The sequence below is a fragment of the Hippopotamus amphibius genome, chromosome 17 (genome assembly GCF_030028045.1).
Source record: "Hippopotamus amphibius kiboko isolate mHipAmp2 chromosome 17, mHipAmp2.hap2, whole genome shotgun sequence".
Classification (NCBI taxonomy): domain Eukaryota; kingdom Metazoa; phylum Chordata; class Mammalia; order Artiodactyla; family Hippopotamidae; genus Hippopotamus; species Hippopotamus amphibius.
In genome coordinates this window covers 62,074,004-62,218,182 of record NC_080202.1, presented here as the reverse complement: position 1 = coordinate 62,218,182, position 144,179 = coordinate 62,074,004, and the positions used below count along the sequence as shown (strand labels likewise).

Sequence of the window (144,179 nt, the reverse complement as noted above, 5' to 3'; positions counted from 1 at the left end):
TTGATACTAGGTTAAGTGAGATTTCATGTGTGCAGGAATACCACTGCAGAAATTATAAACGGTGTTTCTTTAATACGGAATTCACAGTATTCCTTTGTTCTTTGGGGAACTTGTGAGCGCAGTTTCTTCAATTTTGGTTCTTCTGTGTCCAGATGGCTTCCCTTAATAAAGCTTTAGGTTGCTCTTACTTGAGGCAAACAGGGAAGACGCTTTGCTTTGAGATGCTCCACATCTTCATGATCTTCTTCAAGAGATTCCTAGTGTTCCTTGAGTGAACTGTTAGTTTTTCATACTGAATTTCCAATTCCAGTTTATTTAGAAGTTCATTGGCTACAATGATCTCATCTCCATATTATCTCATTAGTCTTTAAGGTAGGTTCTTGGCCACAGCTTCTTAATGACAGTTTTTTAAAAACAATATTGCCAACCTTTTCATTAATATGGGAGCATAATTGTTTCAGATCTGAGGTCATCCTTTAGGCCTCTCATAAAATCTAAGAGCAAAGGCCAATGTTATTTTTTTTTAATGTTTTTCCTTTTCGTTTTTGTCTCCTTTTTTGGGAGGCGGGTAAGCTAACCCTTTTCTTTGCCTTCCCCTCCCTTTCCCTCTGCAAGATGAGTAAATGCAAGATTCCTCAAAACAGAGGTAAACTGCACTTCACTTAAATGGCAACCACAGCCTGGGGAGGGCTTTAGCTGAGTACCCAAAGCGCCTCCTAGTATGTGTTTTTCACCCCATGTGATCCTGAAGCTGGCTCTGAGGAGGGAGAAAGACAGCAGTGGGGGGGGCTCTGGCAGAATGAACGTCTTCTTCCCGGGACTAACCTCTGCCACCTCTTTAGTGACAGGACGGACTTGCCCTTAGCGCAATGATGCTTCCAGGACTCCCGCCGACCGAGGCGGGAGAACAGAACAGGGGCTTTCAAATTCCGCTCCATGTCCTACCCATCACCGTGCTCACCCATCGCAGATCTGTATGTGTGCGGGCTCCTGGCATCTTCCTTCAGCTCTGTAAAGGATGTTTGGGGTGCTCACAAAATTATTTGGGGGTTATAATGAGAGTCTGGGACCCTTTGTCACCCCATTATAGATGTAGATTTCTGCCATCTTTTTGGTTTTTCGGTTTTTTTCACTTTAGTAAATAGAGGAAGGGTGCTCTGGCAATGGGCACTTGACTTGTCCCGATGGCCAGCAGTCTCTAATTCCTTCCTTTCTTGGGAGATTCCTGCTTTAGAGGAGCTAACTTTCACGTAGAGTCAGGGACCTGGCTGCAGTGTACCCGCAAAACTCCTCGCAGATTCCTGTGTTGGAAGCCCAAGCATGTAGAGAACATCTGACCCAGGCATTCTAGGAATGTACTCCAAGTGATTAGGTAGATAACTGCCAAAGACCTACGTGCAACATTCTTGGTTGCAGGATTGTTTACAAAAGGTATGTTTAGCAAGAACCTACATATCTTTCAATCAATTTTCAACTAAACAATTTTGGGTACATCCAAACACTGAAACAATACACGGACGTCACAAACGATGACGTAGACACGAAATCAACTGGGCAGGTGTGATGTTGGTGGCATGCTGTTAAATAAGACAATTACAAAACAGTAGCTATGCTAGTGTCCTTCGTGTACAGGACAAAAAAATTATTAGCTAAGCAAGAGAATTTTCATATTTTAGACCGGTTTACACTGGATGATTTTTTTTACAGCAATCATGCATTATGTCAGAATTATTTTAAATTACATTTTTAAAAATCAAAAGGATTGAATTTGCCATTGTAACCATTTTCAAGTGTACAATTCAGTGACATTAATTGCATCTCCAATATTGTGCAACCAGCATCACTATCTGTTTCCAAATCTTTCTCATTATCCAACACAGGAAATCTGTTAACTACTAAGCAGTGACTCCCCATTCACCCCTCCTCTATTGTTCTTTCCACTTCCATGAATTTGCCTATTCTAGATATTTCATCTAAGCGTTCCCGTCCATGCGACACCTGTGTGTAGTTTACTTCAAGCAAATCACGTCATCTGTCTGTTTTACAACAACTTTTAAAAATCCAATAGATTGAGACAGTGGAGAATTTCTGGGCAATAAAAACCCATTCATTTTATTTGTAACCATTAGTATTTTTAACCCGCCCCAGAGCCGTCCTGCTGGGTCTTCCGAGGCACTTGCTCTGTATCCGTCCCGTCAGCTTCACGCGCTGCTCTGCTTCAAACGCTGCCAGTTGCAAGCATCTGGGCATCAGCCTGTGAGCTCTGCCTCCAACCTGTCGTCCCACCGCTGCTCCTCACCCCTTTCAGGGTGGCTTCTGCCCGGGTGGCTCTCCTACCACGGCGGGAACAAACCACATTTCCCATAGATGCTGTTGTTCCTTCCAGGTGTTCAACAGGTCAGCTGCAGGCTGACTTTTTCCCCAGCTTCACTGAGATGTAGCTGACATACAACGCTGTGTTAGTTTAAGGTATACACTTCCATGTGGCAAAATGATTACTGTGTGGTAGCTAACCCCTCCACCCGTTCACATAATTACCACTGCTTTCCTGTGATGAGAATACACAGGACTCACTCTCTTAGCAACTTTCAAGTGTATGATGCACTGTTGTTAGCTCTGGTCATCGTACTGTATGTCAGATCCCAGAACTTTTCGTCTTGAAACTTGAACGTTATACCCTTGACCTGTATCTCCACATTTCTCCTATCCCCCTCCCCCCACAACCCCTGGAAACCACCACTCTACTCTGTTTCTATGAGTTTGGCTTTTTCAGATTCCTCATATAAGTGAGATCATATAGTTTTTGTCTTTCTCTGTCTGACTTATTTCACTTAGAGTAATGCCCTCAAGGTCCATCTTTGCTGTCACAAATGGCAGGATTTCCTGCTTTCTTGTGGTTGAGTAATATTCCCGTGTGTGTGTGAGAGAGAGAGAGAGAGACAGAGACAGAGAGACGGAAAGAGAGAGAGACAGAGAGAGAGACCTTCTTTATCCATTCACCTGCCAAAGGACAGAAGAACGTGGTTTCCACATCTTGGCTACTGTGAGTAACGCTGCAGTGAACATGGAAGGGCAGATACCTCTTCAATCTCCTGTTTTCAGTTCCTTTGGATATATACCCACTAGCAGGGTTGCTGGAGCACATGATTGCTCTGCTCTTAAGTTTTTAAGGAGCCTCCATGCTGTTCTCCACCGTGGCTGCACCAATTTACATTCCCTCCAGCAGTGTACCAGGGTTCCCTTCTCTCCACTTCCTCGCCAACACTTGTTAGCTCCCGTCTTTCTCACGACATAGGCTGACTTCTTCAGTTGGGATTCCTGGACCTCATGGATAATGTAAGTTCTTGCGGAGCTCAGACTTTTCTTTTTTCCAGCCGGCGTCTGGGACAGCTTCTCCAGGTGGTGGGCACTGCCTCCCATGTCCCCGTCCCAGGCTGGGCAGCCTTGCGTGGCCACTGCCTTCCTGCAGCAATCACTGTTCCTGGTCCTCACTTCTCATCACCGCTAAACCGCGGCTCCTCACGTGGGCACACAAATCCCAGCCTCACGCTTGGGGCCTGGTATCCAGGCACAGTGTGATGCTGGGGCCACTGCAACACGAGCTGAAGCTTTTTGCTCTGATGGTATTAAAGTGCTTCTGTCTTATTTTACCCAGAATTTCACGCATTGGCAATGGGAGGGGGGTCTGTGTGAAAGGACACAAACTCAGTGTAGGCGCTAACCTCCACGTGGGTTTTATTGAGTGTGACAAGCACAGTGCTTCCAGCTGCATAGCTGCTTCGTGGGAAACGGCTCCCCAGAGGGACGAGGCCAGGGTTGCTCTTAATGGAAGCCTGACCATCATGTGTGTCCCGGGCCCAAGAACACAGCACGTGGAGCCTGTGTTGGCTGTAAAATCTCAGTTCAAATAGTGGAAAAGCCAATCAGAATCTTTGGCTTTCTGGAACCTGAACTGGGAAGTGCAGAGGAAGCCGAAAGGATGCCAGAGAGAGGACAAAGGAGGCCGTGGGGTAAGTTAATGCTGGAAGTAAACAAAACCTGTAAGTGAGCAGAAGGAGGAGGCTGAGAGAAGGTGTACTGAGCGATGGTGCTGCAGCCGACGAGCTGGAGGGAGAAGTGAGCTTCCCACAAAGCACACGTGCGGTTAGGGCGCCAGTGAGTTTCACCAGGTCCAGGTCTTGGACATTCCTGGGGCCTCTTGAATCCACAGGGACCTTCAAGCTGGCTTTTTCAGTCCTGTTCTCAGTCCTGGGTACACCTGGGATTGCAACAAGCCTCTCCTTACGTGAGTCAGCACGTGTGAGTCTACTTCTTGCCACTGGAGACACCCCGGGAACCCAGAAAATACTACCAGGAATAGAGGATTTGTGAAACATGAAATCACCAAGAACATGGAGATTTTGTAATTAGTTAAGACATAATGGCTGGAAACATTGAGAATGTTCTACCTGTTCCAAAACAGTGTTTTCTTGGTAGCCGTACCATGACGTCTTTGTGGCCATGGGCAAAAGCTGCAAAGCGACAGTTTTGAGGGTACAAGCGATGAAACGAAGCCAACTCGAGTTGCACGGTTTTCATTGATAGCAGTAGGAAATTTACAAAGTTAAAGTCCAGGGTGCCCTATTCAAGTCGGCTAAAGAAATCTGTTAGGGGAAGTGCTTTTATCTGACAGCCGACGGTGTCCATTGGCAAACGGTTGCAACAGAAGAAATCACAAAACCTGCTGCATCTTTTTTGGGCATTTCCTATTTGACAGGAATGAGAACATTTCTGGAAAGTGGAAGGCGTTGCTTTTCCCTGGTTCCTCCTTTTGCCCAATTATGAGGATGCATCACAGCTATGAAGCACCCCCCATGTCCTCCCGCCCACCTCTACCCCTACCTGTGTTAATTAGTTTGTATTAATGTGGAGTTCATTGTAAATGCTAGATATTTTATTTTCATTTCTGTTCATTGATGTTCCTATCATATAACTTTGTCCTGTATTTCAAAGGCTACTAAGGACAATCTCTTAGCTCTTTGTATCTTCAAGGACATACTCTACTCATGAGAAAACATATAAAGTACATGAAATAATATTTGGCTTGAAATATACATCAAATTTTTATACACATTTTAAGCATTCTTAAGTTAGGAGGACTTGCCTTTTTAAAGTGGAAGGTGTTGCTTCTCCCTGAGTCCCCTTTCTGACCATTGGTGAGAATTCATCACAACTATGAAACAAACCCTCCCCCTAACACCTGTGGAAAGAGTCGTTTGTAAGAGCCAAGCTAAGAGGCCAAGTCTTACCTTTAAATCAAGGCCAAGGTGAAGGTAAAGGAACTGACCACAGAACAGGTAACAGAGTTCAGCTGTTGAGAGCGAAGTCAGAGTCAAGAACGGGCCTGAGATGAAAAGTCCCTGGGGGGTTCAGAAGCTTAGGATGGACACTGAATTTTTCTACGGGTCAGAGAACAAAGTTAGCAAAATCTCATAGAGCAGGGAACCAATAGTTGATATCTGAGCTACCTATCCTACGACTATAACAAAGAAGACGTAAGAGAAGCTCATCACAGCTTTATTTATAAGAGATAAATGTGCATGTAACCAAATGTCACGTAACAGTAAACAGGTTAAGTAAAAACCATGGCAGTATGTCAGAGGAATGCCACGGAGCCGTTACCGAACGCAAAAGTGCTATAATGCTGCGGGAGACGTTCCTGAACTGTTACGCAAAAACTACAAAAAATTACCATGCTCACTGATCTCAACTTTGAAAAGTACTCATGAAAAGCACATTGAATATAGGTTGGCCAGAATATTTACTGTGGTGTTTTACTACAGATTAATGTTACCTTTGTCCACACAATTTCTATATATCCTGAAATTAAGCATATATTATTTTATAATCAGAATATATAATAGTATATAATAATCATATCTAAAGGTTATACTGTGTAATTTCATCTTTCAACTTAGATAGATCTTTGGATGGTCCATGTCATGTGAAGTTGGTACTTAAGTAAATAATGCTTTAAAAAGATGATATACTTAAAGTTTAGGTTTAAAAAAGCCTATAATGTTTTATTTGTAAAATGTGCTCAGGGGTCAGCTTTATTGATAATAACAAAAATCTTGTCTAACATTATGTGATTTTTGAATTAATGTTAAGCACAAAATAGGCCTATATTAGTGATCAATATAATGTATGGTTATGTTAATTTTCTCTGCTCTGTTTCCCTCCTTTGCCTCTTCCCTCCATTCTAAAACTTAAAAAACCATTTAAGACCTCTATCATTATTGAATGTTTAAACTACTGAATGTTTTGTTAACTGCAGTAATATGAAAGATTCTTCTAGACACTAAGAATGCAGTATGACCTAAAATCCAATATTAGGAGGTTCAGGGTCTTAAGGCTCTTCCTCAGGGAGGAGTTTCCATCTAACTCTTGTATCAACGTCATCATCAAAATTTCCCAGTCCTGCTCTTTGGAGAGTTCTAAGAGTGCCTAGGTAGCAGAAAATAAATATGGAAATGAAAATGTCAGGGTATTTTGAAAGATGGATGTACACAGAGATTCACACAAAGGTTACCTGGATTGATGCTTGCTGGTTTAAAAACTCACCTGTTCCAAGGTAGCCTGACAGAGGCTGTTTTCTTCCAGGCTGAAGGTCTGTTTCACTGTACTTAATGGGACCGACGTTAGTGGCTCACAAATTTTTCACCAGAATTATTTTCGAAGTAGGCAGAACAAACGGCAACTTTACATCCATGAGATACTCTAAGATACAGGCCAAGTAAGTAAATTTTCTTAGTCATATTTGCTCAGTCATATTTAATATTTAAGATATTTTCTATGAGTAATCTATTTTTGCCGAAAGATATTCCTGTTTTCAATTTTCACCTTATAGACAACAATACTGTATTGCCTCTTTAGGAAGCATCAAACTATCATTACAACTGAAACACACGATTACAGTTAAGGTCTGACAGAAACATCTAAGAGATTTTGCACTACCTGGTATGAACAAGGCAGCAACAGTAAAAGGAGGGAACTAACATTATTCACGTTGTAAGCATATAAATCCTCATATGCTTTCAGCACCGGGATACAATTAACATCTTGTTAAGTGGTATTGTAGTTACCGTAGTTATAGGAATAACAAAAGAAAAAAGAAGGAGGAAGTGAATAGAAGCTTCTGTTGAGCGCCCATCAGACGTATACTGTTTACCAAGCACTTTGATGGGCACTTCGCCAGCATGTGATAGTTGATGCTCTTTGAAAAACTCGATCCTAACCCTATCAGTTACTATGGTTACTACACATATTTTCTGAGGTTCAGATAGCTGAACCTCAAAAGCCTGAAGTAACTTGCCCAATATCTTACAGCTATCCCGTGCCAGATCTAGAATCCAAACCTTGGCTGTCTGAGCCCAGAGCCTAAACGCTTAACCTCTATACTTTTATAAGAAGATACCGTCAATGCGTCAACAAGTCACGTGTCGGGTACCAAGATCTTATACACACGAAACTGGTAATAGAATTTTAAGAGCATATAAACAGTGTTTCCTCCACAAGCACAAGAAATATTTTCTCATGGGAAAAGCAAGAGAAATTGAAATAATCTGAGGGTTCATCAGCTTATTTTATGACCTTGATCAGAATCTCCTGAGACATTTACCGGCCATACCATTCATGATTACTCAAGGTACTGCTTTAGCAAAATACGTGGTAATGTATCTTCAGTCTCATAGAAACCTGAAGTTAAACTTTCCAAACCTAACCATGCAGGCAAAGAACTGATCTTTGACCACCCTACTTCCTCCCTTCTACTTCCTTTCTTTTTATTATCTTACTGTACAAATTAGCCCATCTATCTTGTCTCACCATCAGAGAAATGAGAAGAATCCTTCCACTAAGTCTTCCTTCTGGCAAGCAACAGTAGCTGTAATAACACATTTTAAGGAGGAGTGAGACACTTCCCGTTTCTACTTCCCCTTTCTGTATTCACTCTTCCCTCTGCGAGAAACTAGATTCTACATTCATTGCCTTATAAAACTGCAGCGTTAAAAGTTAGTTGTGGGCTTCTGTACGTAGAAGTGTGGAGGAATAGATACCCCAAACGACTGAACCCACACCATACAATAACACTGAAGGAAGTTAACACAGGGCATTTAAATGCACTGCTAGTCTCGGGGGGAGAAAAAGCAAGGGAATTCTTCAAGGGCAAAAACAAAGGCTGGAACCTGAATTGGACCCTTAGAGAGACACCAAATCTGAGTGACCTGGAAACAAATGCCCATTCCAGCCCAGGGACCAGGAGGCTAAGACTGAAGCCCTTCTTAAGGTCATTTTCCTGCAAATACCTTCAGGAGAAGAAAACGAAACCCTCTTTATCGGTGTTCTTTGCAAATCCCGTCTGAAGGCATAAGACTCTACGATGCTTTATGCAATCCTAGGCTGGTTCTACGCTGCACTTCTCATGAAATTTATTGACAGTTCTTTGGGGATGAAAACATTCCCAATTTAGGATCGTAGGACTTCCATACTTAAAGGTCAACCAAATATGAGCTCTCACTAAAAAAAAAAATGATCAAACATACAAGGTCACCATCCGCAGTCTCAGATATTTTGTCTCTTTCCAAAGAGACAGAAGTCTAAAAGAGCAAACTCAAAGAACAGACGGAAAATAGGAAAAAGAAAATGAACAAAAACCTGACACCGTGAACATAATCCAGCCGTAGTGGACGCACAAAAGCAGCAGCCCATTCTCTTCTAAGTAAAGTATTCACACTTAACTCTGCATTTTTAGAAAGGAACTTTAAGAAAATTTAATAGAAATATGCACACGTGTACATATCCAGATACTTAGAATAAGACTAAGAGTTTGGGGTTGAGGCTTCTCTGGTGTTCTAGGTTTCCAAGCAAATCTGTTCATTCATTAATTTCAGAAAATATGCATTGGGTACCTAATAAGTATAAAGAACTATTCCAGACTGTGAACCAAACAAAGCCCAAGTTATGATTCTTTACGAATTCTCTACCATTTTAAACATTTCAGTGTCCTTTAGGATCTTGGCTCTTTCAGCTTCTACATCTTGGGGAGCTGGGTGTAATTTTTAATCAGATGAGATTTTAGACTAGAAGAGTGAAGCCAGTGATAAAACATCACTTGATAGTGTATTAAGTGGTAATAAATGTAATGGAAAGATAGATCCACATAAAGGATCAAAAACAATAGGTTACATTTGATTTGTGAAGGTAGGAATTCTGTTATACATTTAAACTTTTTCCATTAAATTTTTAAAAATATTAATGAAGCTAAACATTAAGGTACTTGAAAAATTTTTGATCTTTCAGAATAACAGCAAACATGTACTGAATGCTTATTCTCCCACTTACAAAAATACACCTCCCTAAGGTGGAATTTTTTTCTGTTCCTCTTCTGCTGTATCTCCAGCACCTAGAAGGACCAGGACATGGCAGATACTCAAGAAATATCTGTAAAATGAATGAGGAATGTAGATGCCAGGCTCTGTTGTAGGCGCCTAGTAAACTCATTTAATCCTCACAACAATCATATAAAGTAGGTACGATGACATCCCCGTTTTACAGTTGAGAAGGAAGCAGGAAGTAACTAAGAAACCTGCTCACGAGTGCCAGAAGCACGATTCAAACTCAGGAGACAGGCTCTTGACTCCCTGCCCTTTTCCTCTCGGCCGTATTGCCTCTTATATAAGTTAATATCATACTTACAAGAGGAAATGTGCTTCTCTCCATTTTAATGGGCTCTGTAAAGATAAAAATTCCAAGAAGGGCATTGCTAACAATTCCCATAGGAAGAGGGAAACAGTTCCTTTCCTTGGTATTAAATGCAACTGAAAATCTGTAATCCCTAAAAAAAAAAAAGCACACAAATATAAGCTCTAAATTCTTAGAGTAAATCCAGTTATTGCATAGTCTGTAAATGACTGGGGTGGAATTAGGGTGAGACGGTGACTATGAACTTTTCTTTGACATTTCTGCCTATTTGAGTTGGTGCAAGAATGCATTATTTTTGTAATTCAAGTGACTTATTCTGTAAATGAAATAAATGAACACTCACTAGCACGGGAAGATGTCAGAGATCTAGATCGCACGTGACAAGGAAAGTTGTAGGACCCGTGTAATACGATTCCAATTTAGAAAGTATATTTCCAAACATGAGATCATTCTAGATACAGTGAGTTGTGTTTTTCTAAAGGAAAAGAGTACAGAAGATATTTACCAAACTTATTCACATAAACATAATATGGAAAAAACAAAGGAACAAAATTATGGAGAGAATTTTACCTTCTATATTGTATACTCTAGTAATGGTTGAATTTATCTATTAAACAGCATTGCTTTTTTCCTGCTTTATTGAAGTATAATTGACAAATAAAACTGTAAGTTATTCAAAGCATTTAAAGTGTACATCAGGGTGGGACTTCCCTGGCGGTCCAGCGGTTGGGACTCGCCGCTTTCTCTGCTGGGGTCCGGGTTCAATTCCTGGTCAGGGACGTAAGATCCCACAAGCCGTGAGGCACGGCCAAACAAATAAATAAAGTGTACGACGTGGTGATTGATGTCCACACACTGTGAAAGGATACCCTCCACCCAGTTAATTACCACACCTGTCACCTCACGTGTATATATATACTTTATATACATAAAACATTTAAATCCTACACTCAGCTAATTTCAATTGCACAATACAGTGTTACCAGTTACAGCCACAATGTCACATTGTGTCTGATTAAAGCCACAGACCTTATTTATCTCACAGCTAAAAGTCTGTATCCTTTTACCAACTTCCCCGTTCCCCCCACCTGGCCACCACTTTCTACTCTCTGTTCTATGAGCCTGACTTTTTTTTTTTTAAGATTCCACTTATAAGTGGTACCAGGCAGTATTTGTCTTTCTCTGTTTGGTTTATTTCACTTACCATAATGCCCTCAAGGTCCATCCATGGTGTCACAAAAGATGCTTTGCTTTTATAACAAATAAAATCACTAATTAAAAATGATCCCTTTAAGAAATTAATGAAGATGGAAAACATGCCCTTTAAAGGATTAAAATGCCATACCTTAATGAAAAAGTGCCAAAGCAGTGTTCAAGTTACATTGATTATAGAATGATGAGCTGCTCTTCTGTGGTTCTAAAGTATTCGAATGTGGCAAAAAGCCACGCGTGATAAACGGCACACGGAAGCAAACATGCCTTGCAGTCACCCGGCACCATGATGGCTCCACTGTCGGAAGGGTCCTCCAAGCCATCTCTATCTCAGAAGTTGTCTGTTTCCAAAACCATATCCTGATGCTTCAGGGACAGCACTAGGTTTTCAACCTCTGATCCTAACGTAGCCAGTCAAGAGGGCAGCGTACGAGCGAGAACACCAATGTCAAAGCTTTCAAATAAGAATGGTTTCTCCTCCTGTCGAGGAATACTCAGCCTAACATGGTGGAGACCCTCGCTCTCCAAGAATGTGAGGAAACGTGTTCTAACGCTGAGACAGGAGACTGCAGCCCACCATCTCCAGTGTGACGGACCCTTCTCAGAAACTGTTCCGTTATCTTCTAATTCCTATGCAGTAAAAAGAGTTAATTCTTGAGGGATTTGCAATTCTCACAGAGATAAAACTTTTTATTCGTGAGTTTTATAAACTTGCCAGAACCCGGTAATGTTTGTCATTAGAAATAGTAACACACAAAGTCCATAGCTCACGACCCAGAGGAATTTGTTCTAGGGACACAAATCATTCCTACTCGGGATGTGACCTTGCAGTGATGCGTTCAGTACGAGTGACCACTTCAAAAGACCTAGAGGAGATTAAGTGAACTTGATATTTTCCGTTACGTCCATTACTGTTCTTGATTGGAAACCGAGCCCGTCTATTTCCTTCATTTGAAAACGCGGCAAGCAGGACACGCACCACGGTTAACCCTCAGGCTGTTTTCAGGACAGGCCTTCTGCCTCTCCTGTCCGCGCTCTCCAAAGGTCTTTGATGATTACAATTGAGACTAGGGGATTCCCTGACGGTCCAGTGGTTTGGACTGGGCGCTTTCACGGCTGAGGGTGCAGGATCGATCCCTGGTCAGGGAACTAAGATCCCGCAAACCGCGCAGCCTGGCCAAAAAACAAACAGAAAACAACAACAAAAATAACCTTGAGACTCAATGTAAGCCCTATTTCTCACCTGTGTTATCGATGACCAATGGATTGGTAAGAGGAGCTGGCGGGAGGTGTTCCACAGAAGAGAAGTAGATGGTGGATGAAAATCCCCAACGAAGAGCCTAACGAAATGCCGAATACACTCTCTCCCCGCACGTGGGGGCAGGAGAGCCACTCCACACAGCGCTAACCTGAGTAAAAGCCAATGGAAACGGTCGCCTGTAACGCTGTCCCCCTGATTAAGTCACAAAGATGTTCTCTAAAAGCCAACACACAGATGTGACAGTCAGTTACGGAAAATGAAGCCTCAGGCGAGGTGCATCTGGAAACGGGCTGCAATGATTCCTGTCGCGTTGCCAGGGGAACCGAGGGTCACGGAGGACCAGAGAGAAGGGGAGAGCCAGAGGCTTCCTCTGCGGGTGTGCTGGTTCCCACAGGACCACGCGGGGACGCTGCGGGGCCTCCAAGAGCCTGCCCAGGTAGCCTCGGGAGGCAAGAAGGCCCAGTTCACCCTGCGGCCGCAAGCTCGTAATGTGCACAGTTTCAGGCAGACCTTTACCGTTCATCGGCTGCTATTTTACATACACCTTAATTCTGCGGAAACCAGGTGCCATATTTAACACATCATTTTCAGATCCCAGAAGGCCCTCCGCCCACCACGAGTAGAACGTTTCCAAGCTGGTAAGCGTGTGCACCCACCCTTCCTATCGGACCTCACACTCTACCAGCCTCGCATTCCGTAGAGGAAAAAAAAAAATAGAAGTCCACCAGACAGAAATTCCCTCTGGTCTTATCATCGCCAAAAGAAGTGAAAACGTATCCACAGCAGACATACCCACGGTCTCTTCCTCTCCCTCCGTCGTCACAGACGACCCCTGTGCTCGTGTGGAAGGCCGGGCCTCGATGTCGTTGTGGACTCCGCCCCACCCACCGGGAGCCAGCCCTCCTCCATCCTCAGTGACTGTCCTTCTACTGGTTCTCTCCCAGCACCACTGAAGCACAGTCTCTCTCCCCTTCACAAAAAAATGAAATTTCCTCCTGACTTCACTCTCCCTTCAGCCACAGGTCATAGAAAGAACAGTAGAAATTCCCGCCTTGGTCAAGCACCTCCCAAGAACTGTCTACGTTCAGGCCTTCTCTTCATAAAACTTGAACGACTTCCCTTTTGCGAAACGCAACGCACGCTTTCTGTTCTGAGCTCTCATTCTCCCCCGTTGGTTAGCTCACCCCTTGGTTTTTCTAATCTTGGCTCAAAGGTGACCGTTTCAATGAGGCCCACACTGACCTGCCCATCTAGAATTATAACGAACCCCAACTCCCACCAGCCCTTAGTCCTCTCTACTTTGTATAATCTACTACATGATGTATATAGTTTTTATATTTATTATTTTTTATCTTCTTCTCCCCAGCCAGAAGGTATTTGCTCATGAGACCTGAAACAGGACGAGAGATACGTGTTTTGCCAACTCACCAAAGACAGGCCATCCACGATAGAAAGTGTGAGTATCTCCGTGCAGCCAGTAACGGCTACAACCTGACAAATGTTGGGACCAGAGCCATGAAAATGGACGTGATGAAGAAGCCAGCATCCCTCAATGCCCCGGAGAACAAAGGATTAATTCAGTGTCGCACACATGTCCGTGTTCGGAGAGGCGGTATACAGAACAGTTCAGAGCATGCATTCCGCAAACGAACAGACTAGAGTCACGTTTGCTACAAAATTGTGGCTACGTGCACTCTAGCCGTGCGATCGGGGGCAAGTTTCTATCTTTTCTCACCTCATCTGTAAAATGGGGTTAATCGTGACAGCTACCTCATACGATTGCTTTGAGGATTCAAGGAAATTATGCACATGAAGACCTTAGCCTAGAAATTATCATAATTACCTTTACAAATACAGAATGAATTTTTAAATTAATACAATTATGTATAATCTGACTCTTTTGGTCAAGTGACTATATAAATGTCAAGGAAAAAATAATAATCTCACCTTTAAACTCCCTTATACTAAACTTCTTTATATCATTGTTCTGAATATTTAACTGAAATCTCTCCGGTTTAAGTAATGCCCATTTTCCCTTTTTCATCCTCACGTGGCTTTGGACATCAGCCACTCAGCGTATGTTTTTAAGAATCAGAATACAATCTTCCAAGACTGAACCAGGAAGAAATAGAAACCATGAACAGACCAATCACAAGTACAGAAATTGAGGCAGTGATTAAAAATCTCCCAACACACAAAAGCCCAGGACCAGATGGATTCACAGGCGAATTCTATCAAACATTTCGAGAAGAGTTAACACCTATCCTTCTCAAACTCTTCCAAAATATTGCAGAAGGCGGAGCACTCCCAAACTCATTCTATGAGGCTACCATCACCCTGATACCAAAACCAGGCAAAGATGTCACAAAAAAAGAAAACTACAGACCAATATCACTGATGAATATAGATGCAAAAATCCTCAACAAAATACTAGCTAACAGACTGCAACAGCACATTAAAAAAATCATACACCACGATCAAGTGGGGTTTATCCCTGGGATGCAAGGATTCTTCAATATACGCAAATCAATCAACGTGATACATCATATCAACAAATTGAAGGATAAAAACCATATGATCATTTCAATAGATGCAGAAAAAGCTTTTGACAAAGTTCAACATCCATTTATGATAAAAGCTCTCCAGAAAATGGGCATAGAAGGAAATTACCTCAACATCATAAAAGCCATATATGACAAACCAAAAGCCAACATTGTTCTCAATGGAGAAAAACTGGAAGAATTCCCTCTAAGAACAGGAACAAGACAAGGGTGTCCACTCTCACCACTGTTATTCAACATAGTTTTGGAAGTGTTAGCCACAGCAATCAGAGAAGAAAAAGAAATTAAAGGAATCAAAATTGGAAAAGAAGAAGTAAAATTATCACTCTTTGCAGATGACATGATACTATATATAGAAAACCCTAAAGACTCTACCAGAAAACTGCTAGCACTCATTGATGAGTTTAGTAAAGTAGCAGGATACAAAATTAATGCACAGAAATCTCTTGCATTCCTATACACTAACAACGGAAGAGCAGAAAGAGAAATTAAGGAAACTCTCCCATTCACCATTGCAACCAAAAGAATAAAATACCTAGGAATAAACCTGCCTAAGGAGGCAAAAGATCTGTATGCAGAAAACTTTAAGACATTGATGAAAGAAATCAAAGATGACATAAACAGATGGAGGGACATACCATGTTCCTGGATTGGAAGAATCAACATCGTGAAAATGACTGTACTACCCAAAGCAATTTACAGATTTAATGCAATCCCGATCAGATTGCCAATGGCATTTTTCACAGAACTAGAGCAAGAAATCTTACGATTTGTATGGAAACGCAAAAGACCCCGAATAGCCAAAGCAATCTTGAGAAGGAAAAATGGAGTTGGTGGAATCAGGCTTCCTGACTTCAAACTATACTACAAGGCCATAGTGATCAAGACAGTATGGTACTGGCACAAAAATAGAAAGGAAGATCAATGGAACAGAATAGAGAACTCACAAGTAAGCCCAAACACATATGGGCACCTTATCTTTGACAAAGGAGGCACGAGTATACAATGGAAAAAAGACAGCCTCTTCAATAAGTGGTGCTGGGAAAATTGGACAGCAACATGTAAAAGAATGAAATTAGAACACTTCCTAACACCATACACAAAAATAAACTCCAAATGGATTAAAGACCTACATATAAGGCCAGACACTATCAAACTCCTAGAGGAAAACATAGGCAGAACACTCTTTGACATACATCAAAGCAACATCCTTTTTGACCCACCTCCTAGAATCATGGAAATAAAATCAAGAATAAACGAATGGGACCTCATGAAACTTAAAAGCTTTTGCACAGCAAAGGAAACCATAAACAAGACTAAAAGGCAACCTTCAGAATGGGAAAAAATAATTGCCTATGAAACAACGGACAAAGGATTAACCTCCAAAATATACAAGCAGCTCATGCAGCTTCATACCAAAAAAGCAAATAACCCAATCCACAAATGGGCAGAAGACCTAAATAGACATTTCTCCAAAGAAGACATACAGATGGCCAACAAACACACGAAAAGATGCTCAACATCACTCATCATCAGAGAAATACAAGTCAAAGCCACAATGAGGTATCACCTCACACCAATCAGAATGGCCATCATCACAAAGTCTGGAAACAACAAATGTTGGAGAGGGTGTGGAGAAAAGGGAACTCTCCTGCACTGTTGGTGGGACTGTAAGTTGGTACAGCCACTATGGAAAACAATTTGGAGGTTCCTTAAAAAACTACAAATAGAACTACCATATGATCCAGTAATCCCACTCCTGGGCATATACCCAAAGAAAACTATAATCCCAAAAGAAACTTGTACCATAATGTTTATTGCAGCACTCTTTACAATAGCCAGGACATGGAAGCAACCTAAATGCCCATCAACAAATGAATGGATACAGAAGATGTGGCATATATATACAATGGAATATTACTCAGCTATCAAAAGGGATGAGATGGAGCTATATGTAATGAGGTGGATAGAACTACAATCTGTCATACAGAGTGAAGTAAGTCAGAAAGAGAAAGACAAATATTGCATGCTAACTCACATATACGAAATCTAAAAATGGTACTGATGAACTCAGTGACAAGAACAGGGAAGCAGATACAGGGAATGGACTGGAGAACTCGAGGTATGGGAGGGGGCGGGGGGTGAAGGGGAAACTGAGAAGAAGCGGGAGAGTAGTACAGACATATATATACTACCAACTGTAAAATCGTCAGTGGGAAGTTGTTGTATAACAAAGGGAGTCCAACTCGAGGATGGAAGATGCCTTAGAGGACTGGGGCAGGGAGGGTGGGGGGGAATCGAGGTGGGGGCGTCAAGGAAGGGAGGGAATATGGGGATATGTGTATAAAAACAGTTGATTGAACCTGGTGTACCCCCCAAAAAAATAAAATAAAATAATAAAAAAAAATAATGTATTAAAACCTTAATAAATGGGTTTTGAAATGAAAAAAAAAAAAAAAAAAAAAAAAAAAAGAATCAGAATACAGCCATGCTGCCAAGAAGCACAAAACTAAAAACAAAGCAAAAGGTGTCACGGGGGTTAAATGTGCACAGCAGTGACCCTGTATCACAGTAGTCAAGGCTGGTTGTTTCTCAAAAGCTGTGGAAACAGAAAGAGATGTTTTAAACTCTCACTTTTAAAAACTGACCTTCCATCAAAACAATGATTAACTGCAAAGCACCCTCTGGATTTACATAGGGTTTTCAGCTTGAGTGTGAAACTTTATACAGATCATGCATTTGGACGCCTTTTATAAACTCTTGGGTAGTACATAAATGTCAGCTGTTATTACTGTCACAAGGACACAGCATTTTCCTGTGTACTAACAGGAAACTTAAAGGTCACAGTTTTCCTAAGTCTCCCAAGTTCTCATTACTTAATGTGAAATTTAAAAAATCTGTTACAAATCCAAATACCTAACAATCTTATTCAGTTGATTTCTGAAGATAGGGTAAATCTTTTGTCTATGAAAATATCTATTCCTATTAATCAAACATATTCTTTGAAAGAGCGGGCCACAGACTGAGGTAAGGAGAGAGTGGAATATGAAGATTAATTAAGAAAAGAAATAAGAAAAAACGGACATCTGTCACATTCAGTGAATCTATAAGAACAGATGTGTGTAAATTCCAGTGTGAGTAGAAAGGCATGAACCAAGTCAAACTATTTTCTATAACCCATGCTTCTGTCATCCACACATTGCTGGTGGGCATACAAAATGGTCTGTCCATTCTGGAAAACAGTTTGGCAGTTTCTTATGAGACTAAACTACCATACAGCCCACCAGTCACACGGGTGGGCATCTATCCCAGAGAAATGAAAACTTACTTTCATGTAGGTAGCTGGATGAGAACGTCCATACCAGCTTTCTCTGTGACACCCCCAACCTGGAAACAACCCACGTCTCCCTCAAAGGTCGAAGGATTAGACCAACTGAGAGATAGTCATCCCATGGAAGAGGACTCAGCAGCAAAAAGCAGCAAACCAGTGATAAATGCAGCAACTTGGAGGAATTGCCAAGGAACTGTGCTGAGTGAAAAAACAGCCCCCAAAGGTTACAAACCAGGTGATTCCATTTATAAAGCATTCTCAAAATACCGAAATTATAGAAACGGTGACAGATGAGCGGTTAGCAGGGGGGCGGGGAAGAGAGAGCTGAACGTGGCCGTGCTTGTGGAACTGTTCTGTATCTTAACTGTGTCGATGCCCACAGCGTGGCTGTGACTACAACACTTCTACAGGACAGTATCTTTGGGGCAAATCTGGTAAAGGCTACACAGAATCTCTCTATTTCCTACAAGTGAACATCAATCTACTCAAAATTAAAATGTTTAACTGGAAAATACTGTAGTTATATGTAGAACGAGGGCTAAATCATGTTTAAAAAGAAGAACGTATAATACGTACTTAGTGTAGATACAGCACAACTATAAAAAACTGAGGGGTTGGAGAGAGCAGAGGTAAAGAAAGTATTTTAACCAATTTCAGTTATTATATTGAAGTAATACCATTAGTGTTGTGAGATGGCTGTATGTATATTTCTGGATAAAAAATGAATAATTAGGGATACTCTAATTTTAATATTCTCTGTATCTCTCCTGGAGAACCAGAATTCTCAGTGCATCAGAAAAAAAGATACAGTTCTAATATGGAAGAGGTTAAGTAAAATCCCTATAGTACTAAGTCTGAACTGTAAGTATCAGTATGAACTCATAAGACATCTTTAATGTGTGTATGTTATTCTATATATAAAATGTAGAATACACATACAGTCTCTCTGCTGAATCCCATAGCACAGAATATTTCATTCACACAATGGTCTTGAAATACTTTCCAACTATGAGAAGCTAGGGTATCTTGTCACACAAAGTAGCAAAGAAGGTATCAAAACAAAACAAAACAAAACAAAACAAACAAACAAAAACAAACTCAGAAACCAACCTGAAGCAGCTCTCTTTGGCCAAAGATGGAACAACTTGAGTTTCCATAAGAATAATTACAGTGGATTGAAACCTAATTTTTAAAAATTGTTCATCTTTGGAGGATTTTACAGTTAATTATCTGAAGCACTAATAAAGGGACAAACGGAGCAAAAAATCTGATTTTTAACCCTTGTTTTATCGTGTTTTTCCTATTCCACCCTCTTTTTAAAAAAAAAAATTAGCCCTGATAGGAGCTAATCTTAATTCATGTATTTTCAAACCAAATTCCCTCAACTGTTATGGTTCACAGAACTGAAAGTACTAGAATTTCATAAAAGAGAAACGTACAGTTGGAAAGTGGTTACATAAACAATTTTCATTTTGCGTTGAGTCGAGCCTTAAGTGAAGGCAACCCTTTCGAGACGTGGAGATGTCACGGGGGAGAGTATTTGCTCGAGGATGAAACACGGATGAGGGAAGGTTTTGATGATAAGCAAAGAAGTTGATCATTTTAAATACCGAAGAGGAGTATCTCGTCGAAAGGGGGAGGTTGAAGAAAGAGGACACAGAGGGAAAATCCATTGTGCAACTTTCCCGAGAGTGTTGAAAGGGACAGTGCTTCCAGCCTTTGCGCTGGGGAGAAGGATGGGTGTAGAGGGGAGCAGGTCCGTGGTTTTGCAGGGTCTGTGTTGGGAATGTGGGGAGTGTTCCCAACCGACAGCTTCTGTTTTCTCTGAGAATGAGACACAAAGCATCATCTCCTCAGAGGGTAGGGGCAGGTGGAGGAGGAGGTAGAGCCTACAAGTGAGGGAAAAAATACAGAAGATGTAAAATAGGTCTTTGAAGTTAGGCACTTACTTCTATAATTGCAGCATTAATTGTGGTTTGAAAAGCCACAAACCCTCTTTGCCAGTATGCTGTCAAGGAACAAAAGCTTTTATCCTGCAGAGCCCAACGGTGTTCTTTAAAGAGGAAGAAAAACACGCCCATCCCTGGGCAATGGAATCAGTTAATGGAATTAAAGCATTAACTCTGGCCCGAAAGTGAAATATCTAAATGTCTGCTCAAAGTCCATGATTACACAATCTAGAGCATTTGTAAAGCATCTGCAAAACAGGAAGAAAGAAGAGTATTATTAATTGGTTGCCAAATTAGTGAGACTCATTCTGTAATAAAAACTTGCCATTAAGTTCAGGACTCAAAAGCGTATTACTTCTTTTCTTGATTTTATTAATGTTTCTATCAGTCATTCCCAGTACGGGATTTGATGAAGTAGCAAAAAAACTGGAATCAGTTCTCATGCAAGTTACCTGAGTATTCAAAGTGCTCTCGCATAACTGGGATTCTGTGTCCCCAGCTGAACTTCAGCCGATACGAGAAAGTATCACGAAACACAGTTCCCACCATTTCAGACTCGTCTGTGGGAGTACTGCGTCCACGCTTTCTTCATCTGGGGTCCCGACAATTGTTCTCCCTGCCATGTGTGAAAAATATAATTAATCACATAAACTTATTACTAGAGGACACAAAGTCAAGTTGCAATTATTTACGTTTCCCGTAAGATTACCAGTGTTACTGTCCCAAACAGATGCCTCTAAGTTAAGGGCTGAAAGTCTCTCCTGCTGTTTCAAGTTCAATGTGAACACATGAGAAGATGTGACTGATGTACTGCTGACTCTGGACAGCAGAGGTTGACCTGCACGGGTCCCCTTATTCATGCATTTTTTCAGAAGCGTCTGCACCACCACACTGTCCAGGAATTGGTTGAATCGAGGATGCAGAATGATGGGTGGAGGACCCTCGGTTGCTGAGGACGCACAGATGCAGGGGCCGAGCGCAAATCACTCGGATGAGCGACTTACGGGGCGGGGCGCCCCTGAATCCCCTGTTGTTTGAGGGTCAACTGTATTTATTGCTTGTAGAAAACCAACGTGCAGCATATTTTTAGCAATACATGTCTATATATGCGACCACGTGTATGTCCGTGTACATATTATCCGACAAAGATACACACAAACTTGTAGGGAAGGAAATGGTGGCCAGGATTGTAACCAAAAGTGGGGTCTGGCTGCTCACCGCTCACAAGCCAGTAAAGAGGCCAGGGTGGTGGCAGGAAAGTTGGCTTTATTTTGGATGCTAGGAGGGCAGACACCTGTCCAAAGGCCGACGACCCCCCGCCCCCGACCATCTGGGGCAAGAGCTTTGATAGACAGAGGGAGGGGGCCACATGCAGACACAGCACAGGCGGCTCTGGCAGGCATCTTGAAATGGGTCATCGGTGGTCTGACCAGCGTCCTCTTGAGTGTTTTAGGTACAGTTAGTCTTCAGCTCCAGGGTCGGGTGGTTTCCATTTCTCTGAGGCCAGTTCTCGGACTTGTGGCCGCTGATGTCATGGCTACAGCCTGGTCATCACGTGGTTAACGTCTTCCACCTGGTGGGGGTTTCAGTATCTACAAGACAGCTCGCAGGACAGGGCTCCGAGTATTCTCTACAGCCCTGGAGGAGGAACTAAAGATCTTTGATTATGCTTAACGACTAAACTACTGTTATTTGGTCTCCTTTGACCATTTTCCTGGGAGTGCAGAATCTTAACCACTGGACCGCCAGGGAAGTCACTTACCACAGTGTTTAAATCTCATGATGTCTACGTGAAGAAGAAGAAGATACTCACTTTGACAGAGTGAACATCTTTCAGAACCACTCATCCTTCCCAGCATAGAGTAAGGCTGTGAAACTTTCATGGGGACAATGCAAACTTCACTGATTTCCTCTAGAGGTTATACAGATACTGTCAAGGTCAGAAGAGTGAGAGGTAGATGGAGACAGTGAACGAGGACGGGCTGGCCCGGTAGCCGGCGCTGGGTGTTTCTATAAGGAAAGGAGAGACCCCGGTGAGCCCTGAGACTCAAAGGGCTGGAAGCAGCAGACAGCCTGCTCGATGCCGCAGGGACAGGTCCCTGAGGCTTGTGTAAATAATGCTTCCAGGGTGACACAGAGACGAGGTCAGGGACCGCAGGGAGGACGCAGGGAGCGACAGATCTGGGCAGAACCAGCACGGGCAGGCGAGGCCGTGCCCAGCATGGGGGAGCGAGGCGGGCAGGAGTCAGAGCTCAGAAGCTGCGATGAAGCATCACAAGACGGTGCCGTGGCCAGGGAGGAAGCGCGCAGGCATCGAGCACAGGCTCCGACCTACGTTCTGGAGCCCGCGCCGCACGCACAGCACTGATGACACTCGCCACTGTGTGTTTCAGAGTTGAGGGGTGCGGGGTGTGGGTGCTGTTTAAAACCCCCCAGTTACGCCCATTTCCCTCTGAGAGGGACCCTCACTTGTCGGTCCACACCAACCCCTCCACCACAACAAAACGAGGATGCTGCCCCAGTGGGAAACCACCGACGCACAGGCCAGGTACAGAAGCTTGATTTGCAAAACAAACTTCAAACTCAATGTGAACAGGTTGCACTGACGAACACACCTTCCACGAAGGAAGCCAGAGCCATCTTACCCGCCGTGTCACCTTGGTGACCGGGGTGTCGGCCGCCACCACCAGACCAGGGTCCCTAGGTCATCCACACGCCCCAGGACTTGAGGAGGCTTCATGAAGGTGAGTAGCTCTGAAGAGCGCCAGAAAGATGCGCAAAGAGAGCCCCAGAAGCAACACTGTGGTCCACTCCTCCGGCACACAGAGAAGAAAATGGGCCAGGTTGTCATGTGGTCCAGAACAGTGAGAAACAGTCCAACACGTTGGAAGACAGAAAGTATTATCACCGAGCATGGTGTCATCCCACACTCCCATTTTCTTCCTTTCCCGGTTACTATCTATCCTTTGAAGAAAACCGCCATTTCAAAAAGCACACAACTTTGAGGTGATATCAAAACATCCGCTGATCTCAACCTAGAAACACAGCACCCCAGCAGTAGAACCACTGCTGATTCTGTGTCCTCATGGTGGTGTGATATAGTTACATAGCATCCCATAGGAGATGTTCTTGTCCAAAGGGTTTAACCTGAAATTGAAATCCAATATTTTGAACTAAATTCTGTTTACAAGAAATGTGGATGATTATAAATCAACTATAGGCTTCAATACAAAAATTTTTAAATAAAAAATAAGTTAAAAAAATAAAAAACAAACGTAGATGGTAAAGGAATGAGTTAAATCACAGAATGAAGAAGCAATCAGGGGACTTCCCTGGTGGCGCAGTGGTTAAGAATCCACCTGCCAATGCAGGGCACATGGGTTCGATCCCTGGTCCAGGAAGATCCCACATGACGTGGAGCAACTAAGCCCGTGCACCACAACTACTGAGCCTGTGTGCCGCAACTACTGAAGCCTGCGCACCTACAGCCTGTGCTCCACAACAAGAGAAGCCACCACAGTGAGAAGCCCGTGCACCACAACGAAGAGTAGCCCCCGCTCTCCACAACTAGAGAAAGCCTGCGAGGAGCAGCGAAGACCCAACACAGCCAATAAATAAATAAAATACATTAATTTTAAAAAAGCAATCAGGTAAATATAGGACATGAATATTCAACAAGAGAACAGTTTTGGTCTCATTGGTGCCCGGTTTGAAGAAACCAACTTTAAGAGGCATCTTGGAAAAATTTTAGGGTATTGAATTTGGACATGGAATTCAATGATGACATGCTAACTTCATAAAGTGTACTCATGGCCATGAAGGAGGAGATGTCTTTAATTTCATGGATGCTAGCTGAAGCCTTCATCAGTCCTGTGTCATATAGTTTAAGAGAGGAGTTGAGGGGAGATGGGAGAGGAAGCCAACATGGCAGGATGTTAGCAGGCGGGTGAACAGGACGGGATGCGAGTTCACCGGACCGCATTTCTACATGTTGAGATTTTACACATTATTACTAAGTCTTTTAAAAATTGCATTGGGTGGTCACTGTAAACGTACCCTTTATCAACATAGCCACTAAAACATTAGCATTGAATTGCTTTAGAAGTAAGGATGACGTGAACTCTGCCAGCTCCCATCGAAATGTTATCGGCAACCTAAATGGGAAAAGAATCTGAAAAGGAGTAGATACATGTATACATATGACTGAGTCACGTTGCTGTACACCTGAACCTAACACAACATTGTAAATCAACTATACTTCAGCATACAACTGAAAAAAAACTTTTTAAAAAATAAAAAAATAAAAAATAGGAAAAAGAAGTGTTATTGGCTATTTTTCGATAGAACACAGCCTCCTTGTGGGCAAGGCAGCCCCAGGTCTACCTCACGGGAACATCTAGGAAACCTGTCCTGATGGCCATGTCCTTACGCTAGAAACTGAACACAGCGCTGAGAGTCAGTGATCTGTCTCCTGAAACCACTGTGTTTGCAAAAGCACAGTCTTCAAAAGAGATCCCCCAAAAGTTCCCTAATGTTTGCTCATAATTTTTTCCGCAGCCCTACCAATTAGCAGAATCTTATCAAACTGTCCCCAGGAGAGTGCTATGATTCAACCATTAAATTCTATTTCATTTTGCCTGGCTTTTTTTTTTTTTTTTCTTTCCTACTACTGAAGCTGGCCCAGGGTAAATCAGATTCAAGTGGATGACTTATCTGGAGAATGGCTAGTTCTTGCTTTGTTTCTCAGGAGCTGACATAACGGCCCTTTAGTTAATTTTACCGTTGCCGGAAATGTTATCTTACCCTGCAACATTTGCAAAATATTCTGTTTAGAGCCTCAAATCAGCGAGCCCACAGAATCTGTGTACGTGAAAAAGCAATAAAAATGGCATAACACGAAATGATGGGTTTTCATTCACTATATATGGAAAATATGTATTGCAAACCATACCAATAAGCTCTCTTTTCCCCTTCTCCATTTTTCGAGACAATTCCTGTACAGAAGGGCCTGAGTTTGTTCACACACGCTCCTCTCTTTTTTCACCATCTTGTCCTGTTCCTTGAGAGAGAAGACACAGGAAATATCACAGAGCAACAACGAGGCAAGAAAAAGAGGGGGGAAATATCCAGTTACAGAAAAGCTTCTGAACACTTTGAAAACATAGCCCCGGGTGCCCTCGTTGAATGCCTTGTTTGACATTACGCTAAGACACGTTCACTAGTTTTTTAAAGAGTACAAAGCATTAATGAACGTAAAATATCCTGCCAGCGGGCCTCTCTCCAGGCTCTGTGGCTGTGAGCCAGATGAGGGCTATGGTGTGTCTTGCCTCAGAAGTAAGGTTTTCTGCCAAGTCTTGACATTACCACAATCTAAAGTAAATAACTAACAACATCGTAAATCAACTGTACTCCAGTAAAAATTTTTAAATAAATAAATAAAAATAAAGTAAGTCAGAGAATAAGATGTTATTAATGTTTAGAATCGAAAACACATTTTGCCCTTAACTTAGTTTTTTAAAAAAAAAAAAAGGTATAACAGGAATAGAACCGTCTCCAGTGTTCTATCCATCAGAGATTTGCCCACAAGCAGCCTGCGCTTTGAAAGGCACACTCTGTGTGCTTGTCTGATGACATTCAGGAAACCACTGAGTAAAGGAAAGTTGAATCATGTTAGAGTCATTCTTGGAACCCCAAAGAGCTCATTTCTCCTCTTTAAACTTACGGGTCCTCCTTTAGGAAGTATGTTAGGTACATATGGGTGAAAACCAGAAACACTGTGAGCTAGTACGACTGGAGTACATGACGTGTGTAGGTCCTCACCATGCGTAAAGGGATCCTTCTGTGTTTTCAATTCAAAATTCCGGAGATGATCTTTTGGTATCACAGCTCTAGTGACTTAAATGCATTTAATAAATGTTACATACAAATAACAATGTTGAGAGAACTTGCTGGATTTCCTTTTTTGATAAAAGAAAAGGTAAAGCTATCAAATACCAAAATAATCTCTAAATTCTAACTTGCAAACGTGTCTAAGGGAAAACACCCATTTTCATGAAAAAAGAAACCACAGGGAGAAGCAACTTGTCCTCATGCATACACATTCCCAAGAAGTAAAGCTCTGCAAACTCTCAGATGGCCAACCAGAGAAGTGTAAATCTGATACTCAGCAATGTTAATGATATTTACACACACTTCCAGGTCTATCTTCCATTTTACTATCACACTAAAATACTATTTTACTGAGTTTAAAAATTAAATCAGGGTGTCCCTGGAGGCGCAGTGGTTAAGAATCCACCTGCCAATGCAGGGGACACAGGTTCAAGCCCTTGTCCGGGAAGATCCCACATGCTGCAGAGCAATGAAGCCCGTGTCCCACAACTACTGACACTATGCTCTAGAGCCCACAGAGCCACAACTAGTGAGCCCACACACCGCAACGACTGAAGCCTGCATGCCTAGAGCCTGTGCTCCACAACAAAAGAAGCCACTGCACTGAGAAGCCTTTGCACCACAACGAAGAGAAGCCGCTGCTCACTGCAAATACAGAAAGTCCGTGTGCAGCAACGAAGACCCAACGTGGCAAATAAATAAATAAATAAATAAATAAATTCATTTAACAACATTAAATCACTCATTGGGTCTACAATAGAAAACATAGAATAATTTAGAAATATTAGAACAATATAGTAATTTAACAATGTCAGTCAAGATGCTTGGCATTCTCCAGAAGGTGGGCATCGAGGGGACCTACCTCAACATAATAAAGGCCATCTACGACAAACCCACAGCACACATCATTCTCAATGGTGAAAAACTGAAAGCATTCCCTCTAAGATCAGGAACAAGACAAGGATGTCCACTCTCCCCACTACTATTCAACATAGTTTTGGAAGTCCTTGCCACAACAATCAGGGAAGAAAAAGAAATAAAAGGAATCCAAACTGGAAAAGAAGTAAGACTGTCACTGTTTGCAGATGACATGATACTATACATAGAAAATCCTAAAGATGTCACCAGAAAACCACTTGAGCTAATCAATGAATATGATTAAGTTGTCATAAAACTCTTAGAGGAAAACATAGGAAGAACACTCTTCGACGTAAATAACAGCAAGATCTTTTTTGACCCACCCCCTAGAGTAATGGAAATAAAAACAAAAATAAATGAGTGGGACCTAATGAAACTTCAAAGCTTCTGCACAGCAAAGAAGATGAAAACAAGATGAAAAGACAACCCTCAGAATGGGAGAAAATATTTGCAAATGAATCAACAGACAAAGGATTAATCTCCAAAATATATAAACAGTTCATCCAGCTCAATATCAAAAAAACGAACAACCCAATCAAAAAATGGGCAGAAGACCTTAATAGGCATTTCTCCAAAGAAGACACACGGATGGCCAAGAGGCACATGAAAAGCTGCTCCACATCACTAATTATTAGAGAAATGCAAATCAGAACTACAATGAGGTATCACCTCACACCAGTCAGAATGGACATCATCAGAAAATCTACAAACAGTAAATGCTGGCGAGGGTGTGGAGAAAAGGGAACACTCTTACACTGTTGGTGGGAATGGAAACTGATAGAGCCACTATGGAGAACAGTATGGAGGTTCCTTGCAAAACTAAAAACAGAGTTACCACATGACCCAGCAATCCCACTCCTGGGCATATACCCAGAGAACACCATAATTCAAAAAGACACATGCACCACAATGTTCATTGCAGCACTATTTACAATAGCCAGGACATGGAAGCCACCTAAATGCCCATCAACAGATGAATGGATAAAGAAGATGTGGTACATATATACAATAGAATATTACTCAGCTGTAAAAAGGAATGAAATTGGGACATTTGTAGAGACATGGATGGACCTAGAGACTGTCATACAGAGTGAAGTGAGTCAGAAAGAGAAAAACAAATATCGTATATTAACACATATATGTGGAATATAGAAAAATGGTACAAATCAACCGGTTTGCAAGGCAGAAATAGAGACACAGATGTAAAGAACAAACATATGGACACCAAGTGGGGAAAGTGGGGGTGGGAGGGTTGAGGGGGAATGAACTGGGAGGCTGGGATTGCCATATATACATTACTAATAAGAAAAAAAATATCAAATTGTACACTTTAAATATATGCAGTTTATTATGTCAATTATATCTCAATAAAAGTCCTAAAAAATAAAAGATGCTTGACATTGGCCTTTGTGCCTTAATTACCTTATGCAGAGTAAAAGGTAAAAACAAATTTGAGTTGCTGTCAGGAAAATAAGAGGAACTTAGAAGCACCTTTGATTCACTGGTTTCTTTTTGTCCAGAAGAACAGTTAAGAATCCTTCAAGGACTTTTTCACAAATGCTTGCCTCGTTTAAAGCTGTTTTCATTCAGCTTGGCTTCTGAAAACAGGCCATGGTCTGTGCGTAAAAAGCCTGCCAAACACATTCTTTACTTGATAAGTTGGTTTTTTCCCAGGTCTTTCTTTTCGTCCAGTTGTACCACAGGGAGGGTGCGGCTACGGGTTGGTGCCTGAGCGTGTCACGTGGTATTTGTTTATTACTCTTTCTGGCATATGCAAAAAAAAAGGATCAGATTCAAAAAGTAAGGAGAAAGAAATCCAGGCCTTAATAAGTCTATATTAACTCTGAAAGATTAAAACGTCAACAGCCAAGCCAATAAAGATCAGATTCAAAAGAAAGGAAACTGAACAGAGAGAGAAAATGAGAATCTCAGAAATCAGAGTAATTTATATGAGAAAACTTTACCGAAGCCTTCACTGCACTTCAGGTGGATGGTTTTTTGTACTGGCTGATTCCTACCTGCTAGACAGCACCTGAGGCTTTACAATGAGTTATTTCATTTACACTCAAAGCAAACCTATGAAGTTGCTACTACTTTTGTACACGTTTTACAGATTTGAAATGCGAGACTCAAGGGTGAAGTTACTTGCAGATGCTCAAAAAAAGGCAGAGCCAATATGTGCGTCCAGGACAGTGTCTAGACTCCAAACCCCCTCACTCTTTTTTTTTTTTTTTTTTTTAGGCGCACGGGCTTAGTTGCTCCATGGCATGTGGAATCTTCCCAGGGCAGGGCTCGAACCCGTGTCCCCTGCATTGGCAGGCGGATTCTTTACCACTGCGCCACCTAGGAAGTCCCAAACCCCCTCACTCTTAACTACCACTGTGAAAATTATGCTAATAAAATCAGTGATATCTAACACCCGTTTAAATAGTTCAATAGTTTAGGCTAGATGGGCAGAATACTTTCTTTTTTTTTGCTACAAATACTAGATGTTCTCAGAAATTAAATAACCCCTGTTTATCAACCCTGAAAATCTCCTTACACGATTTTAACTGCAATCAATACATGTCTTGGGATGTGCACGCAGGTTCATAACCACTCGTGAAAGTGAAGGACAGAGAGAGGATGAAGCACTCGGACACTATTCCAGCGATTACTGTTTTGATGAAGAACATGGAAACACATGTTTTCTTTGACTTTAACTGCGTTCCCTCCCTGCTGTGAGTCACAGTTCTCTTCCTGTTTTCCCACGGGTCCATGAACTGGAAAGCACCAAACATTTAACCTGATTCCAGTCCCAGACATGAATGACAATGTTTATTTTAATGGGTGGAAAAAACAACTAAGATTATATCATGATACACACACTTTCTTAGTCACGAAATTGAAAGGATAATTTGTCTGTTTCCATCATTTTAAGGGTTGTAATCTCCAATGTGGTGCCGTGAAGCGATTACAGGGTTAGGAACCTGAGACCTACGTTCCAAGCTGTCACTCGCTGGCTACGTGCCGTGGACAGGTGACAAAACACCCACAAGCCTCTGCTGCACATTTGTAACAGGACCTGTTCTGTTCCAGCCTCTGTGCCTGGGTGACAGGGCAGCACTGCTACGGGTCACAGCGCTGAAATCCTCCACACCTGCATCTTGGGTGACCATGCTATGCCATGCCAACCCAGCCCCCTCAGCACCCTTCTCACAGATCGAACTTTTTATGTTTCTTTTCTTAGTTGAGGTAGGGTTGATTTACAATATTGTGTTGGTTTCACTCTGTGCACAGCAAAGTTATTCCATTATACATATATATTTCTGATTATTTTCCATTATAGGTTATTACAAGATACTAAATGTAGTTCCCTGTGCTATATAGTAAATCCTTGTTGCTTGTCTATTTTACAAATAATAACATGTAGCTGTTAATCCCATACTGCTGAGAAATCCCTGGTGGTCCAGTGGTTAGGACTCACCCCACTTTCACTGCTGAGGGCCTGGGTTGGATCCCTGGTTGGGGAGCTAAGATCCCACAAGCCACGCAGCCAAAACAAAAGAGAGAGAGAGAGAGAAAGAGGAAGGAAGGCCTGAGAAAAAGATGGCGGCAAAGTAGAGGGACGTGGAATGCATCCCTCTCCACAGATGCACAGGGAATGCACCGAAGGACGCAGTCATTCCCACAGAGAACCAGCTGAACACCAGCAGACGGCCTCGGACACCAGAAAGGACCGCGGGGAGCCCGACATGACCGGTAGGGAGGCATCTACGAGGGCTCAAAGAGGGTGAAGCGGCGGAGCTGTGGCAGACGGGAGGGAGGGAGAAACATACGGAGGGTCCGCAGCGCAGCTCAGCGTTCCTGGACCGAGACATCGATCCGCGGCTGAACGGAGGGTCCGGGAGCGGGAGCGTGGGAACCGGAGAGCTGGTTCAGGGGGAGAAATATTGTTGCCAGTAGGGTGACGGACCGAGAGGACAGGAGGGAGGAGGTCCGCGGAGAGGAGTGCCGGTCCCTGAGAGCTGCCCGGCCATGACGGCGGCTGGAGGCTGCAGGCTCCCGGGCGGGGGGGAGGAGCCGCACGCATAGCCTCTCCCTCTCTTTCGGTGCCTCTGCAACAGGCGGTGGAGAGACGCCCCTGGGCCACCTAAGGTGCTCAGGGATAACAAGCACCCTCAGGCGCTCGGGCGGGGCTGGAGTAAAACCCCTTGGAACTCCAGCAACAGGGAGGCTGCCGAGAAAAACAACAACAACAACAACAACAACAAAAAACCCGAGAGAGGCCCAACTCTAAGACTTTCTGTTTACGCCTGAGCCACCGGCGTCCCTCTGCAACAGGCACCTCCAAGCCCGACTGAAACAACAGTGCGCCACTGCTCACTCACTCCCCGGAGAAGGAACCACTATTGTACCCTCTCCCTCCCCACACACCGACGCTTACAGACGAACAATAAAGGAACCTCTGCTGGTCACAGAATAATGCAAAAAAACCCAAGGCGAGGAGAAGGACACTTACAGCTGAGACGCTAAGGAAACAGAAATAGTAGTATCAATTCCTATTGAATTGCTCCATTCTGGGATCAGTTCTGGATTTCTTTTTTTTTTTATCTTTTCTTTTCTTTTTTTTTTTTTTTCTCTCTCTCTTTTTTTTTTCTTTATTGAATACGATCTTAGCCCTAAGGGATCTACAAGTTTTATAACATAATTTTTTAATGATATTTTTTATTCTTTTTTTTTTTTTTTTGCCTTTTTACATACGTCTATATCTAGCTAAGTTTTTGGTAGTACGGACAATATATCTCTCATACTTTCCTTTCATCCTTATCTTTTATACATTCCTATTCCTTTCTTTTTATTTGCATATTTCCAACCACACTACGCTCTTCTGTTCCCCTTTCTTCCAGCCATTTTAAGTTTATTTTATCTTAACATACTTATAAGCAACACTATCGATCTGCTCAGACTCCTTGCTCTATTCTCCAGATGACGTACCGCCTTGGTATTTAATATTAGGTTTTTGTCTTTATCTTAGTTCTTAGTACAGTGGTCTAATTACATTCTGAGAATCTCCATTCTCTCTGGTAGTACTCTGGCTCTTTTCTATATTTGATCCTAGCTTACAAAATCTCCCTGGATTAATGTTTGTATGTGTAAGGTGTTATTTGTTTGTTTGTTTGCTTTTGCTTTTGTCTCTGATTTGTTCTGTTTCAGTTGTCAGTTTCTGTTGGGTTTCTCTTTGAATATCTGATAGCACACTGGGGTTCTGTCAGGTCTTTCTAGAGCCTTATGTCCTAATGGATTCAGTAATTGTGTGTCTTATACATGTATGTGTTTCCTAGACTTAATATTTGTTTAATCCAATACTTGGACATTAGTCTGAGGCTTGGACAGTCTTCTATAAACACCTCTATCACCAGGACAAGCAACCCCAAAAGTTTGGACAACCATGAGGAAACAAAGAAACACCATGCAGGCAAAGGAGCAGGAAAAAAACCCACAAGACCAAATAAATGAGGAGGAAATAGGAAAAATGCCTGAAAAAGAATTTAGAGTAATGATAGTAAAAATTATACAAAATCTCGATAACAAAATAGAGAAAGTACAAGAAATAGTTCATAAGAACTCAGAAAAACAAACAGCAATGGATAACAAAATAACTGAAATTAAAAATACTCTAGATGCTATAACCAGCAGAATGACTGAGGCAGAAGAATGAATAAGTGAGTTGGAAGATAGAATGGGGGAAATAAACGCCACAGAGCAGGAAAAAGAAAAAAGAATAAAAAGAATAGAAGACAGTCTCAGAGACCTCAGTGATAACATTAAGCGTACCAACATTCGAATCATAGGCATCCCAGAAGAAGAAGAAAACAAGAAAGGGTCTGAGAAAATATTTGAAGAGGTTATAGTGGAAAACTTCCCCAACATGGGAAAGGAAATAATTAACCAAGTCCAAGAAGCACAGAGAGTCCCATACAGAATAAACCCAAGGAGAAATACACCAAGACACATATTAATCAAACTAACGACAATTAAACACAAAGAAAAAATATTAAAAGCAGCAAGAGAAAAGCAACAAACAACATATAAGGGAAAACCCATAAGGATAACAGCTGACCTTTCTACAGAAACTCTGCAGGCCAGAGGGAATGGCAGGATATCCTGAAAGTCCTGAAAGAGAGAAACCTACAGCCAAGAATACTCTACCCAGCAAGAATCTCATTCAGATTTGAGGGAGAAATCAAAAGCTTTCCAGACAAGCAAAAGTTAAGAGAATTCAGCACCACCAAACCAGCCTTACAACAAGTGCTAAAGGAACTTCTCTAAGTAGGAAACACAAGAAAAGGAAAACACCTACAAATACAAACCCAAAACAATTAAGAAAATAGTAATTGGAACACACATGTCAATAATCACCTTAAATGTAAATGGATTAAATGCTCCAACCAAAAGACACAGACTGGATGAATGGATACAAAAACAAGACCCTTCTATATACTGCCTACAAGAAACTCACTTCAGACCAATGGATACATATAGACTGAAAGTAAAGGGATGGAAAAAGATATTCCATGCAAATGGAAGTCAAAAGAAAGCTGGAGTAACAATGCTCATATCAGACAAATTAGACTTGAAAGTAAAGACTATTAAAAGAGACAAGAAAGGACACTACATAATGATCAAGGGATCCATTCAAGAAGAACATATCACAATGGTAAATATCTATGCCCCCAATATAGGAGCACCTCAATACATAAGGCAAATGCTAACAGCTATAAAAGGGGACATCAACAGCAACACAATAATAATGGGAGACTTGACACCCCACTTACATCAATGAACAGATCATCCAAACAGAAAATAAATAAAGACACACAAGCTTTAAAAGACACATTAGACCATCTCGACTTAATTGATATTTATTGGACATTCCATCCGAAAACGACAGAATACACTTTCTTCTCAAGTGCACACGGAACATTTTCCAGGATAGATCACATCTTGGGTCACAAATCAAACCTCAGCAAATTCAAGAAAATTGAAATCATATCAAGCATCTTCTCAGACCACAACGCCATGAGACTAGATATTAATTACAGGAAAAAAAACTGCAAAAAATACAAACACATGGAGGCTAAACAATTCACTCTTAAACAACCAAGGAATCACTAAAGAAATCAAAGAGGAAATCAAAAAATATCTAGAAACAAACGACAACGAAAACACAACAACCCAAAACCTATGGGATGCAGCAAAAGCAGTTCTAAGAGGGAAGTTTATAGCAATGCAGTCCTACCTCAAGAAAAAAGAAAATTATCAAATAAACAACCTAACTTTACACCTAAAACAACTAGAGAAAGAAGAACAAAGAAACCCCAAAGTGAGCAGAAGGAAAGAAATCATAAAGATCAGAGCAGAAATAAATGAAAAAGAAAGGAAGGAAACCATAGCAAAAATAAATAAAACTAAAAGCTGGTTCTTTGAGAAGATTAACAAAATTGATAAACCATTAGCCAGACTCATCAAGAAAAAAAGGGAGAAGATGCAAATCAACAGAATTAGAAATGAAAAAGGAGAAGTAACAACGGACACCTCAGAAATACAAAACATCATGAGAGACTACTACAAGCAACTATATGCCAATCAATTGGATAACCTGGAAGAAATGGATAAATTCTTAGAAAAATACAATCTTCCAAGACTGAACCAGGAAGAAATAGAAACCATGAACGGACCAATCACAAGTACGGAAATTAAGGCAGTGATTAAAAATCTCCCAACAAGCAAAAGCCCAGGACCAGATGGGTTCACGGGCGAATTCTATCAAACATTTAGAGAAGAGCTAACAGCTATCCTTCTCAAACTCTTCCAAAATATTGCACAAGGCGGAACACTCCCAAACTCATTCTACGAGGCTACCATCACCCTGATACCAAAACCAGGCAAAGATGTCACAAAAAAAGAAAACTACAGACCAATATCACTGATGAATATAGATGCAAAAATCCTCAACAAAATACTAGCTAACAGAATCCAACAGCATATTAAAAAGATCATACACCATGATCAAGTGGGGTTTATCCCTGGGATGCAAGGATTCTTCAATATATGCAAATCAATCAACGTGATACATCATATCAACAAATTGAAGGATAAAAACCATATGATCATCTCACTAGATGCAGAAAAAGCTTTTGACAAAGTTCAACATCCATTTATGATAAAAGCTCTCCAGAAAATGGGCACAGAAGGAAATTATCTCAACATAATAAAAGCCATATATGAAAAACCAAAAGCCAACATCGTTCTCAATGGGGAAAAACTGGAAGAATTCCCTCTAAGAACAGGAACAAGACAAGGGTGTCCACTCTCACCATTATTATTCAACATAGTTTTGGAAGTTTTAGCCACAGCAGTCAAGAGAAGAAAAAGCAATAAAAGGAATCCAAATTGGAAAAGAAGAAGTAAAATTGTCACTCTTTGCAGATGGCATGATATTATATATAGAAAACCCTAAAGACTCTACCAGAAAACGGCTAGCACTCATTGATGAGTTTAGTAAAGTAGCAGGATACAACATTAATGCACAGAAATCTGTTGCTTTCCTATACACTAACAACGGAAGAGCAGAAAGAGAAAGTAAGGAAACTCTCCCATTCACCATTGCAACAAAAAGAATAAAATACCTAGGAATAAACCTGCCTAAGGAGGCAAAAGATCTGTATGCAGAAAACTTTAAGACATTGATGAAAGAAATCAAAGACGACACAAACAGATGGAGGGACATACCATGTTCCTGGATTGGAAGAATCAACATCGTGAAAATGATTGTACTACCCAAAGCAATTTACAGATTCAATGCAATCCCGATCAAATTACCAATGGCATTTTTCACAGAACTAGAGCAAGAAATCTTACGATTTGTATGGAAACGCAAAAGACCCCGAATAGCCAAAGCAATCTTGAGAAGGAAAAATGGAGTTGGTGGAATCAGGCTTCCTGACTTCAAACTATACTACGAGGCCATAGTGATCAAGACAGTATGGTACTGGCACAAAAATAGAAAGGAAGATCAATGGAATAGAATAGAGAACTCAGAAGTAAGCCCAAACACATATGGGCACCTTATCTTTGACAAAGGAGGCATGAATATACAATGGAAAAAAGACAGCCTCTTCACTAAGTGGTGCTGGGAACATTGGACAGCAACATGTAAAAGAATGAAATTAGAACACTTCCTAACACCATACACAAAAATAAACTCCAAATGGATTAAAGACCTACATGTAAGGCCAGACACTATAAAACTCCTAGAGGAAAACATAGGCAGAACACTCTATGACATCCATGAAAGCAAGATCCTTTTTGACCCACCTCCTAGAATCATGGAAATAAAATCAAGAATAAACAAATGGGACCTAATGAAACTTAAAAGCTTTTGCACAGTGAAAGAAACCATAAATAAGACGAGAAGACAACCTTCAGAATGGGAAAAAATAATTGCCTATGAAACAACAGACAAAGGATTAACCTCCAAAATATACAAGCAGCTCATGAAGCTTAACACCAAAAAAGCAAATAACCCAATCCACCAATGGGCAGAAGACCTAAATATACATTTCTCCAAAGAAGACATACAGATGGCCAACAAACACATGAAAGGATGCTCAACATCACTAATCATCAGAGAAATGCAAGTCAAAGCCACAATGAGGTATCACCTCACACCAATCAGAATGGCCATCATCACAAAGTCTGGAAACCACAAATGTTGGAGAGGGTGTGGAGAAAAGGGAACTCTCCTGCACTGTTGGTGGGAATGTAAGTTGGTACAGCCACTATGGAAAACAATTTGGAGGTTCCTTAAAAAACTACAAATAGAACTTCCATATGATCCAGTCATCCCACTACTGGGCATATACCCAAAGAAAACCATAATCCCAAAAGAAACTTGTACCATCATGTTTATTGCAGCACTATTTACAATAGCCAGGACATGGAAGCAACCTAAATGCCCATCAACAAATGAATGGATAAAGAAGATGTGGCATATATATACAATGGAATATTACTCAGCTCTAAAAAGGGATGAGATGGAGCTATATGTAATGAGGTGGATAGACCTACAGTCTGTCATACAGTGTGAAGTAAGTCAGAAAGAGAAAGAGAAATATTGTATGCTAACTCACATATACGGAATCTAAAAATGGTACTGATGAACTCAGTGACAAGAACAAGGATGCAGATACAGAGAATGGACTGGAGAACTCGAGGTTTGGGAGGGGGCGGGGGGTGAAGGGGAAGCTGAGACGAAGCGAGAGAGTAGCACAGACATATATATAGTACCAACTGTAAAATAGATAGCCAGTGGGAAGTTGTTTTATAACAAAGGGAGTCCAACTCGAGGATGGAAGATGCCTTAGAGGACTGGGGCGGGGAGGGTGGGGGGGACTCCGGGGTGGGGGGGAGTCAAGGAAGGGAGGGAATACGGGGATATGTGTATAAAAACAGATGATTGAACTTGGTGTACCCCCCAAAAAATAATAAATAAATAAATAAATAAATAAATAAATAAATAAGAGGAAGGAAGGAAGATAGATAAACCTCATATTCCTAATTTATCCCCTCCCACATTTCCCCTTTGGTAACCATAAGTTTGTTTTCTACACCTGTGAGTCTGTTTCTGTTTTTTATATTGATTCATTTGTATTATTTTTTAGATTCCACATATGTGACATCATCTAATATTTGTCTGTCTCTGACTTACTTCACTAAGTGTAATATTACCTAGGTGCACCCGTGTTGCTGCAAATGGCACTATTTCATTCTTTTTTATGGCTGAGTAATATTCGTGTGTGCGTATGTGTGTGTGAGAGAGAGTGTGACTGTATGTGTATTTCACGTCCTCCTAAACCATTCCTCCCTCGGGGACACTTCGGTTGCTTCCACGTCTTGGCTACTGTAAACAGTGCTGCTATGAACACAGGGGCACATGTATGTTTTATTTTTTATTGCATGTCTTTTATTGGGGTTTAGTTGCTGTAAAATGCTGTGTGCGTTTCCGCGGTACAACGGATTGAATCGACTACAGGTATTCACGGGTCCCCTCCTCTGTGACCTGCATCCTTTTGAATCACGCTTTGGGGCGGGTTGACGCCCAGGGTGTTCTGCTGGGCCCCCCGGTGGCTCCACGTCCAGTCTTCCCAGGCCCCGCGGCTCCCCTGCCGGCGGCACCCCTCCGCATTGCCAGGACACTGCGGGAGGCTGCCCTGCCCAGGGCGCTCTTCCCCCTCCTCCCCAGCCTGCTTCCTGCCCCGGGGGCCTGGGCCGCAGCTCTGCACCTCCGCGCCCCGCAGGTGCATCCCCCGCTTCACGGCAGAACCCGACCCTCCGCGGGCGGGGGCCGCTCTGCGCCCTGCGTCGTGGCTTCAGGGAAACGTGCAGAGACAGCTGGGCTGTGCATCCTCCCCACACACAACCCCGGGGCCCAATCTCATCAGATTCACTTTACTGCTAAAAAAAAAAAAAGCCAACCCACAGCTGAGCCTTCAGGGAGGCGTAACCTTTTGCGGCGGGGGGGGGAGGGGGGGTGGGGGGGGTCTAGAACATTCGAGAATTACCAGAGTGCGAGGCGGGGATGCGCAGGGCTCCCATGCCTCTGGGAAGCGCAGTACAGCGGGCGCTGCGGCCGGGCTCCGAGGTCATCCCTGGTTGGCACACTCCCCGGGTGGAATCCGAACCCGGCCCGCACCCGGAGGGCAGGGCGGGACCGAGACAGCGCAGCCCCCGGGCAGCCGGGAGCACTGGTCCTGGGCCACCTGGGCGCCCCGGCCGGAAAATGCCAAGTCGGTGCGCAGTCGCATCCTCCGTCCGGACCCACACCGCGTCCTTGGGAGGGGCTCCCGGGGGAGGACCCGGGGGTGCGCGGGGGGGACCCGGGCAGAACCCACCTTCCGGGCCGGGGAGGGGCGAGCTCCCCCATCCAGCTCGCCTCGCGGGTCAACCAGAGGTCACGGCCTCTGCCTGACCTCCTCCCGCCATAGGTGGTGTGTGCATTTATAATGGGCTTGTAGGAGCATTCACTTCTTTATCACATTGAATCCCCCCCGCAACAGGATGAAACTTTATTTGCGTCACTTTTATGTCTTTCGATGAAATGCATATGTTTTACCCTAGAAGTCTTCTGTGTCTTTTGCAAGATGTGTTGCTACACAGCGTAGAGGATCCCTTACTGACATGCTAGGATCTATTTTTTAACATTTTCTGGTTAATTGTTGCTTGTCTAGAGGAGCAGGATTCATTTTGCACCTGAGCTTGGACTTTGCTGAGCTCTGCTATTTATTCTAATTGGAAAAATTTTGAATTTTCTAGACAGTACATTTATCTGCATAGATTGGTAGTTCTGTGATTTCTGTTGTCTAACAATTCTTACAGTTCTCTGAGGTTGAATTCCTGGGATAAACCCCACTTGTTCCTGATGTAGTCTCATCCTCTGACTCTTCTTTTTTATAATATCCTGTTTCTTTTCAGGGCATTGTATTAATTCTATCTTTTGTAGTTGGTATTTCTTCTACGGTCTCCCCTTCCCCCAAATTGCCTTTTTTTTCCTGTTTGGTCATTAATTTTACAAGTACACAGCTAAACTAAGCCCAGATTTCTGACCTAGAGAAACTGCGACTTGATTAATGTACATTGTTTTAAGATGCTACATCTTGGGACGGCTTATGCAGAAGTGGATCACGGATACACCCTTCTATTTCTGTGTAACTCCCAACATACTGGGTCCTGTGTCCAGGACTGTGTATCGTTTACCCTTGTTTCCCCAGCTTCTACCGTAGTGTTTGGCCCAGTGTAGGAATTTAAGAACAAAAGATTAATCACTGAGGCACAGACCCACGACTAAGCTTGTGACTGAACTTCAGTCCCTCCTGGAGGCTGTTCACTACACACCTGGCACTCACACGCCCACTCAGAGTGATGCAAAACTTCTTTTCCACAGTAAAATAGGCTTCTGATCATGGACTCTTCACAAATGTGTCTTGTACCATCTAAGTGTCCACACATCCGGTAAGTCCGGTAGAGTTAATTTTCAGGAGTCCCTCAGGGAAAGTTGCTGAAAGCTCCAAAGGACGGTGTCCTTCTTCAGCCCTTTCACAACCTTTGTCCGGACCCCTCCGGTTTCGCTGGAATCAGGCGATTCGGATACCTTCCAGGCTGAAGACCGCTGCTTTAGCGGACCACGATTCTCATTTCCCTGTGCATTTCACAACCGACCACTGCTGACTGATCGTCTGCAGTGGGTTTGACTGGAAGACAAGACACGTGGTGGGCCTTCGGCCACCACCGGTCGCCTCTGGTGGCACGCACCCCAGATGCGTGTGCACACCCCCGCGATCGGCCTATGATGCACGGGATTCCCACTAGCGAATGCAATATTTTGTGAGTATCCTAGGACAGAAGCCAGGTACCACAGCAGGGCTGGGTGTCACCTTATGGAAGGAAGAGACGGAAAACATAAGCCCTGACGTCACACTGCCTGGGTTCAAATCCCAGCGCAGCCACCTAGGAACTCAGGGTCACCGGGTAAATCACTTAACTTCCCTGGCCTCAGAGTTTCCGGCTATAAAGAGGCGGGTGAAAACAAACGTCCTTCTTTCTTGGGGTTGTTGTAAGGATTACATGTGATCGTCAACACCAGTGGTTCTCAACCTTGAGCTGCACCAGAATCACCCGGATGGTGCGTTAAAACGCAGATGCCTGGATCCCACTCCTGGAGTCTCTGGTCCCGTACATCTGGGGGATCTGAGAATGTACACGTCTAACACATCCCCAGCTGATTCTGACACGGCAGGCGGGGAACCACGAGTCTGGAACGTGCATAGAACCCTGGAACCATGCCCTGCCCAGAGGGAGCCCTCAGTCAACGTCAGCAATGGCTCTTCCTAAATCTCACTTCTTACACATCAAGTCTGCTTCTAAAATATTCCAGTCAAATGACACTTTTGACTCATCTTGATGCTTTCTCCCACCTGAAAATTATCACTGACATTCTTAAGTCCTCATCTATATGGGAAAAATGTAAACTGAGTCTTCTCAAGTATGTGGGTATCACTAGTTTTCCTATTTGAAGCAAAATAAGGGGGAAAAGTAAAACTCAGACTGTGATTATATCTTTATTACCGGTAACATCTTGATAACTTATTTCCTGGAGGTTTTGTTTTACCATCTCTGCCCATCCACCTCCCCAATTTCCTGGTTAACAATTACCTTCACTTTCAGGATAAGAGATGATAAGAGAGGATTCCTTGCCTGCCTTTTCAAGAGAACCTGAAAGGTCTGATTTTCTGGCTCCTTAAAGGGACCAAAGGAGGGATTTAACACATGATTTAGGACTTCCCTGGCGGTCCAGTGGATAGGACTCCGTGTTTCCATTGGCAGGGGGCTTGGGTTCCATCCCCGGTGGGGGGACTAAGATCCCACGTGGTGTGGCCAAAAAAAAAAAAAAAAAAAAAAAAAAAGCACTGATGGTTTAAAACGCAGCCTTGAGCCCTTGCTGCGCACAGTTCCAGCCCTTCCTAACCCCCGGCTGCTCTGCCTCCCTCCGTCTGATGAATGGCTGGGGCGTCTCCTGGCTGTTCCTCATTTCTTGTTCTTTGTTCTGACATTCTGAACCCTACTATCTCCTGACTGTTCCCCAAATGAACTAGCACAGGGAGGGCCCTCTTGCTCCGTGGAGCTTAGCCTCCAGCTTCCCAGCCCGGCTTGCAGGCTCTACCTTGGGCTCTTCCTGCGCTACCCGTCGCACGGCCTCAACCCACCCCTTTCTGGACCAGCCGGGTGGGGCCCGCAGCACAGCCCTCTGCAGCCTTCCGGTGGCCAAAGCGTTTTCCACGAGGCCCCTGCTGCTTTCACGGGGCAGGACTGGACACTACGTCTAACCATCTCTGAGGTGGGAAAAAATAAAAGACGGAACCTTGATTATGAAGTTGGAGATAAAACGTTTTTGAATAAGAAATCTCCCTGGCACTGCCACATTCCCAATGTGAGATTCAGTCTCCTGCAGTTTTGAAATTAAACTGCAAGCTGTTCATTCTAATTTCTTTTGACTTTCAATTACACAAAAATGACCGAGAAACCTCCAGTGGCTTTTTTATACAATTCAGCCCTCAGTTTTTTTCTCTGGTCTACTGGGTGAGCTTTGCATCTTCTACTGCATAACATCCAGGAAGCCTAAGACAAGATCCTGGGTTTGCATGTAACAATTAACAGTATATATGGTGATTTAAATGACTGTAAGTCAAATAGTGCCGGCGGGATTTTTTGAAGGTTCTTACCTTGAACTTCAAGATGTAAGCAAAGATACACAGGCGTGGCTCTGTATAGACAGTTACGTCCGTCTCAGGCACCCATTTCTAACATTCATAATGGAGGCTTGTAAATAGTGACGGCCCCCCAAAAATGAAGAGTCCAAATTGGGAACCTCATTAAGAAATGGCTAAAGACTAGCAGATAAATAACTGGACATGTAAGAAGACAGGTCACAAAATAACTGAAAGATAATACAAGATTAACTTAAAACAGCAAAAGAAACCTTCCAATATGCATACCAAGACCTTCAGAATAAGTTTGCAGATGAATCTATCAAACTCTGATAGAACATCTTTATTATTTTTTAAATTCGAATTTAAAAGATGTGTCTTCCAAGAACAAGGACGCAGATGCAGAGAATGGCCTGGAGAAGTTGAGGTTTGGCGGGGTGGGGGGTGAAAGGGAAACTGAGACAAAGTGAGAGAGTAGCATAGACATATATATACTACCAACTGTAAAATAGATAGCCAGTGGGAAGTTGCTGTATAACAAAGGGAGTTCAACTTGAGGATGGATGATGCCTTTAGAGGACCTGGGACGGGGAGGGTGGGGGGGAGTCGAGGGAGGGAGGGAATACGGGGATATGTGTATAAAAGCAGACTATTGAACTTGGTATATCCCCCCCAAAAGAATACATAAATAAATAAAATGAAAAAAAAAAAAAAAAGATGTGTCTTCTACCTTGACCAGAGTGAACCAGAACCAGGAACCCCCTCCCTCGAGCAGAGTATGAAACATTACCTGTGTGTGGAAAAACCACAGAAATGTGTTAAAGATAAATTTTCCACTGAAACCTTTGTGTAAATGAATTGAATCTATTTTCAACTCAAATCTGTGCATTAAATCAGTGTTCTCAAAGAGGGAGATTTTGCTCCTGAGGGCACATTTGACAAAGCGGGTTATGCCGGCTGCCAACTGTGTCTATTCTGATCGTAAGTTCAGAGACTGCAGACATGAGAACACTGGATCTCAAACGTGTTCTCAGAATTTTCCGTACTCTGGGCAGGATCCTTGACTTCCGGCATCGTACCTGAATGTTAATCCGTTTTACTACTGCTAAGACATCCTGCACTTTTTACTCTACCGTTCAATACACGCTGGATTCTTCGCTTCAGAGCAGGTTTTGAAACTAACACTGCTTCAGATGTTTCTTTCCTTTACCTACTGGACATCTCCACTCAGATGTGTAACAAGCATCTCAAACTTTAAAACTTATTCCTGATCTTCCCCCATATCTTTAAACCTCAACTTTCAAGCTCTTCCTCCTATCTGATACTAGTAGAAGATGAGGTCAAAGAGATAATAAATGGAGGACAAGTCCACTCTTTCAGTAGCTCAGGCAAAAAAACCTTAGCATCAGTGATTCTTTCCCACCCCCCCAACCTTTCTCTACCTTCAAAACGTTGAGAATCCAACCATTTCTTACCACTTCCTGATTCAACTCATCTTAACCTCTTGCCTTATCAGATGCAGTCGCCTCCTACCAGGTCTTTCTCCCCCTTCCCCTCCCCACCACTGCAGCCCTTTTATATTCAACACAGCAGCTAAATCGCTCCAGATATATCAGATGATGTCCCTTCTTTACTCAAAACCCTCCAGTGACTTCTGGCCGCACACAGAGTCCACATGATGTCCATAACGGCCCCTGTGGTCTCTCTCTGAGCCCATCTTTCACTGGTGCCCCCTCCCCCGCACCAGTCCACTCAAGCCTCACAAGTCCTGTTTCTCTCAACCACACAGCCTCTGTCTACACTGCTAGCTCACCAGCTCACCTTCTCAGCGTGGTGTTACCACCACTACCTGCAATACTCACTCCCACTCCAAATCTTTCTTTTTCAGCATCTAATGCATTATATATATATTTTAGTAGTTTGTGTCTCACTCTGCTATAATGAAAGCTCGGTGAGGGCAGAGATTTTTATTTCAGTTATGTATCCCCGGTGTTTGTGAGTGCTGATTTATAATAAACATTTGTGGATACATGAATGATATGGAAAAACAGTCTTTGTTTAAACCTTAAAGATTTTGGACACTGTCATAGATGGATCTCAAGAACTACCTAATGCCTTGGTTTGGTGAAGGTAAATTCTGAAGCAGGCATACTTAGTGGATACAACCACCCTTTTAAAGTTGTATGTCTTTAATTAGCCAAGTAAAAGCTATATTTGCATACATTTGAAGACCAGAACTTCCATTTTTAGTTTGTAGGAAGACTTATTCTTTCCTTAAAGAGCAGAAGAGCAAGGATGCCTTATGTTTTAGTCTTTGCTTTTTATTTTAAATTTTGAACCATGTTGTGTATATTGCTTATTCATTAAAAATGAAAGTAAAAATGCCTTTAAAAATTAAGAATATAACTGGCATTAGAAGAAAGGGTGTATCAGTTTGTAAGCTGGACCAAGAACACTTTTGATCTCATTCAGTCGCAGTCCTGATTTCACATACTGTTGATGTGTTTGGATGTAGTCAACGGAAAACAAGTACCAATTACATAATATTACATAACAGTATCAAAAGTACAATGTGGCCAAAGAAATTACCAGCTAACACATAAACAAGAAAATTAGCATTCGGCATCTTTTCCTACAACCATGTGACAGTAAGAATTAGATGATGTGATGCAAAATAACACTGATACCAGACTGTTAATAAAACGACCACAGGAGTGTGGTCAACGACACACATGAGAAGTACAAATAAAAAGGGAAATAAAATCGCACCAAGTGAGGGATTCATTTAGCCAGTCTTCAGTTAACAAGGTTACGCTACACTTACAACGCAGAACTTGGAAAATCCAACCTGACAATAAAACTTAAGCGATATCTTGTCTTAGGAAAAAATACCAGGTTGCAAAAACCTCAAACTGTTAAGTCACAGCTAAAAGCTCAAAAAGTCAAAGCTTGAACTTAAAAAAGGGGTCACCTGAACCGCTGCCAGCTTAGCCTCTGAGGGCGGATGCAGGTGGTACGCCTATGTTAGCATTTGCTGTAATCACATCTGCGGCAGTTCCCACATTACCTGAGCAACCGCAGGTATCACACACCTCTCAGTCCCTAGTCATCAAGAGGTGAACTTCAGTGACCTGAGATGGCCCTTTCCTTGGCAAATGTTGTGACCCTGGGAAGGCCTATGTGTAGATATGGGGGAAATAATTACTTTAAATTACTGTACCAATGTTTTTGGAATTCTGCATTTATACAAATGTGGTAGCAGGCTTTCCAGTCATGTAGTTTTGTGTATGCCGTCTATTTTTAAGGTGCTTAAAATTATGATGTTTATTTGCTTAACTGGATTAATTAGATTTGCAAGAACTGCTTAGGTGCTTGAGAAAAACTGGTTCATTAAATTTAAAATCTTATCTAGGTGTGGAGAGAATCAATGTATTCAAACATTCTAAGGAAAATGATAAAAATGTATTAACTATTTCAGAATACGTTAATCTGTTAAATGTAAAACAATGGAAGTAAAAATGATCGCTTTATATTTTCACAAAATAGATTTGGAGATAAAAAGATCTACAAGAATATCTGTTTAAGTTTAAAATATGAATGTGAATTAAAACACAAGAAACTGCTTATGTTCCTCCTTGAACCTTCCTGAAAACACCCAACAGATACTAGAAATAAATTACTAACAGTTTTAGTGCCAGGTTTTTCCTTCATTTTTAATATAGGACACTCATTATTTGTTCATCAACACTAAATAACAATCCATTTCATGCAAAATGAAGGGTTGTCTTAAGTTTTCAGTTCTTAAAGCTTATTACTAATAATATAATCATATTTATTTTTCTTAAATGGCGCAGAGAATTACTTACATGTAACACATTATGAATAAAAAAATAAGTAAACTTTTACCATATAAGAATAGCTGATATAAAAATTATTCACCTGAGAATAAATTCTTTCATTTTATGTAACACGTTCTTTCAGGAAAGAAAAAGAAGAATCAATGTTAGCAATATTAAAAATATATTAGGGGTTAGCATTTCTATTTTTTTAAAAATTAATGTGTATTTATGTTACATAAAAATACAGCATGATTTTTCATCAAATTCAGAGTACAATCAGAAGAAAATGCTGTGTGACCAACAGGACAACAATAAAAGCATGACAACACTAAGCCTAAGTAGAACCACGCCCCAATAAACTAGTGTTAGCACCACTCGCACAGCACCTGCCATGCTGCATCAGCGTTAGTTACAGAAGTATCTGACCTCCTCCTACGGGGCTGTGAGATCCCACAGCGCCTGCCCGGTGCACAGTGACCCTTCTATCCAAGGAACCCAATGCTTGCAACTTGCTAAGATGTCTGCTGAATTAAATTACTCTAAAAACACTTTAATGATAAAAAAAATATTGGTTTTAGATAGTTTGGGCCAATTTAAAAGAAAAAAAAAGGCTTTAAAGAAAACCTACAGCCTTTTACTGAGAACAAACTGGAAAAACGATTAAGCGCTCACAGAGGGAGATGCAAAAGACGTAGCTGACGCTGCAGACGGACGTGTGCCTTGCTGGTTACGAACCACGGTCGACCCGTGAAGTCAGCCTTTACTTTCAAACTTTGATCATGGGTGGAAAATACAAGCCAGGGGATGTGGGTTTTTCTAACTTTTTCCTGATTTATACATATTTATATTTATTTGTATTGGTACAGAAAAAGTTTTGAGGTTGTAAGTTAAGACATTTTGAACCGTACGCTGTCAACAGAGATAAACTTCATATTTGACCTGCTCTCTCCTTTTCTTCCCACCCCACTTACCCTTGTTTTCCTAAGCAGTTGTTAAATTACACTCCTGAAGAGGAAAAATTCTCTTACTGTGAAGAAACGGGAACAGAACATTCCTACAAATAATCTGACTTACGACCAAAATATATTCACGCTAATTATGTAAAAGCGGGGAAAAAAATGTCTTTTTAAAAAAAATGCTTGCAAAAGCACAACAACAGTCAAGTAACTGGATGAACTTAGTAGACAGGAACATGACTGTGACTGGTCAGCAGAGCTACAAAGACACGCCCCAAAGAGAAGCCCCGGGTACTCATATGAGTGTTAGACCCTGTAAGATGCCTCTTTAAATTTACGGCACCGCTTAGTAGCGATTTGCTTAGAAGATACGATGTGCTATTTATTAAATTATCTACAAAGGTGAAGATTTTGTTTCAAAGGTTTCCAGACTTGTCTTCATCATGCAAGCACTGCAGATTAGAAGTTACGACTTTTACGAAGGATGGAAAAGCGAGATTCTCAGGTGAAGAACCAAAAGTTAGGTATCGTAAGGCAAGGGCCTTCAAAATAAGAGATTAGACACTAGTCCAGCTGAATCCTACGAGGGGAAGTAACCTCGCCGCAGGCTGCGGGATGCATGCCGAGGCTGTAAGACAGCTCACTTAGGCTAGCGGGAAGGCAGACCTCTGAGACAGCAGGTGATGTACCTGCACCCTTAGGAATGTGGCCAAAGCAAGAGACGAAAACACCAGTCGTGTACCTTGTACTGCGGCTGAGGAAGGTACACTGTTGTAAGGCAGCTGCTGGAGCCTAAAAGCACAGCTGTCTTACCACACACGACAGCGAAAAGTTATGATTTACCTACAATAGTTAACAGCTTCATTAAAGGGTTAGAGGAACTAAGTACCAAATCCTTCTGTTGTGACTGTTGTTCTTTAAGACTCTTGGTAACGCGATAATCACACCCTTAATATATTTGTTTTCACAAAGTTAATAACTTACATTCATCTGGTTGAAATATAATGCCAACTAGTATGGTTTACATCATATTAAACCTATGGTCCACGCATGGGGTCCACAAGGAGGTACTTCTAAGATTACCTTAACCATAATCTTACTTCAGCTCTGTCAAGGAGTGAGATTCTGGTTTCGTTTTAAAGAGAACTATGTATAGTTTACTTATCCTTAATTTAACCCCCAAAGTTTATTTACATGCCACCACATTCCAAAGTGAATCTGAGATGAGTAACTAAATAAATCAACACAGTGATATACTTAGAACTCCATAAAGGAGAGAGATATTCAAATAATAAAGTTTATTTCTAGAATAAAAATGTGTCCTTTGGAAGGAAGATGACAAAAAACTTAATGTCTTCCACAAGGGGTGGAGGAGAAGGTACGGGTTAATTCTTGTCACTCTATAGATGTCTGTCATTCTAGCCTCAAACAGTCAAAAGAATCAGGCTATTTCTTAATAAGATTCTAGACACAGTCGTCCACAATAATTGAGACACCTCTGCATTGTACCGGAAGCAAAAGAACTGTAACAAGAGACCTGAACCTGAGTCACCTTGTGTCTAAAATCAGCTAACATAACAAGGTCTGGCTTCAGTTATCCCAGCTGATGAGCGCCACCTAGTGCACGTCACCTCCCGCAAACCTCTACCTGCACCGAGACTGGCCAGTGTCTAGCTTTTCAGGATGCCAACTTCCATTCGGTTTCTTCTAGAAATTAAAAAGGAGAAGCAAATTCTTGCTTTATGTCTCTGTTCTATGTATTATTCATGTGGTTGTTTCTTATTTAGACTGGGGCATTACATACTTATGTAACAAGATGGTATACACTTAAAAGGGAACTGTTCAAAATAAAATGATTCTATCACTATTTCTTCAAATCATAAAATCACAAGCACTGTTTCTGAAAAGCGAAAAAGCACATATTCAACTTCACATACAGAAGACAATGCAATATACTTCAGATAAGGACATACAGTTTCAATGCATTATACACAAGTTTTATTTGAAGAAAAGCAAAATACACAACCAACAGCACTTCAATTATCGAAGTCACGAAAATCCCACGCGCCTTCACAGTTCTCCAATTACCATTCAAGCAATAAACTTTTAAACCAGAGTTAAAATAAAGTGAGAAGGAAAGAAATACAAGAAATACAGTGAGCAGACTGAGCAACACAAATTCAAAACACTACTCTGTCTTCCTGGGTCCTTTCCCACCAAAGGGTGCTGTTCAGAGTGCCACAGCTGTTATCTTCTTCCTCTTGCTCTTTGGTGAGTTCTACAAAAACCTAAATGAAAATAAATAAATGAATACAATTCTGTGCTGCAATTATCGTGTAAAAATTTTAACTAAATAAGCAACGGCATAAGGCTATACCTAATCACATTAACCATTCAAGCATCAAGAGGTATACCGCCATTAATAGTGTTCAAACAGAATAATCTCTACTAATCCCATATAAAGATGAATGTTACTTCAGAGGATTAATAGGTTATTTTTGATTAATATATTAAAGTAGCACTGTCACAAAAAATCATTTATAAATATTTAAGCTATGTAATTTCAGATGTACTAATACGAAATACCACCCACCATGACTCATTATCTTTAAACTGAAGGGAAAATATTGAGCTATATGAAAAAAGCAGGTGGAGAAACTCGAGCCGTTTAAAATTTACGAAGTTTAGGAATGCTCTACAGCGAATGGTCTCTGGCTCACAACCTCCTTCCCTGTCCAATATACACCTGAACAATTAGATGCTGGACATTTCTTCTACAGAAGAACTTTTTAAAATTAACTTTATAGTACCTGTTCCAATGTCGCTTGAGAAAAGCTGTATTCTTCAATGGCAAAAGCATGTTTAGCTATTAAAATGTAAAAATAATATTTCACTTGTTAATATTTTTAAGTAACAAAATGGCAATAACTACTGAGTGGCTAACAATCTGGTTTTTTTCCATCTCTATAATCAACTCATTTTGATTTGAAGCTGCCAATACAGGCCGCTCTCCTCTGCCTCTTCCTCTCTCCCACCCGTACAACCGTCCACGGCCCTGAGCCTGACACCTTTCACGGCACCTGCCTTCCTCCCCTCTCCCCAAAGCTCCTCTCTCCCCTCCTTTTCCTCCCCGTTACTCCTTCTGCATGTTTCTTTGGCTCCTGCTCTCTCCTCCCGCCCCCCCAATTCCAATACAGTCCGCTCTGGGCTTCTTACACTAGAGTCCAGATAATGGTCATGTGTCCATATACTTTTTTACATGCATTTTAGGTCTTTCTGCAATCTATTCCAATATCAAATTTCTGGTTTTCTATTCATTCCTTTAATTCTCCCTAATGACTTAAAATGTTAATCTTTAACCTAAAGAAAACACTAGGAGGGAATTCCCTGGTGGTCCAGTGGTTAGGACTCTGTGCTTTCACTGTGGAGGGCGCAGGTTCAATCCCTGGTCGGGGAACTAAGATCCCACAAGCCGCGAGGTGCAGCCAAAAAAAAAAAAAAAGCCGAGGGCTTCCTAGGTGGCACAGGGGTTGAGAATTCGCCTGCCAATGCAGGGGACACGGGTTTGATCCCTGCTCCAGGATGATCCCACAAGCCCGTGCGCCACAGTTATTGAGCTTGCGCTTTAGAGCCCACGAGCTACAAGCATTGAGCCCATGTGCTACAACTACTGAAGCCCACGTGCCTAGAAGCCCATGCTCCGCAACAAGAGAAGCCACAGCGACGAGGAGCCTGCGCACCAAAACAGAGTATCCCCCACTCACTGCAACTAAAAAGAAAGCCGGCACATAGCAAAAAAGACCCAATACAGCCAATAAAATAAATAAACTTATTTTTTAAAAAAAGCCAAAAAAAGAGGAAATTTAATAAAGTAACAAACATTTATAAAGAAAGAAAGCAAGCAAGGAAGCACCAGGAAGTTTCATAGTTTACGAACTCCGTAAGATAACCTGTCCACGCATGTGTGCCCCACCAAGGAGACTGCCTCCCTCTGCTGGCGAGGACTCCTCATCCCACCTGACATTCATGTTTAAAATGCCAGGATCCAACAAGCTCCTTTAAAGTTTAGATTTGGAACGTGTATCCTCCTGCAGGATGAATTCTCCTCTCTTTTCTCCAGCTACCACTGGAGTCCTGCTACCGTTGCTACTTCTGTGGTCTAATACGAAGCAAGGATTCAAGAAACGCAATGCTCCCACTTCTGGGCTGAACTAGTAAGGGCTAACTAAGCTGAACCTTCTTAGAGATGCAAGACGAAAAGCCACAGTGACGTCCACTCAAGAGAGTGAAGGGTTTACACTACAATGCAGCTGATCTACAAAATCCCTAACGTGTGAGGACGGACGCGTAGCTTAGATTACGTTAATAAGAGGTCATCTTCTTACCGTAGTTTCTACAATAAACTGAGGCCCAGCTTCTAAACGTCTTAATAAAATTCCTTAATAGCTCGAAAGCTACTTCACAATGTTTTTTAAATATTACATACCTTCTTCCAGCTTAGAAAAAGATTGTGAAAGGGACTGAACATCTTCCTTAGGAATTTTATAAGCCAAAATAGAAGAAAAACTGAAAGCAAAGATAAAATAGGAAAATTCAAAATAAGTACTATGTGTTCTGAAGCTAAAGCTCAACATTTTAAAAGTTCAAAATAAAACTATTTAGATACTTATTTAGATAAAAATTATTTGAAATCTTAAAATATTTCCATGCACAATAAAAGAACTCTCTCATTACTACTGAATGAGAACTTTAAAAGCTTTAAATACTATTACATGTTGAAAGATCTAACATTAAAATTAAGTTAGATACAAAACTCACTCCTCAAACTACAAGTCCAATACTGAAGATAATACATGTTTTCCTTAAGCCTTTAATAGCATAACCAACTTTTAGGATTATTGCTGTACAAAGAAACGTAACTAAATTTTTAAAAATCTTTTACCTTTCCTGACGGCTTGCATTTGGGAAAATATACTGAATTTCTCTATGAAGACGGTCTACTTCCAGGTTTTCTATCCAGTCCTTTACTTTGATTTCCAAAAAGTATCCTTTTCCAAATTTACTCTTCAGATGTTGGACTGTCCCAATACATCTGCAGTGATTTTTAAAAGAAAGTTCAGCTATAACATAACCTGACAATTTCGAAGATGATTTCTCACTTAAGAATGGAATACTTGTCAATTTGTACAAAAGCTGCAAAGACAAGAGATAATACAGCCTTCATATACCTCTCCCCTAATTTCAGTCTCCCTGACACTGCCCTCTTGTATTGCCGTGACACATTTGCCAAAATTAAGAAACCAGCACTGACTTACGATTACTGACTATATCATTACTGAGTTTACTGACTTTGCTTGGACTTCGCTGGTTCCTCCACTCACGTCCTCCTCGGTGCGGGGCCCACCCAGGACTCCGCTGCACCGTGTGGTCTCGCCCCCTCAGCCTCCTTGGGGACAGCGTCTGACTCTTCCCTTCCTGCTCATGACTTTCACAGTTCTGAGGACTGGTCAGGTGTTTTCGTAGAATGCCCCTCAATTTGGGTTGGTCTGATGTTTTTCTCACGATTAGAGACTGCGGTGTGGGTTTTTGGAGCAAAGAATACAGAGCTGAAGTACCTTCTCACCATGTACTGGGGGGTATGTGACGACCACGTGGCCCTGCCTGGTTAGGGTGGTGTTTGTCCCGTTTCTCTGCTGTAAAGGGACGGTCCTCCCTTCCCGAACTTTACAGTAAAGACTGGCTAAGTCCAGGCTACACTTGAGAGACACACAATTTGTCATCTTTCTGTAAAAAGATGTGTCTCTTCTCCCATGTTTATTTATTTATTCAATCACTTATTTATATGCGTATGAACTCTCATGTATATTTACTTTATATGCTGGGTTACAATCCAATACAATACCTACCAATTTTTAAAAACAGTAAATATCCTACCAATTTTTAAAAATAGTAAATATCATGCCGAAAATAACACTCTCATTTGTTGTTGCAGAGTAGCAGCCAATTTGGGGGGAAAATTAACACATTTCCAAGTAATTCTACAGAAAGCTGATTAAAAACACAAGGGAGCGTTTTTTAACATTTAACTAATATGTGTAAGTTTCTGAAACACAGGTGCTCAACATGCACACCCATGGCCCACCCTGCACCACCACCTCCTCAGCACGAGCATCTACCTTAACCGCCCGGACACCATGATGGCCACGCGGTCGCAGACGGCCTCGGCCTCCTCCATGTAATGAGTGGTCAGGACAGCAGCCCGCTTTCTGGATTTGAACGCAGTTCTAATCGCTCTCCTACAGAAAACAAAACACAACGAAGGGAAGATGGCACCTGAACGTTAATGAAAAGACCTGAGTTTTAAAAAATCCAACTATTTGGTTAATTTAAATTTATCAAATATCATTGCTATAGTTAGTATATTCTGCCCAACTGTGGTTCTTCTATTTCAACTTGCTTTACCTTATTTTTCAAAGCTTGTCAAATGGAAAGAAAGTTCATGATTTCAAATGTTTCTACAGGTTAAAAGTATGCTAACCAACTGATTACAGAAGCCGATGGCTTTTCATGTTATAACAAAAACAGCCACAGAATCATAGGGAAACCTTAACATGTATCTGAAACAAACCTCACGTTTTATAAATGTGGAATTCTACGCTCAAAGAGTTGGTCAACTAATTAGCACTGTGAGTTCCTAGAGAGAGTTCCAATGTAAATTCAAGACAATACCTTTACGAGATGTTCACTTATATGTTACTTTAGACAAAAAAAAAAAAAAACCTTTAAAAAACTACTCAGGCAACAGTACTCTCATTTTTGTCCCAGAATATACAATATACTGTTAACACTTCATGAAAAGTATGATCAAGTTTAAAACGTTTAAGGGGACCTCTAGAAAGTTTTAACTGCAATTTTTCCTTTTGTGCAGAATTTTGAATCGACGTGTGTATATAACTAATATTAAAGCACGCGTGCTGATGCTACAGCGCAAGTGTCCCTGACGTGTACTCACCACATGTGCTGTTTGGCTTTAGGGTCCATACCTGTGGACGGTTCGTCTAGCAGAGTAACGGGAGGGTTCCCCAGCATACTCAGAGCAAAACACAGCTGGACAGAGAGAAAATGGAGGGGCGGGGGAGGCTATAAGAAACTCTCGAGACAGAACCAGACACCAGACCATATGCGCACTTGTCGTCTAATAAAAGTACCTTTCGCTTGATTCCTGCGGGTAGTTTCTTTACCGTTTTCTGGAGATGTTCTTTTAAATCAAGTGCATTTGTTATTCTGCAAAATACACCACACCAAACGAGTGTCCCAGGATGCACATAAATACAAATGTAACGGGTCTGTGATCACTGACACTGTTTTTTCCCTAGAATGGTTACCTTGTTGAAGCTCATTTTAAATAAATTAACATCTTGATTAAAAGGTTCACTTTAAATTAAAATAGGTTTCATGACATTTATAAGTATATTTATTCTGTATTTATAAATAAAAACGTTTCCTTTTCATTGTCACGGCTGTCATAATCTAGTAAAGAATATATTAAAAAGTAGTAATCTTTTTCTATGAAAATTATGATCCACAGAATTGCCTGTTATGAAATTTTGAAACTGTGGAGCGTAAACCTTTCTCCAGGTAAGAAAAGGGCTCTAAAGACAACTATTTTACCGAGTTATGACCTCTTTCATGTCACTGGCGCTCATGCCTTTCACAGCTCCATAAATCTCAAAATGCTCCTGTAACGTAATATCTGGCCACAGTGGGTTTATCTGAGGACAGTAGCCCATACACTTAACGGAGTCATCATCTCCAGCTGGGTCTGCAGAATAGTCTCCTAGAAATACCTGCAGAAATACAAACCACGTGTAACGACTATTTTTGCTTCACTTACATCGTAAAGGAAGTGGCAAGTGGATTAATTCAAACCCCTTGCTAGCGTCAGGGTCACAGTAGGTCAGATACTCACTCCTTTCTGATGCACAACGGACACACAGGGCTGTGTCCGAGATGAGGGACACGGCCAGGGAGGGTGGCCAGGGTGGCAGGGTAGGGTGGGAGGGAAAGGTCCGTTTTAACCAGGGGGATCAGGGGGCCCCACGGATAGGGGATTTCTGAGCCATGGAAATAAGTGAATCTGATCACCTGGTTTTCTAGGGGGTAAGGAACAGCCAACGTAAGCAAAACCTAAGGCAAGAGGGAAAGACTAAAGTGTGCCTGGCATTTTCCAGCAAAGCACTGAGCCAGTGTGGCTGGTGTGAAGGAAGCTGGTGACGGGATCAGGGCAGGTGTGCGAGGCTCCCGCAGAGTGGAGCGAGAGAAACATGCCTGCGATCACAGGCCGGCTGGTGGCGGGGTGGAGGTGAGCACCTCTGTTTCCTGAAGTTAACACAGCGGGCCTCTAGTAAGTCAGGCGACATGTCACCCGTGCTTGTAATCAGCATACGAGCAGAAACCTGTCTCTGTGTGTGTTCTGCACGTGTGTGTGGAAACTTCACTAGGTATTGTCACCGATAACCAAAAAATTTTAACTTGATCAGCCTATCCTAAAAAATACTACAAACATAAAACCTGAGCATCAAAGTCCCATTTGTCACTAAGGGGCTGATTTTAAGTAAACACGCAGATTGTATTCAACGTCGTCCACATCGTTATACACACCTGGCCTGAAGTTGGCTCTATGTCACCAACCAGAAGACCAATAATTGTGCTTTTTCCTGCACCATTTGGACCCAGTAGCCCCAAGATCTCTCCTAAGGAATTAAAAGAAAAATCATCATATGTAAATCAAACTAAAAAATGAAAACTACTCTTCTGGAAATGTTATTTAAGAAGAAATAATTAAATACCAGCCTTTTTTAACACAGAAGGAGACATATTTATTTGCCACTTTCTTTATTTTTCTTGTAAGAAGATCTTTCTTGTCTTCATATTCTTTATGCAAACTGTTGACCATAATGGCTGGCTTCTAATAAGGGAAACAGGATTTAAAAGGAGGGTTATAAATCAGCTACCCACCCCGCAATGACAGGCTGCATACACCTCACTGCCAGATCACAAGAACTGTAGTTGCTAAGAAGGTGTACTGTACAAATAAACCCCCGTGCATGACGGAAATAACGGTTCATTCAAAAGACAGTGGACAGGGCACCCCAGGCGGTCCAGTGGCCAAGGCTCCGCGCTCCCAACGCAGGGCCTGGGTTCCAACCCCGGTCGGCAGCTGGCTCCCACACGCCGCAACCAAGAGATCCCGGGCGAGGCAACGAAGACCCGGCACAACCAAATAAATTAATATTTAAAAAAAAAGAAAGTGGACAAAAATGTTTTTTCAAAGACAGACTTTCTGCAGACTGACTGGTATGAAAGGAGAGTAATTCCAGGCTGACGCCCATGCAGGGGACTTGATCACTGCACACCATGGCAGAGACGGGGTTACCTCCTCGCAGCACTGGCAGCTCATCAACTCTCTGACCTTCAGTCTTTCAGCTTTGACATCTTCGTCTTCGTCCTCACTGTTTGGTGCTTCTGGAAACTTCCTAATTTTGGACTTTGTTGAAAGGGTCCTGAAAGTATCATGATTTTCAAATAATTAAAATAGTAAGAAATTCAAGCACTGCATAGAGAAAAGACTGAAAAAATACACCAACGTGAGATCTGTTACCTGATATTACCTAAATTCATTCATTTATTCAACAATTATTTATAACCTGTATGTGTCAAGCACTAGTTCACAGAAAGACGAAAAGATTAAAAACAACAAAACAGACACTGCTCTCAAAGCATTTACAGTTGGGTGCACACAAGGCGGCCCAGGCAGCGGGGACGCAGGGGCTGAAGTGAGGACCCGCAGCCACGACGGAACGGAGGAGAAAGTGTCTCCACAGGGCACTGACGTGCTATTACGAGAGGGGAAGAGGCAAACAGAAGTTGATGTTATGCGGGAGAAAAAAGGAATAGGAGAAAAGTTTAAGGGAAGAAGTCAGTCATATTAAAGGCTGAAGATCAGTTAAAGGGAGTGAGCATACCTGAGCAGACACAGAGGGATCATTACTTACGTTACTGAAAACAGGAGCCATGAAGAGGTAAGGGCAGGAGTTAGGGAGTGAATGGGAGGTGAGAACAGAAGTGGAAGCTTTCTGGCTATAAGAGGAAAGAGGGGTTAAGAGCTGGAGAGGGACTCAGGTTCCAATGCGACTGATGGGTTCTGACACCTATTACATTGTTCTACATGGGAGGAAGGCGGCCCCCTCCCAGAGGAAAGACTACCCCAGTAAGATCCAAAAGGGGAAGACAGAGGAAGACAGAGCTGACTGAGCCACATCCGTAAGCAGACAGAACACAGCAAGGCTTGGATAACAGGAGGGGTGCTTTCCTCTGGGGCTGGGAATAAGTAAAGGTGATGAAACATGGGCAAGTGAGTACAGACTATATAATTTATAAGCAGGTGCTTCTGCCTCGTGAGCTAGATGGCGAGGTCACCCACTGAGAAGTGAGAAAGGAGGTGAGGTGACTGGTAACCTGGGAGAAAGAAGGCCTGGAGAACTACAAACAGAGAAGGGTAGGAAGGTGCCGGCTAGGGAAAGGAGGCTGCTTGGCTACGGGCGTTAAAACAGAGTTGAGCTTTTAAAGGATGAGAACGCAGCGTCACCAGAGGCTCCAAGCAAACAGATGGGTGGCGTGGAGCAGAGTTACCGGTTTGGGGAAGATCGGACACTGAGGGGTTACAGTGTCGGAAAAGTGATCTGTGCGGATGCTCAACTCTCCCCCAAGACGAGAGCGGGGATGAGGGTAAAGATGCAGGAGAGCCGGACGCTCCCCCTCAGTGGGCATGGGGAGGGTCCCGTGGTTGATGAATAACTATTACACATTTACCAACACTTCCCAGTTTTCTCCAGAATATGAATATTCAGCAAATAAACAAATATGAGAAATATAAAAAGAAATTCAGAACCAATTTAGTACCAATAGCCATATTTCAATAAATAACTCTCCTTTAAATTTAAAACATCCTCTGAAGAAAAAATGCACAGACTTGAAGAAAATATTTTCAAAATCTATCTGATAAGAGATTTGTATCCAGAATATATAAAAAAACTCACAATAATATAAAGGTAACGCATATTTTAAATGGACAAAGGATTCAGAGTGACATTTCTCTGAAGGAGACATAAAAATGGACCAAAAGCATCTGAAAAGATGCTTCACATCTTGAGTCACCAGGGAAACGCAGAGAAGCCACAGTGAGACACCAACTGCACCCGCGAGAGCGGCCAAGGTCAGAAGGGCACAAGCATGCCTGGGGTCAGCATGCAGGAGCAGAAGCCCACACATCCTGCGGGGAACGTAAAACAGTACGGCTACTCGGGAAACCCATCTGGCAGTTCTTCAAAGGGTTAAACATAAAGCCGCCACATGCCCCATGGATTCCACTCCTAGGTGTCCTTCCAGAGGAATGGAGACAGATGTCCACACACACACACAGCCACGAGCACTGCCACACACTATGACATGGGCTGCTACACAAACACCAAGTACAAGAAGCCAGACCACAGCTTATATAATTGCACTCATGTGAATGTGTAAAATAGGCAGATCTATGGAGACAGAAGGTAGGTTAGTGGTTATAAAATGACCTGCAATTAGATGATGGTGATGACTGCATAACTCTGTCAATATACTAAAAACAACATTAAAATTAAAAAAAAATAATTAACTGACCTGAAAAAGGGATCCTTTCTTAATGACCTGCCTCCGTATTTTCTCTCGTAGTACTGCAAGAGGAAAACCCACAGCACACACTGGAGGTAGGGCTAAAAGAAAAACATGTAACAGCTCGTGACTGAAGCATTTTGGGTTTTTTCCCCTCCCTGCACCAAGAGAACCAAAACCACATACATCGGGTTCCTTACCATCACCGAAAACATTCACCACAATTTTTTCTTGCATGTCATACAACGAGTTAAGAATAAATGTTAATACAAACCAAGGTAAATTTTTTAGTAAAATGATCCTTCACATATTTTCTTTACCTCTGTAAAGTTCATTTGTTGTCAGTTTCATAAATCATAATTTTAAAAAAGCTTTGTTTTTGCTTCCATGGAAGCAGGAATTACTATTAAGTAGAAGGAACGACATGTGAAAGAGCCAAGCATGTCAGAGTGGATGTGTTCAGAAAATGAAGTGCCAGCATTAACCAACACACTTGACTTCTCACACACCTTCATTGTTATGCAACAGGACAAAAACTAAAAAGAGAGTGAGAGTCGTATGATCAAACTATTTTTAAGGCAACGTGCTAATAACACAGTGACTTCTTACCGATATAACAGCCACCAAAAGGCTACCCCATGGGTTGTAGGTGTCCTCATTTTTTTGAATGTTCTTCCAAGAAATCTAAGACAAAAATTTTTGAAAATTTATATGTGGCTGTGTGTGCCATTGTGATATAATGAAATTTGGTCTTTGACCACAGTTCCTGTCACTGAACTTCTAAAACCCTTGGAATTTCCTGAGCGACAGAGGGAACAGGAGTGTCTCTCGTTATATAAAACAATCCCCATCAGTCTGTGCTGATGGGGGGGGACTCGGAGCATGGAGGCTGCGTGACTGAGGACCAGCCAGACCCAGGAGCTGGCACTTCCGGCCCCGGAGACCCCACCAGCGGGGGGAGGAGAGCCTGGAGCCAGATTCGCCCAACCTGCCCAAGTCATGGGATCTCCAAGACGCCTCTAACACGGGGCGCAGGGAGCATCCTCACGCTGGGAGCAGGCTCTCTCCAAACTGCCCAGGGAAGGACCTCTGCCCCCGGGGCCCTCCTGGACCCTCCCTACAACCCTCTCCACCTGGCTATTTGTTTGCGTGTCCACCATAACACACCGGGAGCAGTAAATCAAGTGCTTCCCAAGTTCTGGGGGCCTTTAGAGGAAATAACTGCAGCTCTGAGCAGGGCTTCCAAGTCAGACAGAACGTGGGCGACCTGGGGACCCACGACCTGTGGCTAGGATCTGAAGGCCGGGGGCCGCCTGCAGGACTGACGCCTGGGGTCTGCGGGGGGTGGGGGGCCTGTGCTAACTCTGGTCAGTGTCGAGAATTGCTGAATCTGAGCGAAAAACCCACACATTTGGTGTCAGAAGTGTTGTGAGTAGAAGAAATGATTTTCTTGTCACTGCATTGTGTATAAATATTTAGATTAAAAACAAAAAAATATTTATTTAACAGCAAACATGCCTTCTCTATAAATGAGCTAGCTATTAATATTAATAGCCATGTTTTATAGCTAGATTAAAATCTTCCTCACCCCAAAACATGCCTATCAGAGTAGGTATAAATTAAACTTCTTAACCGAAGCCAAAAAAAGGGAGGGGAGAGAGGTAAGGAGGTGTGTGAGCGGACTGACCAGCAACCATCCGAAGCTAATAATTCAACACTTAATTCTTTTTTCTAATCACAGAATCTGCTCAATTAGCCAGGCCTAATAAAATTAGTTTCTCTAGTTTGGCTTGGAAAAAAATCTCTCAAACTTTATTTTCCCTCATCCCTGTATAGTACAGTACATTGTTTAACCCTTCAAAAACTCCCCAAAACACATGTGGACTGCAGTCAGATCACACAATTTATGTAAATTGTTTTGGGCATGAAAGACCATGTAATGAACACAGTCCTTCTCCTTTGAGAATTTGCAGTTTAAAAACATGCTTGAGAAGATTCCACAGTAATCTCACATTTACTGCTGCATTAATAATATTTAAATCAAGCAGTAGCAAGCAATCAGTTTTTTATTTTTTATTATTTTAGTATTTCAGTACAAGAACTAGGATCCCAAAGATCAGGCAGTATTTATTTACCCTTTTAAGAAAATATTAGAACACCTAACAGACCTACCTTTATGAAACAAATCAGGCATCCCAGAAGCGGATAGACTGGAACAGCTATGCAAAAGGTGTAATGAAGAATAACTGTGACTGTGTACCCCATGAAGTAAGTTACTTCCGTGACTATGATACAAGCCAGTGCTGTCTAAAGAGAAAAACAGGAAAACACGTGAGAAGACGTTTAGAAACTTCATACAAATCTACTGTGTGCCTCAGCATTAACTGCCTTTAACTTTCTAATAAAACTTGGAACCATATTTAGCATCAGAGCACTGTACCACTTGTTTGTAGCTGGCATCCTTGCCCTGCTAGCTGTAAAATGCAACAAAATATCATCCCTTTCTGCTGGCGGATGGGGTCTAAGACAGATACGTATGCAAACAGACCCGCCAGCTCGCTCGCTAAGTCCCGCACTCAGAACTAAGACACAGTCACCTTTCTGAGTACCATCATGAAAAGTGCTCGTGACTTTCAAATAACCTGTGAGGAAAAGCCGAGATGAAATAATATAAAATGTGACTTACCACAGAATAGATAAAGGACCAAAATTCTTTGGTATTCACAATTTTTTTAAAAGTGAAAGAAGTAACGTAGGTAAACAGAATAACTGATGGAACATAACCAATGAGGCAAAAAACCTGGAAAATAGAAATGTGTATTTTTAGTTAAAGATATAGCAGCTAACCACACACATGACAGAAACGCTGGCCACATGACAACACTACGGATGACTACTCTTCAGGTCTCCCTGCTCCACAACTCGCTCCAAGCCTGAAGCTGTGGCCACTTGAGGAGTTACCACCCACAATTCTCCTCAGTCAACAAAACTTGTGTCTTTAAGGGCTGACACAATCCTGAATAAGTCATTTAAACTAAATACTATTTGTAGTTCTTTTTTATGCCAAGTAAAATACTATTTCTTACTATTTTATTATGAAAAGCAAGCACAGCTAGCTACTTTATCAATCTCAATCAACTATTAGCTTCCATTTTAATATAAACCACTTAATGCATTTTGTAAATTTTTAAGAAAAACATTTATTAATTTATAAGGTGGAAATTAATACGTAAGGTCAGTATGAACTCTGGCAATGCTCCTAAGTTTACTTTCAGCAACCCCAAGCTACCACACTCTGTTTCCACTTTGTTCTAATATAATTCATAGGGAAGGATCTAATATCAGTCCCTGACATATGAATACAAATATACTCTTCCTTAGGATTGTAAGCCATATTTTAAATCATGGGATAAAAGAGCTTCTTTTTTGTGAAGTTATTTTCAGGCACAGAGACAAAGAAGACATTTAAAAGAAGGACTGTTTAAGTATTCCCGATTCCACACAAGTAGGCAGTCTACATGAAAGGCCACCTCAGTTTCAAGGAATCATTTTATAAGGTAAAGTTATTGTTCTTAAAAATCATGTAGCGCAATATAAACTGCACTGATTATGGTATCACACACAAAAATTAAATAGATGTTGGTTCTACTTCCTGGAACATCAAAATTACTCAATCAGACAATTATCACCTTTATAAAGATTTAGCTTTTTAAAATAACATTTTATTTATAAACAGCATGAGTACAACTGATGTTAACTTACCACAGAAAGGAATCTGACGGCATAAAAATATAATCCATAGTGAAATGCAAATAAACTGCCTAACATCAAAGTAAGAACCACAAAAAACAAGGGGACGTCGACAATAGCCTGTCCAATCCAGTACGCAGAAGGCAGAAGGCCCGAAAGTTTAAGTTGAGTATAAGCTTTGATCTAAAACAAACAAACAAACAAAAAGCAGGAAAAATTTATTATGATTTTAAACATCTTACAAACAAAAAAACACTGGCAAACGACGGTAGAACTCTTAATTTTACATCAACAAGAAACGTCACATTCTGTCAACAGGTAATAAAAGCCCTCCTGCAGCTACGTATACATTCCATTTAGTCTTTAATTTGGTTTCTTATTCCTGAGGTGTAAAAATTTCAACAAAATTTTTCAGCATCAGTATATAGCAGTGCTGCTAAGAAACACAAAACTAAAATACAGTAAAAGGTGTCGTGGGGGTTACAGCTGGGCAAACAGTGAGTAGCCACAACATGACTACTTTTAAAATCTGTGGAAATGAGAGAAAAATATGTTTAAGAAAAAGGATTCCCACTTTTAAATGCTGACCTTTCACAAAAGCACTAATAAATGGCCAAGTCCCCTCTGATTGACACGGGGCTCCCAGCCGAAGTGTGACACTCTGTGCTGGTGATGCATCTGAATGCCTTTCATGAACTCTTGTGCACAACAGAAATGTTCACTAGTGTTAGTACCACAAGGGAACAGCATTTTCATGTGTATGAACAGTAAACGTAAATGATCATCATTTCCCTTACATTCTGTTTAATTTGAAAATTTAAAAGTCTTTCACAAATTCAAATAGCGAACAATCTTATGCAGTTGGTTCTTGTCATCTATAAAACATCTACGTATGATAACTAACTGTTATATGAAACAGCTAGCCATAGAGGAGGTAGAGAAGCATGAGCTATGAAGATTAGTTAAGAAGAAGAGGAGAAATGATAAAAAATGGACAACTTTGGTGTTCAATGAATTAGAAGAACAAAAATACAAATTTCAATATAAGTATAAAAACATAAACCAAGTCAAAGACAATTATTTTGGATAATCCAAGCTTCTGACATTCATACATGGCTGGTGGGACTGTACAACAGTTTATCCACTCTGAAGAACAGACTGACAACTTCGTATAAAACTAACCATGTAATCACCATACGACACAGCAAGTGTACTCTTGGGCATTTATCCCAGAGAGATGAAAACTTATCACATTCACACAAAAACCTGCAGCACATACCACTGCAGCTTAATCCAACCAGACCCAGACCACAGGACGCGGCCCAGCAGTGCGGCTTTTCAAGCACGTGACCAGCACCCAAATAGTAAGCGAGGGTCACGACCAGCGCCGCAGTGAACGTGTCTATGCTCCAACTTCTTACCCTTGGGGTGATAACCACACAGAAGTCTTGCACTCACACGAAACAGGTTACTTTTTTGTCTAAGATCTCTTGCTCGTCAAATGCACCTGTGGTTTGTAACTGAGCCATTACCTTATGGTTCTCTGCGTTCTCCATGGCGAAGTACGGCGGCATCGCAGCGACAATGACCCCGAGCAAAGCTGCTTGAAAATACAGCTCGACTTTAAAGACTATGTCGGTGATTTCCTGAAAGGCAACCACAGAATAAGAAAGAGAACTGAGAAGCACTTTACGTCATGTTACTACCTTCTAAAAGGCCATCAAAACCTCTGAAGACACACGTTAGGACACCTGTCCTAGACCCCAGTGCATGTGAGGAAACAGGTGCAGCGTGAACATGCGGTGGGCTACAGCACCTGTTTGACAGGTTAAATATGACAGGGTCCCGGGCAGATTACTGTACTTCCATTTTCTTGCGGAAGTGCACAGAGCAATGTGGCACGTGAATCAAGGGTCACTGTTTAACCAACAACGACTGTATGTGACGCGCAGTTAACCTGCCCACTGGTCGCTCTGCGCAATGGGCACGACTCTCTCAGGATGACCTTGACGCTTCCTACCGAACCAGGAGCATCTTATGCCCAGTAGGGGCGACTCTAGCTCCCCCAGGCCCCGGGTCCAGGTGCAGCAAACGCTTCCAGACAACCTCGTACACAGCCGGTGCCCCCAACACGGACCACCCAGAGTCACCCTCAGGGCCACCGGGTGATGTCGAAACAGGCTGCACCTTGTCGGCTTGGCCTTCCGAGTTTCTAGCAATAACACTTAAATCCTTAATTCATGCCACATGATGCTGTAGAACCTGTCCCTAACAGCAGAAGACCCAGACAGAACCAACAATCGTGTAAGCTGAGTAGCATGAGAACTGGAGATTAATCAGATGACAGTGGGTTCAATGACACAGAATCGATCATCGAAGGGGAAACATGTGGACCATGAATAAGACTGTGTCTGTGAATAGGGAGCTTGAAAAAGTCTCATGTCTTTCACTCTGGCTTACAACAACAGTATGGTTGTATGTCAGCGTCTGATGGAAAATGTTAAGTCGCGAGATCTTTTGTAATAGTCACGGGTACACACAACTGTAGTAACAACACGAAGACGTGTACGGGAATTACACATTTTGAACTGTGGTCACTTTCTGGAGGAGAGAAGAAGACTGGGAGGGACACACTGGAGGTCTCAAGTGTGTCTTTAAAGTTTTAATAAATAAGGAAAAATATGACAAGCTACTAACATTTGAAATATATGGGTACTAGATACGTGGTTGTTTACTTTCTGTGGGATTGAAATATTTCACAACAACAAAAATCACAAGGGATGATTTACAGCTTCAACGAAGATTTCTACATCACCTATGCACTGGTGACTCAGAAATATTTATTTCCTGTCCAGGAATCTCTCCAGATTCACACCTTCAAATGCCACCAGGATAACCAATCCCTCCGCAGGCTCAAAGCTGAAATCAGTATCTCTGTTCTGCCAAAACCAAGCCACACTCTCTCTGCTGCCCACATCCTCAACACCGGCGAATGGCACCACTATGTACCAACCTACCTCCAGAATGTAAGAAATGCGATGCCTCACAGAAGCAAGCATGACAGAGTATGCCGTGTGTTTTTAACACCGTGTTACCTCTGTCCCCGTCGTCAGTGCCACTGCATCCACTCAGACACTCATCACCTCTCAGCGGAACGAGTCCGTAGAAGAATCTGACTCTCCCCCTTCTCTGCTCTCCTCCACCACATCTCCCCTGCAGAAACCCCTCCCAACCTGGGCGCCACTGGTCTTTTTAAGATGCAAATTTTAGGTTACTTTTTCCCCATGTCTAGTTTATCTTTGATTTCCATTTAGGGGTGGCAAAAGATTATACAGCACACTAAAAAAAAATGGGGCAAGACTACATAGCCATGGAGAGAGAAAGTAGATCAGTGGCTGGCTGGAGGGTGGGGGTGTGGGGAACAGGGAGAGATGCACTGACAGCTACAAGGGGAGTGATGAAATACAACACTGATGGTGGCGGCGGCTGTACAACTGCATAGACGTAATAAAGCCACTGAACTGTACACTGCACATGGGTGAGTGGGATGGTGTGTGCAGTACATCTCAAAGCTGTTAAGAATAGTATGGCAATGGGAAACAGAAAGTGCTATTACAGAAAGACATTTGTCCATTTATTTTTCAATATATGAAAAACAATACTAGGATTGAGAGAAAAATGTTGAAGATTTTCCTGGAGACGTGTGAGGCTGTTCATGTCTCTAATGCAACAGTCCTACCTAGAAGAAGAATGATCGGGTGACTCCTCAAGATTCAATACCCAGTATCTAGATTTCACATGGACAATATTCACTTTTAATTATCTACATTTTTCTTCTATGACTAATATAAAAAATACTCATGCTTTACAAAAACATCAGTACCGAGACAGAACCTCCTTGACCATGAAGCAAACTCATACTAGAGACACCTAAACCCAGGGTTTAACCACCAGGATTTAGGACTAGGAGACGTCACAGGACGAACTTTACAGACTCCACTCCGTACCATCGCCTGGCTTCTAACAGAGATTTTATGTGTTTGCGCGCACACACACACATACACACACACACACATACACGCACAGACATACACACACACCCCACACATATACATACACAACACACACACACACAACACACACACATGCACATACACACAGACACACAGACACACACACACATAACACACACACATACATACACACAACACACGCACAGACAAACACACACACACAGACACACACGCACACACCTCCAGGTTTGCTTACTTGGAAGAATGGGGTACTCCAGACCTGGATGCCTTCGGTCAGGTTTGAATGATAAAGGTAGTAGTTACTAATGATATTCATCAATACAGGTAAAGAATAAACCATAGTACTGTTGAAAACAGCAGTAAAAACATACTCCTGCAATTCAAAAAACAGAGTTCTTATATAGTATATATAAATATAAACATATATATGATTGCTATTACCAAGCTTTTCTTACCAAGTAGTTAATTCTCACTAACTGTGCTGAAAACTCGTTCAACAAATCACAGAAATAATACTCAATGATAGAGAAAAAATAACCTGATTTGGAATCTAGATATTTTAAACAAAAAAATAACATAAAAATAATTAAGTTCCTCATAGCTTCATATATTGGTCCTCCATTAGTACATAAAATATATTTTAAGTAACCACAGCTAGCTATTTCCCAAAGTACATTTTAATTTCCAAGTAATAAGGTCAACTCAGCAAACCACTGGTTTTAGAGGAAACGGCTGCACCGCACACGCACTCTCACCTCTCCCGACTGGCCCACGTTCAGAGCCGCGCTGTGCGGAGCAGCAGACACGTAGTCACTGTCGTTAAACACTGTCACCATTATGTTCTGGCTTGTGAAAAAGCTGAGAAGGTCACTGATATCTGAATCTGGTATTAGAAAACAAGCAAAGAATCAGTTTAAGTGAGAAACAGGCCTGGCTTTTAGTGACATTGGCTAAGACACGGTCCCATGGGCTCGGAGATCAAGAGCCTGAATTCAAATTCAGGTCCACACACACAGGCCTTAGAACAGAACCTGACACACAGCAACTGTGCACGTTTCAGCTGCTGCTGCTGCTCCTGATGTTACGCACATTGAACGTTCACCTGTAACACACGGAATCTGGTTAAAGAGTGAGAAAAAAAAACTGTCTGGCAATTTTATGTAACAAGGTAACCTGCCAGGCTCAGAGAGGCAGAAGCCAGGTGTGGAGTTAGGCTGCATCACTCCCAGGAGGACTGCTGAATGCTCTGAACAGACAACTTGTATACATGTTAACTGCCTTAACTACCTTAAAATAATAAAACACATAACCAGGTCTCCATCTATATTCTTTTTTTTTTAACTTTTTATTTTTTTATTTTTTACAATAAACTGCATATATTTAGAGTGTACAATTTGGTATCCCAGTCTCCCAATTCGTTCCCCACCCTCAACCCGCCCTGCTTTCCCCACTTGGTGTCCATGTTTCTTCTCTACATCTGTGTCTCTATTTCTGCCTTGCAAACTGACTGATTTGTACCATTTTTCTATATTATGCATATATGTGTTAATATACAATATTTGTTTTTCTCTTTCTGACTCACTTCACTCCGTATGACAGTCTCTAGGTCCATCCATGTCTCTACAAATGTCCCAGTTTCATTGCTTTTTACAGCTGAGTAATATTCCATTGTAGGTATGTACCACATCTTCTTTATCCATTCATCTGTTGATGGACATTTAGGTGGCTTCCATGTCCTTGCTATCGTAAATAGTGCTGCAATGAACATTGGGGTGCATGTGTCTTTTTGAATTATGGTGTTCTCTGGGTATATGCCCAGGAGTGGGACTGCTGGGTCATGTGGTAGTTCTATTTTTAGTTTTGCAAGGAACCTCCATACTGTTTTCCATAGCAGCTGTATCAATTTACATTCCCACTGGCAATGTAAGAGCGTTCCTTTTTCTCCACACCCTCTCCAGCATTTACTGTTTGTAGATTTTTTGATGATGCCCATTCTAACCGGTGTGAGGTGATACCTCATTGTAGTTTTGATTTGCATTTCTCTAATAATTAGTGATGTTGAGCAGCTTTTCATGTGCCTCTTGGCCATCCGTGTGTCTTCTTTGGAGAAATGCCTATTTAGGTCTTCTGCCCATTTTTTGATTGGGTTGTTTACTTTTTTGATATTGAGCTGGATGAACTGTTTATATATTTCGGAGATCAATCCTTTGTTGATACGTTTGCAAATATTTTTTCCCATTCTGAGGGTTGTCTCTTCATCTTGCTTATAGTTCCCTTTGCTGTGCAGAAGCTTTGAAGTTTCATTAGGTCCCACTTATTTATTTTTGTTTTTATCTCCATTATTCTAGGGGGTGGATCAAAAAAGATCTTGCTGTTATTTACGTTGGAAAGTGTTCTTCCTATGTTGTCCTCTAGGAGTTTTATAGTGTCTGGCCTTACATTTAGGTCTCTTATCCATTTTGAGTTTAGTTTTGTGTATAGTATTGTTCAAATTTCATTCTTTTACATGTAGCTGTCCAGTTTTCCCAACACCACTTATTGAAGAGGCTGCCTTTTCTGCATTGTATACCCTTGCCTCCTTTGTCATAGATTAGTTGACCATAGTTTATCTCTGGGCTTTCTATCCTGTTCCATTGATCTATATTTCTGTTTTTGTGCCAGTACCATACTGCCTTGATCACTGTAACCTTGCAGTATAGCCTGAAGTCAGGAAGCCAGATTTCACCAACTCCGTCTTTCCTTCTCAAGATTGCTTTGGGTACTCGGGGACTTTTGCGTTTCCATACAAATCGTAAAATTTCTTGTTCTAATTCTGTGAAAAATGCCATTGGTAATTTGATCGGGATTGCACTGACTCTGTAAATTGCTTTGGGTAGGATAGTCATTTTCACAATGTTGATTCTTCCAATCCAAGAACATGGTATGTCCCTCCATCTGTTTGTGTCATCTTTGGTTTCTTTCATTAGTGTCTTATAGTTTTCTGAGTACAGGTCTTTTATCTCCTTGGTTAGGTTTATTCCTAGGTATTTTATTCTTTTTGTTGCAATGGTGAATGGGATTGTTTCCTTAATGTCTCTTTCTGATCTTTCATTGTTGGTGTATAGAAATGCAAGAGATTTCTGTGTGTTAATTTTGTATCCTGCAACTTTACCAAATTCATTGATTAGCTCAAGTAGTTTTCTGGTGGCATCTTTAGGATTTTCTATGTATAGTACCATGTCATCTGCAAACAGTGACAGTTTGACTTCTTCTTTTCCGATCTGGATTCCTTTTATTTCTTTTTCTTTTCTGATTGCTGTGGCAAGGACTTCCAAAACTATGCTGAATAGTAGTGGCAAGAGTGGACATCCTTGTCTTGTTCCTGATCTTAGAGGGAATGCGTCCAGTTTCTCACCATTGAGAATGATGTTTGCTGTGAGTTTGTATATATGGCCTTTATTATGTTGAGGTAGGCTCCCTCGATGCCCACCTTCTGGAGAGTTTTTTATCATAAATCGGTGTTGAATTTTGTCAAAAGCTTTTTCTGCATCTATTGAGATGATCATGTGGCTTTTATCCTTCAGGTTGTTAATATGGTGTATCACATTGATTGATTTGCATATATTGAAGAATCCTTGCTTTCCAGGGATAAACCCCACTTGATCATGGTGTTTGATCCTTTTAATGTGTTGTTGGATTCTGTTGGCTAGTATTTTGCTGAGAATTTTTGCATCTAAATTCATCAGTGATATTGGCCTGTAGTTTTCTTTTATTGTAGTATCTTTGTATGGTTTTGGTATCAGGGTTATGGTGGCTTCATAAAATGAATTTGGGAGTGTTCCTTCCTCTGCAATTTTTTGGAAGAGCTTGAGAAGGATGGGTGTTAGCTCTTCTCTAAATGTTTGATAAAATCCACCTGTGAAACCACTTTTGTTTGTTGGGAGATTTTTAATCACAGTTTCAATTTCATTACTTATGATTGGTCTGTTCATATTTTCTATGTCTTCCTGATTCAGTCTTGGAAGGTTATACCTTTCTAAGCATCCGTCCATTCCATCCAGGTTGTCCATTTTATTGGCATATAGTTGCTTGTAGTAATCTCTTATGGTGCTTTTTATTTCTGCGGTGTCTGTTGTAACTTCTCTTGTTTCATTTCTAATTATATTGATTTTGAGTCCTCTCCCTCTTTTTCTTGATGAGTCTTGCTAGAGGTTTATCAATTTTATTTATCTTCTCAAAGAACCAGCTTTTACTTTTATTGATTTTGCTAATGTTTTTTTTTGTCTCTATTTCATTTATTTCTGCTCTGATCTTTATGATTTCTCTCCATCTACTAACTTTGGGTTTTGTTTGCTCTTCTTTCTCTAGTTTCTTTAGGTGTAAAGCTAGATTGTTTATTTGGGATTTTTCTTGTTTCTTGAGGTAGGACTGTATTGCTATAAACATCCCTCTTAGAACTGCCTCTGCTGCATCCCATAGGTTTTGGATCATTGTGTTTTCATTGTCATTTGTCTCTAGGTATTTTTTGATTTCCTCTTTGATTTCTTCAGTGATCTCTTGTCTCTTGGTTATTCAGTAGCGTGTTGTTTAGCCTCCATGTGTTTGTATTTTTTTACAGTTTTTTTCCTGTAATTGATTTCTAACCTCATAGCGTTGTGCTCAGAAAAGATGCTTGATATGATTTCAATTTTCTTGAATTTACCAAGGCTTGATTTATGACCCAAAATGTGATCTATCCTGGAGAATGTTCCAGGTGCACTTGATAAGAAAGTATAATCTGCTGTTTGTGGATGTAACGTCCTGTAGAAATCTATTAAATCAAGCTGATTTATTGTGTCATTTAAAGCTTGTGTTTCCTTATTAACTTTCTGTCTGGATGATCTGTCCATTGGTTTAAGTGGGGTGTTAAAGTCCCCCACTATGATTGTGTTATTGTCAATTTCCTCTTTCATAGTTGTTAGCATTTGCCCTATGTATTGAGGTGCTCCTATAATGGATGCATATATATTTATAATTGTTATCTCTTCTTCCTGGATTGATCCCTCAGTCTTTATGTAGTGTCCTTTCTTGTCTCTTGTAACATTTTTTATTTTAAAGTCTATTTTATCTGATATGAGTATCACTACTCCAGCTTTCTTTTGATTTCCATTTGCATGGAACATCTTTTTCCATCCCCTCACTTTCAGTCTGTATGTGTCCCTAGGTCTGAAGTGGGTCTCCTGTAGACAGCATACATATAGGTCTTGTTTTTGTATCCATTCAGCCAGTCTGTGTCTTTTGGTTGGTGCATTTAGTCCATTTACATTCAAGGTAATTATCGATATGTATGTTCCCATTATCATTTTCTTAATTGTTTTGGGTTTGTTTCTGTAGGTCCTTTTCTTCTGTTTCCTGCTTAGAGAAGTTCCTTTAGCATTTGTTGTAGGGCTGGTTTGGTGGTGCTCAATTCTCTTAGCTGTTGCTTGTCTGCAAAGCTTTTGATTTCTCCGTCGAATGTGAATGAGATCCTTGCTGGGTAGAGTATTCTTGGTTGTAGGTTCTTCCCTTTCATCACTTTAAATGTATCATGCCACTCCCTTCTGACTTGCAGAGTTTATGCTGAGAAATCAGCTGTTAACCCGATGGGAGTTCCCTTGTATGTTATTTGTTGTTTTTCCCTTGTTGCTTTTAATAACTTTTCTCTGTCTTTCATTTTTGTCAGTTTGACTACTATATGTCTTGGCGTGTTTCTCCTTGGGTTTATCCTGCCTGGGACTCTCCGTGCTTCCTGCACTTGAGTAGCTATTTCCTTTCCCATGTTAGGGAAGTTTTCAACTATAATCTCTTCCAGTATTTTCTCAGGTCCTTTCTCTCTCTCTTCTCCTTCTGGGACCCCTATAATGAGAATGTTGGTGCGTTTAACATTGTCCCAGAGGTCTCTTAGGCTGTCTTCAGTTCTTTTCATTCTTTTTTCTTTATTCTTTTCTGCATCAGTGATTATCACCATTCTGTCTTCCAGGTCACTTATTCGTCCTTCTGCCTCAGTTAATCTGCTATTGGTTCCTTCTAGTGTATTTTTCATTTCAGTTATTGTGTTGCATATCTCTGTTTGTTTGCTCTTTAATTCTTCTAGGTCTTTGATAAGCTTTTCTTGCAACTTTTTAATCTTTGCATCCAATCTTTTTTCAAAGTCCTGGATCATCTTCACCATCATTATTCTGAATTCTATTTCTGGAAGAGTGCCTATCTCCTCTTCACTTAGTTGTTTTTCTGGTGTTTTATCTTGTCCCTTCATCTGGTACAAAGTCTTTTGCCTTTTCATTTTCTCTTTTTGTGGCTGTGATTTTCAGTTCCACAAGATGAAACACTGCTGATACTGCTTGATTTTGCTGTCTGCCCTCTTGTGGAGGAAGCTGTCTAGGAGGCTCATAGGTGCTAACTGATGGGAGGGACTGATGGTGGGTTGGGCTGGGTGGGTGGAGCTCAGTAAAATTTTAATCCGATTTGGTGGGTGGAACTCAGTGACACTTTAACCTGCTTGTCTGCCAATGGGTGGGGCTGTGTTCCCACCCTGGTGGTTGACTGGCCTGAGGCGACCCAGCCCTGGAGCTTACAGGCTCTTTGGTGGAGCTAATGGTGGACTCTGGGAGGGCTCATGCCAATGAGCACTTCCACCCCTGCCACCAGTGCCCGTCTCCTCAGTGAGTCACAGCTGCCCTCCACCTCTGCAGGCAACCCTCCAACACCAGCAGGTAGATATGGTTCAGTCTCCTACGGGGTCACTGCTCCTTCCCTCTGGGTCCTGGTGAGCACACTTTTTTGTGTGCCCTCCAAGAGTGGAGTCTCCGTTTCCCCCCAGTCCTGTGGAGGTCCTGCAATCAAATCCCACTGGCTTTCAAAGTCTGATTCTCTGGGGATTCCTCCTCCCGTTGCTGGAACCCCAGGTTAGGAAGCCTGACATTGGGCTCAGAACCCTCAGGACTTCTGTGGTATAACTGATCTCCAGCTTGTGAGTCACCCACCCAGGATTTATGGGATTTGATTTTAATGCGATTGCGCCCCTCCTACCATCTCATTGCAGCTTCTCCTTTGTCTCTGGATGTGGGGTGTTTTTTTTTTGGTGAGTTCCAGTGTCTTTCTGTCGATGGTTGTTCAGCAGTTAGTTGTAATTCCGGTACTCTTGCAAGAGGGAGTGGGCGCACGTCCTCCTACTCCGCCATCTTGATTCTTCTCTGATCCTGATTTTTTAAAGTGCATCAGCATTTTTTTAAACTCCCCAGGTGTTTAATGCTCAGGTCAGTGTAGGGGATCATTGGTCTACTGGAAACAACACTGGATTGTCCCTGGTTGACCATTAACTAGCTATGTGATCTTGAGAAAGGCCACAGGATATTAGCAGACCTGAAGAAGATACTCATTGTTGGCTGTAAATTTACCGGTGTAAAAATCTTCTATTCCACACACATGGAGCCAAGCCATCAGCATTGAGAGCAGTCAGTTGAAAGTCAAAAAAAAAAATCGGGAACAGACCTTCTACACAGAGCCATCTTGGTGCTTGCAGAAGCCTCCATCTATATTCTTTAAATAGACTGGAGCCAAGGAGATTCTGACTCCTGTCTGAGGTCTAAGTCTACGATGATTGGAAACCATTCTCTGCCCATCATCACAAAAGCCAGGACTCAAGGAAGGTCAAGTGTGGCTTTCTAAGAAATCAAAACCAAACAAAGGAAAACCCTCGCAGTAACCACGCAGCAGGGCCGTGGCTCAGACCCAGCAACAAACGTGAGTGTCAGAGAGAAGGGCGCTTTCAGTGAGGTGACGTCCACTCCCAGGCCAGTGCCCTGCCTGGTCTCTCACCTCCAGATGCCAGAGTGGCTCTGTCCTCTCAAGAAGAGGCCCTATTACAACTGAAGGAGCGGCATCACCGGTGATACAGAAAGCTTTGCCAGGAGGACAAGATACCACCCAATATACACAGAGGCCAGTGACTCCTATCTAAAGGATTTGTGCCTGTAGGACCAACAATAAGGCATAGGAAAATGTGAGACAGATAGATAGACAGACAGACAGACAGACAGACTGATGTAAGCAACTCTAGAAATACTTAAAATTAACAGATGGGACAAAACTTGGAAAATACTAGAATTTCTACAGATCAGCGAGAGTGAACTCCAAGCAGAAATACTTGAGAGAATGCACAATTTCCCAAACACACACACAAAACCACAGTATCAGAATGGAAGTCTCCATGTAGGTCTCCATTTCGGCAAGGTGAAATGCATATGAAACCCAAAGTAAGAATTCTAATGGGAGAATAAGCTGAGAAACATAACATTTTCTATTCAAGACTGTTTTCTATCGCTAAAGAGCTTCCTCCTCCACAAGAACAAAGGGCACATCATAAACTGAGAGCTAGAACTCAAGAGTGATGATTTAACAGTCATGTGTAGCTGACCCTAACTATGACTATAATTTTAACACTGGGCAAAGCTTTTCAGTTAACAGTGAATAAAAAGGAAAGACGGTAGAACACAAGTGAAGTGCTGGGAAGTATTAACTCCAAAGAATCTGTGAGTGTAGAAAGGGCATCCAAACGCAACTTTCCACCACATCTCAGTGAGGTAAGCAAGCGGAGCTGCTTTAGTTTTACTGTAAATTGCAGTCAGCACTTTCCTCTTCAAGAACCTTAACTACACACTATGTGACGGGAGATGTAGAAACATCTAATGCACGTAAAATTCTGAATCAGGTTTTAATATCTTCAAAATCAAAGTCCTATATGAGGTTTTTAAAAACTTATTCTGAACTTTGCTCAAAGCCATATGTTTTAAAATTTCTTCCACAATTGATAATTATGTAATAAAAAGAATCAACAGCAAATCCAAAAATATCCATTATGAATTTAAGTATTGGACTATAGAGATTTCTAAGACAACTATCCTTAATTCTGATTTTTCAGGTACTCCTTAAAAACTGTTTAAACACTTCTATTTAGATATATAACTGCGTAACTATTATATGTGTAACTCTTTCTAAAGAGGGTTTTTCAACTTCTGCAGTTTATTTCTCATCATAAACTCAGATGAAGTTCGCTGCTCTGAGGAAAACAAGGCTACTATGAAAAGAGGAAACTATGATTGTAAACAGTGCAGCTCAGAGTATTTTAAAGCTGTCATCTACACATAAACCACAACTTCATTCCTCTACTATATCACCCAGCAACAGAGAGGTGTTTACTTAATTCAGGCTTGTGCAGACCCAAGTGCCTGTACAGACATTTCTCAGATCCAAATCTCTGACCTGTATCTACCCCTCCCCCCAGGTCCAACCAACACACACGCACAAACCTTCACACACTCTCACCAGTAGAATTCTGAAGAAGCAGACTCGTTCTGTATTTCTCAGGTTTATCTCCAGGTTGTAGGAAGTATAAGTCTGGAGCAAGTTTGATGGGAACCACGGCATTTTTAAAAGAGTGATGCACCAGAAACATAAAAATCTGAACTGTGAAAAAAATTAAAAGCAGAAGCAACCTGAAAGGAAAAAAAAATACAATTCAAGGCACATTAATATGTACATTTGCACAACAATCCTCCTTCACATGACAGTTAAAAGGTACTCATTTAAAAATGAAAAAAAAAAAAGAAAGAAAGAAAATAAAAGGAAAAAAAAAATTGAAAAAGTAGCACTTGGAAGTAGATTTCTACTCTCCAAAATGGTCTCTTGACAATATTGCAAAGAAAGCCAATATTCAATGATAAAATTAAAAGTTATAAAAGTATATTTTAGATCAGTGCCACCTTAAAATTTTTATAGGGCATGTAAACCTGTAGTTACAACTTTAAAAAAAAAACAGACATAATGTCACATTTATATCTCTACTCTCCTGAAGGAACTATTTGCTGCCCTACCTCTATCCTATGTACTCTCCAAATATTTTAGAAAATACATGATACAAAAATATTTTAGATCCAGTGAAGAAAATAAAAATAGAGTGAAACTCAGGATGACTGGTATCTTTGAAGTGTCATCCTAACCACATCAATGTCCATGTCTCCTCTACAGTCAGTTATGAAGATCACCATGTGTAGCTGGTACAGCACATAACTCTACTACCCACTCAAAATGCCCTTCTACCTGAGAGACAGGTAACCTTCTGTCTCAGCCTGCAAAACATCTCCACAGTGTATGTGACAGGTGTCACAACAGTGGGTAGAGAGAGCTTAGGTTATCACCCATCACCATTTTATAATTTTCAGAAACCTGATAATTTTAAGTTATTCTTAAATTGTTGTAAGCAGACCTAAATCAGCACTGCCACAAGCATACTGCATTGAACTCTAGTTCCACAGTAAGTTAATAGGTGTTTTAGGTTAAAAAAAAAATTCATGATAAAAAATATTTGGAAACTCCAAGTTAAACAAAGCTGAAATAATTTCTTTACCACAGAACCACTCGTGTTTTTATACGGTAATGAAGAAATCTTTACCAGAGGAAACAGAAGCTACAATATTTTCTACATGCATAGATGGCCAATACACATTTGACCATGGGACACTTCCTGTAGTGGACTGAAGGTCAGTCACCCTCCTCCCAAATTTGTACGTAGAAGCTCTAACCCCCAAAGCGATGTATATGAAGATGAGGCCTCGGGAGGTCATCAGGGTCAGATGAGATCAGGCGGATGGGGCCCTCATGATGGGATGGGTGTTTCACAAGCAGAGACACCAGACGGCTTGTTCCCTGCAGGCGATGGCCCAGCTGCAGGCCAGGAAGAGTCCTCCCCAGAACCCGACCGCGCGGACCCTGGCCTGACTCCCAGCCTCAGGAACTTCTGCCGTTCAGGCCACCCGGTCTGTGTTGTTTTGTTACGGGAGCCAAAACTAAGATACTTTTATTGTTTTTCAGGGAGTAGTTTTGGTTTTTTTTTAAGCTCTTTATTGGAATATAATTGCTTTACACTCTCGTATCAGCCTTTGAGGTACACCAAAGTGAATCAGCTGTATTTATACATATATCCCCATATCCCCTCCCTCTCATGACTCCCTCCCACCCTCCTTGTCCTGGCCCTCTAAGGCATCTCCCATCATTGAGTTTATCTCCCTGTTATGCAGCAACTTACCACTAGCTATCTATTTTACAGTTGGTAGTATATATATGTCTACGCTACTCTCTCACTTCATCCCAGCTTCCCATTCGCTCCCCGCCCCCCCAACCCCGTGTCCTCCAGTCCATTCTCTGCATCTGCATCCTTATTCTTGCCCTGTCACTGGGTTCATCAGTACCATTTCTTTTTTTTTTTTTTTAGATTACGTATATATGAGTTAGCATACAGTATTTGTTTTTCTCTTTCTGGCTTCCTTCACTCTGTATGACAGACTCTAGGTCTATCCACCTCATTACATATAGCTCCATTTCATTCCTTTTTATGGCTGAGTAATTTTCCATTGTATATATGTGCCACATCTTCTTCATCCATTCATCTGTTGATGGGCATTTAGGTTGCTTCCACGTCCTGGCTATTGTAAATAGTGCTGCAGTGAACACTGTGGTACATGTTTCTTTTTGGATTATGGTTTTCTCAGGGTATATGCCCAGGAGTGGGATTACTGGATCATATGGTAGTTCCATTTTTAGTTTTTTAAGGAACCTCCAAACTGTTTTCCATCCACAGTGGCTGTACCAGCTTACTTTCCCACCAACAGTGCAGGAGAGTTCTCAGGGAGTGTTTTATGAGAGTAGTATTCAACCAAACAAACTGACACATGTTGATTTAAACAAAGATTTTTCTTTCACTAATGCTGATAAAGGAATAAATCAGATACCTGACTGATATTTCTTTGATACTGAATAAGTTTGGGCAAAAAAGCAAATAAGTTCAGCATATTTCAAACATATAACAAAACTCTTATTCTTGATTATGAAGTTTTATTTCATTTTGGATGTAACCAGACAGCGTGGTGTATAAAAGTACTTAACATTATTTCCACATAACTCAGTGTCTAGCAGTCCATGGGAACCTAACTGACAGAGATAAAGCTAAGCGGAAAAGATGTCATTTTGGTCACAGTTCTATCAGCTATAAATCCTTTATATTTCTGTTTCTTCATCTGATAAACAGGATAACACTTATGCTTCCTGCTGCTTACAAAAGGTGGTCATAAATATTAGTAACAGAGGCAAAACAATTGTAAAAAATATAAATGCAAAATAAAATTTAAATATAATGACAGTAATTCAAAAATTACACAATTAAGAATATTATTTGTTACTCCATTCTATACATGGGACAAAAAAATGCTAGTTTTAAAAAAGAGTAAGGCTCTAGTGATACTCAATGAAATTATTATAGGCGTAATTTTTTTCCTCTGACGTGAAATTACAGTTTTAATCTTTCAAAACCACACATATTTACACGTCTACATTTTAAAGACTAAGATGGTAAGCTCAGTTTCTATTTTTAAAGAAAACAACTCATCAGGCAGAAGAGTGATTATACTTACACAGATCGCACTGACTTGCTTTCCCGTTTCAAGGTAAGGAAGTGAAACTTTGCGATTGTAAACACCTGCTGTTTCCAAAGGCTCCTGGTGCTCACCAGAGAAGCCTTGGTTTCAGAGAGAATAAGCAGGCTCTGCTCCATTTCATCAAGAGATTTCGAATCCAATTCTTCCTCTGGTGGCTGCTGAGTAAACACACTATAATCTATTTGCCAAAACAAAATGACAGAGAATGGAATGATGGTATATTCCTTAAAAAGATGAAAATTTCTCTGTAGCAGGTATATTTCAAAGCAGCACACACCTGGCAAAGACCCTGGGCAGAAGGAACTGTCACCTATGTTGGCAACATATCAAACCCGAACACACGCACAGCTTATGACCAGGACACTCTCTCTCAACAGAACTACATGCAGAAGGGCTCACCAAAACACACGTACAAGAATGTCTTTGGCTAGTACCCTTACCAACAGCCACACACTGGAAAGAACCCAAATGTCTTTCAACAGGTGAAAGAGTAAATAAGTCATGAAATATTCCTGTAATATAATAGTTTAAAACAATGAAAATGAACAAACTATTGTATAACTATAGTAGCTTGATCATACAAACATTAAGTAAAATAAACCAGAATAAATATAAGTAAAAGAGACATGCTACATGATTGATTCCATTAGACCAAAACCAGACAAAACTACTTGATTGGACTAGAAATCAAGATATGTTATTTTTACAAAATTCATTCAATTTAAAAGAGATGAAAAATAATTTTAAAAAGACAAAAACAAGCTTTGGTATAAAGAAGGACTTAGGCTAAATTTAAAAAATAAGTAAACATTAAAAATTTCACGAGTGGAGCAGAATAGTGTATAAAATAATATTTAAGTACAACCTAGCTGTGTTGGCATCTTACCAACTCAACAGTCTGAACGGATGACTCAGTAGATGGACAAGTTCAATCCCTGTCTTCCCCTGACACAGCAACTAATCAAACTGCAAGCGGGTCCTAAAATACTGCATTTCACAACATGGTATGCAGTGAGCTCCAACTGGCCTTCTACAGACTTTCATATATTCTAACCTTTAAAAAATAAAACAATTAAAATCAGCCAGACTGAAAGCAAGCCGATGTTAGAGGTAAATTTATTTTGCATAATGCCCTTAAAGGGGCTACAGAGAAAAGCCAGTAGTGCTTAAAACAGAGCACAGCCTTCTCATCCTCATTTCCACTACCCAGACGTATCTAGAAACTACCTCGTATGCCTCAAAGTATTGAGCACCACATACAGGCATCTTCTCCACCCAGTTCTCTCCACCATCCTCAGTGACAGCATTTTCACCGAGGACACAATCTACATCCTGACCTCTGACTCGCTTTATTTCTCTATTCCCATGTCTTTACTCAATTTCATCAACCTGACAAATGCCCAAATTTAAGATCTTATCTCTCCAACGATGAAAGATCCACAAATTTTGTGTGAACTTTCCTTCTCTAACTACAACCTGATACCATGTCCTCATCATAAACTTGACTTTTTATTCTCCACGTTTGACAGAAAACAGCCCCATTTCCTTCACTCTCTGGACGCACCACCACACCCGTCTTGCTACTTTCAATCCTGAGGAAAGTTTCCTCCACTCACACTCTCTCCCTAAACAGAACAGATCTTGACCACACCAGTGAGATTACTCGTGTCAAGGTCACAACTGGCTTCCACACTTCCAAGGTCCCCCCGTCTTCCATGTGTTTGTCCTCTTATGCTTCACAGCAATCAGCAGAGAACTGACCACCCCCTCTCTCCTCGAGCATCACTGTCTTGGCTCCCACATCTCCTTCCGTGAAGAAAGAGAAAGCACTAATGGTACCTTCCCAGTCAGCCCTTCCTGGCCCTTCACTGCTCACCCTCAGGGCCCCCCCCTCTACTCTTACCTATGCTCTCTCCCGAAGCGATCTCATCCAGTCCCACAGGGCCATCTATACAGGAGCAGCTCAAGAATCTCTTTCTTCAGCCCCAACACCCTCACTTAGCTCCAAGTGGGTTAAACAGACCACAGGCATCTTCACTGGGATGTCTAGTAAACATCTCAAACAATATAACCACACTCCATGCCTAGCGTCCCTTCCCCAAACTCGCTGCTCCCCCATTCTCAGGAAATGGCAATTCCATTTCCACTTCTCAAGCCAAAAGCTTAGAAACCATTCTTGACTCCGCCCTTTCCCCAACCCCTAACACTAACCATCAGCAAGTCACCACCAGAGCCTCTAGTACAACCCAAATCCGCTCATGTTCCCCTAATTTCACAACCATCCTAGTTCCAACTAAGGTAAACTGCCATAGCTTCCTAACTGGTCTTCCTGCTTCCAAACTTTCTTTACAATCCGCTCACCATTCAACAATTGGAATGCATTTTTCGAAAATGCAAATCAGATCACGCTACCCCTTTGCTTTAAAACTCTTTGGCAGCTTCACATAACACTAAGAAAACAAACAAAATGCTTTTCCAGACGTTCAAAGACTAGACATGATAGGGCCCCTTGCCCCCCGCTCTGAGCTCACTGCACGCTACCCTTTCCTTGGCTCTCCGCAGTGGCCTTTTCCTGCCATCAAAACATCCACCTCATCTCTCGATCAACACCTCTGCAGCAGCAATTCCCTTTATCTGGAAGGCCCTGCATAAAATCTTATTTTTCTTGCCTCCAGGTCTCACTTTAAATATCATCTCAAACAAGTCCTCCCTGAGACAGTCTCAGTTATCTGCCTCCCAAGACCACCCCACTATTTCCTTCATAACTCCTATCACTATCCGTAAATACCTGAATTACTTACTACCTGTTTATTTCTAGCCTTTCTTTCCCAAAACACAAAGCTCACATGCTTATACAGGTACGTGTCTTCATCACCATCTGTCTGGTTCGCTGCCTAAAATGTTTTGTTTTTACCTGCTTGGTCAATTTCCGCTTCAACTTCTAGCTTTAAGAATACATCTTCCAAAGTCGTCATGGAAACACCATAAGAAATAACACCCAAATTTGAATGAGTGTCTAAAGCAGCAAATAAACCTAAAGGGAAAGAACACTGTAGTTATGTATACTACCATGAATTATTCTAAAATGTCCTTTTAAAATAGGATATTACTGAATTCACTCGCTAGCACAGGGGTTCTCAGACTTTCTGGCCTCAGGACCCCTTCAACATTCTTAGAAATTGCTAAGGACCCCAAGGAATGTTTGTTTAGGGAGATATATCTATTAGACATGTATCATAATATAAACTAAGAAATATTTTACATACAGAATGATGGGCAGAGTACATTAAGTTGACATATGTATTTCAATTCAGTTAATCAATGATTCCTTTTTCTCAAAAGGAAACCACAGAAAATCACACAGAAAATTTCCATCTAATTATAGGAATGCTATGGGAATTCTACACAACATTTCTTCCACAGTAATAAATATCTTTTTGTTTATTAAGAGACCCTCAACAGATAAAGGAGACTCAGTCTGGGTTCGTCATCAAAAAGCAGAAAACTAACGCCACAAATGAAATCATTCCAGGGTTCACCATGTGATGATGAAATTCATTATGAAATCATGAAACTGGAAAAGAGCTTGAGGACTTACACAAACAACTGTGTGTGTGTGTGTGTGTGTGTGTGTATATACGTGTGTGTGTGTGTACATGTGTGTATGTGTGTGTATACACATTTGTGTGTGCATACGTATATATGTGTGTATGTGTATATTTGTATTCTTGTTCCCAGAACAAAAAAAGGGGACAATTTCTTTCTTTCTTGGCAACAACACAAACGATTATTTATATAAGTTAACACACTAGTTGGATGCTGTTTATAAAAAAAACAAACGGCCTATAGTATTTCTGATTTTCAAAAGCAAAATAAAGCAGAAACGGAATATTAACTCTGGGACCTGGGAGTGTGTAAATACTACACAGAAAAATAAACCAAGGAAAGGAAGAAAACTCATTCCCAATGCAAGATGCTGGTTAGACAATGAGGAAACAGACAGGAGGGAATACCTGAAAATTTGTCCATGTCCTTGAAAGGCAAGCTGTACACAAGCTGCTGGTCATTCTGCTGTAGCAAAGCAGCCGCAGGTATGTGCTGTTTAACCAGAGAAGAAAGAGACTCCGAGGCGCAGTATCTGTCTATGTACATGCTAGAGAAAACCAAAAGCTGTAATTGTTTATGATTCCTTAGTCATCAGCCCAAAGTACATTCTGAGTGCTTTAAGTTCAAGCCAGAGTCATAAAAAACGGCCAAAGCACATCCTGGCAAACCCTAAATACAGCAGCAACAGGTCAAGAACAGAGCAAGGAACAAGTCAGTAAAGAACGAACGGTACCTCAGGCGGTAGCCGATTCCCCATTTACTCTTGAGGAAAATTGAAGAGCCGACACACTTTAGCATCCCCTGTGATATGACCGCTTTCCTATCTGCAAAGAGAGATTTGCGCTTAACAGCGAGTAACAGCCGTCACCGCCGGCGCGCACATGCCCTGGACTACCCTGAGACACCCGTGTGTGAGCTCATTACACATCACGACAGTCGTATGAGGAAGGTGTAGACAATCACCACCTGCTTTTTCGATGAGACCTGGAGGCAACAGCGTACAGTCTGCCGCAATGCACGCGACTGTGACATGACCAGCCAGGAGCTACACCCGGCAGTCTCCTCTACGGTCTGCTTTCCTACCACTGCTCCAAATACCTCAGACTCTTCCTACAAGGTCACTAACAGAAGCTCCTTCACAATCTCCTCAATAACCAAATGTAAAAATGACAAACACAGAATGTTAGTTTTTTTTAAACAAAGATACTCCTGAAAAAGTGAATGACATGTCCGATTCATTAGATTCTATTGTGAACAGAAAGAGGCTGCTCGGGAATTGCACACGCAGGGACCCTGTCACAGTCACTAACTCCTGTGCTGGCTTAACCCTCACGTTCCTTTGTGGGAGTGTGTTTAGCACTGGCCGGAGGCCATGACTCTCAGGAAGCCCTCCCCAAGGCTGGCTCCTGAGCAGTGTCTGGAGACCGGCTCTGAGGAAGGTTCTCACCTCTCCCAGAACGGGCAAGGGTGGCCCTGCACCTGAGCTGCACAGACGACGCAGGTCACAGCTGACACCTGTTCCTGCTGAGCAGCTGGCAGTTGGTCCACACCAGGCAGAGGGCACCATGTGACCAGCCCCAAGAACAGCCCCGGGCGCCGAGAACAACTCGCTGCTGGAGAAACGGGGAGTGTCCTGGTGGCTCTGTGGGGACAGGACTCCAGGCAGCCCGCCTGGCTGCCCCAGACTTTGTCCCACGAGCCTGTACCCTTTGCTGACTGCCCTGTGCCCTTTCCCTTTCTCTGTAATAACTCACACCCGGGAGTGTGGCCTTGCTGAGTCCTGTGAGTGCTCGTGGCAGATTACTGGACCTGGGGTGGTCACGGGGACCCCCCAACACAAAAACATGTAATTTCAAAAACTTTAATATCTTTTTTGTGAAGAACGCACAGCTTCATTTATTTCTCAGAATTTAGCATTTCTCTGTCTAATCTCCCTTTGGCCCCATGACCTCGTCCTTTAAAATAAAGCAAAAATCTCACCGGCAAGAATGTCGGCTTCATCCATGAAATGAGTACTAAACACTGTCACCCGATTGGCTTTTCTGTATTTCAGAAGATTCCAAACAACATGACGAGAACAAGGGTCCATTCCAGCTGTCGGTTCGTCCAGCAGCAACACCTGCGGGAAAGGGGTGGCAGACGCCGGGAGTCCTCAGGAGAACTAAAATACGTAAAATTTACCAGGACCCTGCAAAGCTTCCCCATTTAAAGTTACTACATCCAATCAGAAATGTATTAGATCTGAGATCTCCACTCATATGTGTTAGCATCAATTTAAAAAATTACCAGTTGGGCATATGAATACTCTATGTAATACATAAGACATAAGTATAATGACAATCAGATAAATAAACTAAAAACAAAACAGTAAGTACACCACCTTTACCTGAACAGTTAAATTCTGTACATGTAACAATCGCTCATTAGAGAATTATGTTCTTTAAGGAAAAGCAGTTTGTCTTAAGACTTTTTTTCATCTCAAAAACACAGTGCTGGGGATTGGGAGGAAGATAAGCTAACATAAAGCCAGAACCCAGAGTCCTCCCCAGGCTTCAGCAGCGGGGGATGTGGAGGGACGTGGAGGCCAGGGGCTCCTGGCTGCAGGCGCACACCAGCCGCTTTCTAACACCGGGCAAAGCTCTCGTCAGCTGGTTCCCTGTTTCCACAGGACAGAGAACAGCACAGAACAGACACAAACAGAACCAAACCCACAGAACAGTGAAAAACTGAACTATTCCTTAGATTTTGTTCTTATTTTTAAATTTTTATTATAGCCATTACAAACGTGTAGAAAACTAAAGAGAATAATACAACAATACTTTCACAGCCACCGCTGAAATTTAACAAATGTTATCTTACTTCAGATCAGATCTTTCTGCAGAGAAATAAAACACTGAGGATATAGCAAAAGTCCGTCCTATCCATTCCCCTTCTGAGACACGACCACTGCCTTAAAGACAGTATATCCTTCTGACTTCAGTTTTAAAACCTTATTACTATAATTATATCCATAATAACATATAGTATTTTCTGTATGTTTAAAATTCATACAAGGTGTGTATGTATATATTTCTACAACCTGCTTTTTTATTCAAAATAATTTAAAATTATCTCATCAATGACACTAATATCTGCTTACCTTTGGATTCCCAAGAACAGCAATTCCTAAAGACAGTTTTCTTTTTTGACCACCACTTAGCTTCTTAGCCTGATTATCTTTGATAGCCTGCATGTCTAAATCCAGTAAGACCTTCTGCACCTATAAAAGTGTTAATAAATTACGTGCTTAAAATCACATCATTTACATGACTATCAATACTAGTTTTTAAGTGTTCCAATTTTAATATCAACTTTTAAAATGTTCTTTTAGTCCAGAATTTAATTTTGACATATATCCATGTATAATTTTGAAATAACAGATAAAAAGATTCCTGACAGGAAGCTCTGTTTTATTTGAGGGACCCCCGGGTGGTGGGAGGGGATCGACGCAAAGGCTCCGTGTGTGTCTGTGTGGCAGGGGAAGGGGGTGGAGGTGAAAAGAAAAGAAAGAAGCATCTGCACTGAGAGACTAGAATCCTCCAGATGAAACCAGGACTTTTTTCTACATGCTAAAACTACTGTTCCAAGTTCTAATTCTTTATAATAACTTTCTGTTTACTGACTCAGAACAGGTTTTATATTTAGATTTTCAAGCATATTTTTTATTACACAAGTTATGGCAAAAGGTTACTAATTTACAGCAAATAAAAGCGAAGATTTCTATATAAATAACATACTTCTTGTATTACATTATTGGCTGGTATTCCTTTGATTGAAGCCAAAATGGATAAGTTTTCTTCTACTGTCAAAACATCAAAATGCATATCTAACTGTGGACAAATGCCAATCATTTTTCTTGCTTCAAACATCTCATCTATTTCTGAGACTCTGTGTCCATATATAGATGCAAACCCTAAAAGCAGAATATATACATTTATATTAAATATGTTAAGTATCAAAAATAGATATGCTTTGGTATATACTAATCGTTTAGTTATTGGTATGCAACAGACATAAAGTAAGAGTTAACATAAATCTGGAGAATGCGGCACACCCTTGTCTCCATACTACTGGTGATCTGCTTCCATGTATATTCCCGTCTCACTTTCCGGGCGCAACATAGAGTGGAAGGAGCAAAGAAGCAGAAGTTCAACACGAAGCAAAGCTACCTGCTGGCGCATTCATCACACTGCTACTCCAGCAACGCTTCTCCCTCACGCCCAGGCTGTATGCGACAGTGAAGGGAAAACAGGACTTAAAACTTCCCCCTAACCAGCTGTGTGGCCCTGGGGAAGTCACTTAATCCAAATTCCAGCTTTCTTCTCCTGTAAACTGAATACTAATATATCCCCCTTTACTTAAGCACTAGTAAACCAACGTGCTATCTGCACGGAGAACTGTGACACAGATAATAAATCCTCATGTGAATGGAAGGTATTATAATTACCATCAAACAGTGACACAGAGATAGGCAACAAAATCAAACTAATTTTAAAAGGTAAACTACATCTAAAAATATGCAGATTCAGTACATGGAAACCCAGCTCTTTCTTAAGCTAAAACATTTATGGTACTGGCACTCTCTTTGGTTACCGTGGAAAACTGGAGCCGCTGCACTCAGTTCGCACCTACAGGGCAATCACGTGTAACAATTCTACGTCTGAGGTTCTGCTCTTACAATTCTGTTTTAGGAGCCTGTACTGACATTTGTCATTCCTTCCTTTTGAACTGCTGTTACATACTTAGATATCTTTACGTTCTCAACCAAAATGTCTATAGGCCTCATTTAATTTCCAATGAATTACTGACTTATCCTTCCTTGAAAATGAACAATAACCACAAACACAAGCAAAATATCTGATAAAACAGGTACAAAATTAAATCCTTTTTACTTAAACATGACGGAATCGTTTTTATTTTCTGTTGAAGAACAAATGTGTGTAAACAAAGAAAGAAAAATATCTTTACAGATCCAGAAGTTGATCCCAAGTCATTGACAAAAATCAATCAGTACATATTTCAAGGGTAAACAATGACCATGGTACCTTAGTTAATAACCCAAATAAAACAAAGGGAGGCATTTTTTCCTTTAAGTCAGAAAACTCACCATCTGACGGTGGGCACAGGCCACAAAGAATATTCATCAATGTACTCTTTCCCGTCCCACTGTGGCCGAGAAGTGCAGTAATGTGACCCTCGTATATGTCGAAGGATAAACCTAGTTCAGGGAAAAAGGAGAAGACTCAAATGCGATTTTTCTTTCTGCTGAGCCATGTAGGATAATTCACAACACTAGAGCAACCTTGAAAGAAGTCAACAGATTTAAAGACAGATTTTAAATACCAGCATATTAAATAACATAATATTTAATACCATAACACAACATAAAATGTTATTTGTCGTGTCAATGGTATGAACAGTAAGAAAAGTAATGCAAAGTAAGCTTTTTCTTTTTCTGTTACACTATCAAATTTGGAGGGGGCACAAAATACGGGGGGTGGGGATTTCTGTGTACCCCCTTAGGAGAACCGCCAAGTGAATTAGAATAAAGGCACAGGACTTCCCTGGTAGTGCAGTGGTTAAGAATCCGCCTGCCAATGCAGGGGACTTGGGTTCCATGCTTGGTCCAGGAAGATCCCACATGCCTCAGAGCAACTAAGCCCGTGTGCCATAAACACTGAGCCTGCGCTCTAGAGCCCGCTAGCCACAACTACTGAGCACTCGATCTACGACTCCTGAAGCCCACGTGCCTCAAGCCCGTGCTCTGCAGCAAGAGAAGCTACTGCGGTGAGAAGCCCACACCCCACTGAAGAGTAGTCCCTGCTCTCTGCAACTAGAGAAAGTCTGCACACAGTAACAAAGACCCAACACAGCAAAAATAAATAAAAATGTTTTTAAAAATTGACAAAACAAAGGAACAAACAAAAATCTGTTCCCAAAGGTACTTAGAGGCATGTTAAATATACTGGCAAAAAACTAGAAATTACAAAGAGCTTGGGAAAGGCTAAGTAAATGCTTCAAAAGTTCAATTTAAATAAAAGTGAAGGAGAATGAAGAAATATCACTGGATGGATGTGTCAGTGTTTGAAAGGAGACAGCAGACAGGGGTCTGAAAACCCTCGAATAACTGTAGCCCCCGATCTGATGAAGGTGACCTCGGACTGTTAGCATCCCAAGAGCCGCAGGCCAGAAGCAGCTGAAACTCCTGCCGGAGTGTCCGGCCCACCGGCCCACCCTACAGATTTCACTCTTGTCAAGCCCCACAGTCACAGGGACCAGTTCCTTAAAAATAACCTCCCCCTTCCCGCCTGCCCCTCACCTCCGCTCTCTCACTCCGTGTATATGCGTGTGTACATATATCCTATCGTGTACATGTGTGTACATATATCCTACTGTGTATGTGTGTGTATATATCCAATCGTGTAGGTGTGTGTACATATATCCAATTGTGTACATGTGTGTGCATACATCCAATCATGTACGCGCATGTGCATATAGCCAATCGTGTATGTGTGTGTGCATATACCCTATCGTGTACATGTGTGTGCACACACCCTATCGTGTACATGTGCATATACCCTATCGTGTACGCACGTGTGCATATACCCTATCGAGTACAGGTGTGTGTACATGTATCCTACCGTGTGCACATGTATTCTATTGATTCCAATAAATTCGCCACAAGTGTCAGGACAGCTCCCCACAACAAAGAACTACCAGGCCCCAAATGTCAAGAGTCCCCAGGCTGAGAAACCCTGTGTTAGGACAACAAGAAAAAAAAAGGAACTAGCATGTATACACACGCATAATAATAAAATGAAAAAGGACTTGTTCAAAGAGTTGACTACTTTTCATCTTAATAGATATTAGTTTTTTATTTTACTACTTTGATGTTGTTAACTTTTGCTATGAACATTAATCACATAACTAAATGAAAGCATCCCTAAAGGAAAGAGAGAGAATTGTGGTAAAGGAGTTTAAATTTCCCACAAACTACACACACTGTTTTTCTATTTGTACTTTAATACTCTGGACTGAACACTAGGAAAGCTACTTACTTCTCAAAGCCTCCACATTTTCACCTTTCTTTCTGTATGTCTTCTGAATACCACTGATTCTGAAAAACACCATTTTCTACTTTAGGTATTTAAAGCAATCTATACATGTGTGTTTCTATGTATAATATTTTTAATCAGGGCTGTCACATTTAACAGGAATAATAATAAAGTACCTTCCTACTAAAACAATAAACCAAAGAAATCTGATGATAATAAAAGTACTTCAAAGAAATTACAAGAGGAAAGTACAGTATGCCTCTCCATTTTAGGTGTTATTCATTCACTTTTCATAAGCCAACTTCTAAAAAGAAACTGAAATATTTGACTCAACCAATTTATAGATTTCTTATTTCATATTTGATTCTTTTCTGTTTGTGATTAATCAATACTTGTTATATCCGTTAAAGGAGATTAAAAAACAAATGCTATTTCACATCAGCACACATTTCAAACTGTCTATAAAAGTGAAGTAATTCTCTCATTTCACTTTAAATGTTTTACATAATTTTTAAAAGAATTAATGGTCTTGTTCACCAGTTTAAATTTTACTCTTGAGAAGGCAGACCACTAGCCCACTGACTGAATCTTAAACGTCTAAGCCTCCCTTGCTTTTATGCATTTTTCTTAAATTTAAAAAGCACAAATGATACTTTAGTTTTCTTTCACTTTTATTTCTTCTCTCATTATTTTTTTAATTTGGTTTTGACTGAACTAGCAAGGAATCGTAATGAACTTCTTTCGTTCTCAGAAACTAAGTTGATGTGACAAGTTAATTATGTGACAATTTCTAAGGGTCTATGAAATTAACAGAGCACTTTTTTGTTTTGTTTTTTGGTTTTTTTTTTGGTTAGGCTGCACTGCACAGCTTGCGGGATCCTGAACCCACGCCCTTGGCAGTGAAAGTGCAGAGTCCTAACCACTGGACAACCAGGAAATTCCCAACAGAGCACAATGTAGTGTGTTGTGCATCTCAGACAATGTAGGCTGAATAAAAACAGAAAGTTAATATTTATTCTGTTTTAATTTACATAATGAAATTACATAAAAATCAATTTTATAAATACTAGGTTTTACTACTTTAAAAATTTCTATTCAAACACAAAATTTCAAACCTAACAGCAGCCTTATTCTAAATGGTTACAAAGAACATAAAATCTTAAAAGAGAATTAGCCTTTAATACTGTCTTGTAATAATTATGAAACGTGTATCAAATCTCCTAAGATACCATACTTACATACATATTTAAAAGACAGGATTGAAATGTGGCATGTCCCATGAGCAGTGCTTAGACCTAAATTGCCAAAGATTAAATCATACCTTATGGCTTCTTTTCCTATAAATTCTGAAGAAACAGGCTCAACAATTTCACTAAAACTAATATTCCCATTAACATTGCCCTCTGATAACTCCTTATAATTTCTTTTGCTCTTTGACCAATATGATGGCTTCAGAAAATAAAAAGATGATCTCCGTAAGCCGAATTCTCCTGAAAAATATATATTAAAAGAAACCTGAGTTATCCTAACAAATTATTTCTCAAAACTAATTTTTAAATCATAAAGGCAGCCTGTGAAACCTAAGACAACCTAGATCTAAAGTTTAGACATAAAGTACTAAATCAGTAACGTGTGAAAAATGAAAGTCTTACTGACAAATAACTCTTGTCCATTAACAGTTTCAGAGTTGCTGAGAGTCTAGGGAACGTAAAGAAAAAGCACATCTTCTGCCCTAGAGAAACTCACATCTTTGTGAGAACATATGCGTGCCCAACGGCTAAAACACACATATAGCATGAGGCGTGCCACGCACAGGGCTAACGAGAGTTCAGAAGAGGAAAAGTTTACATCTGGATATCCTGCAGGCTTGCATGAGTACCATCTGAGTCTTTGGAAACAGACAGTATTCAGAAAAGTCGGCACTGCTCACAGAGAAGGCTTGTTAGAATTAGGAGAGGAACACAGCTACAGGACCCACAGAGGGACTTGGGCCTGACTACCCACACGGCACGTCCCTGTTTCCTCATTTTCTCTCCAAGGAACTGACACTCCCCATCCTTTCTAACATCCGCTCCTCCTCAAAGGGATCTGGTCCCAGCTACAGAGACATCCCGATGGACCTAGGAGCCCCGGCAGGCTCTGGTGACCGCTGCTGCTCCAGCCACAAGAGGTGCCAGCAGACAGGAGCAAAGGGTCTGCTGGGGGGAGGCTCGCTCTCCCTCCCCCTTCCCCTCTCCCTCCCCCACTGGGCGGGAATGAAGGACAGCAAACCGCCAGACTCTGAGACAGAGGTGGCAAGAGCACCGAGCAAGTGGGTCCCTGATGACACTGCTGAGCCGGGCACCCGACCTGGAGCCCGTCCTACCCGTGGGCTTCCTTCCAAGTACAATGCGTGGTCTCCTTCTTGTTTAAGACAATTAAAGAGGTTCTCTGTGATGTGTAGCTAAAAATACTCTAACAGATGCACTGGAGACGTGTTTAAATAGATAAGAGGACCGTGTGGATGGATGTAAAATACAATACGGAGGGCACAGTGGTGAGAAGACACTAAGCACATAAAAGCATTGTGGAGGACATTCACGTGCAAGGAGCTTCTATCCAGTTCCCCAGGATGTGCCCAGCAGGGTGTCTGACTGGGTGACTGGCTTGACTGGAGGGAATGGTGAGGTTCTTAGACAGGCTTGGGGTAGGTAGGTAGACGGAGGCTGCTGCAGCGGTCTAGACGAGTGCAGCCCACTTGCCTTCCTGCAACCACGTCCTCATCTGTGCTGCGCAGTGTGGTCACTGCCAGTTGGACGTGGCTACCAGGCACCTGGCATATGGCCTGTGCTACTCAGGAAGGAAGTGTCAGTTTATTTAACTCTAAGTAATTTAAATTTTAAAACCCACACTGTCTCTCCATATAAGACTGCAGGTCTGGAACACAAATTTAATGAGGAACTCAAGGGGAAAAAAGGGGTGTCGGTTATTTAATAATATTTCGAATCTGCACAAGTTTGCTACAGGTGCAGGATAAGAGATGCGGGAAGGCGAGGAGTTGCAAGATTACTCTGTGGCTTTGGACCCCAGAGGCTAAAATAGCCAAAAAGATGGACACGGGGAAGGACTGAGTTGAGCAGTTCAATCAGGGACTTAAGGCTTTCAAAACAAACTGACCTCTTTTCACCCAATCTCCTTACATTCACTAGCAGTTAAGGCATAAGGTACAAAATATACTTATTTAAAATGAAAATAAAAGCTGTAACAGTGAATACAACTGAGGGTACTCAGAAAAAAAGAATTAATTAAGTTAACCTTATGTGGGCAAAAACCCTAAAAATCTTTACTGTAAAATCCAGTAACTGCCTGCATACCTGGAATGACCTGGTCAAGATAGACAGCCAGGAGGACATAGAAGGTGCTGTTGAGTGCCAGCATGACGACGGTGATGATCAGAGGGTACGGCCCTTCAGTCAAGTTGGAAAATAAAGCACCTTCATTAAAGTCTTCTAAATGCATGACCTGAAAAACAAAACACCAACTTCATTATATAAAAACGATAAAATATGCAAAAGCTAACACTATTTAGAGTTTCTCATAATATCCAGAGTCAGTAAACTGGGCCTTTTAATGGATTAAACAGTCTATCAAATTAGTAACACGAATTTATAAAGAAAACAATAAAACTTGACCAGCATATGAGTTTATCACAACAATCCGTTTCAGTCATGTTTTTTATGCTGTGCTTCCAAAAGTATACATCTGCTCTTGGGGCAGGTAAATCACTCTAACGCTATGATTATGAAAGGAAATAAACACTAATGCAAACAAAAGGGTTACGGTCCACAGAGAAGTCGAACAAATTAAATATGAGGATGAACTTATGGTCAGCATCTTTCCACACTGAAAAGGGAGAAGGCATTATAATTAACACCACTACTAAATTATTCACGGTGGATACATGTGAGCGCGCAGGAGGAAAACAGTGCAGGTCGCGGCCTCACTTAGGTCCCAGACCTCCCATGAAGTAAATAAAATGTAATTCTGCTGCTCTGGATGTCAGTCTCCTCATCTGTGAAGTGAAGGTGACTTAAATGACACTGAAAGTCCTGCCCACTCAACAAAAACCTATGAATCTATAATTCTACCTTCCTAAGGAGACTCAGTGGACTTTCAAAACATAGAATAACAGCTCTTAGGTCTCAAATAATTAAAATTTGTTTAACTCAATATTCATAAACAATCTAGTTTAAGTCTCACAAATCAGAAGTCTATCTAGCCAACATGAATAATCTCTTATATTAAGTAATTACATTGTTTCTTTACACATTAACCAAATTTGTGTTCTAATGTATAAAGCAGTTTCTTATAAGAGTTTTCCCCTCAGAACCTGAGTGCCCTGTAAAGACTAATAATCAAAATTCTAAATCTAAATACTATTTAGGTAAAGATAATCTCATGAAGCCTGGACCTGTAAAATCCACAAGGCACTACTTTCACTACTACAGTCATGAAAACTGTGTTCTGCTCCACACACAATTTTCTCCCAAGCACACACCTGAAATAAATTTACAGTAGGGAGCAACAAAACCAGGCCACAGAGCAGCCTAGAGCGCCTGACGCGTACACCAATGACTGCCAACAAACTGAGTCACTGCAGTGAAAGAGATTACTGAGACATACTAAAATACAAAGTGGAGGTCATATAAATAGAAAACTTTAAAAATGGAGAAAATATACATGAAACCAATATAAAATGTACTCCAACATTCAAATATCATTCCTTTCTCATAATGAAATTTTAAAAATTTTTTTGCAAACTGAAAGCAGTATTCATGGTAGTATAATATGCTGCATGGAAGTGGAGAGAAAAGAAAATATTTAGTGAAAGCAAGACACATATATTACCTACCTGTGCAATACCGATCAAAAAAGTACACTGACAGAAGGGACTTAAGAGCCACACTAAAGATTTGGGGAAACCGTCCATGAGGACAATCAAAAGGCCAACAAATCCAAATGCCACAGTGACTAAAAATTCAACGATTCCCACATGTTTTGATTTTTTAAAAAGAGGTGTCAGCATTAAAGCAAAAAATACCTGTAAGATATAAATATTAAGGTTAATGCATTGTTCATATAACTGGTATGAAAACAAAATTAAATTTTGCTTGTGAAAGACCAAGTTATTTTCATTAGAAAATACATTCATTAAAATAGAATTAATTTCTAAAGGCCACGGTAAGATATTTAATTTTCATACAAGCAGTGCTATACATTAAAAAGTTAAACTGACAAATATTAAAAACTGCATTTTATCTATGTAATAGGCAAACATGATTACCTCAACCCTATAGAAACCATAAACCACCACGTGTAGATACGTACAAATATGAACAAAACAATATATCAACAAGCTTTTAAAAACAGAGCCCATCTTTTAAAATCAATGTGTTCATAAGAAACAGAGCCAGTTAAAAACCAGGCAATTATACAGAGAAGTATACGAGTTATCTGTAAATTATCAGGTGGAAGAGCAGGGGCGATAGTCAAGATATTTAACAACTGATACAGCATGGGCACATCAGCCAATCAGAATGGAAGCTGGGACCACTTAAAACAAAAAGCTTGTCATGAGCATCCAACATTCAACCAAAATACCCAATGAGCGTCAACACTGTCAAAGAGCTACATTTACAAAGACATGTTGTTACACATCACCCAGTAACAAATTAACCTGCAACAGTCCGGATCTCATAAAAACAAAGGGATAAAAAGTTCAGTACCACACAATCTTAGTGGTGTATAAGCACAACTATACGAAGATAGTAAAAGACAGACTCAGAGGAACTGTATGTGGAATACATCATACGAAAACAAGTTAAATTTAAACTTGAGAATATTCTGTAACTTTCCTAAAACTAGGGAGGCCCAGTGATACAATGCATTTCTCAGTAGCCTAGGAACAATCCCGTTTTCCATGGGAGGTCGACCGTAAGTAAACCAAAAGTAACAGTGCACTATACTAACCACATGTTTGACAGCTCCTTATCCCCATTTCAAGTGAAAGTACTTACAGATGACAAGCCGTACAGGAAAAAGAGTAGAAATATCACAAAGCAGCTGCTTTGAGGGAACAACGAAGACGCAGTCGCAATGACTGCCATGAGAATCGACATGAGAAAAATCAAGCTTGTGTACAGAAGAACCCAGGACAGCCTGAAGGGGGAACACAGACATGTTATGGCTAAAGACACGCGCTTTAACAGTTAAAAAAAAAAAACGTTTTAAACAAAACGTCAGCTTTATTTTAGCCATTTTGTTCTGAAAATTAAGCCAATTTCTTTGTATGCTCATCTACTGAAAATTAAAGCTCTCATATGTAATTAAAAGTACACTATTGGTTAAGTTGTAGGTAAAAGCATCATCTGATACAGAGATAAAATGGTGGTTATCTTTCCAAAAGTCAGATAAAACTGTACAGATTTATAGCAATTCATGATTAACCAATTTAAAACTCCTAAAAGATGGTTTTATGCACAATGCACAGTACTTCTGATTTTCTTAAAATACCAAACAGTTTAATGACTGACAGTTTTATTTATGGTACATGCAACAAGCTCTGATGGCTGCTGGTACTTCAGACAGTAGAGGCTACCTTGCTAATCAACAGCATAATCACTGCAGGAACACACTGTGAGTTCAAGAAGCTCCACAATGGATTCACTACAGGACTCAAAGCTTGTCCTTGAATCAGAGCCCAAAGAAATCGTCACAGTGTTTAGTTTTTTTATTTTTATTTTTCAAGTTAGCAGATAATTTAATGTATGCTATCATAAAATCACCAAAATAGGGCTAAAAAATATCTAAACTATCAAAATTAAGACCATCATTTTACAGAGGCAAAACTGAGACAGTGAGAAACTGATTTGCCTGCATTCCTCCAGCTAGTATTTCCTCACAAAATACTTTAAGAACCAATGCATCTCAAAAACCAATCACTAGTAAAATGACGGGAGATAAAAAAATAAGCAAAGATACTACTGTCATACAGAATGACCCCATTATGTAAAACAAAGCGTTTTAACTGTTGCATTGAGCTAAACGGATAAAATGATCTATAATAATTCACATGCAATAGTATTAACTTTTCCCCCCAAATGAGGTCAAAACAATGTTGTTATTACACAGTGGGAAAACTAAGGAAAATACACTTAAAATTATTTATAAAAATGCAGGCCTCTATACAATTATTATATAAAAAGGCTAATGTGCTCATTTGTGAATTTTTTTCATTTATTTTTCTAGAAATTATTTGCATACTGTCACCTTAAAAAATTCACAAAAATAACTTTTTTCAGAGGAAAAAAGGTCCATATACCACATACACAAACTTCAGTCCTGCGGATTACATTGTAAGAACACGTATATGCTATGATATTTGAGGAAGACTGTAACAGGCAATTAATTTCTACCTTTCCAAAATCTCCTCTTTTCCATACACTGAAATACAAGAGCATGCTTCATCAATTCAAACAAAACATGGAATAAAATTTAAATATATAACATCAATATAAGCTTTCCAAATCCCACCTCCGTTGTGTTAAAACAAGCCAACCAACTGCTGAAGTTTTCTGACTGGTCTCAAACTTGAAAACAAATGCAGTAGCTGTGAGAAAACAGGATCACCACCTCATCAAGTCAGGTGAATAACAAAATTACAATTCAGAAGATTTGTATACTTATATGATTATTAATAACACTGAATAAGAAAGTTTTAATAACATACCAAAAGGCAGTGTCATGAAGTCCCATTATCTTTAAAAACTCTTTTAACTTTTTCTCTTTTTCTGCTACAATATGAATTGCCAAAAAGTATCCAAAAGGTGAAAATGCTATAACTAGGTATATTAAAATTACTCCTCGGGGGAAGGTATCTATTTCTACAACAGCAGTTTCTCCCATAATAACAGCTTTAGTTGACTCCAGCTCCTTCCAAAAAGAAACATTGGTCTTCAACTATAATTAGAAAATGTAAATACATTCAATTAATTTAGTTCTGACAGCAGCCCCTAAAATAATGACCATTACACCCCCAAATTTAGTCAATAACCTAGTGCAAACACAGTCCTCAAGAGCAACACACCAGACATACAGTGACTGACCCCAACATCACGACACCGTACAGAAAATCGCTTTTACTCATTCCGGAAGCATGTCATAAAGTTTAAAGTCTGAAGTTGGGAAGTATATAAATTTTTATTAAATAATTTGTCAAAGAAATAAAATTGCACAATTATCACCTTTAACGGACAGATATATGAATCTTAATAAAAACATGCATTTATAAAGCTGAGGAATTAAGGAACAATTACTAGTACTGTGAAAGAATGGACTCTCATTTTAAAATACTTTCGGAGAGTCGGTCCTTCTATTGTTTTAAGATCTATACATGCAGCACGCACACAGACAGAATAATAAAACTATTTATGCCACATGACACTCTTCTCCTTAACATTCCAATGAACGGCTAAAGGAGGTCTGCTCTACCTGTTCATCCAGTGTGGTCCGGGTTGTGGACGGCTAAGGTCTTTGGCCAGAACACAGGTAAGTACTTTAACATCACCATGTGATATGCCCTATATTTCACTGCTGTTACCAAATGTTATGTCTACAATACATTTATACCATGTTGTGAGAGTTTAGGAGACAATTCTATATATATCATCTCATGTGGTTCTAACAAAACCCTGTCAAGTAAAGCATTACTTTTGCAGCCATTTTACTACATGGCAGTCTAACAACTAACAGAGACAGGTCTCCTGTTGAAGATCTCTGCTCGTTTCTGCTAAAATGTGAAACACTGGATCAGGTCTAAGCATGTCTTTGGAATGTAAATGCAACATTTATCACAATGTCAGCGGCAGTACAGTATTAAAATACAGAACTGGGAGCCCAAAAGCGATAGTCTGAATCAGCTTTGCCACTAATTAACTGAGTTTTGGAAAGTCACTTAATCTTCCTGTGCTTCAGGTGCACATATAAAATGCAGACAACAAAGCCCCAATCCCACAGGGCTGTTAAAGATTAAATAGGCTGATATGAGTACATAACTTAGAAATAATGTTTGGCAAACAAGTGGTAAATGTTCGTTAAACAAAAAATAAAATCTACCACTACGATTGAGATAAAGATACTCTCCTTCTTTAAACTAAGTTATTCTCATTCAAGGGGAAAGTCTGCAATTACAGATCTCTCATAAATATTATCTACGCTCAACAAAGATACGATAACACAGGTGTACAGAATGCTGAATCACACGTTTAGAAACCAGCAAATAAAAGTGGGTTCAGAAACAGTTAAGTCAGAAAATATGACTTCTTCCTCCTCCTTTTTCATAAAGGAGTTGTATTAAGTATTTTGTACATTTGACAGCAGTCAAGTGAAACCCAATGTAAAGACCTAGGGCATGACTGGTAACATACAGTTTGACTCTATTTTCCTTCCTTTTTCACACTTACCTGTATAATGGCAGCATCTATCGAGGCCTGTAAAACTGTGAACCCTGAGGACCAGTACTGAACAGCCTCACATGATTTTGAACAGCCAGCTATGGAGAAAAAAATGTGAGACATAAGGTTCTGCACAACATACAAGTGCTTTCTTTAAAGGTAGCACACAGAGGGTTACCAAAGTGATATAACTAATCAGTCTCTACAGGACCAAGAAAACAAGCAACGGCCCTCCAAAGGCAAACAAAATCTATCACGCTCCTTATTGTTTATTTGAAATTTCTGAAATTAAAGTTACATGTAAACGAACGGAAAGAAAGAAATTAATGATAAACACGGTTATTTAAAATAAGTCAGTTTCTGTTTTAAGGCAAGCCATTCTACAATGACTTAACAGCTTCAGAGACCTTCCAGATGCAAGGACAAGTCCAGGTGAAGAGCACAGAAAAAAAAGAAAAATTCTATAAGGGCTTTTCGGAATCGAGTCACAAATACAGTACTTAACATAGTGACTTTAACATTGTTCAATAAATGTTTGTGGTCGATAATTATCTTTTCAGAGGTTTAGGCACTGAAGGCTGTTTTCCATGTTTCAAATATAAAACTAACACCGTACTAGCAAGGTCGAAGACCTTGAGATTTGAAAGGTATGTGTCACACCATATATGAAAACAATCACATGGAGTAAAGAACAGCTTAGAAAGTCACATAATTCAACATAAAATTTTGTTTTGTTACTGTAAACAATATAGATAAATGTATTAAAATTAAAGTGCATATTACATAAAATATACTTCATATTATATATATAGATGGAGACAGATAGATATACACACACATTTTTATGCTACACTCGACAGTCCTCTTATCTGAGTAACTATGACTGAAAATGCCAATGCTAGACCCCATCAAATTTTGCATCTGAACTAAGAGCAGCAAAAACATGCATTGAATTGATTTTCACTGATGATTTAGGGCTATTTACCTCTTGAATCCATATATATAGAAGATACTGGAATCTTATCAGGAAAAAACCGGAGTTCATAGGACATGAAGTCTTTGAAAACCACACCTACAAAGTTGCTGGACTTGGAAAGACTCGATGCTAGCAATTCCTTTTCACTTGCATATTCTTCGGTAATTATGACTATAAAATATTACAACAATGTAGTTAACTCACAAATTTGAATACTTTATTATAATACAATATACCAAATCTAACATTGTGTTTGATGAATGTAATATTTTATAAGCACTTGCTTGATGTTCTAACCTCTTAGAAAACGAATACAGCTCTTATAAAAACAACAAATTAAACAATAACAAATATTAAAATAGTGCAATTTTACAGACACTATTTCTTAGCTGTCATTTGATTATATAAATTATGTACGTGTCATGTAACATGTTATTAGCATGATAAAATAGAGTATATACTTTATAGGCAATATATGTGGTTATCCATCTCAAAGTAAAACCATTAAAGTAACTCCTTGATAAATAAGTGGATATTTAATTTTCAAATATTCCTTCTTATGAAGAAAACTCCATAATCCTTCTCAGAAACTAAATATGTTTTTTAGTAACTATGACACAACTCTTCTTTGAATAAAAATTGCCATTTAAACCCAATATTGCTTGTTCCTTTCTTAGAAGACATACAAAAAAAATACTGTAATCATCATTCAGCTCTTTACACATCAATAATCTTAATTTTTAAACATTTTCTTGAAGTTTTATTTACAAGCAAGTAGTCTTCACTATAGAAGCTTCAGAACATGTGATGAAATGGAAAAAAAAACACAGAATTAGCATTTAACTTTCTTGCTTCTTTGCTGTGTGAGAACAGGTAAGCAATTTAATTTTCCGAACTCTAGTATCCTTACCCACAGCACCTCGCTGATCACAAGGGGCTGTTAAGATCAAACGTAGTTACAGACATGAAGATGCTTTGTAAATTATGAAGTATCACTTAAATGTTAATTGTTATGATTTTCCAGCCCTTGAAGGTGTACATGGAACTCCAGGGCTGATCTGACGAAGGAGGGCGTTAATACAACATCCTCCCAGTCAAGTTACCATGTACATATGTACATCCCACTTTCAGAGAGTTCTGCCATTAAAAAGACAGAACTTTAAAAAAAAGAACAAAAACAAAAAAACAAGCTACATACATTTCTACTATTTTGGCATCTAAGTTAGTACACACTGACTTGGATTTCTTTGGTGTATACGATTTTCTCCTACTCAGAATCACCAACGAATTTCATTCTCAACACTTCTGATGAGCTGCTTTAGCTGACATGCTATCATGCTGCTTATGCTTAATACAACAACCCCACAAATGTGTTCTACACCAATGAGACAGATATTACATAGGAACACGCCAGGAAGAAACTGCTGGGGAAAACGCTACGTGGCTCCTGGCTGTATAAACACCTTCCATCCAGTGAATGTGTGCCCCGTACTAGAGGCCAACCACAACTAACGTCCTATACGACGGAAGAGAACGGGTTAATCTCCTGCTTTCTACACCTCAGCATTTCATCACGTCAGTCCCCCTGGCACCAGCGTTACTGTCACTTTCTCCAGGTTTTGCTCAGATTTCCTCACAGCCACTGTAGGTCCAGGATTACCTCACGCGTTGCTGACACTGTTCTCTAGTCCGTTTCTTTGTGAGAAAGAAAGACAAACAGAGAAAAATGGACTTGGGTGCCAGGCACAGTGACAGTCTCCAAAAACAGGCAACGCCATCTGGGAAGACTAGTGCTTTACAATCTCTACCACGTATTTCTAGCTTCTTAGTAGTTACATGAGTCCGAATCAAAGTGAAATATTCGTATTTTATAAAATGGTCTATGATGTAAATACAAAATATTAAAATATAAAATATGCCTCCTATTACGAAGGATATAAAGTTTCACAAGAAACATAAGGCAGCAGAATTAAGTGATTTTAATATTTTATAAAACTATGTTTTGGTGGAAGGACATACATCTAAATGTTAAGAACAGTATTTACTCAGTAAAGCAAACAGCAAAAGACCGCAGAGGCTTTCCGTAACAGACAGAACACAGCCATCAGCTCACAGTACCGTCAGGAAGGTGGTCGGCAGAAACCTTCTGCATGATGTCTCTTGTGACGTCAGTCGCTGGAGTAAACCCCAGAGTCACGTCAGAGAGCACAGATTTGTCCATGGGGTTAAGTTCTATGTCAGGCACTTCTTCGTATTTCTTATTTGGATGCATCCTGCTAATTAATATTAACCAAAATAAAAAAAATAGTGGAAAAAGAATTTCCTATAATAAAGGAAACAAACGAAATAATTACAAAGTGTAACAATAACAGCAAAAATGGTCAAGATTTCTATGAATATAACTAATACTAAAAAAAAGCATGAGGAACTTGGGTCTCCTTTCTTAAGTACAAAACATAAGAGCAACTCTATCTTAAAAGAAATACTGTCCTGAACCTAACCCGACAGCGTATTAATTTTTCCTTTACATTCAATTTTACTAAAATATTATAAAATTCCAGTCATCATAATACATTTAAATGACATAAAAGCTAATATTTAAACATCTTAGATTACTAATATAAAATAATAAATTCCCTCATATATAACTATATTTAAAGTAACTTACCGAACATCTGTAATAGGGATCACCATAAAAATGTCTTTATTCAAGTCTGAATTAAAACGCATGCTTTAATTATACCTAAATTTCCACTACTAAAACTATATGCGATTATACTCAATAGTCAACTTTAACAGGGATGAACGATTTATTGTTTCATCTTTTGGTTTAACTGCTCTGCTGGTTTCAGGAGAAGATCAACAGCAGCTTTCCATCCTTCAAGTTCCTTATTAACTGCTTGGCCAGAGTTCTCACTTTACCTCTTAAAGTAATGTATGCTAAATAAACAAACAAATAATAAAGTAATGTATGCTTGTGGTAACAAATATGTGACATAATTTCAGTAGTCCTGGGCAATTTGATCCTGAGTCCAAAGGTTGGGAGGCCATGGGGAATACGTTGTGGAACGGTGTTCCATTAAGTTCCATGTAGAATTCATTCTTCATTTCATGAAACGGGAAATGCACCTCAAGGTTCAAGATCAAGCACTGATATTAGAAATTAACTACATTTAGAAATCGTTATTAAAACTTTTGACATTCAGAAAACATTGGATAATTTAGGTATTTTTCTGAGGCCAAGTTTTTACTTCACAAGCAAACTAAAGGGACCTAAGAAAATAAAATTATACTAAAAATGTATCCAGCATAACAAATCATCTCTTAAAGATGGAACATATTAATGCAAAATAAACTGCAATAAGGCATCATGGTCACTTGACTTACCTGAACACTACTTTTTTTAGTCCTGCATTTAACAAGGTAATTCTTCAGTAGGAGTGTTCTTGTCTGTCTCCAAACTCCAACTTCCCCAATTGCAGTAGCCATGTTTTCTGGATTAGTTTACTAAAGAAGGGAGATTGGGGGAAAAAAATTGGAACCACACAGTCAAGTATATGCCATTTTTAATGTCAAAAACAGAACAGGCAGATGTTTCAGCCTCAGGCTAGTTAAGAATACTCCACGCTCTCAGCTAGACAGTTAAACATACTCCACGCTCTCTCCTACCTGGACAGGACGCATAGAATGGCAATTTGAAGATTCTGAACAGCAAACAGCAGCCTGTGAAACAAGGGGGAGCCGGAGTCCCCATACCACCTGACAACCCACAGAGCACTCACCACTCTTCCTCTTCCACTGTCCCCTAAACTGAATGCACTGGAAGTGGGCCCTGGGGCACAGAGAAAGCTCCAGGAGAAGCTCTCTAGTTCTGGCTTGGTAGGAAATGGAAGTCTTCTGCTCCAGGAGAATGGGGAAATACCAATCTTTTTTCTTTCCTACATTCTCCTGTGCCCTTGTCCCCAAGGGATTCCGTGACAGCAGTGTCAGTGTGCAGTGATGAAAGCTGAACGCAGACGAACTCTCTCCACTGAGCAGGGCTCCTTCCAACGGAGGGGGGGATGACAAATCCCACTGCTTCCTGCTCCACCTCCTCCCTCCCGCCACGGGGCCCTGAACGTGGCGGATGTAGTCGCAGAAGAGTGTGGCCCAGTGGGGATGGTAAAACCCAGCTCTGTGGCTGGAAGATGGACTAGAGGAGCCACAGGGAATCGGAAGGCAGCAGGGAGAACAAATACACAGAGGAGCTCAGGGGCGCCACGCGTGACGCTGTTTATGAACCCCTGGACTAACCCCCAACCTGGGTATACACGGATCTACCCTCACTCTGTGCACAAAGACTCGAGGAACTGAACTCACAGACAGACCGCTGCCCAGATCAGCCGGGTCACTGGGTGGCACACACGGACAGAGCCAAACTGCACCGCAAAGGCATCTGAAAACTCAACTGAAACTAGAACCACAGCTCAAAGGATGTGGGTAGAAACCTAACACCTGAAGCGAAGCAGGTGGACACCGACGCTCTCTACAGCATGAAGACAAAACCCGCGGTCTCACGCAACTCAGGGCACTCCGCTAACGACACGTGTGAAAAGTACCAACTCTACTAAGAGCAGAAAATCAACAGATGCCAATGCCAAGGTGACACAGATTTTGAAATTATCTGACAAAACCTTAAAGCAGTCATTTATTTATTTATTTATTTTAAGCTCTTTATTGGAATATAATTGCTTCACACACTTGTACCAGTTTTTGAGGTGCACCAAAGTGAATCAGCTGTATTTATACACATATTCCCATATCTCCTCCCTCCCACGACTCCCTCCCACCCTCCCCATCCCAGCCCTCTAAGGCATCATCGAGTTGATCTCCCTTTGTTACACAGCAACTTCCCACTAGCTATCTATTTTACAGTTGGTAGTGTATCTATGTCTATGCTACTCTCTCACTTCGTCCCAGCTTCCCCTTTGCCCCCCAACCCCCCAACCCTGTGTCCTCCAGTCCATTCTCTGCATCAAAGCAGCTATTTAAAAATCGCTCCAGCAAACAAAGGCAAGCATTCTGGAAAACAATGAAAGAAAGTGTCAGCAAAGAAACAAGACATAAAGCATCACCAAGTAGTAATTTCAGAACAGAAAACACAGTAACAAACAGAATCCACAGAATGGGCTCAAAAACAGAATGCAGACAATAGAAAAGTCAGTAAACCAGATGGATCATGAGAAGCTATTCAATTTGAACAAAAGAGACCAAAAAAAATTGTTTTTAACAACAAACAGTACCTCAGAAAGCTGAGACAATAACAAACTGTCTAACGTTCAAATGATCAGAGGCCCAGAGAGAGAGGAGTTAGTGGCAAAAAAATATTTAAAGTATTAATGGGTGAAAACTTCCCAGATTTGGCCAGAGATGAAAAATCTAAGAGTTTCAAGAAGCCTGAAGAAACCCAAACAGGATAAACTGACGGAAATCCACACACGTACAAATCATAATCAAACTGCTAAAAATTAAAGACAGTGAAAAATCTTGAATGCAGTCAGAGAACTGCATTACCTACAGGGGAATAATGCTTTGAATGAGAGCAAATTTCTCATAAGAAACTCCGTGGCTAAACTGGATACTCGTACACTGCTGGCAAGACTGCACGGCAGTTCAGCTGCTGAGGAACAGTTTGGCAGTTCCCCAGAAGTTAAACAGAATTCCTACATGACCCCTCTATTCCACTCCTAGGCATATACCCCAAAGAAATGGAAACGGGGACTCACACAAGTGCACGTTCACGCAGGATCATGACTGCCAAGACGCAGACACAGCCCAAACGTCCACCAACAGACGAAGGGATAAACGACCTGTGGTGTGGACACACGGTGATTTACTATCTACTGCAAAGACCAATGCAGCACTCACACACGCTGCGCAGATGAACGGCCAAAACGTTCTGTTAAGTGAAAGAAACCAGACAGAAAAAGGCCAAACAGGATTCCATTTACGTGAAATTTCCAGAATATACAAATCCACAGAAATGGAATCAGGACTGGTGGTTGCCAGAGGAGAAGGGGAAGAAGTGCTTAATGAGTGAGGGGTTTCACTTTGGAGCGATGGAAACAAATTTCACCTCCATATATTTCTTGAGCCGTACGACCCACACCACTGCACCACAGGCCCAGTATCCCGCTTCCAGGGTAAGATGACCCTCTGGAGGTCTGTGGAGCCCCTTCTGCACCTGGACCTCTGCTGGAGCCATCGCAGTTCTTCAAAGAGGTTATGTGAAAGCGGAACGCAAGGCTGCTGGGCTTCCAGCGGCGTTCTCTGCAGACCCTCCTCCCGTTTGCTCGCCCCAGTACCCTAGAATCCCTGCGAACCAAAGGGTATCGGAGGAGACACCAAAAAAGTCCCGCTGAGCCTTCCTCCAGAGAAATATGTGTCCCTTGTTTCATATAAACCTATGGGATGGCAGCCACTGGTGTGACCCCTCTCCACAATAAGAACAGGCTGCTCCAAGCTGGCTGACCGTCTCCACCTGGAGGAAAAAGCAGGCAACTTTTTAGAGGCAGCTCGTCTTACCCCCCAAAAGTCAACATACATAATTAGAGTTTGGATCAAATAAACATCCTCTTTATATGTACAGAAGAGAGATGTTTCTTAACTTTAACGATGGGATTTAGACAACTTTTATTCTCTTTGTGCTTTTTTCTATTCTCTCAGTTTTCCCATCAATATGTGTTCCTTATATAGTGGAGAAAAACTAATGACACAATTAGACACACTGTAAAAATATTAAACGAGTAAATTAAAAAGACCAAAATTACAGCAGCCAAGAAAGGGGGATACGTTAAAAATAAATTCCTCCAACAGCCTCATTAATGTTATATTCTGTAAAGAGTTGGTAATTACCTTTAGGTCCATGGGGGAAAGGAGGAAAGGAAGGAGGGAGGGTGGCAGGGAGAGACAGATCACATGCATTCAAGGATGATTTACTACAAAACAAACATAGAAACAAGAACCAACATGACAGCAAGAACATCCTCAAGCTATCCGCCAAAACGCATTGATTCAGTGGGCGGCACTGAATTATTCACCCAACTTGAATGCTGCACACTTGATTCTCCATTTTTAGAAACAGGCCCCTCATAAAGCAGATGTCGGACTCACAACATTTTTCCTTCTTTTGAGAACTGCTCCCTGAAGTCCATGAACCTCTGTACCCACCCCACCCCTAGGCAGAGCTTTTTAAAGCGGAGCTTTCCCCAACCCCCTCCCTACCATCCCAACAGACACACAAACTATTACCACCACCACTACGACCTCTGAGCTGTATCCATTCAATTTTCTCCCGGCAGTGTGGAATTTTTAATTAAGAGACCCAGACACTGCGAGTCATGGAAACAGTTAAGATTAGCAGAAACTTTTAAGAAAGTTCATACATTCTTGGTACTAAGCTTTCCTCTAAGGTTTGATACCTCTTGTGCCCAAAAGCTGATTCTTATTCCTTGGACTATGTGAAATGCCCTATTATCCACCCAATATACTTTATTTTCACTTAAGCTAGCCAGATCAGTTTCTATTTCTCGCATCAAAGGACTCAACCAGTGTAACAGTAGAATGTGTTCTTAACTCCATGGATAGAAAACTCCCAGGGATAACAGCCATTTTCAAAGTGAAGTGTGGCGGGAACAAAGAGAAACGTTAAAGACCCGCCTGCCTCCCTCCTAACTAGCATCAGAATTTCACTGACGCTAACGTGCAAGTGTACAGGACCGAGGAAAAGTGTAGAACACTGAGGAAAGTTCTCAAGTAGCTTTAAAGTAATACTTGCAGGGAAACGTCTCTGCAGAAGATGGCATACAATGACTAATCAAAGGAGTCACCTCCGTGTCCACTCAACCTTGGTTCTGTCCTTCCTTCCAAAGCACAAAGTCCCTTCTTAAGTGAAAGGTGTTTTCATGCTGTTCTCCCTTTGTCCCTGAGCTCGATGCTAGGTAGATTTTTCGTCCTCACCATTTCTCCTCAGCCAGGACGTCCTGCACTCCTTTGTGCCCAGGCATCTCATGGAGTGCTTTCCACCTATTGGCTAGATGAGCTTGTCACACGAATGCGGAGGTGATCTGTCCTATCACCCTCTCCTCCAAAACAAGAAACAAAATCAGTGCAAACGTGAACTGAGCTAACAGTTTACTCAATATGCATAAACAGGAGCTTCCACAGCTACGCTTTATTTTGATACTTTAAAAAGACTTCTATCTTGAATTAAAATGATGCCTTTTTAAGAAGACCTGACCTATGGAGTAAAATGCCACCCACAGCTCCTTGTCAATATTTACATGAGGAGGCAGTGCCAACCTGGGGGAACTCCCCTCCCCCAGGACACACACCCAAAGGAAACAGGCTACAGGAAACCCAATCGGCACCATCAAACATGATAAAAGAAAATGCAACTGGGCAGCATTTAGGGAAAGACAATACCATGAAGTGGAGGCACCAAAATCAACAGACACAGGAACGAACAGCACCTGAAGGAGTGGAGAGGTTGCGGGGTGACCTCAGGACACCAGTCACCTGGACGAGAATCCCACCTCTGCCAGGCACTGGCTTTGAGGCCCTGAGCACGTTACTTAACTTTTCGGTGCTCATCAGTAAATGGAGTGATGATGGTACCTACTTCTTTGGGTTGTTAGAACTGAAACCGCAGAACGTATTTTGGGACTCAGGAGAGCATAGGTTCTCCTACCTCAGTGCAGAAAGACTTCACTGAGAGGCAGAGGGAGAGGTAAGGAAGACTTTATTAGCACAGGTGCTCGTGAGAGATGCAAGCAGGGTGCCACCCTGAGAACTCAGTGGGCTACATCGTTACAATCAAAGGAGCAATGGGGAGGGAGGAAAAGATGCCCTTTCTTCTTCATTCTTCGAGGCTTCCATCATTAACTCTCCTACGCGGCAGATGGGGGAGTTCTGTACCCTAGATGGCCCAGCCAGGATGGTCACGGCACTATGCGAATGAGCAAGAAGGCAGCAGCACAAACGACAACATGGTAAATCACTCCAGGCTCTGGTGTACTGACACCTGCCCCTATACTTCTGCTCTTAGTACATGCAGACAAAGCCCCTTCTCAAGGAACACGAACTTGCTGACCTCAGTGGGCAGGGGGTGGGTCTCCTCCCGCCACTGTTCCATTGTCTGGGGGCTCGTCTTGCGCTTCTGCTGCTTGGTTTTGTTGCTAAGCAAGCCTGCCTGGTTCTGTTGTTAAGCAAACCTGCTTTCTTGAGCGATCATTAATTACAGGGTCCCCCACACTTTTTCTTTACCTATGATCCCCTAGTGGGATTAACTATTTAATCACCTCCTCTGTCCCTTTACTCTGTCTCTATCAGAATGACCCAAAGAGTAAATACACATAAAGCTGGAAATGGTGCCTGGAACTTGGCGACTAATTGTCCAGTCTGATCACTACTGTCTGTGAAGCAGAATAACTAAAATCCTCAGAGGACATCATACTCACAAAACACAGACAAAGCAATTAAGAGAAAGCTGCTGGAGAGCCTGGAAATGAAAGAGCGAGAGAACTAAAGTTCTCACTAGATGGGGTGACGGGCACCTGAAGGCACACCGGTGAGTCAGGAGAAAGACTGAGTCGAGGAAATTCCCCCAGAAGGGATGGCCCAAGGACAAAGGGAAGGCAATGATGAACGGAAGGTATGAACTTGGTTATGAAGCCTACACGACAGATGAATCAGTGTTATGACTAACCAGAACTGACGTCTCCCCTATTCATAACCTCCAGTCAAATCATGTGAAAAACAGTAAATTTCAATAACCTTGAACTTGTATCTACTCAAGTTATTAAAACAAAACATCTTGAAGAAGAAAAATCAATTGACTGTTTTCTTCAAGATATGAAACACCTGGTTTGGCTGTTTGAAAACTAAAATGAAACATTCTTAACATTGATTCTCCACTCACTTTTACTTTAATGTTCATCTAACCAGAAACTTCAAAGCTGCAGACAGGTTTCTGTAAACTGACAACAATGAGCCTCTCTGCCAGCCTGGGCACCCAGAGCCCACGGAGCCCACGCAGGTGCCCTCTGCAAAGGCCACGGGGAGTCAATCAGGCGGGGACAGCTCCGCATAATCACGTGAGGCACTAGCTACCGTAAGAGGCTCCTTGCCAGTTACCGGTGCTGAGGCAAATACTGCGCTGCTTCTTCAAGTGTTGAGACCACACTGTCTCTGAGAGTTAATGTCTGTCCTTTGGGAGAAGACAGAGGGAAAGAGACTAAAAGAGAGGAGCCCACACCTCACACTGGTGGGGTGATCACAAAGTCCCCCCTGCTCCCCCCAGCCCTGCACTGTTTTGCAGGGTTGGGACGGGGGATTTGGGACAGAGGAAGGATGTGGGAAGCCAGTGCTTTTTATACTGAAGATAAAGACACACACGTCTGAGCTGAAAGCAAGCCCTGTGGGTGGGGCAGTGAGGCTTCCTGGAAGAAAGGTGGAGATCCACCTCACAGAGGCAACATGAAAGTGGCTCTTTGGGTGCAAGTGCACAACTGAAAACGGGCCTGTAAAGTTACAAACGAGGCACGGCCAGCAAGGGGGCATCTGTGAAAAGTGTAACGTGTCCTGTGCCTTTTCTTGGACCAAAAGAAAACCCATACGTAGCACAAAGCTCTAAATTTCCTCTTTCTACACTATAATTCCCCTTAATTATTCCAAACTTTACAGCCTTATGTGGTAGCATTCAAAAGGACAAAAGAAAAAGCTGATAAAGACGCGCAGCCTGCCCCGCATGTAACACTGGCTGTAAGCGGGAAGAGATTCAGATGGTCAGCACCCAGGAGTTCACTCACAGTAGCGGAGTTCACACGAGCCCGGGGGCTGTAAACAAGACGGTCAGACAACAGAAAAGCAGCGCTTTGAGAAGACAACACACGTAAGACCTTGCAAGGTATATTAGAAGATGATCCTTGAAAGCACAAGTTAACAACTTAAGTACAATAAAACTTCTAATGGCCTATTTTTTTAACAAATTGTACTTTTTGGAAAACTTACAATACCTGATATGGTTCCAAAGTCTTAAGTACCTTTAAAACTCCTTAACAAAGCCAATTCTTAACTGCTCAACACCTATGACAAAGACACAGAAATAAGGGTACAAAATTATTTTTAAAAATCTTTAAAGTTTCTTTCCATTGCTCCACAGCACATCTGGGGAATGTGTTAAGTTTGTTATAGAGCTTTACATAATAATTCGTTTTAAACACCTAGAATCACTACAGATTTAATTAAATACTTAACTTTCTGTTGGAGGATGGAGGGAACGAAAAGGGCTCACTGAACTGAGAAAGTATCTTGAGACCGAAAAACGAGGCAGACAGCTCCATGGAATCGATGATCGGCTTATTACAGGGTAACTTACTCACAGGGTGGGCTCGGGATCAGGGGTCCACGACCTGGAAGCACACGCGGCTGCACTCCACACCAGCAGGGGCCCCTGGGACAATTTTACAGTTAACCTAGAGTTCGGAGGCAGGTGCTTGGAAACAGGACCTGCATTCCTAAGTCAAAATTCATGACTGGGTAACTAGTCTCTTGGGCACCGGGAATATATATCAGCACAGGTTTTCATCACTGTTGGGGACTAACAGAGCACAGAGGTCACCTGATCCTAATGATTATTAAACAGCTTCTATCAACTGCAATGCCCTTGACAACAGAGAGGTGACGTACCGCACAGTTCAGTCCTGGGGAAGGTAGAGTGGGTGAAAGGACAGGATAAACTGTAAGGGCCCAAGATGGCGTCAGTGATGCTAACAGCCATATAGCAATACTTTTCCTAGATGAAAATTCTATATTAAATTTAATAAATTGCAAGAAAACCGAAAGTCCACTAAAGCCCATCTTCCTTTTCTAACGCATTAATAACTGACTTAACATAAAGACTAAATGTTACATAACCCAAAATTCAATATCAGAAAGTCATCAATGTATTAAAGAAACAGTGATTACTACATTATATGTGCTATGAAATATAGTTCACATTTCTCAAAGCAATAAAAAACGTGCATGACCTTTAGAAACAATTGTTAGAAAAAATTATGTGGAATGTATTAATTCTATTTCTGAGAGGAATAAATTAAGAGTATATCCTATAAAATAAAGGAACTGAGTCATCCTTATGTTCACAGCCATCCTGGCAAAAGATGTGGTCAGTCACTTTCTTAGCGAGTTTGAAAAGATTCTTGGAAAAGATCTTAGCTGAAAATGTTCCCAAATCCGCAACAGATGACTACTAGAGGTGACTTCTGATCCACCCAAGCAGAGCTGATTATTACTCCTTTGTTCCAGTAAATAAACCGTAATTGCAGTTACCATACTGTGTCATCATTATTTGTTGACATCTTAATCTTGAACTTGACCAAGAAATCCTTGATGAAAAAGACTGCCTCCTTTATCTTTGCTTCTCTACCACCCATGGTAATACTAAAACCAGTATCCTCTTACTGCAAATTCCTTTATCAGGATTTGCTGAGGGGCTTCCTAAGTGGCTCAGTGATTGAGAATCCACCTGCCAATGCAGGGGACACGGGTTCGATCCCTGCTCCAGGAAGATCCCACATGCCGCTGAGCAACTAAACCCGTGTGCCACAACTACTGAGCCTACGCTTTAGAGCCTGTGAGCCACAACTATTGAGCCCATGTGCTGCAACTACTGAAGCCCACGCGCCTAGAGCCCATGCTCCGCAACAAGAGAAGCCAAGGCAATGAGGAACCCGTGCACCACAACGAAAAGTAGCCCCCACTCACCGCAACTAAAAAGAAAGCCCGTGCACAGCAAAAAATAAAAAAAAGACCCAACGATAAAAAAAAGACCCAACGCAGTCAATAAATTAAAAAAAAAAAAAAAAGATTTGCTGAGTGTCTGTATAGATCAAAGGTCTGCAAACTACAATGGAGGACGTGGGGGCTAAGTCCAGCCCACAGCCTGTTTTGTTCAGCTCAGGAATTAATGTTTTTCACATTTTTCAATGTTTGGCGGGAAAAAAAATCAAAGAATAACAATATTTTGTGACGTAAAAATTATATGAAATTCAAATCTCGAGTCTGTAAATAAAGTGTTCGTGGAACAGAGCCATGCTCGTTTGTGTCTGCGCTGCCCGTGACTGCTTTTCTGTGACAATGGCAGAGCTGGGTAATTAGGACAGAGACCCTATGGTGCAGAAAATCTAAAATATTTACTATCTGGCTCTTTACAGAAAAGTTTGCTCACTACTGTTACAGATTAAAGGAGGAAGAAAGAAGAAAAGTAGCATATTCATTAAACATTTACTGAGGGATTTAAACACCAAACATTAAAAAAATTTTAAAAAGAGACACTGTCACTGACATTGCATTTAAAATTTAATATAATGTGATAGGTGCAATTGCGGGAAAGAGTTTGGGAAAGAGTGGAATGCAAATTCCAGGCAGAGAAAAAGAATGGGAAAAGCAGACCCTCCACAGGGGCCTGACTTGTGTAAAGGACAGGGAGGCCTGCAGTGAGGCAGAAGCAAAGTGAATCAGGGCAAAGTGTCAGGTGCACCCTCTAGAAGACACCGTTAGGACAGGCCCTGGAGACAGGCTGTCAAATACCCAGCATGCAAAGTCAGACTAGACATCTGTATTTCATGCACCCATACTTCCCTGACTGCGCTTTTCATACCTAAGAATTTTGTTTAAATTGTCTGCCTGCTTAATTGCCTGGCAATCCCGTATTTCACTAGTCCTTTCACTCTCCTAATCCCCAAACCCCCAAAGCTGCCACCCACAGCAATGCCCTCAGATTATGACCTTGATTCCCGCTGTACTGAGAAACTGAAGCCATCAGGAGAAATTTCCAAAGTGCCCCACGACCCCTCCTATCCACCTAGCTACTGCCGCACAGGAAGTCAGGTCATACATCTCAACAGGGTGCCACTTCGGCCTCAACTGAAGACTGTTTCCAGCAGAACTCAGAGTGATAAAAACTGAATGGAATCTGGTATTAACGGCCCCTTTAATTTAAGATTTATTTTTTGGGAGACGAGATTAAGAACATCTTTGGCAGGTGATGTGAAAGAAATTCCTGCCCACACCACTGGCTTCTCAACTAATAAAGCAAAAGCACTATTAAAATCAAGCCTCGTACGGGAGTTCCCTGGCCGTCCAGTGGTTAGGACCCAGCACTCTCACTGACAAGGGCCCAGGTTCAATCCCTGGTCGGGGAACTAAGATCCCACAAGTCGTGCGGCACAGCCACAAAAAAAGGAATCAAGCCTTTTAACTTAACAGGGGATAAATTATAAACATTTTCTTCTCTAGTGCTTTAAAATTTACTGAAGGTAGTATAATAACAGAAGAAAATAATAACTGCCCGTGTGATTTAAACTGCATTTTATTGCAGTATTTCTTGCTGAATGGGAAAAAAACGCAACCGGTCCCCATATGACAAGTTATCTAATACCTTTCCTTATATATGACAGTTTCCTAAGAACTTGTGCTTAACACTATTCTAATCCGATTCACTCCTACACTAGCAAAGATTCCAATTTATTAGACTACTACAAAACTCTTTGATAGGCTCATCCTCTCAAACGCAAGGGCAGAGATTACAAGCTCTATCCCTCTGGGTACTCCTGGCACCCCGTTTAGTACCTGCAACAGAAAAGGCACTCAGGCCTGTAACGCATCACTACGTGTGCTTCCACCCCGAATGCAAGCTGTCCCTCCACGCAGTCTTGTCTGAGGGAGCAGAGCCCGGAGCGGCACACGCTGAAGGACGGACACCCTGCTAGCCAGCCTTCAAGCCGGACACCCCCCGAGCCCCGACGGCTCTAGCGCGTCCCCTCGCGCGGAGCCTCCCGCGAGCACACGCACCCCGCTCGGCGGCCAGAGGGGCAGCGGGCGCGGCGGGCGGGAGAGCCCGGAGCCGGGCGCCCCCACGCGGGCCCCTCGGCCCGGTCCGCCGGCTGCGACCGGAACCAGCGCCGCAACCCACCCCGGGCACCGCGCTCCCCGCCGGCCCCGCAGACGAAGGGCGCTCCGACCTCGGGAGGCGGCCGGCACGGCGGGACGAGACCCCGGGCAAGCGGCCCCCGGCGGCGTCCCCTCCGCCTCGCGGGGCGTGCCGGCCATCACCCCCGCTCCCCCCGGGCGGCCCCCCAGCCGCCGCCGCCGCCGCCCGCGGCCTCCCGGGCTCCGCCGCCCTCCCCAGGCCTCCCGGCGCCGGGCGGGCGCGGCCCGAGCGCCCAGGGACCCCGCGCGCGCGGCCGGGGCGGCGGAGGGGGCGCCTGCCCGTCCGCACCTCCCCGCGCGGCGGCCGCGCCCCGGCGCCCCGGGCGGGGCCCAGCGGCCCGCAGGACCCCCGGCCTCGCCCCCCGCCGGCCGCCCCGCCTCGACCCCGCACCCCGCTCCCCTCAGGGGGGACAGCCCCCCGGCGGCCCCCCACCCCGCCGCCCCGGGCGCCCGCCTCGCCTCGCCTCAGGCCGCGCCTCACCTCAAGCCGGGCCCCGACGCCGCAGGCCGGCACGCGCGGGGGTCGGAGCGCGGACCCGTGTCCGAGGGCGAGGCCGCGCGCGCGCCCCCGACGCCGCAGCCTGGCGAGGGGCGGAGCCTGGTGGGGGAGGGGAGACGCCGCGCCCCGCCCCGTGCCGCACGCCCCTGAGGGCGGGGCTCCCAGAGGACACGTGCGCGCTCCCGCCGCTCGGCCCCGCGCGCCCTGGCGCGGGCGCGGCGGGCGCGCCTGGGGGCGGGGCTTCGGGGCGGGGCCCGCCGGGCTCGACCGCCTCCGTGGGGATCCCGCCCCGCTCCCCACCCCGGAGGCTCGGGCCGCGGCCACGGGCCCGAAGCCGGGGGCTCGGGTTTGAGAGCGACCCCGGCCCGCGGCGTCCCCTCGTCCGCCGCCGGGTGGCGTCTGCCCTTGAGAGCCTCTCTCTGCCCGCGGCTCTGGGACGGGCCCCCCAGGCCGGCACCGCGCGGCCGCCTCCTGCCCGCCGCCCGCGCGCCGCCGGACCCGACCCAGGGCATCTGGGCGCTGAGGATGCTCTCGTCTCTGCGGCGTCCCCCTGCGAAGTCTGGGGCCTGAGACGTACGGCGTCTGGGGGAGCTTCTGTACCGCGGTGACTGTTGATAAAAATGTAAACTGCTGTGTTGAGGCGTATTGCCCAAAGTGACCTAAATGGTGGTAGAAGTCATTGCGAAGGAAGAAAAGCTCACACCAGATTTTTGCTCTCCAGATTTCTGTACCGTCCCATTTCTTTGCACAGTTTTCTTTTTTTTACCTTTGGGGAATTTAACTCTTTAAAGACTTTTTTCAAGTTCCGTTGATCTCGTATACATCGTGTATTTTTTTTTAACTTATCTTAGTTTTTCTGCTTCTTAAAACCAGATCTCCCCAACATTTACTCTAAGTACTATCAAAAAAAAAAAAGGGGGGGGGACTTATTTCTCCTACAAAGTATGGATTAAATAGGAAATGCAAAAAACTTTAGCGGAATCCATGCTGATTAGAAATCTGGCAGTGAGAATCATGGGAAGGGAGAGAGCCTGTCCTAGGAACTACATCAGAAAACTGAAGGAGACGAGCAGTGAAAACTCTGTACGACATATTTTTTCTCTTCTGAAATATCTAAGACATTTTAGTTACAAATTCAGAAGAATGCATGCTTAATGGCCTAGGATTTGTGGGCGGGTAAGTAAATGGAGGTCAAAAATACATCTACTTGTGAAAATGTGTTGCTGAAATGTATACTCACCCCAGCTCTCCAATTGTGCCTCTCACTAGTAGCCTCGACCTGCTTTAACTTCAGCAGTCTATGCATCATTTCCACTACTATTTTAGACATTTGTTTCCTGAGTTTCTTGTCCTTGCAATGTTCTCTGTCATTCAGTCTGCTTCTGCTTCCACTCTTGCTTCAAGATAACATGACCAAAACCAAAACCAACCTCATGGCCCCGGACGAAATGAGCTCACGTTCCTCTCCACTGCACACATGCCACCATCTTGTGCATATCACTTTAATTATGTACCGCCTCTTCAATTATATTGTAAGTCGTCTGAGATTAAGAGCTTTTTCTTATACCAATTTAAATTTCCAGGTCTTGTGCATCATAACGGTTGTGGATAACACTGCTGACGGGAAAACACACATACAGCAGTCTGTGAACACTGTCATTATTACCCCCACAAAGGGTCACTGTGCACGGAACAAATCCACCTAATAAAAGAAAGATATTAAATCCTTCTTATGGATGGATGACAACGTTATGATGATAATATGGTCTGTGGAATCACATGACAAAAAGAATACGCAATAAGACCTTTTTAATAAAAAGACTGCTGCAAAGTAATGTATTGGTCATGACATGTTTTACTGTCTCTTTGAGTCAGCTACTCATCAGAGCATGTACCTTGTAAACAATGTAGCCACATAATCTTGATCTAAATTTCCATAGTTACCAGGTCCCCGCACTAAGTAAGCAGCTGCAGGAGAGATGTTCTTTTCCCAGCTTCTGTATCTAGGAAATAGCAAACAAGCCCATACGGCTTGGTTGTCATGGTGGCAACCCAAATCCCCATATCTCATTAATAGATTTCTAGGCAAACAAATCACATGGGAATACACAGATCATAGGAGTCATAGATTGAGATGTAACAAGCTGCCTAGTGGAACAAAATAAAGGAGGAGGCACCAGAATTTTCACAGTATTTAATGCAGAGAAAGAGAGTTTGGCTTGCTTCCTAGTCTAAACACAACTTACATCCTAACCTCCTGCTGGTGAACAATGGATTCTATTTGTGTTGCTTTTTACTTGCTAGAGACCAAAGCCTTACTTCATGGCTTTCTGATGCCGTTTTATCCAAAATTATGCGCAAAATTGCTAAGTTGTTAGGGCATTTTTTTTTCTGACACCAAATCAGTACATCATCTTGCGTGATTATTAATACACTGAAAATGGCATAAACCATTTTTTAAATCTATTACTATTAAACATGATTCACTATTATTTGTTTTAAAGCATTTACCACTTCTGCAAGCTAAAAAAAAAAAATGCCAAGAAAGTGATGTGGTTTCTAAATTCAGGGTTTAAATTAGGTATAACTTCAAAGAATTTCAAATTGGTACCTTTTTCTAGAATAAGGTAAGACAAATCAAGAAACACAGCCTTGACTGACAAAGCTGAAAGAGAATCCCCTGTCTTTAACAACAGATTTCCAAACTACCATCTCAAATGTGGCTGAGGTCCTTAATAAATGGCCTAGGGAAATGATTAATAATTGATGGAAGGTCAGAGAAGGGAATGACTTCCCAAGGTAGTTTCAGTTTGTTTGGCTTTTAATACTGCTGCTACTACTAATGATTACTATTGTTTTCATTACACTAAAAAGAATTTCAGGTGTTGTATTCTTTTTTTGTTTTTCTGCAAATGGAAAAATCACTCAAGGGGATTCGTATTTGAAGACCGACTAGCCAAATTTGATATTTAAAAACTCAACCACCCAACAAATGTCTGTGGAGTGCCTAGTAGTCTTGCTTATCAAGAACCCCAACTTTGCAGGGGAACCAAAAAAGGTCAACAAATCAACAATTATTCTAAGACCAAAAAATAATGATAATAATTAAAGACCACCTACTGGAAGAGGACACCTGTTCCACTGTTACACTATGTGGTGCAACTGGGAGATTGGGATCCCAAATTGCACACTCTAAATATATGCAGTTTATTGTATGTTAACTGTATCTCAATAAAAGTTCTTAAAATAAATAAATAAATAATAAACCAAAAACAAACAAACAAACAAAACTATGTGGTGCAAAGTATAGAGTACCATAGAGAAATTATTGAAGGCTAGAGTTACCTAGGACCTTCAAGAGGGAAAGGTGGGGAGATTGCTTTAACCAGAGTGGAGAATATATTAGCGTGCACAGAGAAATAAGCCTCCACAGGTTTTTATAAACACAGAATTATCACTTTACCTAAGAGAATAATATATAGGCTAACAAAGAGACAACTTAATCTGTGTTCTTTTCTTCTTCAGTAAGGAAAATGGACTTGAAAATGGTAAAGGCAAAACAACATGGGAAGAGAGCTGAAACTCGAGATGACTGTGGAGACAGTAAGTGGACACCTATCTATTTCAAATAAGTTCATATTTCTAGGCACAAATTACATCCCACTGCTGTTTATAGGTAACCTAAGACCTACCACATTGCTGGTAAGGTCACAGAAACTGTAAAAAATGAAAAAGATAATAGATCACCTGCTTTAAAAAAAAATGGTTAAAAGACACTGAAAACTTTAGAACAGAGTCCACCATTAGATGTATTTTATGAATGTTTACAAGAGAGTCTGGTGGTCACTAAGAACCAGAATAACTAAGCTAAGGATAAGTCATACTATACTTCTTTTTTATGATCTTTGAATTAAAACTGGGAATTATATAGTCATGATATAAATTAACTTCAGCAAAGCATTCCATCTGGTCCTTTATGATATTTGTGGATGAGACTCTAAAATAAGAGCTTGACACAATTATAATTAGGTAAACTCAAAGTTAGTTGGGTAACTGTAGCCAAATTTTTGTGGATGATTTTTCATAACTTACGTAGGTTAGGGTATAGAAATCAATTTCTAGTCAAATCCGAGTATGAAACAAAACCAGTATAGCATGGAAAACATGACTGAAGACAGAACTGGGAAAGAAAATTGTTTTAACAATTTGAACACTGAGCCAAAACCTAAAAGATACAATTCAACAGAAATATATAACCACCCCTACATTCATTCAAGTAGGAAAACAAAAAAGAAAAAAAAAAATGCTGCAGAAACACAAAACAGGCTAGATCCTGGTGTAGCCATGTAAACAGCATCCAGAAGTTTTAGTGTCCGCCCAGATGACGGGAGTTACTGACGGCGACACCACGAACACTTCCGAGTGAAAACACTGTGCCCACAGGCACCTACCCCTTGCATGCAGGTGGGGATCCCTTTGCCAGGACTCCCCTTAGAATTCACTATTCCTCTGGAATAGGCAGAATAATGCCCCCGTGCGCCCAAAGACCTCCACACCTGATCCCCGGAACCTGTGAATGTGTTACTTACTGTACACGGAAGAAGAGGATTATGTTGCTAATCAGCTGGCCTGAAAATAGGAAGATTTTCCTGGATTATCCGGTGGGCCCAGTGCCATCCCAAGGATCCTTCCTTAAAAGTAGACGAGGAAGATGAAGAGGCCATCCGCAGGTTGTGCTCTGGGGACTGGACCCACCATGGCTGGCTGTCAAGAAGGCAAAGCCCGGGACACAGATTCTCCCCGAAGGGAATGCAGCCCTGCGGACAGCTTGTTTCTATCCCACGGTGAACTGCGTGCTGGACTTCTCACCTCCAGAACTAGAAGCTAATACATTTGCGTCGTTTTAAGTCACTAAGTGTGTGTAATTTGTTAGAGCAGCAGGAGAAAAAAAATACACCCCTTACAGCTTGTTTTCATTCTCTGCAAGGTGGCCCTGTGTGTATTTAGCATCCAAACATCTCATTTTTTTCTCTCCCTCTCGGGAAGCAACGTGGTGGCAAAGGAGGGATGGTGACGATTACCTTGTGTGGATTCAAACACTTACTAACTGATGTAACTCCACAACCACATATGCAGCGTCGGCCTCTATAATCACTAGTTTCCTAACTTGTAAAAAAGACTTCTAAAATACCTGCCTTCTTTGACTGTCAGGGTTGCATTAAGGAGTTTATCACATGAGCTGTGTGAAACAACAAAAGCCAGCTAGTAAACCCACGCGATAGGCTGCGCACTGGCCTCTACATGTCACGTGCAGCCTTTTATTAATCTCTGCAACAAGATGAGCTATTTTCCTCTGTCTTTAAAATATTTAGTGCTTAAGTATTTTAAAAATATGTAAGTATTTACTATTTCAAATAGTGTTTTAAAACTATTTTTCCGCCACCGCGCTAGAGGGAAGTTGAGGACTCTGAAAGCAGTCAAGCACCAGAGATTACAAGTGAACGGACGTCACGGGTGGGGCAGTATACAACGAAGAATAAAGGTTTTTTCTACTAGTAATTTTCCTGAAAATATTTTCTTTTTTCATGTAAGCTTCGCTGATGTTAACTGTCACTGTTAGTCCCTCGAACATTTCCTTCACATTCTCTTCATTAAGCTGTCCCTTCATGATTGATTGATTGATTTAATTGGCTTCATTGGGGCCTCACTGTTGCGAACAGGCTTTCTCTAGTTGTGGCGAGTGGGGGCTACTCTCCGTTGCGTTGCTCGGGCTTCTCATTGCGGTGCCTTCTCTTGTGGCGCACGGGCTCTGGGTGCTCAGGCTTCAGTAGTTGTGGCACCTGGGCTCAGTAGTTGTGGCACGTGGGCTCAGTAGTTGTGGCACATGGGCTTTGTTGCTCCGAGGCATGTGGAATCTTCCCGGACCAGGGATGGAACCCGTGTCTCCTGCATTGGCAGGCAGATTCTTAACCACTGTGCCACCAGGGAAGTCCCTGTTCCTTCGTTTTTAAAATAATACATGTGGAGTGCCTATTATATAGCAGGTACTATCCTTAGCATTAGGGGTAGAAAAATAAACACCAACAGCACAGTACCAGCTGTTGAGGGGTTTAGACCGTGATGAGGTCTACAGATAAAAACGGGAGGTGACAGTGCAGTGTGGTCACAGCATCGTGCAGATGGCCGCCAGTAGGAGGACATTAAGTGATTCATCTAATACAGACCTGGGAAGTCAAGGAACGCTGTCCAGAGGAAGTCACATCTACATTAAGGTCTGAAGGCAAAGTAGGACTTGGGCCCAGGGGGAGGAGAGAATATTCTGGTAGAGTCCTGCTACCTTCAGTATTTCAGCCTCTTCCTCACTTACATTGACTTTCCTTTTCTCGACTCTCTCTACAAACTCAACTAGATCCTGCTCTGAGGTTCCTTCCAAGATACAATTTGATGTTAAGTCCCTGGTGTGAAATTTTCAAAGCCTTCATGTTTAAGTCCTTTGTCTATAATCCATTTTTATCTGATCCCATATTCTCTTAAATCAATGACCAAAGTGGTTTGAGACGATGCGATTTACTTATCCAGTTAGAATATGGGCCACTTTTATTAGCTAGTCATGACATAAACAAGTGAAAAATAAATGTTTTCAGTATAGGTTTTCACCCCAGTGCTTACCTTCTTTAGCCACTAGATGGAGCTTGTGTGCCTGAGAGACAAAAATGCTGATTCAGTTTACCTTCTTGGAAGCCAGAGAAATACGGAAAAGAGGAAACGGCCCAAACTAAATTTTAAGTGATCCTGATTCTTAAATGTGTCCTTAAAAAATAAAGCCAACATCTTCCCTTCCTTTTACACATAGAACAGTAAGAAATTTTAAATAAAATTAAATTAAGATACCTGCCCATCTTGTACCACCTCATCCCCACCCCAGCTTTACGTTCATTTCTCTTATTTTGACCGTCTAAGAATACTGTCTTCTCACACCCTGACCTGGCAAACTGGACGACTTGCCGTGCCCTGTTCACGCCCTCCGCTCTCCCACCTCCTCATCTAAACAGATGCTCTCCTCTCCACCTGGAAGGCTCACTTCCTCTCCCAGCACTCCTCTCCATCACTGCTTTTACAAATCCCACTCACTCTTCAAGGCAGGCTTCAAGGGGCACTGCCCCCATGAAGCTCCTCCTGTCACTAAGGCAAGACAATGCTTTCTTTCAATTCCATTTTCCTTCTTCTAACAGGCGTACTATTTTGTTTAATAGTAAATGCAGCCTGCCTTATTGCGAAGCCATATGCATCTCTCTGGCACGTAAGGATTTTCTGCCTTTTGATCATTTGTGATCATGTCTTCATCTCTATACTTGAGTGCACAGACTGGCTTAGTCATCTTTATGTCTCCTGAAATATTCAGCACCATATTATTTATTGAGGTAATCTGAAGTAATATCCGTATGTTTTATTGCCAAAAACTCTAAGAATCAGAAGTGAGATGATGATTCTTCGTGATAGTCTCTTGAATAATTTGGATGAAGTTCATTTAGCAAGACCTGTGGAACCAAATCATCTTTTGACCTAGAAATGACAGTCATGGCATGAGACTCCAAATTTTTAGAAATGACAGGTACAGTATAACTATTTTCAGATATAAAGCTGAGCTCAAAACAGAGAAAGCGAAAGCTTCAGATGGCAGAAATAAAGGAGAAATTCAAAGTCATAGTAGTAAGATCCAGGAAACTTAATTATAGTGAAGGAGAAATCCGTGCACACAACCAACTGTAAAACAGAGTATGATGTCAGTAGGTCCTAAATCTAGCTTGGCACCAGGATCATCCCAGAAGCTTTTGTTTTTAATTGAAATAGATTTAACATATAACATTGTGTAAGTTTAACGTGTATAACACGTTGATTTGGTACACATACACTGCAGTAAAATTGCCATTGTAGCGTTAGCTGGCACCTCTTTCACTGCACATCACATCACATAATTATCATTTGCTTTTTCTGGTAGGAATAATTAAGATCTGGTCTGTTAGCAAGGTTGATGCTTATAATACAATATGGTTGCCTTAGTACATGAATCGAAATTTAGTTGGGCATAGAATTCTTGGGTAACACTCTTTCCCACACGAAACTTCCCATACACATGCACGTTGTTGCTATTATCTGAACCATTTGAAAGAAAGTTGCGTACGTCAAACCCCTCACCCCTAAATATGGTGTGTATTACTTAAGAACAAGGACAGTCTTCTGTACATACATAATTATTAATTTGCTTGCTTTCAGTCTTCCTTCTAAGACTGTGAGCCCCACGGGGGCAGAACTACTTCTTTCTTGGTCCCTGCAATATCCCCCAGGAGCTAGAATAGTATCTGTCATTTAAAGAACAGGCTCAGGCAAACTTTTTCTATAAAGGGCTAGAGATATGTATTTTAGGCTTTGCAGGCCAAGAGGCAAAATTATTATATAGACACTGCTATAACAAGAGAGAAAACAAATTTGCACAATGTTTTAATTGATGGAATTCAAAATATGATAACAATAACTGAATGCAATGTTTTGGTAATACTACAGGCTGGACTAGGGGGCGGCAGAGGGTAGGCAGCAAAGGTTTGGCCAGTAGAAGCTCACTGAAGCAGAGATAGCTCTTTGGGGGAGGAGACAGCAAGGGAGCAAAACAGATAGCAGGCAACTTCCCTGGTGGTGCAGTGGTTAAGAATCCTCCTGCCAATGCAGGGGACATGGGTTGGAGCACAGAGCAGCTAAGCCCGTGCGCCACAACGACTGAGCCTGGGCGCTAGAGCCCATGAGCCACAACTACTGAACCCACGTGCTGCAACGACTGAAGCCTGCGTGCCTAGAGCCCATGCTCTGCAACAAGAGAAGCCACCGCACTGAGAAGCCCAGGCACCAAAACCAAGAGTAGCCTCTGCTTGCCACAACTAGAGAAAGCCCGTGTGCAGCAACGAAGACCCAACACAGCCAAAAAAAAAAAAAAAGGAAAAGAAATAATAATAATTTTAAAAGCCCAGATAGCAGACGCTGGAAGTCCCACCCACACCCCCAGTCCAAAGGGGTTCTCAAGGTGTGTGTACTCAGAAAACGAAGATGATGTCAGAATCCTTTCAGTCACTGGGAGTCTGGTTTGAGGTGGGGAGGGTGGCCTGGGAAGAGGCCAGGAACAAGTTAAAATACTGGGATGAAAGGGGAGGTGGTGAGATGGGCAAGATGAGACCAGGTCTCTGCAGCGACTAAGAACTGCTGTAGCAGCAAAGCAGCCGTAGACAATATACAAACTAATGAGCACGGCTGTGCTTCAGTCAGACTCTATGAATGCTAAAATTTGAATTTCGTACAATCTTCCCACGCCCCGAAAGATTATTTTTCTTTTTTCTTTCTTAAGTTGCTACAAATGTGAAGATCATTCTTAGCTAGTAGGCTACACGAAAACAGGACTGGGGTTAGACTTGGCGCCTGTGATAGATGCTCAAATAGAAGGAAGAAATAAAGTGTTAAAGAAAACATATTTAATGGCGAAATCGTGAGTCACATACAAAAGCAATGTGAACGTACGTCAAAGATTTTATTTAACTCATTAAATAATGGGGAAATCGGTCAGATGTTACAACTGGCTCAAGGAAGAATTCACACACACACACACACACACACACACACACACACACACACACACGTCAGCAATGCTGAAGTCAACTGACTCAGGGATGCAAAACTGGTCGGCATCCACCGGGCGATGGTCCTTTGTATCCTCTGCACAAAATCCACCTGCTTTACTCCGACTTTTCTACAACATACAGAGTTGTAAACTAGCTCAAAGACAATGAGAGGCCCTGGGCCCTTCCCTGCAGAGCTACATTTGGGAAAATGAGACCACTCACCAGCCAAAAAATCAAGTATTATGAAATCTTAAGCATGTACCGGTTTCAAAATATCAAATTCGTGCCCTGTGCTGCTTTACAGGCAATGCTACAAATTTATTTGTATCCAGCTTGTCCATAAAACATCATAAGGTTTCAAGAAGATGGTAGTCACAGAAACATTTCATTCCAACTCCTCCATCCCAAGCACACCACCTGGAGCCCACAAGGCTTCGTGTAGGCCAGGGGCAATGGAATAAAATAACTTTCAAGATGTAGATTCAAACCACAGGTCCAACACACGCCAGCTGTGGGATCTTGGGGGAATAAGTTAACATGTCTCAGTCTCAGTTTCTTATCTGTGAGTTGCAAGTAATAATAGGAACTATTTCATAGGGCTGTTATGAGAATTAAATGATATATATACAAGCAACACAGCATACAGAGTACTCACGCTATACGGTTATTATTTTTCTTTGCGATTAAGGCTCAATCATTTCTAATTCGTCTAAAATTTGTCTAAGACCACATATCATTTTGGGCAGCCTTAATAGGCTGTGAGTTACTATTTTATGGCGTGTTTGCATATTACGGGAGAAAGCTCCCTTTTCTGGGGGAATACCAGTACACTTAACCGGATCCTCGCTGAACTAGGGTGATGTGGAACTGCTGGGCTCTCCCCGTTACCCCATCTCTCAGAGGCATACATGTCAACAGAAAGTGGAGAAGCACCACCTGATTTCCGGCAAAAATCAAAATGTTCTTTGAATGAGATGCAAGTCTTTCCAGAAGTCTCCATTGAAACTGTGTGAATATTATTCTCCAGCATGCATTCAATTATATTAGATCCTAATATTAAAAAATCATCTTTTTTGTATGACTGTTAGAAAACTGGCATCTCCCACACTACAGTGGGTACAGAGGAAGAGTTAACTTTGAGCCTGATTTCATTCCAAGTACATTACACACTTAATTACACCATTTTCTGTTCAATTTAAAGAGCATGAGACATTTAAGAAATTAGAATTGCTATACCTGCACTTCTAAGTTGAACAAAACAAGCATCACTGAAATGACGTTTTTAGTTACTTATTTTTTTAGTAGTTGTGCCTCACAGGCTTAGTTGCTCCATGGCATGTGGGATCTTCCTGGATCAGGGACCAAACCCATGTCCCCTGCATTGGCAGGCGGATTCTTAACCACTGCACCACCAGGGAAGTCCTGAAATGACTTTTTTAAAGAACCACAAGAGGTTTTTTGTTTTTTGGTTTTTACCAAAATAGAACATTTTTCTATATGAAGAACTGGCATTTTTACTCCATACTCTACCCACTCATCTCTCTGCTCAAATTATCATTTCAATTCCTCAACTCAGTGGTTTGTTGTTTCTGTTGCTGTTGTTTCTATTTATGGTAGATGAAAACCAGTACTGATGCTGTAAAAATAACATGAAGATGCAAGCTCAAAACTCGTAAGAAACACTTTCTGAGCTGAGGGCATTTCTGGCTGGGTTTTCTATAAAACCAAAGTCCCTTAAGATTGATTTGAAATATCCTTTGGTGGACATTGCATGGCTCTCTTTTGCCTACTTGGTCAACCCAGGTGAATTGAATTTCCTCTTTTCTCTGTTCAGTTATCAACTCTGCAGGCAACCCTTCCATGGAAATTCAAACAGCTTTAAGAGGACCCAGGAGGGCAGAACTGCTCTTGAAATGCTGAAATGGGGAAAACAGCTTGAGAATGTTATGGGGCAAGACAGACTGACGCAAAAGATATTTTCCTCTCCACTCACTTGGTGCCAACCCAAGGCACAGTCGGGAAAACAGTGCACAGGGTGCTGTGAAGCGATACCACATGGCACAGGTGAGCTAAGAACAGAGAACGCAGAAGTGAGTCAGACACAAGTCACACCCTTGCGAATTCATCCTCAAGACAAACTGCCACTGGCAATAAAGGGAAAATTTCTGTTACTGTTTCATAGTAAACTAATTTATGCTGTGAATATCTGCATTCAGTGCAGAGCACATACGATGTTCTTAGTATAAAAGTAGACGAGAAGTGGAATTTAGTTCTCAAACCCAAGCTGTCTCTTAAGTTACTGATTTCTGTTGCAAGCCAAAGGTAAGAAACTTACTGTCCGGGAAACATTAACAGTTTAGGGTACATACTGAAGAAAAGAGAGGGCTCTGCTAGTCAGGCCTTTATTTAAAAGCATGATAAAAAGTTACGAGGGAGAGTATAGTTTTTGTGTATGTGACAATTTTTCTATATTACAGTTTTCTAACAAAAATGATATCTTTGGGGAATTCCCTGGTGGTCCAGTGGTTAGGACTCCATGCTTTCGTTTCAGGGGATGCAGGTTTGATCCCTGGTTGGGGAACTAAGGTCACACAAGCCCACACGGCATGGCTGAAAAAAAAAAAAATGTCTTCCATTGCAAAAATAGATGAGGGCTTCACACTGAAGAAAGCCTATATCCTGGGTCTTTGATTGTCAATCCTATTAACAAATGCCTTGAAGCCACCTCAAGTTCCCAGTTCTTAGTTCTTCTTTTCCATGACTATAAAGATGGAGATGATAAAATAATGGAAATTAAAAAAAAATTTTTTTTCTCATGTGTTTGCTTTATTTTAGGATTCCTGAGTGGCTGTTTTTATCTCTATGAAATATCACTAACACTGGGAACCTGAGAGTATAGTGGTACATCCAGGGGGCGATGCCATGGAAGCTAAGTCTATTTGGATGAAATAAAATTTTAAAAGAACGAGCTTCAAAAAACTTTAAAAGAGGGACTTCCCTGGAGGTCCAGTGGTTAGGACTCTGCACTGTCCCTGCTGAGGGCGCGCGTCTGATCCCTGGTTGGGGAACTAAGATCCTGCAAGGCATGGCCAAAAAAAAATGTTTTTTTAAAGAATAGATAGATGGATAGATGATTGATAGATAAATCTTAAAAGAATAAAATTAAAAGTTGTTTTTTGAATGTGCTGGTGAGAGTACAGGATGATAGGACTCCTTATGTACTGCTGGGATAATTACATTGGTAACAACTTTCTGGAAAGTAATTTATCAATACGTATCAATAACTTTTAAACTGTATTAGTCTGCCCAGTCTGCCATAAAATACCATACACTGGGTGACTTAAGTAACAGAAACTTATATTTCACAGTCCAGAGACTACAAGTCCAGGATGAAGGTACAGCGGGTCCGATTCTGGTGAAAGCTCTCTTCCTGCCCTGCAGATGGCTGCCTCTCCCTACGTGCGCACATGGTGGGGAGAGAGAGGTGTCTCTCGCTTTCTTTCTCATAAAGCCACAGCCCGATGGGCTCACGTTTACTCTAGGAATCTATCCTGTGTGTGCGGTGAGGGTGTGGATCAGGAAGCCGTAACGGGAACGTAGCCCTAGATGAAAACTGGAAAAGAGTCCTTGTAATACTTATAATTTTAGACTAGGAAAACAAACACAGTGCTCAAAAAATATTCGTAGTTGAGTGCGTTGTGATATGACATAAGATAGAAAATTAATCAATCAATGAAAGGGTTAGTTTTTTTTCTAACCATGGAAAATACTTATTTTACAAAGTGTACAATGAAAAATTAGGTACTGTGGTATCAACTATGAAAATAAATGTATAGATGCATAGAGAAAATTCTTAAGGAATAACAAAATATTAAAAGTTATGACGTCTGGGTAGCAAGATTATACCAATTCTTTTCAAATTTTCTACAATAAGCATATATTAGTTTTGATAATATAAAAATCTTTCAAAGTCAACAAATATATAAACGTAGGGTAAAGCAAAGACAGGAGAGCTAAATATGTACTATCTAGGAAACCCACCAACGATCTTAATAAGAGTAACTGAGGAATTTTATAATAAAATCTTATGTAAATAACTTGGTGTATTATTTTTATTTGACCTATCCTTTTTTGTAAGCCCCAAAGGGGCATTTCTTTCCTCACTCTGCCCACGTATACATGTTGGAGATAGAAAAATAAGAGGAACTGCTTCTCTATCTGATGTATTCCTTAATATTGGATTATTTAAATGACAATGCGTAAATCTAATTTATGTTCCTCTCAGACAGGGCTGCTGAGTGGAACACACAAACATTCATTTTTTTGTTGTTGTTTTGCATCTAACATTTTATACTTTGCCTTATTTCCAACATTGGGATCCTCAAATTTACTAAACACAGTTGAATTTCAAGCTTCAGTGGAAATAAACACGTATCTGACCTTATGCTACTGAAGAAAGCTCTTTCCCATTCCCTATCCTTAAGTTGGGTGTGGTCCCTTCTGAAATTAAACTTTCATCAGTTTTACAGAAAATTCGGCCTGACACTAAAAATACAACTTTTGCTCACGTGGATGGGTCTCTCTTTCATCTGGCACCCTTGGTCCTAACCGCCTCGAGTCTTTCCACAGGAGGACATTCAAAAACAGTTTATAAATATTTGCATCGATAAGTGATAAATGCAAATACCTCAAAATTATTTTGTTTTACCTTTATGAGATTTAATAAGAGGTCTCACTACTCTGTTACTTAGCTGTAAGTCTTCTGGTAACCAAGTAGGTACACAGGCTCATTCGTAAATAAATACACGTACTGTGAAGAGCACAGAGGAGAGAGCCCCACACCCAGGTGTTTGTAACAGTGATTTATTTTCCTGAATTCTTAATCTCTACAGCGTCCCCGTTTCGTCTGCTGGCTGAAAATGTCATCTAATAAATGCCAAATAAAGTCAGCGACTTCGGTCATTTATCACCGAATTCCGATTTCACACAGCCAGTCACTTCGGGGCTTCGCATCTTACTTCCCCACCAACACAGATTCAGGGCTCAGGGCACGGCGATGTGGCAGGTGAGCGGGGCTCATTCAGTGGGGAAGATTTCGGGCCTTTTTTCATCCTCTCCCTTCTGCTGGCCTCCTCAGAGAGGCAATTCATCAGTTCAGGTCTGGGCTGCACTCCTGCGATCACTTCCTGTAAGTTACTCATCATGTAACTTGGGCTATCACTTATGGACTCCAAGTCCGTGAAGTTCAGTCCACATTCTCTACAGCTCCGCGACCTTCCTCACCTTTGCCATTTTGATGTCCTTCGCTGAAAACGGAAAATTTTAGTCTACATGCCTCGTGCTATGTCAGAGTCAAATAAGCCTTGGGCCGCCACCTCGGACCTCCTCTACCCAGAGACTCCGTGGCACTCTCCTCCTGGACCGCCACTGAACTTTGCTGGGTGGAGAGTCTTCTTTCATTGACTCACCACACTCTTGGGCTTCACTTGGGAAGCAGGACACATAGGTCCTTTCTACTCCTAGATGTTCTAGCCCAGAACTCTACCATTTATAACCTTCTCAGGGACCAGTCACGAGGAGACAGGCTAGAGGACCTTAGAGTTCGCTCAAACCAGACACTCCTCATCTCCAGTCCCAAAGAGACTGCTCCCACAATTTGGGCAAACTTGGTCAAGTTGAAGATGGGGACAAGAATACCTTGGCTCTTTAAATATTCTCTCCCTTGCCCACTTATTACTCTTACATTTTAAATCGCCATATGTTTGAAACTCAAAACACTAGCATTCCAAAACCCAGCTCTGAAACACGGAAAGTCTTGACTTCCAAGAATATTTTCTCATGTGTGTTTCAAGAGCTTATCTTCGAGGTCAAATGCCACGCATTTTATGTTTCCATCTCTACGCCCGGCATGAGTAGTTCGAACTTCATGAGTAGTTCGAACTTCACCGTGTAACTTACAGGGGATAAGAACAACCTCAGTAAATAACTCAGCCTTGTCTAACTACCTATCCAAGACCCCCACTCAGTTGCTCAACATTTATTTACTGAGCACCTATGATGCGCCAGGCCCTGCCGTAAATACTGACGTGTATATTGCGAAAGGTAGAAATACAATTGGTTTTCATAACATAATTCCGTAATGTTGATACATTTCCCAAAACATTTTGAAAGGATAGTGGTGACCGAGCCACACGTTGTACTAGGTTTATTCATGACGTGTTGAAAACCAGGCCACTGTGCTCTGGGCACCTAGGCAAGGTGGGCATACCATCTCCTGAATAAAACCACGAAGTCCTAGTCCCCAAAGCAGAATCCCGTTAGACCTCCCGGTTGGCATCAGGGTAAACCAGAACAGTGCTGCAAAACTGAAGTCAGGCACAGCAAGAAATTAATGAGCTAAAAATTCAAGTAAGTCACACGCTAAAAGGAAACCAAGGCAAAAGGAAGTTCTAAGGAGAGAAAAGGAAGGTGAAACTGGCATTATTCTCTGTCTCCTCTGAGTGTTCATCAAAACTTTTTCTTAAAAACTGTGTTGGTGGCCTCAAGCCTGAACGTGCTATGGTGTAACCTCTTCTGGCTCCTGTACTTGCAAAACGGTCACAAGCAAGCCTATTTCAGAAACAAAACAAGTAATACTTATGCACAGAATAACAATTAAATTCTGAAACAAATTTCTCTTTGGCTGTTTCCTCTATTTGCATGATTTCAATAAAGACAAGTCACAAAAAAAAAAAAGAGAAAAAAAAAAGACAATTCACAAATCTGTTATCCTGAAGACCCAGCCCAAATAAATGCCCCAACACATCTTCTGAATCTAGTGATACGTGGCCAAACGCTAGACCCTCATTTCCCTCTGATCATTTTGGCATCTCAAACTCATTTCGTCCCAAACAGAAACTGTCACTTTCTGAGAAAGGTGCTCACCACCTTGAGAGCTTTATCTCTCCTCATCGCGTTTCTGCCCCAGGAGCCGCCCAAATGCAAAACCTCAAAGCTGTCTTTGATTGTGAATGTCTTATCCACCCATCTTCCTCCCGCTCACATTTCCCATCCAGCCTTGGGTGGCATTAAATTGAGTTAAATAACAGATGATCATTATATATTTTGGCTTTTTATCTTTACATGCTACAGAGTCATGTTAATCAACGTATTCATTTTTTTGCCGTGTTAGGAACATGTAGGAGATGCATGTGTGTCTTAGTCTGTTCAGGCTGCTGTAACAAAAATACCATAGACTGGGTGGGATAAACAACATGTATTTCTCACAGTTTTGGAGACCAGGAAGCTTAGGATCAAAGTGCAGGCAGATTTGGTGTCCGGAGAGAGCCTGCTTCCTGGTTCACAGATGGGCATTTTCTCTCTGCGTCCTCACGTGGGTGACAGGGGGTGAGAGAGCTCTCTGGGCTGCCTTTTACTAAGGGCACTAATCCCCTTCATGAGGGCTCCACCCTCATGACCTCATCGCCTCCCAAATGCACCAGCTCCTAACATCATCACATTGGGGGTTAGGACTTCCACCTGTGGACTGGGTGGTGGGATGCGACCCTTCGGTCCACAATAACGCAGCTGCAGGAAGTTCTGTGTATCCTGAGCACTGCTCATCTGCTAAAAAGCCTTGTGTCTGCACAGTTCTCAACTGTCCACTCCCCGCTTTTCTCTGTGAGATAGACACTCGCCACTTTCATTAAAGGTTGCAAACAAGAGCTTGAAGCTCTACCAAGAATAAGAGTGACAGAGAAATACCACTGTTCTTTTGCTTTTCAAGGAAGAGTGGTTTTGGTCTGAAGCAACAATCTTTAAGCCTTTTGGTCTCTGAGTTATTTTATACTTTCAGGACCTGTTGAGTATCCTAAAGAACTTTTTTCTATGTGAGTTAAAAATATCGACTTAATGTCTTGGAAATTGAAAAACTGAGAAGTTATTTGATTGGTTTGAGGGTGGCAACCATGGACACACCACATGTTAACCTTAATGTCATCCTAGTATTAATCTTAGTATTATTTTGACATCATACCCCAAGGAACTACTGTCCTAAAATGTCAGTTTGTTCCAGAATATGAAAGAACATAATTAAGCACAGAACTCTGAAGCTGGATTTATCTGCTTTGATTAATTATACTTGAGTCTCAATAAATGCTATGAAATGTTAAAAATCATAACAACATTTTCTCAGTTCTGCTGGGCTGGCTGCCTTGGTTGACCAATTAGTGCCTTCACCTATAATATCAACGTTTATTGTTTACCTGATGTGCAATCTGCCTACAAAGCAAAGAGCCCTTGTCTTACTGAAATAATTTTCTTCATTTTATATTGACGTTATTATGAACCCGATTATTCAAGAAAAAGAAAAACAAAGATCCTCGCTTATGAAAGAGCTGAGGTTCTGTACGATAATGCTATTTCTATGCTTTTAAAAATGTATTCTGTTATTTATTAAACAATAGAAATTTATTTCGCACAATTCTGGAGACCTGGATCTGAAGCCCAAGATCAAGGTGCTGGCAGATTCTGTGTTTGGTGAGGGACCACTTCCTGGTTCACAGGTGGCCATTTTTTTCTCTATGCTTATTTTTATTTCTGTTTGTTTGTTTTCGGCTATGCTGCGCGGCATGCGGCATCGTAGCTCCCTGACCGGGGATTGAACCCATGACCCCTGCAGTGGAAGCACCATGTCCTAACCACTGGACCACCAGGGAGTTCCCATCTGTGCTTATTTTGTTAATGTTACAGTGGCACTTTGATTAAATAGTTTATCAGGCACCCATCCTCCTATCTTAATCAAGTTGCCAAATGGCCTTTAACAACATTTTTAACTGCCTTCCCACGAATGGATATGAAATATAAAATTTTTTTTTAAATTCAGACTTTTATAATAAAAATTTAAAGTAAATTTTATAAAATATAAAATTAAATATATTTTATTAAAATATAAGTTTTATAATAAAACTGTCTTTGAGATTTCCTAGAGGGCCTCTGGAAAAGCACAAAGGTTTGTTCTTTTACTTTATGAAAAGAGAGATGCTAGAATTAATTCCGTTAAGCTTGTTAGGTGTGTTAACAATAGTTAGAGTTGCACAGGAATATCTGTCAAAGTCGGACATGCACACAGCCTGGCCTAGGTTAAATATGTCTGGGTAAATTGCTATTAATATAAATATTTCAGAACTCAAATGCTTTTCAGTAAAAAAAAAAAAAAGCCTGAGATTCATTCATGCCTTTGCTGATCATAAAGTTTTACACTCAGAGTGAACACAGACAACCAAAATTCTTAAGAAACAGGAATTTCATGTTCCTGATAGAGAAATTCAGTATCTTCCATTATGATATTACTGGTTGCAGTAATAAATTAGGAGGACAATGGCTTGGACCAAGGTAATGTGGAGGTGGTGACAAAAGTCAGTGTCAGCGTAAATGCTGAAGGTGGAGCCTCCAGCTTTGTTCACAAACTGGACCTGCGTTCATGCGGAAAAAGGGTTGTATGATATACATCAACTAAAGGAGGAACTTAGGCGATCTCTGCACTTGCTGAATCACTAACTCAAGACTTAAAAGCCATTTTTTTCCCTTCTCTAGATTAAATCCCAGTTTCATTTAACCTCTAGAGTCTGTATCCTCAAACCGCAATTTGTAATTTTAATAGTTTTTCTACAGACCCAAAGTGTTCAGTATAGCATCCCAATGGTGGCATCTAAAATTCATCTTGGCACCGGAAGGGAAACCAATCAAAACGGCAAGTGCCGTGAAAAGATTTCACAGCGGTGCCTCCAGCATTTTTTATTTTTCCACATGCAAGATGCACCTGAAGAGAAAACCTCCTTATGCTGGGAGAGTCCATGCCCTGGCCAGCACACGGGGGTGTTTTTAAGCCAAGCAGATGTTAGCCCAGCACAGGGATCTCTGTTCCGAAGACAGATTGCAGTACTCTTGTTCACCAGATGTGCTCCAGCCTTTAAGTCACATAATAGCCACACGATCTTTCTCCAACAGTACCATTGACTGATTAGTTGCTGCTGTGATCAGAGGAACCGGACATAGATTGGGTCCAAACATCAGAGCCTGTGACTCAGTCCAGTGCAGGCTTTGCTGATTTTCCACAGCAGTAAATTACGGCATCTGTTTACAGACGTTAAACAGGCAGGCCTTGTTTTATTGTGTTTTGCTTTGTTGTGCTTCGCAGATATTGCATTTTTTTTTTTTTTTTTTTTTACAAATTGAAGGTTTGTGACAGCCCTTCATCGATCATGTCTACTGGTGCCATTTTTCCAACAACAATATTTTAAAATTGTTATCTACACGGGGTTTTTTTTACACATGTTGCAGCACACGTAACAGACTACAGTATACTGTAAGCATAACTTCTTTATGCACTGGGCAAAAAAACCCATGTTACTCATTTTATTCCAATATTCACTTTATTTTAGTGGAACGAAACATGCAGCGTAGCAGGGGTCTGCCTGCCTTGAGAATAACAATCTGACTAAGCAGATCAATGGATTTCCAGGACCCTCCCACTTGTGAAAGTATGTGAGATCAAGCTGTGTTGATTACCTATATTTGCATTTCAGTAGCTAAAGTAGCCAGGAAACACTGTAGCAAACACTGACTTATTTATATATGCATGAATCAAATCTGAACACGACTTCATTGTTAAATACTGTAGCTCTCAGGTTGGTTATCTGCTGGATTAAACCTCAGGCACATCCTTAATTCACTAAATCAGTGTTCAGGTTTGTAATTGAAGTAATCTCTTTGATAATATGTCCTTAAGGCAGGGGAATACTTTGACTTAATTAAAAAGAGAATGTCAGTTGATGAGTATGTCTTTTCAGAGAATGTCTCCTTGCAGATATATTGCATCAAAGAAATAACAGCTCAGTGCAACTTTACGGTCGGAGAAAATATTCGTAATCTTAAAATGAACATACCATCTGTGTCACCAGGCAATGTGAGCTGGTCACATGTGCCCTGATAGGAGAAAACAGGTTTTCTGATATCAGCACAGCCCCTGATCTTACCCTGAACTATGATCTTAGGGAATTTTCCGAACTGATATTTGCTTCAGTTCATTTTTATCACAGTGAACCTAAGACCCCCTAAAACCGAGTTTCCCTGCCAAGTTTAGGATTAACCTCTCTCTCCAAAATGGCATTCCTTTTCTTGTCCCACCACTGGTGCCCCTCAGGATTGAGGAACATCAGAGAAAAGGGGGCCTGACAGGGCCCTCCTGGGTACCAAAGGCCCTCCATGTCCCCTGTTTCTTGTTTGGCAAAAGAGCGTTTCATCTTCTAGACGTGCCCTGCGTTCCAAAGAGCAGACTCAAGCAGTTACTAATTAGGAAAGTGCGGGAATGCAGAAACAAAGGAAAAGCAGTCAAGCAAGAAAAGGAATAACAGCTTAAACAATAGTTCAGGATCAAAACAGAGTCACAGGTCCTCCTCAAGGCAGATACCTAACAACCTGACTCATGTCTCTGAGCTGCGCTGCAGAAGTCAGCCCCGCACCTGGGGGAGGATGCTGACCACATGCTGACCACAAGCACGTGGACCCCAGGCTGGCCGGAACAAGAAGGCCGACGATTACGATTCCAGAAACGTCACCCTGTTACCTCACCACCAACCCATGAGAAGAAAGTCACACCCGCTGCGACCCTCACTGGAAGTGCTGCCTTTAAAAGCCCTTCTGTGGAAGCCATCAGGGATTTGGGTGGTTAGAGCACACTCCTTTCTGGGTGCCCTGCCGTAAAGGACTTTCCTTCACCACAGCCCAGTGCCAGTAGACTGGCTTTGCCGTGCCGTGGACAAGCAGACCCAAGTTCAGTTTGGGAACGATAGAGGGTAATTTTTCTTTTTTTTTTTGGTCGTGTGGTGCAGCATGTGGGACCTTAGCTCCCCAACCAGGGATGGAACCCACCCCCTGCAGTGGAAGTGCAGAGTCTCAACCACTGGACCACCAGGGACGTCCCAAGGGGTAATTTATTAAATGTAATATATCTATAGGTAATTCTAACAGACAAGGTTTTTAAATTTTTTGTCTGTTTATTTTAGTAATATTCTAGGAGAGAGTCCTAGTTTCTCTGTTCTTCTCTTGACCTGCCAACACCCAGCTTTATGATTTTAGGCAAATTATTTAAGCTCGGACTCTCCCCTGTATACAATGTGAAGTTTTATCTGCAACGTTTGATCCAGATCTAATATTCTGTGATTACTTGCTTATTTAAAGATCATCTTTTCTTTACCAAAAATTGAAGATTTTCTCTATAGTAAACTGATCTTTTAAACCTATGCATTGCGTTCTAAAAGCTCAAAGTTGGAATGAAACTCTCAGGAAAACACTGAAACAGAAAGACTCTGAAATGGATAAAGCACGTTTGATGACCTATCTAGCACAAGCTTCTCGGTTATCTCTACCTTTCATTGTCTTTGAGCTTTTTTTTTTTCAATTTAATTTTTATTTTATATTACAGTTGATTTACAATGTTGTGTTAGTTTCAGGTGTACAGCAGTGATTCAATTATATATATACATATATCCATTATTTTCCAGACTCTTTTCCCATATAGGTTATTTCCTTGAGATATTTTATAACTCCAAAAGATAAAAGATGTGAAATACTGACAGTAATTAGTCTTGTCCATATGCAAACTGTGCCTACTGAAATGCAATTGATCACTGTCTTCAGATACTAACCTGTTTTACATTTATTGGTAAGTTCATTTCAGTATTCCTGAGTATTTACATACATGTGGTTCTTTGAACCAGTTATAACACCTTATTGGTTTCCTGGTTTGTTAACAAGGTGTCAATAAATAAAATGAGTTAAATAAAGTAAATGGACATGTGTTCACTTTATATTGTATTAGGGTCATGATTTTAACCTTTAAAAAGTATCCTTTTAAGTAATTAGATTGCTGGGAGGATTAAATAAGATGATACATGTGACATACCTGGCACAGCATCTGAGACACAGTGATGATGACTCTTCGTGGTCAGTCTTCGGGTCCAGTGAGCCTTGATCCCAGCGAACACGTGTCTTCTTCAGAGCTAACTGGTAAGAATTCAAAATTACAGAAAGGATTTTGCTGAGATGGTTTGAAGACAATAAGACTACAGTATCATTGAGAGAGGAGCTCATGTATCATTAGACTACATACGTTTTGGTTATGAATCTTCAAAATCAATATCTCACTTAAAATCGTGTTTTTATTTCATTTGAAACACTTTCAAAGTCTGCAAAGGGGCTCGCAGAGGCTTAGTGACCGCTGGAGTTACCTAGGGATGCAGGGGCTCAAGAAAAAACACCTGGAAAAATATGTAGCAGAGTCTGAAGGGAACCCACTCCTCGCCCGCCGCTCATAATTCTGCCACTCACACAAGTCACCCAGTTGCTGAAGATGCGTTAATAATGTGGGGGAAATAAAAGAAGGAATAGCAAATAAATGAATCACAATAAGGGCGTTAAACTTCCAACTGCCCTATCTTTTTCCTCCCAGGCTACCTTTCCACCAAATACATAGCCCTTGCAATGCAGAGAGTGAAGAGTATTTTATTTCAGTATGTATTTCTACCTTACCTCATTGAACGAGGAAACCTGAGCTGCCATGGCTAAAGATACAATTTGGATAAACTTCTTTACAAGGAAGGAACGCTGCTTAGAAGCTTACTACACCCTGGAACAAGTTTTCTAGGACAAGACTGGCTTTCATCAAGATATATGAAATAGGTTGTTGGGGAAGATGGAGTGGGAAGGACGGAAGGGGCAGGAGAAACATCCTCAAAGAGCTTCTCTCCCTCGGCATCACGAGCAAAACAGAGCTCACGAAATACACAAAGAAATCAGCCGACATTTATGAAATGCTACGTGCCAGGTGCCATTTTAGCCAGAAAAATCTCTGCCCTCCTGACACTTATCTTGGGAGGGAGCCGAGCAGGAGGACACGCTGTACAAAAAAATGAAGTAAACAGTATTAGAAAGTGACAGGTGCTGCGGAGAAAAACGAGAACAAGCAGGGATGGAGCTGAGGGCTGTAGTCTCAAAGAGCTCGGTCAGAGAAGGTCACTTTGAAGGGATATTTGAGCAAAGATTTAAAGAAAGAGAAGACGCAAGCCCTGAGGATACAGGGTAGGGTGGGGAGGGGAGAATGTTCCAGGTGGAAGACCCTGAGGCAGGTAAACCACCTGGGGAGCTTGAGGACTAACGAGGAGGCCAGCGGGTCTCAGCAGAAAGAGCCAGAGAGGAGAGACCTGGACCAGGTCGGGGGTGAGGATGCTGGCAGGGCCTTATCAGCCAGCGAGTTAGGGAGAGGTTTCAGCTTTCACTCTCAGAGATGGGGGCCCGCTGGAGAATTCAAAATGGAGTGATACCATCTGACTTAGATTTTAAAAGGACCAACCAGGAAAAAAAAAATTCAAGAGTCCACACAAAATAGAAGAGTCTACAGAGAGAGAGAGACGCACTCGGTCTAACCTGGTACCAAAGCGCCACACTGAAAGATTTCCTCCCCCCAAACCTGCAGACAGTCAACTTGAGTTGGTTCACTTCACTTCTTTCTCTGCGGATTAGTAAGACAGTTTCATTCTGGGTTCTTCACCCAATTCCAGCGGGTGGAGGGGGGGTGTTTTGCCTACCCCACGAAGCACTCTCAGGATCCCAGCTGGGTGTACCACAGCTCGACCCAATTCTGACACTACACGCGTGCCTCCTTTTATTATACTTCGCTTTATTGCCTTTTTTAAAAAAAATGAATTGAAGGCCGCTGGCAACCCTCCCCCCAGCAAGTCTGTCAGCACCGCTTTCCCAACAGCATCTGCTCACTTTGCCTCACATTTTGGTTATTCTCGCAATATTTCAAACTTTTTCATTATTATTCTACTTGTTACGGTGATCTGTGATCAGTGATCTTTGATGTTCCTATTGTTAAAAGATTATGACTGGCTGAAGGCCCTGATGATGGACTGCAATAGTTAACCATAAACTATACTTTCATTAAGGCGTGTGCTTTTTGTAAGATATAACGCTATTGCACACTTAGTGCACTGCAGTAGTAGAGTGTAAACATAACCTTCCTATGTACTGGGAAACCCAAAATTTGTGTGACTCACTTTCTTGTGATAATCGATTTATTGCCGTGGTCTGGAACCGAACCTGCCCTATCTCTGAGGTCTGCCTGTAACTACTTGGGGATAGCGTGAGATTCCACAAGATGCCACAGAAAAAGGACTCCGTCCCACAAGACTGTCCTCCACTTTGGGTGCCAGCGGCAAGCCAACCTTCTTACCTGGGCTTCTGACCCACCGGCTACAGATTGAATGTTCCCAAGACCCCCTCCTAGGGCTTTAGCGATGCCCGTGTCAAGTCCAGGCTGTCCCCTGTGCTCCTGACCGACTGGCTATAAATCAGAGGTGCCCACGTCTCCCTCCTCGGGTTCAATTAATTTGCTAGAGCGGCTCACAGAACTCAGGAAACCCACTGACTCACTAGGTTACTGGTTTATTACAAAGGGTATTAAAGGAGTTGGGTCGACAGCCAGCGGAAGAGAGAGATACGCAAGACGAGCATCTGAGCAAAGGAGCGTCTGTCCTCCCGGAGTCTGGGGCCTGGTGGCACACGAAGGCATTGTGGTTCCCCTCCTGGAAGCTCTCCAGGCCCCCTCCTCTTTGGGTTTTCAAGGAGGCTTCATGACAGAGGCAGGCGTGATTGATTCAATCACTGGCCGCTGGTGACGCATCCGACCTCCAGCTCCTCTCCCCTCCCCAGAAATCGGGGGGTGCTTAGGTGCTTTCCAAAAGTCACCTCGTTACCGTAAACCCTGTCGTGGTGGAAAGAGGCTTGCTATGATTAACAAGACACCAATTCCACTTTTATGACTCTGAAGCTTTTGCAGGAACTGAGGACAAGACACCAAGCTTTATACCAAAAATGCTCCCATTTCTCTTATCACTTAGAATGCTAAGTCCAAGGATCTGGGGAGCTGCGAGCCGGGAATTGTGGATGTAGAACAAATGTATATCAGAAATATATTTTGGTCATCTGAGTGATTAAAAATATGTATTTTCCATAGATCACAATATCGCACTCTTGTCGGGGGCGAGGAGTGAGGTGGAGAAATGAACAGAGCCTCCCTCTGGATGACGGAGACACAGCTCCAGGGCGACACTGTGAACGGAGGGAAATGGTCTACATGCTGAAGGAACAGATGCAGCGCACGCTGGGGAAAAGTCAAGAGGTTATCACATTGTATCAGGCGAGACAGAGGCACCCAGGCCTCCAAAAGCAGCCACTTCCTAACTATGCAAACATCCCATACAGGGAAGAGGGAATATAGCTCGCAAGAGGCACAGAGCCCGCTTAGAGGAACCATAGTTCAAGAACAGAATAAACCCAGCAATCCCACTGCTGGGCTCATACCCAGAGAAAACCATAATCCAAAGAGAAACATGCACTCCAATGTTCATTGCAGCACTATTTACAACAGCCAGGTCATGGAAGCAACCTAAATGTCCATCAACAGATGAATGGATAAAGAAGATGTGGTACATATATACAATGAACTATTACTCAGCCATAAAAAGGAATGAAACTGGGACATTTGTAGAGACATGGATGGACCTCATACAGCGTGAAGTGAGTCAGAAAGAGAAAAACAAATATCACATAGTAACACATACATGTGGAATATAGAAAAATGGTACAGATCAACCAGTTTGCAAGGCAGAAATAGAGACACAGATGTAGAGAATAAACAGATGGACGCCAAGGGGGGAAAGTTGGGGGTGGGGGGGGCGCCTGGGGAATGAATTGGGAGATTGGGATGGCCGTATATACATTACTAAGAAGAAAAAATAATCAAAATTGTACACTTTAAATACATGCAGTTTATTGTTGTCAATTATATCTCAATAAAAGTCCTTAAAAAAAAAAGAACAGAATAAAAAGGGGTATTATTGACCTAAGGAAAACCATCACAAGCTTCAACACAATGTAATTCGAGAACTAAGTAAAACATTTAAAAATAACACCTAATAGAATAGATGCTACTGAAAATTGAATTAGTGGCCTAGAGGAGCTTCAAATAACCGGAGTGACGCATATCAGGGGTCCAGAGAATAAAGCAATAACCAAAGCCAGGAGATCCGGAACACAGACCAAGCTCATCCAAGATGAATAATTCCTCTCCATGGAACAGGTACCCCATCAGGTGGTACAGAAGGTGTATTTTAAAATATAATTCAAGAAGCATATCAAATAAGTAAATCCTACATCTCCAAATTTAAAAGAACACATTTTTTTCCTACTTAAGTCTGATAGAGAATGCTCAAATCCAATGGGATGATAGAAGAGGCATCTAGGCAAAAGAAGCAAATCATCTTCAAGAGGGGAGAAGTAAAGCTGGTGTTAACGTCTGTGTAGCAGCATTTGGGACCCAGAGATAAGGAAACAAAGTCCACAAGTGTGGCAGCGTGAACAATACCTGGACACCTGTTAGAAATGCAGAATCTTGGGTCCAATGCCAGGCCCGCAGAATCTCCATTTGTAACAAGTTCCTGGGGAATTTCTATTGCGGATTAAAGTATGAGAATTAGTAACCTACAAAGCTCTCACAGAGAGAAGGGGCTGCCAGGAATATCCTATGGCAGTTAGCGTGTTGTTCTATCACAAGGTCATATTTTCAAAAATCAAATTATTTAGGGAAATAGCACTCGGGAGCCTTTCTGAAGGCTTGATAACAAAATTCCGATGTCTCAAAGAATTCAGAAACAAAGAAGCAAGAAAGCCCCATATTAACTTTGAATCCATCTGAACAAAGAGCAAAACAACCACAAGAATTATGGTAAAAGAACTGACTTTCAATGCAGTAGCCTGGAGGATGTAAAAACGATAAAACTCACAACAGGGTAAAATGGGAGGAAGAACATTCTATCTTTCAGATCTCTCGCAGCAGACAGGCTATAAAGACTTCCTAAATTTGAAGCATGTAATGTTTTAAAAAAGCATAATGACTCTAATATCTAAATGTTTTAAACGTTTACACCTGTGCTTTTTTTTTAAAAAAAACATAACCTACAAGACACATTTCAGGAAATGAGGTACCTTGGGGTAAAGCAACATGTGAAGTTCAACAATTCCCTCAATTTCACTTCCTTTCATTTTTCTTACACTTAATTCAAGAGAATCTAATATTTTAATCATAACAACATTTCCAATTATCATCTTTACAAAAGTAACTTTATCTTTCTATCTGTCCATCCATCATCAATATTTTCTCTTATCCATCTGCAAAAAATGTTGCATATGCGTCAGTGGTGTCTAGAATGTTGGTGAAGGCTGACAACACAAGTTTTAAAATGCTCATATGTTTACATTTCTTTTTTGTCTAAATCACTTCAGAATAGCATGGATAATTTTTAAAAAGTAATATAGTAAAACAAATATGAGAGGATATAAACAGTGATTAATTGTAGGTGGCGGAAATAAAGTTGATTATTTTTTTCTTTGGCTTTTTATGTATTTTTTTATTTCAAAATTTTTTTTTAGCCAACCCTTACATTAGGGCATCAAAGACATTTTTGAACTAAAGAGGATATTTGCTGATCTCTCGTACCTATTAGGCTTTAGTTCCATCACCTTAAGTGGAGGAAAGGTAGATGCCAATGGCCAAAGCACATGTAAAGCAGAGTGCTTTAGGTAGAACCCTCTCTCACCGTATGAGCTGGGACCCCCCCTAAGGGTACATTCTCAGGGTAAAGATAAACCACAGCTGATCTCCCTAGGGCCCCAACTTTAGGGTTGCCTTGGCGTACAGGTTGCACTGGCATATGGCGTGGGGTTAAAACTACTATTCTTGCCGCAGACCAGCCTCAAGCAGACCTGCCCGCTGGACATGC

At 41.5% G+C, this 144,179-nt stretch overlaps 1 protein-coding gene, 1 long non-coding RNA gene and 1 pseudogene across 7 annotated transcripts; 1 reads left to right on the top strand and 2 right to left on the bottom strand.

The window, feature by feature from the left end:
* The window catches only part of LOC130841010 (spindle and kinetochore-associated protein 1-like), a 586-nt pseudogene extending 113 nt beyond the window's left edge, over positions 1-473 (bottom strand).
* Positions 474-44,491: 44,018 nt separating this feature from the next.
* Positions 44,492-117,090, bottom strand: ABCA5 (ATP binding cassette subfamily A member 5). Of its 6 annotated transcripts, none has more exons than XM_057716944.1 (39): positions 116,877-117,090; positions 103,495-103,614; positions 102,226-102,430; positions 100,117-100,278; positions 99,141-99,229; positions 97,409-97,638; positions 95,697-95,838; positions 94,532-94,720; positions 92,994-93,141; positions 90,962-91,130; positions 89,644-89,702; positions 87,693-87,803; positions 86,323-86,498; positions 85,686-85,805; positions 84,527-84,665; positions 83,280-83,370; positions 82,954-83,093; positions 81,855-81,974; positions 78,917-79,118; positions 75,777-75,946; positions 67,211-67,338; positions 66,691-66,828; positions 63,954-64,067; positions 62,434-62,604; positions 61,358-61,471; positions 60,844-60,978; positions 59,281-59,355; positions 58,681-58,772; positions 56,435-56,525; positions 55,816-55,930; positions 55,624-55,715; positions 54,634-54,809; positions 54,171-54,246; positions 53,975-54,069; positions 53,139-53,258; positions 51,905-52,054; positions 51,449-51,528; positions 49,773-49,828; positions 44,492-49,250 (listed from the first exon to the last, which is right to left on the bottom strand). In XM_057716944.1, exons 2-39 carry the CDS (start codon positions 103,594-103,596, stop codon positions 49,143-49,145), a joined length of 4,890 nt encoding a protein of 1,629 aa, XP_057572927.1. In that variant the 5' UTR covers positions 103,597-103,614; positions 116,877-117,090; the 3' UTR covers positions 44,492-49,142. The 6 variants fall into 6 exon arrangements, with proteins under 6 accessions (XP_057572927.1, XP_057572925.1, XP_057572926.1 ...); XM_057716942.1 differs by having other exon boundaries at positions 44,493-49,250; positions 56,399-56,525; positions 116,877-117,089; XM_057716943.1 differs by lacking the exon at positions 116,877-117,090 and adding an exon at positions 115,619-115,727 and having other exon boundaries at positions 44,493-49,250; positions 56,399-56,525.
* On the top strand, positions 115,927-128,081 carry LOC130840920 (uncharacterized). Its single transcript, XR_009050085.1, has 3 exons — positions 115,927-116,812; positions 119,162-119,239; positions 127,133-128,081. It is a non-coding gene; the product is annotated as an uncharacterized LOC130840920 (long non-coding RNA).
* The last annotated feature ends 16,098 nt before the right edge of the window (positions 128,082-144,179 follow it).

Excerpts from the sequence above, each read along its gene's own strand:
- ABCA5 (XM_057716942.1), bottom strand. The coding sequence starts at position 103,596 with ATGGCTACTGCAATTGGGGAAGTTGGAGTTTGGAGACAGACAAGAACA. Across the intron at positions 94,721-95,696 it reads TCCTGTACGGCTTGTCATCT|GTATTTTTTGCTTTAATGCT; the intron begins GTAAGTACTTTC and ends TATATCTTACAG. Across the intron at positions 79,119-81,854 it reads AGCGGAAATTGACCAAGCAG|ATTATAGTGTGTTTACTCAG; the intron begins GTAAAAACAAAA and ends TTTGGCAAATAG.